The following is a 137,971-nucleotide window of genomic DNA, read 5'->3' as shown; positions in this document are numbered from 1 at the left end:
TTTTTCCTGTTCCACCTAGCCCATGCAAGAGCGCTTGCTTCTGGCCATCGTGACTTGTGTCCCCAAAGAACTCTTTCAGCTGGCTCAAAGTGTCTGCACGTCCTGTGAAGGCTTCAGAAGGGGGCGGGCATCCATGAGGGGCTGCTGTCGTCCAGGCTTCAGCGGATATAAGATGATATATGGAACTACATACGGTGGGGTGGACTGCACAGCACTGGCAGTTTCAGTATCAGCTGCTTCTTGGCATGGTTCAAATTGCACTCACCTAGCAACCACATAGTTGGTGAAACTATGCGGGATCATTGGTCCTGCTCCACTCCCTCCCCTCCCTCCCACATCTATGCCACCACCACCGCTGCCACCACACCCACGGGCCACCTGGCAGGCCGCATGAAGTGTTCAAAATATATGAATAGTGCGTTAGAATGGTCCGTACCACTGATATGTGTCCCCTCCTCTCCTACTGTGTGCTGCGGAGGCCATTCCGGCGGGGTGGCAGTATGCAGACAACGTGTGTTGTGGGCTGCATAGCCCTGTTGTGTCGCATCACATTAGTCATTTTAGCTGCCGGCACACTCACCGCTTGTATCAATCCAATCATGTTTTCGCCTTCGTCCGTTCCATTGCTGCGCTTGATCCCCGGGCCGGTCCCTGCGCACGCTGGCACAATGTCCGGCACGTCGCGGGCCTCACCGGGGTCCGCACACAAGTGCTTGCTGGCACGGGCCCTTGGTCAAACATGTCCGGAGCATACCGGGGTCCGGACGGGACAGCGCACCACATGCCCGTGGGCCGAGTGTCGCCTCCCACTCGCGATCGCCCGACACATGCACAGAACAGTCTCGAGTGCAGCTTGATGCTACACTGGCAATCAGCACCCGCAGATGGCTGGCGGCTGGCCGGCGAATCGATCCGGTGTTCCCCGCCGGCGCCCCGACCGTGCACCACGGTCCACGTAACGCTCCATCGCCCCGGCGGCCGGCCGGCCGCGCATTCGGCGCGGTGCCACGGCGCACGCAGTGCTAGCGCAGGACGAAGGGCCCGGGCGCGTCCGTCCAGGTCTGGCCCGGAGTCCACGGCACCAGGCCCCGCGCACGCAGGGCTCTGCATCCCGCGCACGCAGGGGCTCGGCATTCCACGCCGCCGTCGCGCGCCGGGCCGGCCCGTGCGGCGGTGCATATGCCCGTCGCGCGCAAATGCCCGTGCTGGCCCGGTGCGTTGCCCTGTGGTTTGGCGAGCCCTAGGGCGTGTCGACGGTCGCGAGCCCGCGTGGCGCAAGCGTGGGATGACGCCATCGCCGTCGCCATCGCCGTCGCCGTCGCCGTCGCCGTCGCCGTCGCCGTCGCCATCCCCAGCACGCACGGCGCGGGTGTGATGCCAATCATGACGCAGTGGCGAGCTCCGGGGCGGTGCGTCCCGGCATGCCAGATCGCGGCCGACAGCAGGACGGCCGCCGGCGTGCTGTATATATATGCCACGGTGGAAGTATGCAGGCGGCGATGGGTGGAGCTTGGCTCACTGGCAGCCCGCGTGGCGAATCGCATGGGAGGACGCCGTCGCCGTCGCCGTCGCCGGGTGATGCCATGTAATGATGCGTTGATGCGCTGACGCGTTGATGCGTAGCCTCTCCGCGCGGTCGTCGGGGCGGCATGCGTCGTGAGGCGGGGCCCGGGTGTCGGTGTGCCGGCCGCCCGCGGGTGCATGCGTACGCGTACAGCAGGACGTATGCGGCGCTGCTGTACCGTGGTGCTATACCATCTCCCGGTATGGGCGTACTGTACTGTAAGTACTGTACACCTACTTATACCCACCGGAGGTGTGGCGGTAAACGCGACGTTTCATCTGCGCTCGACGACAACGGAGGTACCGGGGGCCGTCGTTAACGTTATGTTCCCGCCAGGGGAATAGCGGGCGGTGTGCGGCGCAGCGAGGGGCGTTGTGCCCTAACGGGGTGCCGCGGGTGGGAGCGAGCCTGCTGCCTCCCTTGCCTCGCCTTGCCTTCCCTATCGCGAGATAAGCGTATGCGCGGAACGGGAACAAGGGCTTCCCACTCCCGCTCCAGCTCCAGCTCGCGCTCCACCGCGGAGTGGGAGCCAGCGCTAGCCAGAGATAGCCCAGCAGCAAGTGGGCGTAGCGCGGACCACCCAGCCCGTCGGACGTCGGCGCGGGCCCTCATACCCGGCCCCCGGGACCGGGTCGTCGTGCTGGCATCGGCGGAGACAGCAGCAGCCAATCGCAGCGCCGTTACGTTGCCCCCTCTGTCGCCGTGCGATCGGGTGACGCAGCGTGACAGGATCGGGTGACACAGCGTGACAGGCCCAGGGCACTCGTTAAAAGCGGCCGCGTGCCCCGATCGACCCTGTCCTTCCTCCCTCCGCCAGGTATGGTCGTCGCCGTTGCGCTGTCCGTCGTCGTCGTGCGCCCCCCGCCGCGCGCCGAGAAGGAGTGGCCGCCAGAGAAGCCGTGGGCCCCCGTCGTCGTCGTCCCCCGCCACCGCCTCCCCGCGACAGCGACACAGAAGCAGACACAGACACAACCCTCGTTACCACCCCCGCCCGTAATAACGCTCACCCCTGCGCCCGCGCCCGCGCCCGAGCCCACCACCGCCCCCGCAGCACCCCCCCGGCCCACGGGCCGCAGGCGCTCCCCGTCGTTCTCCGCGGGGCCGGGCACGACCTGCGCGCAGGCCCCGCCCGCGCTCCGCTGCCGCCCCGCCCTGCCCCTCGCCCCGCCGCCCGCCCTGGCGCCACCCCACGCACACGCACACGCCCCCGCCCCCCCCGCGCGCGTCCCGCCGCACCTCGCGCGCACGGCGCCCACGCCCGACGCGCGCCGCCGGCTCGTCGCGCGCGCGCTCCTGCGGCTCAACCCCGTCGGGCGCCCGCGCGGCTGCGCCCGCCGCCCCGGCCCCGGCCCCGGCCCCCGGGAGAGCGGGCGGGGACGGGGGCGGCCGGCGGAGAGGGAGAGGGCGCAGGACGGGTACGAGGACGAGCGCGGCGCGCGCGGGTACACGCCGAGCCGCCTCGCGCAGTGCGTCGTCGCGTAGCGCGCAGCGGAGAGGCGCCCAGCCCGGCCCAGCCCAGCCCAGCCTCCGTCTTCGTCTTCGGTACATACTAATTGGCCAGTCGCTCACGACCATAACGCTCCTTCCTCGGTCTCCTCTGTCGCGCACACTGTACTACTACCATCGCATAACATTAACTAGCTCACTTTTCCTGCTTGCCCTGGCTGAGTGTGAAACGCGGAGTGGGGCGCATACGGTATCAGGCTATCTGCAGCCGCATGTGCAAGAAGCAGGAAGCCCGCGGGGCCGGAAGCGGTAAGATTAACGAAGCACGAAGCACGTCCGGCGTCTCCCGGGCGTGGCGTGGCAGGCGTGGGCGTGGCGCCGCCGCGTGCGTGGGTGCGACGTCCCACGTGCTGTCAGCGCCAACCGTGCGGCTCGTGCGTCGGCGGAGCACCGGACGCTGAACAAGCATTCAAATTGCCAAGCGGGGAGGCGTACCCCCAAGTACGCCTCAGCGCATCCGGGCTTTGGGGCGTGGGCAATCCTGGGCTTAGGCTCGCACGCGGCGCTTGGCGGCCCCCAACTCGAAACGCTTCTCTGCGCCCCGGCCCGTTGCGGTGCGCCGTGCACCGCCCCGGGTGCAGCACGTGGGCGGCGTCACGTCATCTGCGCCGCACCCGCGTGCGCGGCTGATCTGCATGATGTGATATATGATGCCTGCGCGTGGAATCGTGTCGTGCGCGCCAGGACGGGACGGGACGGCCCGCCCGATCCGCGTGCGGCGCGCGGTGCCCCCCGCGGTGTATGAGGGTTCTTTTGTACAAAAAATATTTTGCGCGCGCGCACATCATTTTTCCCGCGCGCACAGAACAATTTAGATAAAAACTCAAAAGATTATTCTACTAGCTACAAGGGCCGCCACCAAGGTGTAGGATAACTCGTAGGGCATCAGTGGGGTTTCTAAGTTCTTGAAGCCGCTTGTTCAGGGTGCCAGATACCAATGGTACAGCTATTAATATGTGCAGAGACAACCAGCCAATATTCACAGCTACATTGAACGGGTGGTATGATTCAGCATGATTCAAGGATCAAAGACCAAGTTATATAGCACTGAGCTCTCAGCAGCTCTCAGGCTGTAGCTAGCCTTGGAAGACTCCTTCGCTGCTCACGGTCGGGAATACTCGGGCTCGGATCTTTTCGGACCAGTGATTGTGATTATGATCGAGGGTTTCGGAGAGTCAAGTAATACTGTACTTGTAAGAAAACAATTCATGCAAAGAATAATGTAGTCGTGCACTGAAATGCTTAAGGTTTCTACATCGACGAAGTGTGGTACAGTATACTCTTTCTTTTCTTTTCTCAGAGTCTTAGCGATTTGAATTGCCGCTGATCGGACTCAGTGACATGTCCGACTGCTGTGACGCCACTGAGGTGACGTTTTCTCGGCCCTTCCTCCCGACGTCCATGTCGGCTACGTCGTGGACGTGGCACGAAACACCCCGTCTGCACCGTTGGTGGCCCGTGGCCCATAGGCCAACGGTGGACGGGCAGTGCTAGTGGGACCTCTGGCTATCACTTTCTCTGTCCTAATTTGGCACCCACCACCCCACTTTACTTCCCGCTCGTCTCCCCTCCCAATTCCAAGTCAGTGCGTTGCACCATGTCTTGTAGCTACAACTGTATGTACTTAGTAGCAAATGTGCGCGCGCGAAATTGGTGTGCGCGCGGGAAAAATGATGTGCGCGGGCAAAAATATTTTTTGTACAAAAGAACCCTCATACGGTGCGTCGTTGAGGGCGGGAGGCCAAACAGAGACGCCTGGCGGAAAACACGGGAGCTTTCATATCACGCCTGCGCCGGGGCCGGGGCCGGGGCGCACCGGCGCGTCTGTCCTCTGGCGCGGACCCAGCGGGAATTGTTAATCCTCCGCGGCCCGGCGTCGTGCCCTGTGGACCAGCGCCTGTGTGCGCAGGCAGGCAGGCAGGAAAGAAAGAAAGAAAAACAAGGAGCAAGAGAAGAACATAAGTAGACGCGGAGGAGGAGCGAGTATGTGCCCCCCGCGGGCGCTGGCCGCGGCGTCGGCGTCGTCTGGCACACGCCGATAAGATTTAGTAAAGGAATTCTGGCCCCTCCTGCGTCGTGCTTAGTGCGTTTACTAGTACCGGGATCGCCCGGACCGTCACACGGCACACGGCACACGGGCCACGGCGCACAGTGCCGTCCGCCAGATGCTCGCGGGAACCCCAAACAAAGAAAAAAACAAATAGAAGCGCAGAGGAGTTAGTAGACCGTAGACGTATTGCCCGGGGCCGGGGCCGGCGCGAACCCGCCCTGCGCCGGGCCTCTGGTCGGACGACCGATACTTCATAAGCACTGCGCCGGTGCATCTATGTTGCAGTATTACTATTAATCGGGTTGGCAAACCCGCGTCGTCACCGCGCATGGCGTCGGCGCTCACGCCGTCACCGACGCGCGACTTTTCTATTGAGTCGGCTTAGAGAATATACACAGAGCAAACACAGCGGTATAAATACTTGGTACTTGTAGTGCTGTAATAACCATTGAACATTGGTCTTGTTTCTCCAACAATCTCAGGCTACACCCCCCTGCTCATAGCAATAGCACAACGGTGGTCCCAGACACAACCCTGCGCTGGCGCACAAAAAAGAAGAAAAATAGAAAATAGAAACATTAACGAAGCAGATATCATGCCCAGCGCCCGGCATCAACCAGCGCTGAGCACATCAATAGGGTGTTGTGGAAGTGTGGAATGTCCCTTACAATGCCAACCATCAATATTTGATGTGGCCATTTGTTTGTAGTCTACATCCTCATTTAATAGAAATCCTCACACCCAAACCACTACTGAGTTCGCAGCCAGTGCCGAGATTGCAAGGGCAAGTTGCTAGTAAACACCGAGCCCCCGACCACTAGATTCTTGTGCCTTTCAGGTCAGAGATCAACCAGAGTATGTGGGTAGATGTATACACCTCATTTGCCCAGCTTTACATATTTGATCTATGATCAACTACCAGATCATAGGTGTATTGCCAATATGATGTGCAGTCCTATTCATTAATACCATTTATTGTCCAGGATATTAATCCTATCATTCAGGTACCCTTGGTAGTGCTTCAATCATCTATATAAGTTATCTACTTAGTGATATATTACTGTATTAGATGTAGATCAGCTAATGATTAGTCAATGTTAACATAATTATTCACCTGCGACCATAGGTCACTTAAGGAAAGTTGTTTGTATAGTCAAAATACACAACTTAGCTGAGCCACACTGGGTTCTCAGACCAGGGCATGCCGGCCTTGCACTTCTTGTTCATAACGGCACTGTTGCTGTCATCAGCAACAGCCTTCTTCTTGCGCTGAGCCATGGTAGAAGAAGGGAAGCAACACATTGTCAGGACTTTTACATCAGCAGGCCTGGCAACGGCAAATAACCAAAAAAATGAGCTCAAAAATCGTAGGTTGTTTTTCAAGCTCCTTTTAAAAAACGATTAAAAAATCATGTATTTTTTTTGTGACAAAAAACATCATCGAAAATCAACATCGAAAAATGCCTGAAAAATGGGTCGTGAAACTTCTTATTGACTACTCATTTATCCCCAACAACCCAACTTGACTCAGTCACAACTTGACTCATATCAGGAACAGGGCCGGCCCAGGCCCACATGACGGTCTCCTGCCCATCTGACAAGTGTGGGAAAGATGGTTCAATCCCCCCATAACCAGGTGGTTGACAACCAGGCAGAGCAGGTGGTGCCGCTGCAATAGAAAGCAGGGCAGCGACGACTCAGGGCGACTCAAGACACTCCGCCGTCACATCGTGTGACGGCGGCATCACAGGATGCAAGTAGTCGTTTAGAGTGTCCTATCCCTGCTGAAGGGAACGAGTCCATAGCCAAAGGCATAGGGGGGGCCACCATAAATTACCGTTTTTACTGAATTGTATCGGGGAATACCGTTGAATTGCCGTGGACTTTGCTGCAAGTACCGTAGACACGGCTTTCGGGTTGTCACTTGTTTTACCTCAATTAGACAGTATAGCACCGGGTTGCACAGTGTGTGCTGGTCTCATCATGGCGGGTTTGCAATAGAGTCACGAATTTCATGTCAAGGGTGTGATGGTGTTAGAGTCACGAATTTCATGTCAAGGGTGTAACGGTGTTACACATGTCAATCGCTTCTTCGTTTTGACCACCATCATCCGGCTCGGCGACCCACTGGCAGTCTCCCATCTGGCTCTCCCGCTATCATGCTCTCTGCCGCCTCTGCCGCCTCTGCCCACACACTGGCGATTGCTGACTCCACCTACCGCATACAGCTCCGCTGGGCTCTGTGCATGCTAGTCGTTTATTGGCAACTCTGTGCTGAATTGGGGAGATTGTCATCCTAGACGAGCAACACAATGGTGTACCGTGCACGGCGAGGTGGTGTCTGGCGTCGGTCGGATCATAGATGGCGATAATTGCCCTCCCACCAATGTCGCGCAGGTCTTCCGAGTCTTTTTCAGGCGAATTCGGAACAGCCACGGCACGAGCATCTGCAAAATTCACTGAATATTTCTTCGACATCCCAGTCGATTACTTATGCAACTGTGCCTAACCCTATGCTGCAAAGCGCACAGCAGGTCGTTGGTATTGTGTGCTACTTAGCTATCCCCCCGTTGCTGCCAAGGACACCGCGGGTGGCCATGTTTGCAGGGCCATCCGTTGGCCATCCGCGCCTAATACGACAGTGTGTTGTGTTGCCTGTGCCCTGCTTGTCTTGTTCTACCGACTCGTTTTTGCAGCCGTCAATGCGTGTAGCAGCGCGCACTTGGCAACTTCGGGAAAGACGGGTGTGTCCCGCCGACTCGGAGGCATGCTTGCCTTTGTTGATGCGTGGCTGCATCCTGAATTCCAGTATCAGTACCTCTGTGCGTTGTGCTGCAGGTGTTTGGTAGCACGAGGCCGTGCTACCTGAACACAGGCAGTCATGGTAGCAGCCTGGCTGGCCCACTCGCGGTCGCTCGGGCCTACGCAGTCAACCCAACGTCTAGTACAGCTTGGCGTGAACGACGACTGGCCACCTAGAATGCCTCGAGCTTGGAGTCAACTGTGGCTGCTTATGACGTCAGGTGCGTGCTTGTGCTATTGCCCTCTTTACATCGGTGCACGTTAACGGTCTCCGCCTCAAGTGTTGGCTCTGAGAATCCCTGCGCTGTACAAACGGTAGGGACTGGTGTGCCTTTTGGCCAGCCACAAGGACCATAACGGCACGCACATTTTCCACTGGCGAGGAACTTGTCTGCGTTCGACAGCACGCGCACGAACACACGGCCATATGCACGCTGTCGCCAAGCATGGCGGCCTGTTTGAGCAGGCGGACATGGAGGCCAGCATCGAACAATGTGATGGCGGTCACGAGACATAAGCAGAGTCAGCCTTAGGCCCCACTGCGGGATGACGGCTGGCCGTTCCGCTTGCGATTCACAGGAGATGGGCGACTATATCATCACTGCCCGCGTGCATGCTGCCTAGAAAGGCCATGACGAGTTCAAAGATGATGAGTGGTGGGGAGGAGTACAACACATCTATACCTGACATATATGACTCTCAAACTCAGGCCACGGTTAAGTGTTCACTGTCGGCGCTCGATTCTTCTGAACAGCTTGAGCCACTGCAAGAGTAAGTTCCGTGCACTACCGTGTATATACCCCAGATTACCGTCAGAGTGCCGTGTGATTACCGTGGCAATGCTGTCACTTTACCGTGTTGGGTCACACAATTACCGTGGCATGTCACGAGTTTACCGTGGCATGTCACAAGTGTGAAGTTGGTTTTCCAAAGCATTTGGGACAACTGCACATTTGGAATATCATACTCAAGGAGCAGAGGATACTGAAGTCTGTTTTCGAAAATATTTCTTTGTTCTCTCAGGAAGGGGAAAGTAAGTAACGAGAATAACTAGAAAATGTGTCATTTTAGGCACATTTGAGGGATTACAGGGGCGAAATAATCGCATAGAGCTCCCAAGGTATATCACCCTTATCCAAATATATGCTGCCCAAGACCAATGTGTGCTTGGAAATGGAGGAATACTCCATCTGCGAGTTTGATGGCTGCATCAAATATGCAACCCTCATCCATCAAACTGGGCGTGACAGACTGCCGTCATCTTACCGCAGATTACCGTGGCCACGGTAAAATGGCAGGCGACAGTAAATTATGGTGTCCCGGCATAGGGCAGGCTCAGCCAGTTGAGCAAGCCGTTCGGGCGGGGTGTGACGTAACAGAGTCACACCCGACGGTCCAGGGGGTCGAGGGGAGCAGCCCCGCAATAAGGGCTGTGGGCCCGCACGACACCCCCTGAGGCGCTTAAAGAGAGTTGCCAGCCCAAGGGGTGACATATCTCCTTTCCTGGAGGAACAAGTCGTTGCGGCTCCTAGACACCGCGTGACGACGTGGTGTGACGCGTGACATCCGGGCCCGATCGGGCCCACACCTCCCATCACCCGGTACCAGGGGAACCCAGAGTTTGAGGCCAGAGAGCAAGAAGAAGTGGCTAGGACAAGGGTGAACATAAGAGATAAGTGCCTGGGCTGTCCAGCCCAACAAAGGGCTCAGGTCAATGAGGCAAGCTAGCCTGGAGTGTTGGAAGTTGTCTAGACACCCCTTTCCTGGGGTATGGTCGCAGCAACCCTGCTTGAGGGGACCAGGCCGGAGTAGGGTTCAAAGAAAGAGACTTCAATGCAGCAATGCTAAACCTAAGGTACAGGAGTAATACTTTAGTCTTCATATACTGTGGGCACTAGGGGCCGATTGGGCCCACTGAGGGTCGATCAGAATGGAGCAGGGGATGTCTCTAGTCGTCCCTGGTCGCTCTGCTAGGAGCCTAGGGACCATTCCTCTGGAAAGGAGCCATGTCAAAGTCGACACCAAGGAGTGTTTGGCAATGCAACAGTAAGGAGCTCCCTCCTGGTTCCTGTAATTGTCTGGGGCCGATTGGGCCCGCTGTCAAGGGTGTCTGGCGGCGCATCATGATCCCTGATGGCGGGTCATGATGGTTTGATGGCTGACTAAAGCGCGATCCGTGATTATGTCCCTTCTCTGGGATATTAGTGTTGTTGCTCAGTGCTTTGAGCTTGTGGATTTATGAAGGCTTGTCAAGCCCTAGGGCTCTTCAGGGTGGTGAGGGAAGATGGGACATATAGGGCCCGACAGCCCGACACAAACCGTGACAACTCAGCAGCAAGACTGCAAGGGACTGCACAGACAGTTAATTGAAATAATATGTAGTAGGTAGTATACACTTGAAATTGAATTACAAATACATTTCTATCAGTCATTCAATATAGGAGAATCAGTCAATATCTGAGCTACAACTCTCCCAATCCTCATCACTCCCACTCTCTAAAGCATCTTGCACTGTGAGCAGAAGTGAACAGCTGGCTAAGCCAAGTGAGTGAACCACATCCTCTGAGTATGGCTGTTGACCTGTTGCCTCCAGAAACTGGATTACAGCATCATAGATATCATCAGACCAGAATTGTCCTGTGGCTTGGAGGGTGATTTGAATGGTTGGAAACCCTAGAGCCTTTGCCTCTGCTAGGGAGAGCATTGATTGGCCCAACAGATCTAATGACCAGTAGGCAACAGTTTCTGGACAGGATATGATCATGGGATCAACAAAGAAGTCTGATAGAGGACACAAGAATAGATATCCTGGAAATGGCTGATCTATTGATGATGATATTTGGTGCACTTTGCAGGTTGCCTCTGATATTAGAGCTGTAGCCTATCAGCATAGCAAAAGGCAAAGAAGTAAATCCTACAATAGCTTCTGCGAGTTTGAGTATTCTCAAGCTTGTTGAAGATGCTAGCAGCTTGAGCCAGCCAGGCAATCCCTTGCTCTCCATCCATCATATCTGCACTTATTCGCACAGAGAAATCTTCCATTGAAGAAACTCTAAGCAGATGTATTCAGTATGATTATCTAATATACTTATGAAGCTTACCGAGTCCAGCCACTCCTTAGCAGTATAGCCTTGGTATCATGTGTGCCAAGCATTCTTGTCCAGCCATAACCAAAGTCTAGCATTTGACCATCTGATGGCTGATCAAATATGGCTATTGGTGTCTGTTGTGAAAGCTCCTCAGTCTGTAGCCCATGATAGACACTGTTCAGGTGTAGCTTAGCCCAATCTAACACTTTTGCAGTAGAGCTAGAGCTTAGAGATTCATCACACTGTGAAAGAAAGGCCCAGATTGACATGGATTGAGCCACCATACTGACTGAATCAGCAAGCTTTGTCATGATCATCTCACCCACAACAGGGTAACACCAGACAATACAGTTGGACAGATATTCTGAAGTCCCTGGAAAAAGTTCAAGCACAAGGTAACGGGTTGAAGGCCGGATCCAAGGAGTAAACATTGCTGATGTCTGATCAAATATCAAAGTCATCAACCAAAACAAGTAGATAAATAATGCTTACCACTTGCTTCAGTCCCAGAAGTTGGCAAACAAGACCACCTGCAATCTAAAATGAGCACATAATTATTACTATATTGAAGTAGTTTGATATAAGCTCACTAATAATTCAGAAATCTATATTTTCATTTTCCTCAGTTTCATTATCCAATGTAGCTGGATTATACACACCAGGAAATGTTGATAGTAGATAGTCCACAAAGTCTCTTTATGAGTGAACATCTCTTCAGGAGAGAGAAGATCTATAGGAATTTTATTTAGCTCATGATTCTGAAACAGAGATCTGTCCCTACCATCATGGAAGATTGCTGCATAGAGCTGTCCGCGATTTCCTGTTCCGAACAATTGTAGCAAAGCCGGATGTCTAAGTAGGCATCAGATGAGATAAGATCTAACGACACACTGGCACATTACCGAATATTGGAGTAGGCTGAAATAGCCTGAGACCACTCCTACGATAGTTGTCAATTGCTACTCCAGGGCACAACACTGAGCATCACGACTTGCCTCCATTGCCTTGATTCCCTCATAAATGGCCACACTCATGTTTGCGCTTGCACCATACACTTTGGCGGCAAACATAATCCGCGACGACTGGGATCGTGACACAGTAGCAGTACCGGACGTTGACGTCATTCGGAGATTCCGCAGAAGGTTGAGGTCGCCCCAGTGCACCTGCCGAAACCCGTTGCCTAAAGTTGGATCTTACGATTGTGAACAAAGTTTGAATCGCTGCTAGCAGCAAGCGCAGTGGAATCTCACCTTGTTCCACGGTGTAGTGGTGCGAGGTCGAGCTGAAAGTCCCGCCAACAATAGTGAAGTCGCGGGCATGAGGGAAAAATTGAGGCGGGTTGAGGCCAGTGACGGCGGTCGTCTCCAGCGTTGTTTCTGCTCCGAAAAGTGGCCGAGATCCCATATGTTTAGTTTGTACGGGGATGAAGGAGGCGAGCTCGAGGCATGCACTACAGCAGTGGTCGGATACGTCGGTGGTCAAGTATCGGGTGGAGCCCTTGAGAATCGGGTTCCTCTTTTATACACCCTCTGCGCTCCAACGCTCATGACGTAGGCTCCTACAACACTCCCCGTTCTCGCGCCAACAACTTGACACGCAGCACGACCGAACATTGTCGATCACGCCGTTGGCAGTTGTCCACTCTATGATTGATTATATGGACAAAAATAGTTCAAAAAGATAGGCCCCCTGAATGACGTCGTTGTTGCTCCACGTTTGTATTCTGTTCACGTCCGCGCAGCTCCAAGCGACGCTCTAGACCGCGCCGATCCACCAACCACATCGCTCTCCAAGTCCATTCCACCGTCGAAGCTTTCAAACCCGGACAATCTCCGTCGGTGACGCGTCGGAATTGAGCGAGAGTGAGAATTTGCCTCTGGATCAGCATCAAGGTCGGTAGGAGTTATGGACCCCGAGTGAGAGCTGGAGTCCGCGTCCAGCAGCGTGTCAGAAGACGGGCTGATAGTTGGACCAGCGACATCAACCGCAGCCTGGGGTGGCGCGGCTGGCGGTGAGGCCTCAGCTGCCTGTCGTCGCCTGGCATGTGCTTTATCCAAGTCCTGGTCTGGGATCTAACAGTCGACTTCAGTGTATTGTGCGGGCAATGGATAAGATTCTGAACGCACGGGTAAACGAACTAGATAAGCCAAGAAGGTCGAGCAGGCAGCAAATATGTAGACAGTTTTGAGGCTGACGGCGTAAGAGTCCCTCGCAAGACGCTGCTCTTCGGGGATCAACTCGCGAATTACGGCGCTCGATCGTCTGATTCGGAGAATGAGGTCCTCTGAGCCTGGTGGAAAACGTTTTCTGAGTTCGCTATCTAACCGGGACTGGAAGATCGCTGAAGAGATCGCAACGCCGCCGACTTGGCCTGAGTGGAGGGTCATACCAGAAAACTATTAGACATTCTGAACGTACCAATGCCTCGGAATAGCTGGCCAAAGCCTGTTCCGACGGCCATTTGTGATTCTGGGAGGTGCGCGAGCAAAGCGACTGCGCCAATCAATAACCAATGCAGCAAGGTAACGATGCATACTTAGCATCGTCTGCAGCACCACTGCGTTGCCGAAACCCAAAGGAATCTTCGTGTCCTGATCAATCAACTCCAAGAAATAAAAGCGAAACTCCTACGATACTGAGCCAGGACTGAATTGGTCCAGAGTCTTCGGCGCATGAACGAGATCAGCGTCGCTCCAATGAACGGGAAGAAGCCAAAGATGAGGTTGATTTTCTTGTACCGACCCGTGCGGTGCATCATCCATCCCGCAAACATGGAGCCGGTGGACATAGAGACGCTATTGGGCATAAGATGCAGTCCTGATCTGGGTCGGAACAGTGAAAGTAGGCGACAAATTTGGCTCACCCGCCGTAGAAGCGCTCTGTAGCGTAACAACCTGGAACCACATCGGGAAGAAGTAGGTCACAGAGAAGTTGCACGCGGCCACCAGGAAATTCGATGCGCTGACGAGCACGGGGACTTTCTGTCGCAGCATTGACGGGGCCATGACAGGCTCTGGTGCCACGAAGATTTCGACGATGAGAAACGCGATGAAGAAGGCTATGGCGAGTGAGAGAGGAATGATGACCCGTGTATCGAGCCACTGCTTTGGTCAGAAGAGGTATCAGACCAAATCATAGTGGCACACCGGAAGACTCTCGTTATATCTTGAGCTAAGAAAGAGGAGCAGCGATCCGACTGCGGTGAGGAGAGTAAGACTACCAAAGTAGTCAATCCGCTTTAAAACCTCTTTAGTTCCTTTGGATTTTCCCTAGTGAGGCCTGCGTCAAGGCCGTCGTAAGCTAACACAGGACACTCACCGGCGTTACATAGGTTACATTAAACTGCGTCATAACAGCAGCGGCAATGTAAAGCGGGATTTGGAGAAGGAATGCAGCACGCCACCCCAAACTGGTGACAGTCAGCCTCAGGAAGAGTAAAGAAACTCATCTCACAAATCTGTAATGACGCCACCGAATGGTCCACCAAGTCCCATACCTAACTGCCCGGCTATGAATCCGAAACTACTTGAGCATAGAAGAGATGACCTACGCCATTAAAACAGCTCGCAAGACCTTGGATGAGACCCCAATTCTGGAAAGTGCATTAGAAGGTGTGCAAGTTAAGAAAAGATAGCTGACCCTGAGAGTATACATGTCGCTGACGATGATTCTGAACAGCAATAACAGGAGATGATCAACTTGAACGTCTTCTTTCCAGGAATAGAACCTACGTTGACGTGGTAAATAGGCCGCCACCGCCGATACCAGCAAGCTAACGTGACGGTGAGAATTATACTCACCGAGAGCAAAAGCAGGACTCACAAAGCGGGCGGCAATGAGCGACTCCATGTTTCGCGAAAACCCACATCCAATGGTCCCCGCGGCCGCGAAGAAGATTGCTGTGTGGTTTGCCGCACGGCGACCCATTACATTGCATAAGCGACCATAAAGAGGTGTGAAGGTGCAGGTTGCAAGGAGGTATCTGCGTGATTCAGAGGCTTGTCAACACATTTGGAGACGACGAACGCAGTGCCTAGCCAGCTGGCTTGGTGGAACTTTTGGAATTCGGATGATATAGAGGGCATCACTGGAGAGTGTCACCAATATGCATTTCCGTCAAGGACAACTCACTTGTCGGGACAAGCGTTACTTAAGGAAGGAGTGAGCATGGACAAAGAACGATGCAACGCAAAGAACGACATAACGCCGCACAATTTAACGACTGCGACTGAGTGAGGCGATGACCATGAGATTGGACTATTACTCACTCCGAGGAACGTCCCTATCCATAACCCAGCCAACACTCGCCGCCTCCTGCTCGCCGAAATCTCCAATGGTCCTAATCGGTGTTTTGCGTCATGTTCTTCCACGTCTGGCACAGGACGCGTTTGAGCGGTAGGCTTGCGAATGAGGGGATCGCGTTCATTGGGAACTGCTGCCATCGCCGAGACGGGGACTCGCCAGTGCTGGTGGTCGTGAAGAAGAATGGAAGTTAGCGTGTGACGTTTTTCTGAGCGTGATCGTGCGGCATGACGTATTCGTCGGCAATCGCCCCGAATCTCCGACGAGATTAGATACTGTTGTTAGAGTTTATCACTACTACGAGTACTCAAGCGTCTCACTCATGATGAGAGCTCTGTCCGAATCAGTACATGTTGAAGATGAAGATGTGAAGTTTCCGAATGAATGATTCTGCTTCATTCTCAGGCTCAGGCTGTCACCACTCTCCTTGAGGCCTTGAGTTGCATTCCCATACAATACTCAGGTCCTGCTTTCAACCTGAATCAGACGAGTAATCTATTGTCACGGTCATACTACTCTAAATCGTCTCATCGCCACTTCTCCGCGAACTGGCATTCGAGTTGTCTGCTGCATCTGCATTCGACTCGGAGTCGGCCGACGGCGGCTCCGGCAAAACCGCTTGCTCTTGCCCTGCTGGCTTGACGAGTTTGGGTTTATGTGCCTCATCGAGGTCTTGGTCTGGAATCTGCGCGAAGCAGGTAAGGAAAGAAGAGGCAAGACTCAATCGAGTACTAACCGGCATGCGAACGAGATACGCTAGCAGGGCGGACAACGCAGACAGCGCGTAAACCGCTTTGAGGCTAATGGCATACGAGTCGCGGGCCAAACGTCTGTCTTCGGGGCTCAGTTGGCGCAAGAAGCCGCTTGAACGACGAATGTTCATGATCAACTATTTATCGAAGGCGTTAGCAAGTGAGAAAGTTCATGTTTCCGAATGAGAAGGACCTCTTCAGAGCCAGGCGGAAATCGTTTGTGAAGCTCGGCATCGAGGCGACCTTGAAATACCGCCGAAGACGCGGCTACACCGCCTACCATGCCTGCAAAGAAAGTCAAGTTGAAGGCAATTTCGTACTACATAGACACACACACCTAAACCCCGGAAGAGTTGCCCAAAGCCTGTTCCGACAGCCATTTGCGATGGAGGAAGATGAGCCAGAAGCGCGACTGGAGGACCATGTTCAACGGTATCACTCGGAACACGAGCTTTGGGGACGTACTCAGCAAGGTCTGCAACACGACGGCGTTTCCGAATCCAAAGGGTACCTGACCGAATGTTAGCACAAACTCTATAGAATGTTGATGGGCTACATACGATGCTCAACCATGACTGAACCCAACCCGAGTCTTCGCGCAACATGGTAATGAAAACGGCGCCGATGAAGGGGAAGGCCCCAAAAATGGCGTTGATCATCTTATACCGCCCTGTCTTGTGCATCATCCAACCAGCGAAGATGGACCCAAGCGACAGCGAAACGCTGTTCGGCATGAGGTGCAGCCCTGCGACGTTGTCAGCCTGTGCACTTACGTATATTGAAGTAGAAGTCAAACCAGCCGTGGAAGCGCTCTGGAATTTGACGACCTGAAACCACAGCGGGAAGAAGTACGTGATGGAGAAGATGCAGGCATTAGCGAAGAAGTTAGATGCACCAACGAGTACAGGGATCTTCTGCTGGAGGAGGAACATTGGCATCACGGGCTGTACCGCGACATACAGCTCGACCAGCACAAAGACGACCATAAAAGTCACCGAAACTAAAAGAGGGACGAGAACGAGTGGATGAAGCCACTGGGGATTCAGACGTATTTTAATCAGTCCAGCTTGTGAGGACTTCGCCACTCACTGGTAGACTCTCGTTATATTTAGAGCTCAAAAGCAGCACAAATGCTCCAACGAACGTGAGCAGCGAAAGGCTGCCGAAGTAGTCAATTCTTTTCATTATCTCCTTTGCACTACTGGATTTGCTCTATCCGTTGATGAGGTCAATGGCAAGAGGGTTATAGCTGCGCTCACCTCCGACTCAGTCACATATTGTACATTGAATTGGGTGATTACCGCGGATACAACGAACAGGGGGATTTGCATCAGGAAGGCTGCGCGCCATCCCAATCTACACAAGAGTTACCGCATGCCCCACAGGCATTGAAGGCTTGAAGCAGAGGAACTCACAAGTCGGTAATGAGACCACCAATTGGTCCACCAAGCCCTAGTCCTAACTTGGTCCTATTCAACAGCGTTCCTGGAGAGAGATTTACTAGTAGTGCAACTCACACTGTTAAAGACACTCGCAACAGCTTGAACTAAGCCGCGGTCCTTTGAAGTTCAGATATGTGAATGTGAGGGTAGATATATGGCGTTAAAGAGCGTACCCGGAGCGAATACATATCGCTAACGATGATCCTTCAGCTTGTCAATGGGTGGCACCAGCTGAAGATTTTAGAAGCATACGTTGAAGCCGTAAATACGCCTCCTCCTCCCATTCCTGCGATCTGGATGGAGTTAGTGCCAAGCACTGCTGCACGAGAGACGCACGAAGCGAGCAGCAATCAACCCCTCCATGCTTTGTGCAAGGCCACACCCAACAGCGCCGCCCCCGGTTAGGAAGATAGCAAGCTGGTATGCCCGTCGACGGCCCAAGACGTTGCATAGTCGGCCGTAGAGAGGCGTAAATGTGCAGGAAGCGAGGAAGTTTCTGAACAAGGTTAGAGCCAGTCCTTCTCCACCCAGCGGGGCGTATCTCACGCAGTTCCCAGCCAGCTGGCTTGATGGAATTTTTGAAACTCGGAGGAGATTGCAGGCATCACTGGGACGCACTATCAGACGGGTGGATAATCTCCGGTGAACGGCGTACTAGTAGGCACGAGAGTGACTGCGAACGACAAGGTCACTGAGAGGGATTGCATATTGGAGGATGGCACTCACGATTCATTGCCTAACGAAAAGACTGAGCAACGTTAGAGAAGAGAAGATATATAAGCACGCACCCCAAGAAACGTCCCTAGCCACATCCCCACTAGAATCCACCGCCTCGTTGCCGCAGAAATCTCCAACGGCCCTACTCGTTGCTTTGCGCCATCTTCAGGGTGGGTCTGCTTGGGAATTAGTGGGTCGCGCTCGCTCGACATGGAGGGGAATGGGGGAAGGAGAGGTGTGGAGGAACAAGACCCGAAGCGAGGAAGTCGAGCGCGACTTCAAGTCTTATATAGTGGCTTTTGCCATCGGTCGGCATTAATAGCTGATGACACCGACGCGTTGTTTAGGCGTGTTTGTCTTGCAAGGCGTTATCGCGACTCCGTGGTCATCAAGGTCGAATTAGTATCGCTGCTCTCCACGCAGAGCTAGGCCTAGCCGAGATTCCCTATACCCCATGAGTCGGGATTTGGCCGGGATACAACGATAGCAGCTTCTCGGGCTCGAAGTAGCTCGTGGACGTGGAGCTTCATGTCTCGGACTCGACAGGCCGAATGTTGTTTGGAGAGCCACTATTCGGGACATCGAAGATAAGTAACATGTTAAGAGCTGCACGCCTAAATGCCAGTAGTCGTGCTGAATGGTGGAAATGCTTTGCAAACGGAGCAACGCTTGGAGAGGAAAGACCGCTTCAATAGCTGACGGCGAAAGGACTGCGGAACGCTACTGGTAAAAGCCTACATTCACGCTCCAGAAAGAAGCGGATGTTAGAAAGCGACGAAGCACTGCCGAAGAGCCGGGACTCACTACTGTCGCCCATAACTGGTCACTGCTCGGCCAAAAAAACGGTAACCGGCAGCTCTACTTATCCGTCGTGCCCACTGTCCACACTCGGGAGAAGAATGCATTGAGGGTCTGTGTGCCAGCACCAACCATGCCAAATATAAGCCGGTTTCGCTTCTTGCTATCTCGGCGTCGCGATATAAAAGGCACCCTTGGAGATGGAGGATGCAAGCGTCACGGACCGTGACCCCAAGTCACAGCAATCCTCATTGACCAACGACGATGACAAGGCACCCACATCCCACCCATATGCTCATTCAAATTGCTGAACCCCGTTTAATTATACGGCCCCCACCCCGGAATATCGCTCACTCCCTCCTCTCGAGCTGCACCTTCGAACCCGCCTGCGGTCAAGCTCATCTCTGACTCCACACAACGAAAACTCATTTACGACCTTGCTGCACATCACCACGGGGCTCCAAAGCGGTCAAAGTGCAAGTGTAAACAGACGATTGCGAATTCCAAAGATCGTTTTCCGAGTCCGAGTCATGGAGCTGGGCGATATGAGCCAGGGTCAGAGAGATGGGAATTGAAGGAAACTAGAGATTTTGCGGGTCCGGTCTGCTGGTACGGGGGATGCGGAGGGTCGCTGGAGATGACGATTCAAATGATGTCGCTGTCGCTGTAAATTCAAGGTATGTCTGCAGAGACTTGTCGTATTTGTCTCCCCAATCATCCCCTCTTCCAGGTCTTGACAAGACGGTCATTTACCCCCATCCAAACATGCCTCTAGCTTGAAAGTACATCATTGAACTCCTCTAGAGCGTCCTTTTTCATTCAAGTTACTACGCGGGTCCTCAAGTTGCAACTGCGACTACTGTTCTAACTTCTACCCAGTGCAAAGGTCACCTCCCTGATCGCGAAGCGCCGCGAACACTCTTCAAATATATGATCTTCCAACCCAAAGGTCGTTTGCTTTGCTTTTTCTACATCGTCCCCTTTCTAGTAACGGCCTTTTCACGCTTAAAATGTCTATTCCGGAAATGATCCCTTTTCGAAATCCTTCTTGACTCTCATTACAACGACATAGAAACGAATGAGATAGAGTACAAGTATGCACTTAGGTGTCAATATGTAAGTATATATTTACATGATAATTCGAATAGCATTGTGGGTCTAATCTGGCATTCACAGCTGTTCCAGGCTCCTTCAAGTTAGTACACCCATGGATCCATTTTGTTGACAATTTGAGTCAAGGCCGCTGAGAATCGCTCGCCTAATCGCCCCTCGACAGGTAAACAGGCAATTGACTGTGCTAGCAGCGTTAGCCCAGACAAATATTCGCTGCTGCCTAGTCGTAACGGCATTGGCACCAAAATCGTGTCGCTGCCAACCATGGCCTCTGGGGTGTCTCTATCTTCGACCCAGGGTGCGCCATGCGCAATCTCCAGTACATGCAGCTGCATCCTCCCTCCGCTCTGCCGGACGCGGTCGATGATATCCGGGAATAGCCGCCGAATTTCCGCGGCGCTGTCGGACGCAATGGCGATGGGATTGACTGTTGGTGGGCCTGCGACGTTCATGAACGTGAATAGGACGCAGATATCGCTCATCGGAATTGCTGGCAAAGCCGCTTTGTGGCCCACCACGAGCTCTGAGACCGTGTGCCTGAGTGTATGGAACCAAGCGTTCATCAGGGCCCGAAAAAAACGAGCCATCCGCGTTCGTGAATATGCGACCATAATCTGCGTAAGTTTAGCTCTCCTGTGCGAAGCGGTCAGGTTTGGGGGCACATACATTTATTACGGGCCTGAAGCAGCTGGCATTGATATCGATGAAAACGCTTCCAATCGGAGCGTTGGCATGCTCTGTCGCAGTAAAGTCTGCTCGAGCACTGGGGACATCGTTTGAAGCGTGCTTTATGCATGAATTTATTACACTATTCCGAGAACAAGAATCAGCCATGGTCTGTTAGCGACTCGGAAAACAAGCGAAAAAAACACACTGTGAGATCGTCACAAGCTCTGAAATTCGTCCGGGTCGTTGGAGTCTTTTTCCGGTCATCAGAAATGCCCACGAGCAGGCTATTGACATGCTTTTTGAGGGCATGCCACGAATTAAGAAATGCAGGTTCAAGTTGCAAAAATCCGGCCCGTCCGATGGCGAACGCCAACAGAATCGATGTCATCAAACCCTCTCTTCAAGGCGACAAGGACCGAATAATAATAGCTGTATGCAGGCAGCGTAAGCTCGAGTAGGCTCCTCACCTTTTCTGTCGTGTCAAGCTTGATTGCAAGTCCAAGCTCAATATTATGCTGCGGGGGGCTCCAACTCGTGGTGGTCGAATGGCATTTCGAGTCTGAGATCGTTACTGGAGAGTAAAACATGGAGCAGTCCAGCGTTTAAGCCCCTCGATTAGCCAATGGCGTGTTGTTCCTGGCTTGATGATTAGCTGATAAAGATACGAGAAGAGGAAGGTCGGGTCGGCGGTACGCTGTGCGCCGCGGTGTCTGAGGTTATAGTCGAGGCTGTTCGAAATCCCGTTGCGTGAAGGAAGACCCCAGGCAAATTTGAACTCGGGCAATTTGCGACTTATTTCGGCGGAATTTAAAGACTCAACCAATCGAGAGTAACGGAGAATCGTGGCTGTCAATGCGCCGACAGCGCCAACTTGACGGAGATCGTCTGTGAAGGTTGGATTCACCGACTGCGCGAGATCCATCATGATGAAGAACACGCTGAGTGATGTGGAGCATGAACGGCGATGCATGTCCGAGTCATCCCCCGGATCTGGAGTCCTCCAATATATTTGCTCCGGAGTAGATTCAGAAATATGCCGCACTGTGACGACCAGCATATGCGCGAGTGCTCGCCAGCTTCCAGCGCCGGAAGCGATGCTTCCAAAAAAATCCTCCAAATCCCTTGTCCCGTCAGCCCCCATAATCACGGTGAAGAGCGTAGACAACTCCCAAACGTATGCGGTTTGAACGCTCACAGGGGGTTTCGAGTCTTGCTTGAGTGCGAGTCGGCGCCAAATGCTCCCCGTAATGACGAAAATAGCGTGGTTGTTAACCAGATCAGCTCTGAAGGCGTGTTCCGAGTCATTTCGATTGAGAATGCAACTGAGAATCGTAATGAGGGTATGCTCTTGCTCGTCTTGTACGTGGAACGCAGGCATCTCTTCCCAGAAGGCGTCTAAAAGCGTCACCCAAGTCCAGATGCGTGGCCAGATCTCCGGAACAACGCCGTCGGGGAAACGTTGTAGACAGACCAAAGAGCTTAATCCCTGCAGGGCCCACAAGACGCGGAAGATTTGTTCCTTCGCGACATGAGGGTCCATTTCCACGAGGCTTTGCAGTGTAGGAGTTGCTGAGGACTCGGAGTTCAGCTGCGCACAGAAGACGGGGGCAAGCAAAAGCAGTTGCTGGGGCGAAATCATCCGGGACTCGGAGTCGAAGTATAAACGTCGAAGAGCGTGCATGCTCGCTACCGAGCCATCGGCAGCGGACTTCGCATGATTCTATTTTATGTCTCAAGTCCGTGGAAGGCGACGAACTGGAGATCTTACGCGGATATGGGCGGGTAGACGTGAGATATTCGATAGTTTGAGGCATGAATGCATCCTGCCGGTGGCTTACGACGTGGGCTAGCAATCGACCGAGGGTAAGTTGTTTGGGAGATGTAGACTTGAGGGAGGACGAAACGGCTCCGTTCGCCTCGAATCCGGCAGGAAGGGAATGATAGTTTTAGCGCAAGTCCAGAGGCGTTACGTCACACCTATACTCCTCGAAGAACCCGAGTGAACTGTCGCGCAGCGTCAAGTGCTCGTCTGGCTCCTGTTGAAGTACTAATACACGACCACAGGCGCGACTAATCTCCAGGGCAATGGCTTTCAACCAACTCAGCCTCCACGCAAAACACATGGATGATGGACGTTCGATGTACTGGTGCGTATGCAGTCCTGTTCATTGTTTTCATATATCCTCATCCTCTGCAAGACCACTGACGTGGAAAACTGTCTGTTCCGAACCTTTCGCCGATGATGTTGCTGCCTTCACGAATCATTGCTCACCTCACACACTTCGACCGCACAATGGCCAAGGAGCCTGGACGGCTGAAATGCCATCTAGCCGCACGACCCTCAACATGAACCATTGCTTCCAGGGAGGGGGAAATGTGGGCGGACGATAAAGGGAGACAGGACACCAAAACTCCCGCTCTACTAGTACAGGATGTGTTTCTCGGTGCGGTCACTGTAGAGGTTTTTGACCCAGATAAGAGGTGCGTCCGCTCGCTTGTCGACTGGCATTTCAAGTTGCTAATGTCGTCTAGTCACCAGCTCCATCCCCCACGACCTTGATACTTATGAGAAAGTCATTTCCTCAAGCTCTAAAAGCCATCATCTACTCCAGACGCTCAAGAAGATAGAGACGATTCTGCTGGACATACTACTTGATACTGCCGCTATTGGCACAATGCACGGAGCTTTTCACAGCTTCCCCCGACTCCCGCCGGACGTCGTCAAGAGCAGATGACCAATTACCCAGCATGTTTTCCTCGAGCTCTTGGCTCGCATGTGGCCTCATCGCTTCCCTCGTTGCTGCTACAACTGCGAATCCTCATCTCCCCGGGACCGAGATGAGCATCCCGCTTGTTGTGAAGCGCTTCAAACAAGCCACTCGTCGCCGAACACACACAGGATCTCGCCGTCGTGGTGGCAATCTTTCAGTGCTTGACGGAGCATCATTCGAGACTGAATATCTGGTTCATGTGCCAATTGGCGGACAAGACTTTCAAGTTATCTTCGACAGTGGAAGGTCGCCCTTTTTCCTGTTCTCTTTACCCTCCCCCTTCTTACTCTTCTTAAGCGCGGACTTTTGCGTCTCCAACAAGAACTTCAGTTGCTTTGCTCTCAACGGGACTTCCATTCCGACTGCTGACTGCAACTTCGGACCAGCCCACTGCAATTCGATCCTGCGCTTTCCTCTACCTTCCAAACGCTCCCAACACCACCTTCTTCGTCCAATATGGGTCTGGCGAGAAGCTTTCTGGGCCAGTCGGGTTCGACACGCTTTCTGTTGGTGGTGGTGTGTCTGTCACCAAGCAGGAGTTCGGCGTGCCTAACCACAACACATTCCTGGACGATGATGTATCCGAAGGAGTCCTGGGCCTCGGATCTGCAGGTGCAACCATTGTCTACAACGACACCGATCATCTTCTCTGCGACTCGTTCTTCGTGAACGCGGCCAAGCAAAAGAAGGTCAAAGTTCATGCAAGCTCTGGTTTTCCGGGAACCCACTGTACTCAATCCACATGCATTCAAGTCTTCTTTCGTTCGCTCGACCGTACGACGTTCGAGCAGCAGAAGAACGACCTGTTTGTCCTGAAACTGGGCCAGCTCATTGTCCCGGTCGTAACGCGCCTCACCTTCATTGCTATGTTGTTGGTGGTGGCGGCACGGCGAGCATTTGGCTGCCGTTCCACGTTGCTGAGGCGTAACCCTGGGCCATATTCAACGATGGTTTGGGACTGTACATCGTGGACTCCGAAAGGAGTTTGCTATCGACGGGCGGGAGATGGTGATGACATTCCGCGGCCCAAACGGGATGCCGGTGTGTGCGTCTGGACTCCATGACCACGGGCCGGCAGTAGACGGGAATACCTTCAAAGTTTTGCAAGTCTTGCTGTTTTTAGACTGTCAATTGCAATTTACCAAGACTTAGTTTCACTTGTCGTCTTTCTACACAATATTGTTGTTATGTATAATCCGTTTGGCGCAGAGGTCCACGTTACTCAGCGGGAGCTATATTAGACGCCCGAAAATCCAATATGGATGCTTGTTTCCAAACTTGAATCACAGTAATATGTGATGGATAGGTTGGCTTGATTCAGACAGCTGAGTGCCGAATAGATGTCATAATAAAACTGCACACAGGAAAAGTACTACTGTAGTAGCCTACTATTAATTCTTGAAGTAACTACTAGTAGCGGAAGTCTAGGGGGAAACCCGTAGTTCAGTCAAAGCCTAGTGCTTCTTGCTTCATCTGCTTCAACTGCGTCCAAGACGGAAGGCTGTAGATTCCGGGCATGTCCTCCCAGTACTCGTTCCGCCGATTACTCAACATTGTACCCACCCCCTCGAAGCACGCGTTACATAGCAACTTGAGCGGCCCAGAATCGCTCTTGACTCTGTAGAAATGCAGCGGGATGGAGGTGCGCGCTGACATGTCGATAGCACCGCCGAGGAACTTGCCTATCGCTTTCAGACGGACTTCTCTGCATCCCGGTGGATCGATGCAGCTCGACGTGCCCGAGCGGTCCCAGTCCGCGATGCACTTGATTAGGTCGGGGATGATATTCCGGTAGACTTCGTGGCCAGCAATGAACGCGGCCCAGTCGCCGCCGGATAGCGTCAGCTGGCTGTCGTAGACCCGGTGGTGGTGGTGGCCTGCATGATGGCGCTGCGCACTGAAGTAAATCTGCTCGGCAAAGGAGTACGGGGCGACAAGGCACCCCGAGAGCATGTACTTAGTGCTGGCCAAATATAATTATATTATTTTATGGGCATAATATATTATAATCATATCATATTCAGAGCTCCAACCCAATAATATATTTGTAGTATAATATAATCATATTCAGCTGTAAAATATGAATATATTATGAATATATTCAACTATAATCTAGTATGCATATCTCTTGATAGTATGTTTGACATATTTGCTGCTAGAAAAAGGAATCAAAAACATAAAATACATGCTGGATTGTCAGTGTAACTTCCTTTTGGGCCTCCCTGGGTTACATAGGACTCTCAAAATACAATCAGGGGCATTGTCACTAGTCTTAGGTTAGCCAGTAGACACTTGATCAGAGGTCCTACACTATGTTTAATAGGTCAACCCAAAGTGATCACTCCTGACATTTGTTCCTACTAAGGGTAATGTATGAATCACCATATATAATAGATAATATGTGACATTTATCAGAAGTAGGGCTAACTCAAACTAAGATTAGTACTATGACTGAGTACATAGACTGAGAAAATAGCTGTAATCATCTACCTTACTATAGTTGAATATTCTGCGACCATAATATAGTATAGTCATAATATAATATAATATATTCAAACATAATCATATTCAAGTGATCCACGAAGTGCATAATATATTCATAATATTCTGAATATATTCAATATTTAATCAAGCATAATATAATTCTGGCCAGCACTACATGTACTAAGAAGGCGCTGGGGAGAACCCATGGCGCCTCGACCTCCCGCGCAAGAGAGATGACCCGAAAGACTGTCGCCGTTTGCATTCTTTCAAAAGTTTCTTTCTCGTCTGAGAGCCACGATATCCGCTCAAGCACGGAGAGCGCGTCAGGTTCGTAGCGGCGCTTGTCAAAAAGGGCGAGGCGATGTCGGAAATGCAGACGACAGGTGGACGAGTGCGCGGTGGCGGAGATAGTCCACCTGATATTTGTGGCTCAGACGCAGACAGCCCTCGACTATGTCAAGCTCTGTCGGCGCGGGGAATGCAGGGAAAAACCTTTTCGAGGAGTGAGTTACAAGTCCTTCCAATGTGGAGTAAAACACGCACTCTGAATCGAAGATAGCCCGCAGAAAGTACGTGACTTCATGCGCCGAGTCACCGGGCATAGGCACAAGTGGGCAGCCGTCGAACTCGTCCTCCGGCGCGCGTTCGTGTGGTTGCGGAAACGAGAACATATCGTTGAAGATGGGCGAACGAGCAGCCAGGATGCCTTGGAAAACTTTGAATACGCTGTTTTCGGCTTTCAGAACAACATTCCCGTCGGAAAACCAGAGGCCTTCGGCGCGGAAGGGAAGATCCGAGTCCGGTTCCATGATGAAAGTTAAGTGGCAAGGTGTCAAGATGGCCGTCACAACAGAAGATGGCTGTCAGCACAGATCATGATACAGAGCTAAGCTAAAAAAAAGTGGATTTTCTTTAAAAAATATTCATGCATGGTAGTTTCTGCCAAAAAATGGACCCAAGTAGGATTTATTTATGATAAATAGTGGACAAGAAAGATATATATTTTAATAAGTATGAAAGATTACAAATGGAACTCCAGGAAAGTAGACTTGTTTTGTAAGAAATTAAGGCAAATATTAAGTTATTAGATTGGACTTAACTCAAAGCCAACATCAGGTCACAATTTTGTGGCTATGATGTGTAGCAAATAAAGCAGGCGGACCCTTAGAGTTTCTTCTCTTTGGATCCTCCCCTGCTAGGTCAGCCTCACTTGTATTTGCTTACTTCTATTCACTCTTTGGATCCTCCCCTGCTAGGACCTTGATCTCAGGCCTCCGGGGTTGCCCTTACAGCAGAAGAAACTCTCTACGGGATCAACCGGACAAGATTGCTAGGTTCGGGCGCTGACTCAGGCTCGGAATACGAGTCCGTTCCGCCCTCGTCACCCCCCTACCACTTGTCCCCTCCTCCTCTGTCACTCCTGTCATCCCCGCACCTGTCATGCCTTCCGGAGCTACTCCTGACGCTGACACTCGGCTGGATGCACTTGAGGCGAAAATCGACCGCCTAACTGAGGCCCTTACTCTTCTCACCACCCAGGCTTCCGCTGCCGCTGCCGCCGCCTAATACTGCTGGCGGACCCCAAACAACACCACCCCCGGAGACGTCGATTCCGACTCCGACTCCGGTTCAGGGCGATTCCGAGGCCCTCTTTGGCGACATCAACCTCGCCTCAAAATTGGTCTTGCGACCAAACCCTCCGTTCACCTTCAACGGCGATCGGAAACGCGGCCGTTTTCTCTATGCGGTCCGCACCTACGCCCGCCTTGCCCCTGAGGCCTTCGTGGTCAACGGAGAGGCGAGCGAGGAAAGGGCCGTCCGCTATGCCATGTCGTTTATGGCAGAAGGACCCGCTCAGCAATGGGCGGAGCGCCACGGAAGCAAAGCCCCGTTTCCGTTTCCGTCCTGGGGCTCGTTCGTTTCCGAGTTCCGACTCCGGTTCGTCGAGGAGAATGAGCAAGATCATGCTCTCTCCAAACTGGAGACTTCCGCCTATCACATGGGCACAAAGGATGTCTACCAGTACACCGACGACTTCGAGGACCTGATGGACCTCGCCGGATTCGAAGACGCGTTGGTCAAGGTGACCAAGTTCCGCCACGGACTTGACCCCCTGATCAACAACGGAATCACGTCCTCGAACGACCCCCGGACCTCCGGGACTACCTTAGCTGGCGCACCCGGGCCTTCCGTCAATACGAGGCCCTGGTCCGGGCCAAGCTGATCAAGTCAGCCGCCCCCAAGACGCCTGGCGGTTTGATTCGGACTCCGTTTCCGGTCAACCGCATCCCGGCTCCGGCCCCTTTCCGCCCGGTGGCTCCGGTCGCGCCACCCGTGGCCCGCGCCCCCTCCGGCGCCTCCAGCTCCCGTCCCCATGGAGTTGGATCGCACTAGGGCTCGGGGTGCCCCTCGTCGCGCCTGCTTCAGGTGCGGCGACCCAAACCATCTTGCCCGGGATTGCCCCCCCCGCGGACGTCCGCTCAATGGACATCCTCGACGAGGTGATCCAACAACTCGGTGACGAGATGTTAGCGGAGTTGATCGCCCGCTACTCGGACACAGCTGCGCTGCCGGAAACAGTCGCGGAGTCGATGGCCGGAGAGGATTTTGTCCCCCGCGACGAGTGACTGGTGTGCCCTCGTTCGCGTCCGTAAATCGTTTCGCTTGTTTGTATGACGAATCAATTCCTTTGCCCTACAACGAGCCTGAAACGAAAGACATACCCTTCCCCGCCCCCGTTTCGACTCCGTCTCCGACTTCGCCCGCGACTCCGGTCATCGTCCTTCGCCGCCTCACTGCCTGGGAAAAGAAACTGCCCAAGCAGTACACTGTCGCTGCTTCCCCTGGAGTGAACTCCCTCCACCTCCCGTTGGAGCTAGAGTCCACTACCAGCGCCTTAAGCTCTCACTCTCTGGCCTGGTTGACTGTGGTGCCACCTCCGACTTTATCGACACGAACTATGTCGCCGGAATGGCATTCCGGTCCGCACCCTGGCGCAACCGATTCCGGTCTTTAACGTTGATGGCACTCCGAACGACGCCGGCTCCATCAACCAGATCGCGGACTTGGTCTTACGCTACAAAGGCCATTCCGAGCGTGTTCAACTCGCCGTCACTCATCTTGGTAAACAAGACCTTATTCTGGGGTACTCCTGGCTGCGGAAGCATAACCCGGAAATCAATTGGGAAACCAAGGAGGTCAAGATGACACGGTGCCCCCGCGGTTGCTCCACTTGCCGCGAGGAAGAACGCGTTGAACGGACTGAGCTACGGCGACTCCGGCTGCTCCAGAAGCGACTCCGCTCCGGCCCGTTCCCCTCGGTCTGCACCATGGACCTCTCTGGGCCTGACGACGGAGACGATTCCGTCTCCGGTGACGACTCCGCCCTGCCTGATCTGATGCCGGACTCCGACGATGATGAAGACGATGGTCAGCTTGAAGATGGTGACCGCATCTTCTATACCTCGTTCCGCCCCTCGGAGGAGATACGCCTGGCAGTACTGTCTCACAGCGCCTGGCCGAAGCCTTCGCCAGGAACTCCGCCCCTGCGCCCTCCGAGATCCCAGACTGGGCTAAGGAGTTTCAGGACGTCTTCAACAAGGAGTCCTTCGACACGCTACCGGAGCGGAGAGCCTGGGACCACGCCATTGAACTCGTCCCCGACGCTAAGCCCACCAACTGCAAGGTGTACCCCATCTCGCCCCTCGAGCAACGCGAGCTCGACGCGTTCATCGAGGAAGGGCTTTCGACGGGCCGGATTCGCCCCTCCAAGTCTCCGATGGCGTCTCCGGTCTTCTTCGTCAAGAAGAAGGACGGCGGACTCCGCTTCGTCCAGGACTACCGTGCTCTCAATGCGATGACTGTCAAAAACCGGTACCCCCTTCCGCTGATCAACGACCTCATCAACCGGCTCAAAGGCGCTCGTTACTTCACCAAACTCGACGTCCGTTGGGGCTTCAACAACGTCCGGATCAAGGAAGGTGACGAGTGGAAAGCGGCTTTCCGGACTAACCGAGGCCTGTTCGAGCCCTTGGTGATGTATTTCGGCCTGACAAACTCTCCCGCGACGTTCCAAACGATGATGAATGACATTTTCCAGGACCTCATCCTCTCCGGAGACGTCATGATCTACCTTGACGACATCCTGATCGCCCATTCCGACCTCCGGAAACACCGGCAGATCGTTCAGGAGGTCTTGCGGCGACTCCGAGAGCACAAGTTGTACCTCCGAGCGGAGAAGTGCGACTTTGAAAAATCGTCAATCGAGTACCTCGGAGTCATCATCTCCCACAACCACGTCGAAATGGACCCCGTCAAAGTCGCAGGCGTCTCCGCTTGGCCGACTCCGGAAAACAAGAAGGACATTCAGCAGTTCCTTGGGTTCGCTAATTTCTACCGCAGGTTCATTCGGGACTTCTCGACCCTCGCGCCCCTCTCTTCATGCTCACCAAGAAGGACCAGCAGTGGACTTGGGGCGACGCGGAGGCCTCCGCGTTCCAAGCGATCAAGGACGCAGTCACCTCGGAACCGGTCCTGGCGATTCCGGACGACGCACGGCCTTTCCGACTTGAGGCGGACAGCTCTGATTATGCGACGGGGCGGTTCTTTCACAATCCGCCCCGGACGGGAAGTGGCACCCTGTAGCATTCTATTCCAAAAGCTTAAATGATGTCCAGCGCAACTACACGAAATCCACGACAAGGAGATGCTCGCGATCATCCGCGCACTCGAGGAGTATAGACACTTCCTCGAGGGCGCCGCATCCCGTCGAGATTTGGACTGACCATAAGAATCTGGAGTACTTCAGGAAGACGCAGCACCTCAACCGGAGACAGGCCCGCTGGTCCCTCTACCTCTCCCGGTTCGACTTCACGCTGCACCACAAGCCCGGCCGCGACATGGGCCGACCTGACGCCCTCTCTCGGAGACCAGACCACGGAATCGATTCCGACAACTCCGACGTCGTCCTTCTGCGGCCCGAACTCTTCCATGTCCGTGCTCTCGAAGGCGTTTCCGTTTCCGGCCCTGGTTCTGAACTCCTGACATCCGCGATGCCCTCTCCGGTGAGCCTGACCTGGAGGAGCCCGTCGCACTAGCGGCCCGGCAACTCCTAAAGGTCCAAGGTCAAGCTCGAGGCCCCCGCTCCTCGCGCTCCGACGAGTGGGCTGTCTCCGGTGGTCTTCTTCACTTTCGTGGGAAGATTGTCGTACCTAAGGATAAGGACCTCCGGAGACGCATCATCGAGCTCTGCCACGACACTCGAGTTGCCGGACACGCGGGTCGCTTCAAGACCTTGGAGTTGGTCTCCCGGAACTACTGGTGGCCTCAGATGTCTCGCCATATTGGCCGGTACGTCGCGACCTGTGACTTGTGCTGTCGCACCAAAGCACTCCGGAGACTGCCCCACGGAGAGCTGCACCCGACGGAAACGCCCCCAGAGCGTTGGCATACCGTCTCCGTCGACTTCATCGTCGAGCTTCCGGAGGCCCATGGGTACGACGCGATCATGGTCGTCGTCGACACCCTTGGGAAGCGTGCCCACTTCTCGGAGTGTCACACCACGGTCGACGCAGTAGGGGCGGCTCGCCTCTACTACCGGAATGTCTGGCGCCATCACGGGACTCCGGAGAAGTACGTCTCCGACCGCGGCTCGCAGTTCATCGCGGACTTCACCCGAGAACTCTGGCGTCTAATCGGCATCAAGCCTGCCACGTCCACCGCGTACCACCCGCAGACAGACGGTCAAACAGAGCGCGTCAACCAGGAGCTGGAGCAGTACCTGCGGATCTTTACCAACTATCAGCAGGACGACTGGGATGAGCTGATTCCGGCCGCGGAGTTCGCCTACAACAACCACGTTCACTCCTCCACGCAACAAGTCCCCTTCATGACGGACACGGGACGACTCCCGCATGGGCTTCGAACCCGGAGTCCGTTCCGCTATGGAGTCCGTGAACGAGTTCCGCGACCGGATTGCCACTGGTGTTGCCGGGGCCAAGGCCGCGCTCACTAAGGCCAAAGAGGAGTACAAGCGCTACTACGACCGGAGACGCACTCCGTCTCCGGAGTTTAAGGTTGGCGACCGTGTTTGGCTGGATGCCTCTGACATCAGGACGACTCGCCCCTCGGAGAAGTTCTCCCACCGCCGCCTCGGACCATTCAAGATAGTCGCGGAGATCAGCAAAGGTGCCTACAAGCTCGACCTCCCTCCGCGCTACTCGAAGCTCCACCCGGTCTTCCCCGTCGTCAAGCTCGAGCTCGCCCAAGACGACCCCTTCGACGGACGCCCCGGCTACGACCAGCCCCCTCCGGACCTCGAGGACGGAGTCCCGGAGTGGGAAGTAGAGGAAATCCTGGACGCAAGGGTGAGGTATAAACGGCTGAATTACTTCGTCAGATGGAAAGGCTACGACGCGTCCGCATGACCAGTGGGTCCGCTTCGACCGCGTCTTCGCCCCGGAGAAAATCGCGGAGTTCTATCGTAAGTACCCTGGCAAACCACGGCACATCGCCTCTGCAACCTTCGACTCCATTCCATTCCGGTCTATGCGTCGGGACGCCGCATTCAAAGGGGGGGTGATGTCAGGGGAACCTCCCTTTCGGCCCCCGGAGACGATTCCGATTCCGGTCCGACTCCGGCTCCGACTCCGGTGATCGCATCACCGCCTCCGTCAGGCGCATCGCCGCCCCCCCCTGGCGATCCCCCTGGGACCTGGCCTGCGACATGGCGCAGGCATACTGCACGGAGCAACGATCAACCTTGGCGCGTCAAGAGCGCAGTATATAGTTCCGCTACCTAGCAGGCGGACCCTTAGAGTTTCTTCTCTTTGGATCCTCCCCTGCTAGGTCAGCCTCACTTGTATTTGCTTACTTCTATTCACTCTTTGGATCCTCCCCTGCTAGGACCTTGATCTCAGGCCTCCGGGGTTGCCCTTACACTGATATAATACTGCTTAACCTCCATTGCTCTTGGTCCACTGTCCGCACCGCCATCACGACACAAAAGGACGAACCCACCCTGGAAGCTGTCATCTCAACGCTCAACGGATCGACCGTTGATATCCCTGTCAAACAAGAGGACGACATACCGACTTTTGCAATGGCTGCTTTTAGCAGACATCATCCAAGTATGGGTTCGGGTGGGAGACATGGTGGTCCTGGTGCTGGAGGTGCTTTCCATGGTGGTGGCGCTGGTGGTTATAGCCGATCGACTGCCTTACCTGTGAACCGTGATGCTGGCAATGCAGGCACAACAAGTCATTCACCGATTGACGACAAGGGCTTCCGATGGTGTGACCCCTCCAACGAGAATCATTGCCATAGATGTGGACGACCTGGGCATATTGCTGCGCGGTGCATTCACGACATGCCCCAACACATCAAGGACTTCGTCATGAACGGCGCCCCTCGTCATCACTCTGCCAAATTTGCATTCAGTTACAAAAGTTATCCTAACGACGAGGCTTTCAGACATGCCGTACATACAGAAATGAATGCTCCTCCTGATTCCGATGTGTACAGGGCGCAACCTGCTGCAATGAGGGCCTCTTTTGACAATGACGTTGATGAAGAAGGACAATACACTGGCAGTGGGGCAGTCCAAGCACCTCTTCACATTTAGCTGGCATTTGGGTGGGAGTTTTGTTTATCTTTTTGTTTGCGGTGCATCTCATCAGGTGGGAGTGTGAATGGGTATGCCTCGATACACCGTAGTTTCCATACATAGTAATTTGACTGCTTGCTTTCCGCGTCCATCTGTGTCCGTGTCCGTGTCTGAGTCGAGCCGACATATCGGTCTCTCTGCCTTCCCCCTCCTTCCTCCTTTCACATGGAAGTAGATGTCTTCTAGTTTACTTTACTGACAATAGTCAGAGATAACTTATCATGTTAATAATATGATTTATGAGTATTATAAACAGCATTTATTCTCTCCATATATTTTCTCCAACCCTCAATAGGTGGCAAATAAACCTATTTAGGCTAATTAGTCTTTTTGGAAATTAAAAAATCACCTAATGTTTAGGTTCAAAAAAGGTCACAGAATCTTCATAGAAATGAGCCCTCTGAAAACTGCTTAAAACCAACAGAAAAAGAGAACCCTTCTAAGAAGTGTGGCACAGAATCCCGCCCAAGTTGGCCCTATAGTAAAAGCCAGGCCACGACTTATATGCTGCAGAAGCTAACTCCACTGAAGGCCAGGCCAACAGTATAGCTTTCAGGCCAAGCCAAGGCCAAGGAAACAGGACCCATATGCACTGGCTGTGCGTCTGTTCTGGTTCGAGCCAGACTTGGTCTATTTCCCTTTGGTCTACTTATTTTCTCTCTCTCTCTCTCTCTCTCTCTCTCTCTTTCTCTCTCTCTCTCTCTCTCTCTCTCTCTCTCTCTCTAGGCCATGGCATTCAGGTTGCGTGGTCCATCAAGAGGATTTAGAAGAAAACCGGAGGATTTTTAGAAATTTCAATGAAGGTAATCATTGGCCAACAAAAGGGACACCTTGATTTGTTGGGGGAAAAAAGCTCCATTTTTCACCTTACAGGCAAGCTTTTTTTTTGCCATGATCTGAGAAGCTGTTTTTTCCCCATAAATTTATTTTCTATCCACTTGACCTTTTTTAACTATTTTTTCCAGTTGATAAAGATGGCCGTTTTTGGTCTATCATTACCTTTATTGAAATTTTTTTAAAATGCTCTAGTTTTGTTTGGAATCCTCGGGGTGATTCGGACCATGTAGCAGAACACGGGGGCTTGCCGCCGCGGTGCGTGTATCTGCGCGCCGAGCGCAGACGGCCAGCTCGGGAACAAGGGGGGTTCAAAGTTCGAATCATGGATATAGGGTCGGAAAGTTTTTTTCCGACCCCCCCGGGACCCCCCCCCTCCCCCCTCCTGCCATATAGAGTAATATATTCTCACGATCAGCGTCATGTGACCACTGATGCGATCAAAAAGTGAGATAAAAAATTCAATCTTTGTGAAACTTTTTTTTGTAAAAAATTTATACATGTGTATGTGTATATGTGTAGGTATGTATGTACCTAGAGCCTTCCAACACACATATGGCAGGCCATATCAACACTCCAACATGTTCACCTCTCATCAATTACCTGATGCATGGGCCTCTGACAGAGTGGGCTATCCAAGTGCATGGGCCTGAAAGTATATAGATATAAGTAATGAGAGTGCTGAACTATAGAAATTAGAAGGTATACACTATATTTTCAGTGTCTTTATACCCATATAAGGCCCAAATCTTTTACATACAAAAAGTTTTTTTTATCCCTCAGGGACCCCCCCCTCCCCCCTACCCCATGTGCCTGATAAGGATCTTGAACCCCCCTTGCTCGGGAACTCGCCACGGAGGGGCGGACCGTGCAGCTGCACGCCGCGGACCACACCACCCTGATCCGCGCCGCGCGTACGTACATCGCCGCTGTCAAACACGCGTGTCACGCTGACACGTGCCACTCACATCTTGTCATCGTACCTCCACCATGGACGCGCCGCTCGAGCCCCACCGCGTCGCGGAGCTGTGGTTCGACGACGGGAACATTGTGCTGCAGGCGGGGCGCGCGCAGTACAAGGTGTACCGCGGCATCCTCGCGCGGCAGGCGTCTGTCTTCGGCGACATGCTCGCGTTTCCGCAGCCCGCCCCGGGCGCGTCGGGCGACAAGGTTGACGGGTGTCCGTTGGTGCAGCTGCAAGATGCGGAGGTGGATATTACGGCATTTCTGACGGCCATCTTTGTGCCCTTGTGCGTCAATCCGCCCTGCAGCGAGGCTACTTAATCTCATGCTTTGTATCTAGCTCATTTCGGCCGTTCCCGGCGCTGACGACCGTCGACATGGTCATCGGGTGTGCGCGGCTGGGGCACAAGTACAACGCACCAATAATCCGCCGCCTCGCGCTCACGCATTTGACCTCCGCGCTGCGCACGACACTCGCGGAGAGCGACGCGACCTGTTACGAGGAGGACAAGTCGGAGCGCGGGCCGAGCGCCGTCGCGTCGTGGGACTGCGCGTGGGACGACCACCTGATCGCGCTGGTGCAGCTCGCGCGAGAAATCGACGCGCCGTGGCTTCTGCCGTCGCTGTTCTATCTGATCGCGGGCAAACTGGACAGCATCGCGGGGCAGCTCGTCAACGGGACGGTCATCCACGGCGCTCCGGCCCGGCTCCATCCCGGCGACCAAGAGCGCGTCCTTCGCGGGGCCAGCAGGCAGCAGCAGGCCGCGTGGACCCTGGCCGAGTTCATGACGCCCGCGCCGCCGAGCGTGTGCCACAAGGACACTGGCATGTGCCCGCTGCGGATCATGCGCACGGCGACGTCCGCGCCGTTCCGCGACCACGTGCACCGCCACTCGCAAGTGCCGCTCTCCTTGTTCGATGAGCGCCTCGGCGATGACTGGTACGGCGCCGACTGGCAGGCGGTTTGTCAGACGTGCAAGGCGCATCTGCACGGGGAGCTCAAGGCGGCCCGCGGGGCGTTCTGGGATTCGCTGCCCGAGCTGTATGGGCTCCCGCCGTGGGAGGAGCTGGAGGAGCTCAAGCGGGCGGCGATCGGGGATGACTTGCTTGTGTAGCGTGTAGCTGCAAGGGACGGATCAAACCGCGGCGTTACCACGCGCGTTGGGCACGACGACAACACAACGACAACATGAAATTCGTGGCGGGCAGCGCCGAATGGAGAATGGACTCAGTGGAGGGGCCGGGGAGATCCGCGCGGCCATTCGTTCATGCCGGATGCATGCAAGCTGGTCGCTGTGGTTCAAGTTGGGAATGAGTAGTCTGTAGTATCTAGGACTATGTGCATGTACTGTGTACACGCCTTAGACTCTTTGAGAACGGCTCAGCGGATGGGATTCAAGTTCGCAGAAATGATTTCTAGACTCTCAGGCGGGGACTTCTGGCATATTGCAACAGAAACCATTCAGTCACACTTTTGACGTGTGGCGACGATTGCCGACTGCCAAGCAGGGACCCCAGGTCACCGTGGCACCCTCGGCGAGCATGCCGACCGGCACGTGACATTACACGTCACTGATCTTGCCAGCGCACACTCACGACCTTCTCTCAGCGCCACGGTCCGGCCCGCAACTTGGTTCCCAATCAGCAATATGAGAACTCAGCCTGCGGCACCTTGATGGTATTATATACACCGTGGCTTGTCTTTTCGTCGCAAGTTGCTACTTCCTTGCCGCTCGTGTCTTGCGGGCTCCCCTGGTGCCCACTGCCGTGATGTTGGGCCTGTGATCTTTGGCCTCTCTGTCGACGAACTGGTCCTTTCAGGCCTGGCAACGGCACATATACAGCTGACAATCCGAGTCCCTTCGAGTTCTCTTCCTAATCATCGCTTCACGGCCTACACCTTCAAGTTGCGAGGTGGTGCGCAAGCCTTCGAATGTCAGTGACCAGCACGAAGATGCCGAACCTGTGGCTCTTGTATATTATCTTTACAGTTTCACTGAGTACCAAATCTTTGTGCAGCCGCTGATCGAAGTCGATTAATCCTTCCAACACGACTAACTATGTGGAGGGTGCGCTTGGTTTGTGTCCCAATTTGACTCTGCTCACAACTGAAAGGTATTTGTTGTTCCGGTACACGATACGACAGGCTCAGGCTTACTCACCCAACGGAAAGACGGATGGATGGGCTGGCGCAGACGCGGAGACCCACTGCGAGTCTGTGATGGTTCCGCTGCAAGCGGCTTGGGGAACACATTATTGAGTTTGGAGCATTTACGTCGCAGGCATTCACTACTAATTGCTGTCTTTAGGTACTGACACTGTAGGTGTCGAGATCGTGAGCTCGCACCTGTCATCAGCTCCATGGCTAGCTGGGCCGGGCAGATTCGAATCAGGCTGCAAGCTCAAGTTCATTGAGCAATGTCCGCACATCTGCCGCGCTTGCCAGTTGGCCTCACCCTCGATGCCGGCCTTTCCGAAGTTCGACTCAATGTTTCGACTCAATGGTCCGGGCAAGCTCTGGCCGCACCGTATAGCCACTTGTCTTATCGCGGCTTGTGCTCGGCGCGTGTCCTGGCCCGTCCAGCCTGAGTACTCTGGGACAAGTATTTCTCGGGTGAAGAATGACGAGCGGCCCGCGAACAATCCAGGACCACGTATGTATGGGGCTTGGCAACGCAACGGGGAGGGCACGTTCAGCCAAGCTAAGTGCTGAACACTTCAAGTTGTGTGCTGTAGTTGATTTCCTTTCTTTGCCAGCCCATCCGCCGCGTTGTTCCACGCATTGCCGGCGTGTGTTTTCATCTTGGCAACACTGGCAGCCGCCGCGAGTACCGCAAATAGCTGCGCGCGGTTGTTTGTCACGGTTTGCTGGCCCAGCACCCGGGAACAGAAACTGTCATCGCAGTTGGGTCCCCACTACACACCCACCCCCGCTTTTGCATTGACCTTCCCTTGATTCACAAATGTCCCTATGACCGCCGCTGGTACGCAGTCTTGAGGAGGCAGCTGTTGGGGCTAGACGAAATGGCCGCGACAGCCGCGACATGGCCGCGACACAGCCGCAGCAAGGCCGCAGCAAGGCCGCGACAAGGCCGCGACCACTGTCACGCTCCGGTGCACTTGGCCGCACAAATGAGAAATATCAAGAGACTAAAAATGTGCCCGAGTTGTGTACCTTTGGTTAAACTGTTCCACTGGCAGTGTGTCGCCCAAGTGTGCTGCCGCCTGCAGCCTGCGGGTGCCAGAGGGACTTGGGATTCAAGTTACTTACTAGCCTGAAGTGCGACACTGGCTGGTCAGATTGGACTTTGAGAGTGTTCTGGTGGCGAACATTGATAGTGTGGGTGGCCAGCAGGAGTGCGAGCACCGCCGAGAGGCCAAAAGACTCAACCGTGGCCGAGATACCTAGTACTGCCATTTGGACCAGTAAGAGTTGGGGTTTGCAATGGCCATACTCAGACTAGCCTGAGGCCATTAGCGTTGGCCGATCCGGGATGACTTGTATGTGAAAAGGCACCCTTAGGCAGTCGAATATCAAGTTGCGGCCATGTGACTGATGCAGCGGCCATTTCACTGATGTTGTGACATGGCCGCAGCACAGCCGCGGACCGACCGCAACAAAGCCGCGTCAAGAATTTTGATGGCTGCGGCCATTGGTGGACAGCCACCAAGACTTGGCCGCAAGGCCGCAACATGGCCGCTGCACGGCCGCGACAACTGCTGACTTAGGCACCTTTGTGCAAGGAATTGGCATTGTAAGTGATATATTTTTACATTATATGCTACAGAGAGCCCCACCATGCATTCCACTGAGGAATAATGGTACGGACGGGCTCGATGCGGCTGTGTGGCTGTGCAAACGCGGCCCTGCGGCCGTGTCGCGGCCATTTAGCGTGGCCCCAGCTGTTGTTGCCTGTCTGCCCAATCTTCATTCGGTGAACCGTTCCAGTGAGCATATTTATTCAGTTGAGATGATTAAACTCAGGCTCTTTTAAGGCAGCGACGTTCCGACTTTTGTATATTCAGATACCTCGGCTGCGACGTTATGTTGGATGTGGATCCACAGTCCTTTGGTCGTTTAGAGCGGCTGAATCGGTCAATTCTTAGGCGCATTCTGGGTCTTGGACGGCGTTCCGGCATTGCTCAACTTTACTCAGAACTCGGTATCTACCCTCTTGAAGTACGACGTGCTCAGCTGGCTCTGCGGTTCTTGCGCTACCTACTTGATCTCCCTGCCTCCCAACTAGCTTACAAGGCTCTGGCCGAATCTGACTGCCTGCGTCGCAAGAACAAGTCCTCGTGGATGGGCGACTTGGCCCTCGTCCTCGCGCAATTGCCGTTCCCGATGCCTAGGCTCCCGTCGCTGGCCCGCTTGTCAACAACCGTCGTCGATAGCCTGCTTGCGGACCTACGTCATGGTGCGGGACGGTGGATATATAACAAGGTCAATACCATGGTCTCGCTTCCCTTACTCCACGGAAGGCTAGAGCCGCTGAAGGATAAGCCCTCCCGCATTATCCGAATCTGCCGGCGGCATTATCTGTCGCGCGTACGCCGCACACAAATCACCGTCTTGCCCTGACAAGGCTGCTGTGTGGGTCTTTCTTCTTCCGCGGACTGCACTCGCACCCGGAGAGGTTTGCACAAGAAACCCTGCTCTGCCGTCGGTGTGGGGAGGCGCCGGAGACGCCGGGACATGTCTTCATGCAATGTCGAGCGCGGGAGACAGTGGAGTTGCGCGTGGAGCTAAGGGAGATGCTGGCAGCCAGATACGGCGTTCGCCTCGGAAATACACCGACCTCGCGGAGAGCAGCAGAGGATCTGATGCGTGACTTGATATTCCACTGGGAGACAGTGGTCCCCATGGCGCGCTTCATCTACGGCGTTTGCAAGACCTGGAGCTGGTTTGGGCGTAAGCTTCCATCCATGGCTTCGGAATTGGCACCGGAGTCGGTCGACGAGCTGGAGAGGAGCGATGGAGAGAATTCAGTGGGGGAGATGGAGTAGAGAACTTGATTGGCTGGGGTGACTGGGGCTAGTGGACTGGAACGGACTTACTGGTATCTGTGCTGTATTGGCTTCATGGCTCTGACAGGAGGCAGAGGGGCGACGTACTCCTTTGAGGGTAGAGCTCACCCTCGTCTTTCGTCAGAGTCGCCCGGTACCCACATATGGGACCGCATGGGCTTATTATTATTATTATTATTACTCGGATTCACTGCTCGGCGCTGACCTTTTGGTCCAACGGGAGGAGCAGTGCAGGCAGGCTCTAAGTTGATTGGGGCCATGAGAAACTTGCAAGTTCCGCCGGCCGGCGGGTGAGGCAACTCAAACTGAATGCAGTAGTCTGCTGACCCTTCCCGCACCGCTAACGGGTGCTCGGCGAGCGGCTCGAAAATCATCCGGGCCAGCGGCGGTGAGCGGGCCAACTTGTACTAGTAGGTGCGGCCGGGGGGGGAGAGCAGGGTCCGAGCAGCGCCGGCACCAGGTTGCCACTTACAGTGGATGTCAGGATTAGTAATGTCACAGTCTAGGTATATAAAATCAAATGTACCTACATAAGTATAGTGGTTGCATTTGCTACCAGTGGTCTCAAGCATCCGTCTGAACCGGCCCTAAATAGGCAATGGCACGGGTAGGCCATACCCGCGCGGGTACGCGGGTTTTACCCGCACGGGTACGGGTACGGGTCAGCGGCTGCCCTACCCGTGGCTTGATGACTCAGCTGGCCTTGCTCCCTTGTGGTGTCCCAGATGCTCTGCGTTCGACTCTGCTCTCGCGCAGCATTTTTATCCCACCTTCCGGACAATAACCAAGCTGTCTCTTCCTCCCTGCCTGCCCAAACCATGGGTAAACCCATACCCGTACCCGCGGGTATGAGTACTGTGGCTGTGCGGGTACGGGTGCGGGTAGGCCCTCGGATACCCGTGGGTATACCCGTGCCATTCCCTAGCCCTAAAGACTGTCTGATTATCTTTGGGGGCCTGATGGCTTGGCTTATCATCACACATCATCGCCTAACACTCGGCAACGCTCGACATACGTCAAAAATGTGACTGAATGGTTTCTGTTGCAATAATGGCATTCAAAATTGACAGGCTTCCACAGACACTCCGTAGGGATCTCTGACATTTTTTGATCTTCCACAGACACACCGTAGGGATCTCTGACATTTCTCTGATCTTCCACAGAATGGTTGCGTACATGGTCTGGATCGGGACGCGGACCCCACGTCATTGTGACCACGTGGGAATTCCAAACTTGCTCCCATCTTCCATCTTCGATGCTCTGCTAGCTGGCACACTTTGCTCCTCCCCCCACGACCCCTTCGTCCGTCCCATTCGAGGCCCATAGCCATAAGATGGATGGCTTGTGGTCGGTGCTGGGGAAGCGTGGTGACATGCTTTCTCATAACAGTGAGAAAAGACAGGAAAATGCCAGAGTCCTTCAAAGGGCTCCAACAGCAACTAGAGCTAACAGCTCAAGAGAAAGAGAAGGAAGAGAATATGATAATCAAATGCTACTCTACTACATGCCTTTTATACTAAAGCATACAGGAGAGAACTGAATGAAAGGAACAGGAACTAGGAACGAGTCCGGAAAGGCGGGACCGACGGATCAATGCTGACTAAGCAACACTGATGAGCCTCGGAGGCTCGTCACCTCCTCCCAACTGAAAATGTGACTGTCCCCAGTCACAGCTGAAGCAAGTAAAATTCAGGGAAAAGATCAAAGAAGGGGATGGTAGACTTCATCAAGTCTGGAAACTTATCCAAAGAGGAAGTCCTAAAGCAACTGCACCACTGTCTGACCAGGCGATCGATTGGCCTGCGAATCAGCGAACAGTGTGAATGCAGATCAGAAGGTTGATCCGGATCAGAGAAAGCGGCCGGACGGTCAAAAGACTGTTGAAGGTTGGAGAAATGCAACTGAGTGCGGGGAAGTAAGTGATATGGGTGTGGGATTGAAATGGCAGGTGTCGAGGGAGCTGTTCAGAGTATAGCTCGTTCGAGTGGAGATCCGCGGAGGTGTCGACTGTGGAGTGTGTAGTGGGAGTGTTGTAAATCAAGCCATAAGTTGTAGCATCTGGAAGCAACAAGCATGGGAGGACAATCTGGGTGTGTGGAGTCTGAAGAACAGAATCATTGTATAATTTATGGTGCAGAATCGGCGTGTTTCGGACGTTCTCGGACGACATTTGCGACCGTTGTCACGCATCAGTCACGCGTCATCTTTTGCTTTTGTCTTCCATCGTCATCAACAAGCACCCGGTTAATTGTGCCCAAGACGACGACTAGAACGGCTGGGAAGCGAAAGAATGTTCGACTGAGGTCGACGGGAGGTGCAGAGGGGTCGAGAATGAGGAGGGAGTCGAGGAATTGAGCGAGAGGGGGCTGATCGTGGAGGCGGTGCGAATTGGCGCGGGAACGGCGAAGGTGAGTGGTCCTCAGTGACGAGAGAGCTAATACTGAGGCTGCAGTCGCAGAAACGGGCCAGAAGCAGTCCGCTTTGGCACCGGGACTGCCACAGGGCGGCGGCGAACGTCTTCGGCGGCTTTGACGGCGGGCTAAGTGCATGAAATGAATGCCCCTGTGCCGTTGTTGTTGGATGCGAAACGGAGGGCCGGCAGAGGAGTAGAGGAACGAGGAATGGACAGCTGCCAAGGAACGGCAAGGACTCGGGTTTGTCAGTCAAGTAGTGCGCTTTTCGCGGGCGAAACGACAAAGGTACGTGGTGATCATTGAGAACGAACCCAAACTGAGTATATGGTCCAAAACAGGGCCGTCCGCGAGCGCTGTCGCTTACTAAATGGCAAGATACCATGGATAACAGCCCAGCGGCTCGGCAGAGCGACAAAGCTCGAGTGGGTCGAGTAGTGGCCGAGGGGACTGAGTTTTGAAGGGCGAGGGTCCGCGCAGACCAGGTGAGTGCTAGTCCAACTATTGGCGGGCACGGCGCGCTGAATTGTGCGTGCGGATGTAGCGCAAATGGAGAGACGACAGAGGCCGTTGTCCCAGCCGAGCGAATGGACGGCGAGAGATGTGCAGGACTGGGTGAGTTGACCAGCCGCAACAGGGACACGAATGCGGCGGGGTGGGACGAGCTTGCCGGGAGCAGGTTGACGTGGTGCGGCTCCTTTGCTGATGATGGAGACGAGAGAAAATCCTTGGTAAGTGCTCGTTTGGCAAATATGCCGAGTGCTGAGCAGTATTTCCAGCGCAAGACGTTGCAAAAAAAAACCACGGTGGTGCGAGGCCACAGAGGAGCACCGATGGAATTGGAACGGGCCGAGAGGGCGTGAAGAGATCGAATTTGTCGTGCGAGGTGGTTGCCTGCATATGTCGGGGGGCGAAGCAGATGGGGTGGTGTCGAAGAGGGGATGCGCGGATGTCGTAGACGTCGAGATCAGCTTTGGCGGATGTATATGGCAAGAGAAGGAATCAATAGAATTGGCGATCAACGCAAGTGGGTGTCGATAGCATGTAGAGCTGTCAGTGGAGTGCGTCAGATGCGATTTAAAGTACCCTCGCGGTGGGCTCCAAATGACATGCTTTCTCACAACAGTGAGAAAAGACAGGAAAATGCCAGAGTCCTTCAAAGGGCTCCAACAGCAACTAGAGCTAACAGCTCAAGAGAAAGAGAAGGAAGAGAATATGATAATCAAATGCTACTCTACTACATGCCTTTTATACTAAAGCATACAGGAGAGAACTGAATGAAAGGAACAGGAACTAGGAACGAGTCCGGAAAGGCGGGACCGACGGATCAATGCTGACTAAGCAACACTGATGAGCCTCGGAGGCTCGTCAGCGGGAGTCTGGACTCCGCGCAGTCGAAGGCTCTTGTAGTTGAAAAGACGTCGCGGCACTGCGGTATACACACTGGCAGCCGCACTAGTACTCGACGGCGGCGGGCGCGGGCGCGAACTCCGCAGCGTTGACTCGAGCAGACCATCGAGGTTGACGAGAGGGACAGTGTCAGGGAGACAAAGGGCTGACGAGCCGCGAGTCGGGCCAGGTGTGTCTATCGTGGCCTTGCTTACTTACTTTGCGCTATTCAATGATCATGATGCACCGCCGCGCTTCTTTTTCCCAGTCACGGTCTTTTGCTTCTCTCTTCCCACCTCCCTCTCGCGAGTCACACTCCTCTCGCTCACAACTAGCAAGGGCGGGTCACCACTGGTGGTAGCTCTGGTGGTGCATACCTCATCCGCCGCCCCTCCCTCAATACCCGGAGCCCGAGGAGACGGCGAAAAGCGGGCCGCTGCGGGCGGGAGAGTTCCACATTCACAGAGCTCTTGCAGAGCTCAGTGAAGGGCGGCCTGGCTGGTGGGAGTCGTATATATGTATTATGTCAGTCTGACACCTATCCGCGGTCGTTGGCAACCGTGACGGGTGATCGGCGATTCACCGGGGAAGATCGCGTAAGTGTAACGCGCCACCGCGCCACGCGAGTACATATATAAGTAGACCGTGCTGCAGCTTTCGTCCTTGTTTCCTCCCTCCTACCGGTTGGATGAACGCTGAGCAGCCACATCGTGTCGACGAGCTCTGGTTTCCCGACGGCAACATCGTGCTGCATAGGGCTTGGTTTATATAGGGGTGTTTGTAAACTGGTTTATAAACACCCCTGTTTTATATGTTTATAAACAGCCTGGCTGGAAACCCCCTGTTTTATGGTTTTATATTAGTAAGCACATCAAAAGGAAAAAAGCTAGCAAACCAGACTTACTTGACACCAATATTGCTTCCATATACTGCTAGTAGGCTTGATCATACCTTATAGGTCTATTATGATATATTGCCTCTTATCAAGTAGGATCTGAACCTACTTTTGGCTGATATTATCATATCGATCATGATTAATACTAGTATTAGAAGTTTGGCTGTGTGACTATACTATACTAACCATATAGATTTAATTATTATCAAGGTCATTATAATTTTTCAGTGGTATAAAGAATCCATAACAGGGCATCCAAGATCTGCTGATAAGATAACTTCAAATAAATTGTATATGATATATATATATAATTTAGCCATGTTATGCCAACTTACAAGTGATAGTTGATATATCCTGGCTGTTTCAACCCTACTGTCTATGAATCTTAAAATCATGAAGTTAAAACACCAAAATTTGCTGCAAAATTTCCCAAAAAGGCAATTTTGATCTCTCCCGTCATATCAGCTCAGTTGGTTTATAAAACCTAAAAACCGGTTTATAAACAGGGTTTCAGAGGCTATTTTTATCAAACCGTTTGATAACCCCCAAAATCTTTACAAACCAAGCCCTAGTGCTGCAGGCGGGGAACGCACAATACAAGGTGTATCGGGGCGTGCTCGCGGGCAGCCTGAGTGCCGAGTTTTGGCGGAACATGTTCCGCGACGCCCAAGCCGACCCTGAGCCTGAGGCTGTGCTTGACGGCTGTCCGCTCGTCCACTTCCTTGAGCCCGAGGCGGAGGCCACACTGTTTCTGAGTGCCATCTTTCTCGCGGCGTACGTCATGCTTCCATGACACCGTTCCGCTGATGCGTCGGATAGCGCCCTGGAGCCGTTTCCCGCAAAGACGACCCTCCCTATGCTCATTGCCTGCGGCAGACTGAGCCACAAATACGGTGCCGACACCATCCACCGCCGGGTTTTGACACACTTGACGTCAAACCTGCGCACGACGCTGGACGAATGGCTCTTGAGCGCCTACGCGTCGGTATGATCCAGTGTTCGCCCTAACCCCCTTAATAAGGGTCAGTCCCGCTGGCTAAGGGTTATTTAAGGTTAAGGCACTTATTAAGCCCCCACCCTTAACACCCTTAGATATATTTTTTGCACCAAAAATGGAATTAATATATATAAAAAAACAATGCCACTATTTAGAACGCGCGGTAGGCTGGTACTCCTCTGAGTCGGAGATCTCGACCGCCCCATCGTCTGGCTGCTCTTCATCATCTATCGCATAGAGACGAAGGAGGTCCATCCGCTCCTGTTCCGCTGCCACCTGTTCAGCATTCAGATGGTTTTGACGGCGCACCATCTCCTGCGTGCTCTCACAGCCAAACAGCCGCTTGAGTGTCATGGCCTTTGGTTTCGGAGCAGGCAGACGAGTCCGCACACGTGGCAGAGGCAGCTCGTCCTCTGACTCGTCCGACCCCGCTTCTGCAATCGCAGCATCCTCTTCCCGACGCTGCCCTGTCCACCGAGCAAAGTCGGTCCGCCAGCCCTCTCGTCCCTCAACAAGCATCCGACCCCGCTCAGACTCGTCCTCATCATCCTGGTCGGCCAGCAGGTCTGCATAGCGCGGTACCTCGAGGAGCTTCTTGACGTTCCCATGGTTATTGCGGGCTTTTCGTGGCTGGACCAGTCCTGCCTGTTGGTGTTCGGCCTTGATTGCAGATCGAACCTGTGCCCGAGCAAGATGGATCAGAGACCTATACAGAGGAAAAAGCCACTACCTTCGTTATTTTTCCGAAGTTTCTCCAGCCCCAGTCGTGAGCGGCGATCCGATTGGATGAATTTGGCACTCGAGAACGCCCGTTCAACGCCTGCCTGATTCACGACAACCTTGAACAGTGTTTTGACGAAAGCAACTAGCTCCCGTAGCTCTTCGTAAGCGCCATAGTTGTCCCAGATGTCCTCCACAGTCTCCTGTGACTGAGTGAGACCTCGGAGAGCTACGACAAATCGACTCACGCACCCAGATTAACTCAAAGTCTTTCATGTCACTGACAAGTGTCTCGAAACGACCACTAAGCGCGAGGTACTGCATAAATCCACGAGCAACTTGTCGCTCCTTTTGATTCCTAACCTCGTCCGTATCATTGTTTGACGGATGCTCTGACATGCGGCGATACATCTAGAGAATGTTAGCAGCAGCAGAAGCAGGTCAAACAGACGCACCCAGGTCATCAGCTTGACAAGGTCAGCAGCGGAGAGATTGGCGTTGGGTCCGAATGCAGACAGGCGCTCCCAAGGGTTTGTGACAAGGCAGAGGATAAACAGTGGCTGGTCGCAGGCTTTCCAACGGCGCTCGAGTCTCTCCAACATCTTCTCGGCCACCTCCGGCTCGGGGTGGTCAAGGAAGTGGTGATAAATCCCGATCAGGGTGACCAAGACCTGGTCGGCGCACGTCGAGTCCTTCTGGTTGATGTTTGTGCCATAGCAGATGGGCTCAATGTCACCCAGAACCTGCTCAAGCGCGTTCCAGAACTGGCTGCTGTCGATCTTGTTGCACATCGACTCTGCCTCCGCACGCAGGTTAGCCGCCACCGTTGATTTTGCTGCCCCGACTTGCGCTTCGATGATATTATCGCGCGACTTGAGCGATGCGAGCCGGAGAGGTTGCTTAATCGAGTTGGTGCGGGCCATCGAGAGGTAGTGTGTCGTCCAGCGCGTCATGTTCGCGGGGATGTAAGCGAGAGCCTTGCCATTGGTCTCCTCCTGCGACGCGTCGAAGATTTTACGGACCTTGCCATGGTTATTAAGCCAGCTGATGAGCGCCGCTGCTTCCTCGGCCGTCTCGTTTGCCAGGGCATAAACGGCGAAGTAATCTCCAAGGATAAGCTGAAACTGTCCTATCATAAGTCCAAGAACAGAGAAAATGAGCGCTTGCCACGCACCTGGTGTGCCCAGCATGATGGGACAAGCAGCCAGCGTCGCGCCTTCCCGAGCATCTTCCGCCCCGCCAGTGAACCCCCATCGGCGTCGGTGCAGAAGGCCAGCACACGGACATTCTTCTTCGCCTCGAGCGCATCGATTTTCCGACCGAGGAGCTCACATAATGACGCCCCGTCCTTCTTCTCTGCCGTGACTTCCTCCAGTTCAAGTAAGTAGCTCTAGAGAAACGGTAAGATGAGCGACAGCGGAGGAGGGAAAGCACGCACTTTGTGATCGACATTGGCATTCATGCCGTTCAGCGAGTTTTTCGTCCGGTCCTTCCACCCATCGATCATCAGGAAAAAAGTGGATCAATTGTAAGTGCTGTTAAATCAGATAATCATGATCTAGCTTGGTAAGCACTTATAGAGTACCACAAGTGCTTATAGTGCACTCCCCAGACTTTTAGTGACTTATATACCTTCTAAAAGCACTTTAGCTAGGTTATAATATACTCCTAATCATTTTGGAGAGAATATAACTGCAATATCATTCTTTTAATATATCTACAATTGAAATATCATCCTTTTTCTATACTTGTAAGTGTCTAACTTGAATATATATTATTTACAAAGGGTTGCAAGCCTACTGAAAAAACTTGTGATATGTCTGCAGATGATTCCATATTTTGATTTAAATTAAAGTGAAATATCATAGTTATCTGCAGCCTGTGCATCCCCAATGTCCTCCCCATCCTCAGGCCCTAAATCAGGCTCACCAGAGTCAGAGTCAGAGTCAGACTCACTGTCCCACTCTGAGTCTCTGTCAGAACCAGACTGTGCAGCCAAATCCTCCTCCTCCTCCTCCTCTTCAAGGTCTGAGTTGTCCAGCTCTGGTTCCAAGGGCTCATCCTGCCCCAGGACAGACCCCTCTGACTCAGTGTCAGTCAGAATCTCATTAACCTCACCATCAGACCACTCCTCAATCTCCATTTCAGCAGCATCTGGCTCAGGATCTGGAACAAAGACCTGATAGGAATGGCCCACGCCACCACCATAATAGCGCATCAGCATGTCGCGATCAACAAAGCTATTGATGGGATCAGACCATAGTTGCCTAATTTGGTAATAACTCACAAGTTCACATAGTGGTAGAGCCAGTCTTGTCGACCATTAGGCCGGCCAAGTGATGGGATGTCGGAGTTGTCGATGAGCCCGCGCGCGAAGGCAGGGATAAGATGGGCTTCACGGATGACCTCGTCAGGGTTGACAAAAGCATATGCGGTATCGTCAAGCTCGGGAACAAACTCGAGGCGGTGAAGTCGTCGTCGTTTAAAACCACCGCGCCAAGATTTGTCTAGCCGGAAGCGGCGGACCCAGAGAAAGGTGACAGGAACAGCAGCTGAGACATAGCCACGGAGTTTGTGTTGAACGTCACAATGGAAGATGCCAATGACACGGGAGTACTCGAAAGGGTGGTCATCACTGGTGTCCTCGGGCGATAGCGTCATAATATCAGCGTGGGTTCGTGAGTTCATAGAATCTTGTCCTCGACGCACATCGTAAGTCGTAAAGTTGACTCGGAGAATCTTGTGAATATAGATGCGGTTGTTGACAATGAACAGGTTGTTGCGGTCATTGGCGGAATATTTGGATCCATCGCTTGAGTAGTCTGGATGCAGTATACGTGCCAGGAGATGATTTTTAAGGTCGCGTCGGAAGTTCTGTAAAGTTAGATCAGTAAGATCAAAGTGTTCCTGAGAACTGACCTTAATGGCTGGGTCACCAGTATTTTCATCCAGCCAGTTATCCAGAGTGAAATAAAAGTTACGACTTTGGGAAATATGATGAGGGAAATCGGGTGGCGTATACGGAAGAGATTCAGAGTCAGCAAAGCTCAGAGTAGTGCCAGTTGATTTGGCTCGCGCCTTGGCTGTGCCTCGTTTGCGCTTGGATGAAGTGTCAAGAGTTGCGATTGGAGGGGCAGCAGCAGCAGCCTGGACCTTGGTTTGAATGCGTAGTAGCTCAGCCTCACGACGCTCGAGATTAGAGATCTGAGTAACAGCACCATTCTTGCTGGTCCGGCTGTAAAAACCCTTGCCTCGCTTGTGTTCGAGTTCCCCCTGAAGTAGAGTCAGGTCAAGTATTAGAAACTGGTTAAACACGTACTGGTGCGGTCGAATATGAGTCAGTCGTTCCAAAGAAGGGGATTTCCACTGGGTAGTAACCAATCAGGTGCATTTTGACAGTCGTGAGGTTAAATGCTTTGAACTGTGGGCTGGAATCAACGGTTGATGTCGGGGCCTTCCGTGCAGCCTTCTTGCGGCGGGCAGCCTCCTCCCGAGGAAGCTCCTTTGTGACAAAGTGTTCGCAGGTCGATTTCGCGAAACGGCGGAGTTGATAGCCCAAGTCCTTTGTTGCCTCTCGGAGTCGCTCCAGTGTCGCATCCGTATGCATACGAAGCTTGGCTAGCGCATGAAAGTATGCCATACTGAACAACAGGTCTTGGATGACATCATTGTCACCATAGACATCATCGTCCAACAGGCCTTCAAATACAGGCATGGCACACTGGTAGTGATCAGCCACTAGAAGCATGGCCTAAGAGTAACGCACCTGCAATAAGTCCTCGTAGTCCCGGGCAGCAAGACGTTTCATTGCGGATGTGTTGTTCGTAAACCGCCAAATTGTGTCTCGACCAAAGGCTGGCATCTGTCGATAGCGCCAGTTGAGGCTAGTGATAGCGTCACCAGCGTTGGCAACTAAGATGCGGATCAGATGGACAAAGGTCATTTTCCAGACACCCAGCTCCAGCTCATGCATAAGATCAGGAGCTAGCATCTGGAAGATGTCCCACGTGAAGGTGGACACGTTACTGAAAGCATTCTGGAAAGCGGCTAAGTAACATGCCAGATATCAGAAGGCAGCATACCATGACGGGAACGTAGGATTCCGGTCCCAGGATGCGCTTGACAGCAGCTCCATACGGGGCCAGGTTCTTGTCGTATACCTTAGCCCGGGCACGTCGAACAAGGCCACGATGGCGATGGTCATCAACACGGTGGAGTTTGGCTCGTCGTTTATTGTCGTTGACAGTGCCCAGTTGATTGAATTGGTCAGCCGTCAGAAGACATCGTGGGCAGGGACAGCGGCTCAGACTGCGTATTGTGGCCAGAAGAACCCTGTCAGTCATCAGTTAGGCTCACTCGTTTGTTGATCTCATACTTCTCGGGATAGTCGGCTGAGTATGTGAAGACGCGGGAAGTAGAAGCGCCGCCAGATATTGTCAGGACAGAGAATTTCAATCCCATGCTCGCACGCCTCCATGAACTTGTCGTCGAGGATAAGCCGCCATATGGTGTGGAAAGGTTCCCGCCGACAGTGCGTAAGCATCTCCGAAGTTGGCGCTTCACCCGTTGTTGTCTTGAACCAGTCGAAGAAGTCATCAGCAAGCTGAAGCCGAAATTAGCAGTAACACGACGATGGGAAGCGAACACACCTTTGGCATATAAGCAATGTGATGGCAAGCTCGTGCTCGTGGTTTCCCCCGCACCCACTTTGACTGATTACCAAAGAACAGGTAAATCGGCCAGAGTGCTGCCGTCCCAAAGTTGGCGAGCTGCGTTGAGTCGGACCAGAACATCAGAGCCACTATACAGCGCTCCAATGTGCAGCCTGGCTCCCGTGGGCTACGCTGCAGCTCCTCGTAAGTGCGGATATAGGCATCGGATGAATAGATTTCGTCATAGACGCGCTGCGTTGGCCCATCGGTAACCGGCTGCCACCATTGGCGAAAGGGCGTGTAGTGGAAGAAGCGGGAGCTGGAATCGCTTAGAACAGTCTTCACCGTCTCGGTCAGGCTGCGCAAGCGGAGCCCTTCGATCGTGTACTTGAGCGGACCCTTCATCCCTTTTCGTGGGTCGGGAACGTCTATTTCGACACTCGCAGATTGCCATCCATCCTTGACCTCGCTTTCAGTTCCCCCCGAATCTATCCCTTCCCCCCGGAGATAGTTGTCGAATCGTTTGGTTTGAGCTTTAATGTCGAATGACATAAGATCAGCAACATTGAAGAGCGGGGACTTGAGATAGTCCAGCAAACGCGCACATTCTCCAATGCTCTTCATCGCTGAGCCTGTCCACATCCAGTTCATGAGACCCCAGACTGTGAAGTTGCCAAAAGGCCCATACGATGCTGATTGGCCCACAGCCGCTAAAGCATCTGCAGGCGCGGCCAGCGGTGACAGTCGAGAGTCTCCTGTGGCTGGAAAGGACTCCACGGAGGCGGTCGGGACATCAGATTGATCAGCGAGTGAGGTATTGCCGTCAGGGTTATGAGAGGGAGTGCATGGGTACTCGCGGAAAAGACCAAAGCCATTTCGTGATGTGTTTCTAGCCTCCCACTGAAATGGCACCGACTGATCAGGCTCCTCGAGCTCGTCATCTCGATCGGGCGGAGGTGGCGGAGGTTCGGGCAACTGCGCAAGAATTTTCCATGTTGGGCGTCGATTTCGTACGGGTCGCAAAGGAGATGGTGGAGGGAGTGGAGGATCTGACTCTGGCTCAAGATGTGTTTGTGGGTGGGCCATATCGGTGTCATCAGGTTCCGACATCACAGCAGTGTTGTCGTCGAAGGTTGCAAGAGAGTCAGAGGTAGCAGCGTAGGGGCCACTAGCAGTTGAAGACTATAAATTGATTATAAGCTACTGCGGTCATGTACAACAAGACAGACCAACCTGAGCAACAAGAATCTCCGCATCTCCTATCGCGACAGTGGTCGCTAGCCCAAGTTCCTGTTTTCGACGTTTCTTCTCTTGATGAGCTCTGAGTGCAGCATCGAGGGAGCTGTCAAAAGCGAGCGAGCTCGAATGACCCATCTGGCTCTGGTGATTTGCTAGCTTCTTCTCGGCTTGCGCATCCTTCGCATCCACCCACCAAGAACATGGACCATCGGGTTGACACTGAAGCTTTGACAACATGAGAAGGGCGACAACGAAAAAGCAGCTCGCGATATGCATGCCCGCAGGTGCAGGCTTGTCGATGGTGGTCGGGTCTGAGATAGATCGAAACAGGGGGAAAGGGGCAGTGAATGAATTTGTCGTCAAATCTACACCAAGGCATATTCTAACATTGGTCCATCGAAGTCTTCATTGTCTTCAGATGTCTCATCCGTCAGATATGTAGAATCGGCAGGCGGGAGCTCCGACGGAGAAAGGTGAAACTATGTGGAGTTAATATCGATGAGTGGAGAACAAAACACTTACCCTTTGCGCCCAAATGACAAGATTACGAGCCTAATTCACATCAGCTCATCGAAGACGAAAGGAAAACACAATGACGCACAATCGCAGCATTGGGTAAACACGTCGATAGCAGCCAACAGCGACCAATGGCAAAGTTCCTTGAGACAACCCGGATATGCGTCACCAATGACTTCGAACACCACCAAGGCTTCGGAGAGTTCTCTCGTGGGTCCCATCGTCGAAATATGGCGCGGACTGACCGAGCCCGAAATAACGGGCGCTTGAATGCCTCCCAGAGAGAATTGAATCATTTGGAAGTAGACATCCATGCTCTACCAGAAGTTATAGCAAACAACAAGACGGCAGCAGTACTACTCACTGGATTGTACTCCCAGGATATTTCCTGTAGCGCTTGTGTGGTAGAAAGTTCGCGCGAAAAGTCGTAGAGTTTGACCAGCGTATTTGTTGGCTCGGGAGGTAGATACTTGTGGGCTGGCCCGGGGTTGTAGCCCAGTTCTTCGCCTGCTGTTGACAGCGGTGAGCTGCCGCTACCCAGCAGAGTTCTGCCTGAATAGACAGTAGAGAGGCGGGGTTGGATATCATGATGGTTTGGCTGTGTTGTCGTATCAGTAGACGAAGAAAATCAGCAGACGAGACAAAACTGACCGTTGAGGGTTGTACCACCGTGTGGCCGGCCCCGACATCGGTAGCGAAAGATCTAGATTGAGTAGGGGACTCAGTATCCGACTCGTATACTTCGCTCCAGTTGTCGGGCCATGGCCCATCGTAGCCGCCAAAAATGGGTCGCGAGTTGCCGACAAAGGTCGGGGACATCTGCTTCAGGGACGGGACTTCTTGCGAGCGCTCGTAGGATTCTTGCCTCGATATCTGGCGAGAGCTCTGGCGAGGCCATAGCTGGCAAAACCTCGGCCAAGCCCGACGGAGGCAAATTTTGCATCAGCACCACATGGGTGGTGCACAATGCCCAGCCAAGAGTGGATCGCTGAGTACCGTTGGCCGTAGAGTTGTGTCGCCCATCGTGCGAGAGATGAAGTCGAGGGGTTGTCTTGTTTGTTGTGGAGTTGAGGACTGGGACTTGTGGCAGAGGGAGGAGGAGCGGCGGAAGAGCGCGCGCCTTATCGATGGCGCGTTATCGATAAGGCGCGCACAGGTGACTAGAGCAAATGTTTCAGCAGGGAAAATTGTATAAGACGGTGGACGCACCGGTAGAATGGCCATCGTTCCTTTTGCTCCTTCGCCCATGCCCCCACTGAGTGACCAAACTAACACCATATCCTCCCAGGGCGCCATCCGGCATGTATTGGAGCAGCTGACACGCTCCAAAGTCGGTGTCAGGACGCGTCGCAGGTGGGTGGTATTTCGCATCGTCGTTGTTACTGACTGAAAGTTGGCAGCGTGCCAGATTCAGATGACCCAGATGATCCGGCACCCAGTGCCGGCACAGCTTCCACGGACCCTGCTTCCGACGGCCATGGCAGCCTGAAGTGGTTTGGGCGCAACGCCGGCCGCAACTTTGGGCCCACTCTCAAACTTCTTCCCTGCTTCAGCCGCCAGCTGGTTCGCCTTGCACGCGACGAAGACGACCACGCGCCAGTTGAAGACCCCAAGATGTGAGTGGCTAGCTTTTGTGATCAAGCTGACTCTGTACAGCGTCGCGCTCGACAAGCGGGTGTGGGATTACTTCAAAGCACGTATTGCTCACTTTGAGGACGACCAAATCGCCATCGGCGGTGACAGCAACCTCCGCAAGGCATATTGCGCCGAGGTGCGTGGTCATCTCAGTGTAGTTCACAGCTGACAACTCTCCAGTTGCATGCGGGCATGCGGGGTTCACGAGCGGACGATGCTCGTGTCCTCCGTGTCAATATCATTGAGCTACTCAAGATTTTGTACAAAGACAAGGCCGACCGCGAGTCTCTGGCTACGCTAACTCCCAGCATCAAAGTCGACTGCGGCTTTGTCAACGATGTAACAGGACGTCTGTTGTGTCCCGCTAAACTCAGCCCAGACTCTCAGTATGCCCCGGCTAACATCCTGGTTGAGCTAATATTGTCATCAGCACCCTCAACAACATCCGCGAAAGGCAACACAGACGTTGAAGCCACAGACTTCCCATGGCTCGTTTACCCATTCGAGCACGTTTACGATGCGGGTGACATCGAGGCCGGATTCATGGAGAATCCTTTGCTCTATATGGTATAATTCTCTTCTCATATTTCCAACACCGACAACTTCAAAGGCTGCGCGCGTCATCTACCTAGGATTACAAGCTGCCACAGGCGAGCGACAAGAATCCCGCAGGGCTGGGAATGCTGCGCTCAACGGAATCACCGCGCTCAACGGCCGCGAGATAGCTTATGTTGCTCTGCAGGTAAGACTCATTCTAGTCATTCATGTCGCAGTTGCTCAGTTTTTTAGGTTCGCTTTGCCCTGTCTTCTGCGGAGAAATGGAGTGCCATGGATGGCCTCTTCGACTACAGAGTGTTTTACACAAACCTCTGCAACATCCTCGACGATCCTGCCAGCCAAGATATCACCGACAAGTTTAATAGGTGTGTTTATTGTCTATCTATCTATTAGTCTTAACTTTCTCTTGTGTAGTGCCCTGTTTGGCGAACGGCACGTCAGCCGAGTGCGCCGCCGTGACGAGAACATTGGACCCAGCGACTACGAGCTGCTGCAGCAGCAGCGTGCGGCCAAACGTGCCCGGTTGGCAGCCGAATCGATGGGTGGGGGTGCCGCAGGGCCGGGGCCGGGGCCGGGGCCGGGAGCAGAAGGAGCAGGGGTGGGGGCAAGTGCAGGAGCAGGGGCGACAGCGTAAAATAACCTGCGGGATCGTGTTCGAGTGTATGCATGTGTGTGTTACTACAATCAATTTTCTATGTACAAACCCCAAGCTACTAGTGAAAGCAAGCAAAGCAATGACTGATATTATCTGTCCCAGCTCCATATACAAACTACAATATTGCTTGTCCTGTCTACAAGTAGTGTAAGAGTGGAGGTATATTATATGTGCTTTTGAATAGTTGTCAGGGGAACCTCCCTTTCGGCCCCTCGGAGACGTCTCCGATTCCGGTCCGACTCCGGTTCCGTCTCCGGTCCGGCCCTCCATCTCGCCCGCACAATCACCGATCTGTCAACGCCCTCCCGACGGTCGCCCTGGGACCTCGCCTGCGACGCCGCCCAAGCCTTCTGTGCCCGACAGCGGCAGCTACGGACAAGCAGTATATAGTCAGCTACCTAGCAGGCGGACCCTTAGAGTTTCTTCTCTTTGGATCCTCCCCTGCTAGGTCAGCTTCATTTGTATTCGCTTACCAATGTTCACGCTTTGGATCCTCCCCTGCTAGAACCTTGATCTCAGGCCTCCGGGGTTGCCCTTACAATAGTTATAAACCTGAATATAGATGTTAGTTTACACAAGTATTGTAGATCTCATAAGCATTGCAGTACACTTATAGACCTTGAGGTGGGTTACAAGCACATTTTATTATCTATAATCCAGTTGCCAGTTTACCTGCATTATGGGCAGTTGTATTCACATGTTACAGTTTATATGCAGTGGTAATTACTTCCCGTTTTTCCTGATGATGCTGGAAAGGAAGATGAGATGAGTTTGGCAAATGGAGCGAAGGTAGAACACGCACTAGAGCGATATTTCCTTGCCATTCAGGACTTTATCCAACCCCTTGTCCACCTTCTCTACTGCCTCGTTCAGCAGGCGCCCCGAAAGCACTTTCGCCGATGGTATGATATCGGCCGCATGCATACGGAACATCTGCAGCAGCCGCACGACCTCGGGATCTGACCAGAACTCGAAGGCGCAGCCAGTGGAGATGGTAGCGCGCTCGAATTGGGCGTAGAAGGCAGGGTAGGAAGAGGCGGGGAATGGCATTTCGTGTGGGCCAAACACGAACTGTGTTATCTTGCCCTCGACCTCGCCTCCGTTGTTTGGCCGTTTCGACGCCGATGCCCCGTCCATATTCCCCTCGTCTGCCGCTCGCTTCCCGCCGCTCTTTCCCTTTCCCTTCTTCTCGTCCTTGGCATCCCGCTCCGCCTTCCGAATCTTTTGTGCCTCCTTTCGTGCAGCGTCAGACGCGAGAGCGCATGGATTGCGGGAGTTGTCGATGGCACCAATAATGTGGGTGACCATTGGACCCTCGACGCCTCGTATGGGCTTGACGGCAGCTCGGGCTATGTCAATGTGAGTGCCATGGAATGAAAGATAGACTGGTGACGCACCATTGGCTGCCCAGTCCGTCCGAGCACGTAACTCCGCCGCCTCGTCGAGCCCTGTTGTGTCAAGCGGATTGGCGGCATACCAGGCGTTGAGCTCCGCCTGGCACCATGCGTTCTTGTGCGCGCTGTTGAACATGGTCTCTTGGCCTCGTCCGGGCAGTTTGTGGAAGTATTTCCACATCTTGCTCTCCGGAGCCATTGTCGGAGGTGGTGGGAAGAGGAAAATTTATACGCGACGTGACAGGATCTGTCAATGTCAGAAGCGGCGGCCGGGCACATCACGTGACCACTAAGCCCTTAATAACCCCCCGCCTGGCACGACCTTGACGACTAAGCCTTATCATAACCCCCATCTAAGGTATTAACCCCTTAGGTGCTTAGGGCGAACACTGGTACGATCGGACCGGCAGCTCGGCGCGGTCTCCTCGTGGAACTTGCACGAGCTTGTGGGCAAACACGAACACCTCATCGCGCTGGCGGACCTCCTGTGCATGCTCGAGGCCTACTGGCTCCTCCCCGCCCTCTTCTACATGCTCACCGTCATGTCGGGCTCCCACGACTTCACCGCAAAGCTGGTCGACGGCACTACCTACAACGGCCGCGCGGTGGCGCTGGCGCCCCGCTACTTCGCCAACATCTTTGACGGCGCGCTGAAGCAGCAGGAAGCATCGGCCGAGATCGCCCGTGTGCTCGCGCCGCCGCCGCCCCACATCCGGTGCACCGCCCGGCCCCGTGCCGCGACCGGATCACCCGGGCCGCCTCCTCCCCCGCGATCGCCGCACACATCGCCGCGCACGTGCGCAACCCGCTCCGTCTGTTCGACGCGCGCTTCTACGACTGGGAGGCGAGCGCCGGCCTGAAGGTATGCAACGCGTGCATGTCCCATTTGAGCAATGAGCGCGGAGCTGCACACTGCGCAGCAGCAGTTCTGGGACGCGCTCCCGGGCATCTATGGCCTCCCCCCGTGGCCGGAGCTGGAGAAGCTCAAGACTGAGTGTGACCTGCTTTTGTAGCCGCCATTGCCGGTGCCACCGGCACACCTTAGCCATGTATTTTTCTATCTGTCCTATGATGTTTGCTTGTTTGTTTGTCGCACCACACTGTAATGATGCTATTGGCAGTGTCTAAGGATAAATTTAGCTTCCGACTGAGTAATGGGCAAAACTGCTTTAGTGGCCGCACTGCAGGCTGCCCGTTGCCACCTCAGGCTCCGGCGACTGGTTGGCGCGGTGTCTCTCCGACTCTCGGGCGTCGGCGCCATATGGACATTGGAGAGAGGGGGGAGGGGCGGGTGGCTCGCCAGTTGAGTGCGAGTCCCTGCGAGAGGAAGAATGGAAGAGCAAAGAAGCGGCGGTGCCGCCGGTGCATGACATTGATCGAAATGATAGATGGCGCTTCTTACCGTCGGTGACATCGCCGCAAGCTGGTCGGGCCCGGGCCGTGGCTGTTGTAAGGCAGTAAGTAAGTACTTGCTTTCCGGTACTGGGAGCCAAGGGACCAAGACGGGAGACAGTGCCAGATGCAGTGCGGGTAGCCACGGCCCAAGGGCAGCAAGCTCGGCAGTCTGACGTTCCATGCGGAACAGGAGAGGGTATTCGGTTGGAGATGCCGAAGTTCGAACACGCCATGTTCATTTCGCGCCGTCGCCGAGTCAGTGTTGCATGTTAGCTTGAGTTTGGGTGGAATACAATTTGAACATCGTTGTGGTTACAGAAGCAAATCATCCCCGATGGCCGCCTGCTTCAGGTTCTCCAACTCCGCCCACGTCGGGAGGCCATACAGCTCGGGCAGCGAATCCCAGAACGCCCCGCGGGCCGCCTTGAGCTCCCCGTGCAGATGCGCCTTGCACGTCTGACAAACCGCCTGCCAGTCGGCGCCCTGCCAGTCATCGCCCAAGCGCTCATCGAACAAGGAGAGCGGCACTTGCGAGTGGCGGTGCACGTGGTCGCGGAACGGCGCGGACGTCGCCGTGCGCATGATCCGCAGCGGGCACATGCCAGTGTCCTTGTGGCACACGCTCGGCGGCGCGGGCGTCATGAACTCGGCCAGGGTCCACGCGGCCTGCTGCTGCCTGCTGGCCCCGCGAAGGACGCGCTCTTGGTCCCCGGGATCGAGCCGGGCCGGGGCGCCGTGGATGACCGTCCCGTTGACGAGCTGCCCCGCGATGCTGTCCAGTTTGCTCGCGATCAGATAGAACAGCGACGGCAGCAGCCACGGCGCGTCGATTTCTCGCGCGAGCTGCACCAGAGCGATCAGGTGGTCTTCCCACGCGCAGTCCCACGACGCGACGGCGCTCGGCCCGCGGTCCGACTTGTCCGTCTCGTAACAGGTCGCGTCGCTCTCCGCGAGTGTCGTGCGCAGCGCGGAGGTCAGGTGCGTAAGTGCAAGGCGGCGGATGATGGGCGCATTGTACTTGTGCCCCAGCCGCGCACACCCGACGACCATGTCGGCGGTCGTCGGCGCCGGGAACGGCCGGAAGGAGCTGCCAAAGTCAGCATCGTTTGCTGGATGAGTGGAGATGACGCACAAAGGCACAAAGATGGCCTTCAAAAACGGCGTAAGCTCCGCCTCCGCATCCTGCAGCTGCACCAGCGGACACCCGTCAACCTTGTCGCCCGACGTGCCCGGGGCGGGCTGCGGAAACGCGAGCATGTCGCCAAAGACAGACGCCTGCCGCGCGAGAATGCCGCGGTACACCCTATACTGCGCGCGCCCCGCCTGCAGCACGATGTTCCCGTCGTCAAACCACAGCTCCGCGACGCGGTGGAGCTCTAGCGGCGCGTCCATGGTGGGAGTAGAAAGGCAAGATGCGCGTGGCACGTGTCAGCGTGACACGCGTGTTTGACAGCGGCGATGTACGTACGTACGCGTGGCGCGGCGCGGGCGCGGGCGCGGATCAGGGTGGCTTGGTCCGCGGCGTGCAGCTGCACGGCCCGCGACCTCCCGGGCCGGCACGGTCGGCGCGCGAGCACTTCCTGCTGCAAGGTGAACCCCTTGGCGAATGCCATACCCCCGTGACTCGGACTCAAAAACAAAAAACAAAAAAAAAAAACCGTAGCACTGTGCCACCTATAGCTCACCAAGGACATTGACCTTGAAGGGGGGGGTTAATATCAAACCCTGGGTTCGTAAAGGCATGGCCAAAGTATGATGTCATTGCCTCTCTTATTAGGGATGGTAAACACATGGTAGTAGTGTATATAAGTAGAGTAGATTTCGTCTTGTACCCCAGTCTTCAAATTCCATCATCTTTACAATACTGTAATAATTTATTCAATTCGGCGGCGAAAAACTGCGTGACATCGGCGCCGAAATGAAAATTTTGGCGCTGCCTGGTAATCTGTGTGACCGCCGAAAAAATTCGGCATATTCAGCAGCCCGGAGGGCCGCCGGAGAAATTTTGATGCTCTGATGGCCGTCTGACATTCGGCATCTGAATAATAAGTTGTGACACGCCGAAATATTTCGGCGCCGGAGGTCCCGGTGTGACGGTGACCGCCGAATTGAATAAATTGATACAGTATCTTTTTACAGTGCTTCTTGCTAGCCTTCACTGGCCAACTGGCATCCTCTGATTTGGTATTGTTTGTGACAGTATATCTAAATCAGACCAAGTTTAGTCATATTAGCCGGCACACAGATTGGAAAAATTGGCTATGACAATCCACCATACTATATTTGAATATTCCGTGGCTATAATATAGTATAGTCATAATATAATGTAGGATATTCAAGCATAAGCATATTCAAGTGATCAACCAAAGGCATAATCTATTCATAACAATATTTAATTGACCATAATATAATTCTGGCCAGCACTCCCCCAGCGTACAAGCGGACAGGGATTGCAAAGGGATTGCCCAAGGAGGCGGAGGGCCCTCTGGTGATTGCCCGTAGCTAGAGATACTGAAGGCCGGGCCAAAGCTGGCCAAGCCAAGGCCAATGAAACAGGACCGTATATGCACTGGGTGTGCATGCAGATCTGGTTCGAGCCAGACTTGGTCACTTGCGAGAGTAAGTACTCAGCACAGTGCACCTATAGCTCACCCATATCCCCTCTAATTAGAGGCGGAGACTAGGGTACTCTCCGCCTCTAATTAGAGGGGTTGAGCTGCCGCGGGCACCCCGCTACCTCCGACAACCGCCGCCCTTCTTCATCGTGCCAGAGGCACCGGCCACCCCGCGCCGCTGCCACCGGCGCCCTCACCATCCCGCCGCCGTCGTCATCGTCGTCGCCGTTGTGACCTGGTCACAACGGTGACCATCGCGTGATTCTCATCACAGACGATCGCCGCCCGCTGTCATCGGGTCGGGGACGTCTGCCCGCTGGTCCCGCTAGCTCTCCGCGGCTGTCATTGATCTCCCGACATCGTCCTCGACGACGACAACCATGGTAAGCTCAAATCTCCATCAAATTACATGAATTTGTGAGTTAACAATATTTTATTTATAACTCTCTAACAGTTTAATATTTTTACATGCCACTTGTACCTCGAGTAATTTCCATTGATTGCGCAACTTTTCTGTTTTTTGATCGGAAAGTGTCGGGGGGTGGGTCAGGGGCGGCGGGATCGCGTCGGGCAGGCGGCGGGAAGGGCGCGCATGGCAGGTAATGGTGATTACCTCACCATTGTATAGGTATCATCAAGTACTATAGATTATCGGTTTGTTTCATGTAATTTGATGGAGATTTGAGCTTACCATGGTTGTCGTCGTCGAGGACGATGTCGGGAGATCAATGACAGCCGCGGAGAGCTAGCAGGACCAGCGGGCAGACGTCCCCGACCCGATGACAGCGGGCGGCGATCGTCTGTGATGAGAATCACGCGATGGTCACCGTTGTGACCAGGTCACAACGGCGACGACGATGACGACGGCGGCGGGATGGTGAGGGCGCCGGGGTGGCAGCGGCGCCGGGGTGGCCGGTGCCTCTGGCACGATGAAGAAGGGCGGCGGTTGTCGGAGGTAGCGGGGGTGCCCGCGGCAAGCTCAACCCCCTCTAATTAGAGGCGGAGAGTACCCTAGTCTCCGCCTCTAATTAGAGGGGATATGGGTGAGCTATAGGTGCACTGTGCTGAGTACTTACTCTCGCAAGTGACCAAGTCTGGCTCGAACCAGATCTGCATGCACACCCAGTGCATATACGGTCCTGTTTCATTGGCCTTGGCTTGGCCAGCTTTGGCCCGGCCTTCAGTATCTCTAGCTACGGGCAATCACCAGAGGGCCCTCCGCCTCCTTGGGCAATCCCTTTGCAATCCCTGTCCGCTTGTGGACGCTGGGGGAGTGCTGGCCAGAATTATATTATGGTCAATTAAATATTGTTATGAATAGATTATGCCTTTGGTTGATCACTTGAATATGCTTATGCTTGAATATCCTACATTATATTATGGGTATACTATATTATAGCCACGGAATATTCAAATATAGTATGGTGGATTGTCATAGCCAATTTTTCCAATCTGTGTGCCGGCTAATATGACTAAACTTGGTCTGATTTAGATATACTGTCACAAACAATACCAAATCAGAGGATGCCAGTTGGCCAGTGAAGGCTAGCAAGAAGCACTGTAAAAAGATACTGTATCAATTTATTCAATTCGGCGGTCACGCGTCACACCGGACCTCCGGCGCCGAAATATTTCGGCGTGTCACAACTTATTATTCAGATGCCGAATGTCAGACGGCCATCAGAGCATCAAAATTTCTCCGGCGGCCCTCCGGGCTGCTGAATATGCCGAATTTTTTCAGCGGTCACACAGATTACCAGGCAGCGCCAAAATTTTCATTTCGGCGCCGATGTCACGCAGTTTTTCGCCGCCGAATTGAATAAATTATTACAGTATTGTAAAGATGATGGAATTTGAAGACTGGGGTACAAGACGAAATCTACTCTACTTATATACACTACTACCATGTGTTTACCATCCCTAATAAGAGAGGCAATGACATCATACTTTGGCCATGCCTTTACGAACCCAGGGTTTGATATTAACCCCCCCCTTCAAGGTCAATGTCCTTGTCGACAAAAGGCATTAGAGCGCCGTCCATCATCCACCCCCCCCTTCAGCCTCCACAAAATGGCCAGTCTGATAATTAAAAAGTTTCTGGGACGAATGATATGGGAGCTTCTCTTGTGTCAGCTTATAACGTTTGACCAGGTAATCCCAATGACCCTAGGCAAGGACAGGCACACTATGGGTCTTGACCACTGGGTTCTTCTGGTTGAACTCGTCTAACAATTCTTGAGAGTTCTCAAGCCTTTGCGCAGTCTCCCATGTATCCTTGCTATGCGGATATCCCTTCCACTTCACCAGATACTGCCAACCACAACCACGCTTCTGCTTCTTTATAATCTCCTCAACCTCCCACTCTTTATGATCATCCACAATGTCTGGTGGTGACCTTTCTTCTCGCCGGTGGGGTGGTGGCTCATGGTACGGTGTTAGTTCTCACTGGGGGCAAAGGTGGCAGCTGACAGGCTGTGGCATGTCCTAAAAAAAAACATGCGGCGGCCTGACGGCAGTTCAATGGCAGCGCAACCCTTAAAACCCAAGTCATTGTCAAAGAATAACTTACATTCATCAGCGCGGTAATAAAACAATATGCTGACCTTCAGCGCCCACCTTCCCACAACCACAACGCTCATCCACCAGTCCAGCCAGCCTCCTCCTTGAGAGCCCCCTGTCTTGTTGTCTGGCCGTTGGGTCAGCTGCTCTCCGAGTCACGCGGCTGCGCTGACCGGGCATGCAGTCCGCATCCCTGCAACTATACGACCCGGCGCTCAGAGCCGGGACTCAGGACGGTGGCACCATCGTTGTCTGCATTTGGCGCCTGCTCGAAAATCTTTACAGAGGAGTCAGTTCTCAGCACCCTGTGCACTCTCCGAGTCCTGCAAGCCATGCGCCGGTGCCTTACCCGCAATGGCCCGGCCTGCTTCAGTGGGTGCGGGTACCCGCGTTTTGGCCAACAGGCTGCAGGTGGCCCGTATTTCACAGGCCTGTGGATGGCAAAAGCCACACTGGGGCCTCAGATGTTGGCAACGGCTGTTGCTGGGCGTCCAAACCCGCAAGTGAGCCGCAACTGCACTCACTGACATCTTCTTGATAGCTCGGACATCAAGTCTCTGACCATTTTGAAGTGCCGGAGACCGCCGCTGAGGCCAGGTATCTGGTTAGCCGGGCCCGGACAAGTGCCAGCGGGTTTTCGTGCTTGACCAGCATTGAGGAGGGACACAGGCTCTAAGGGAATGTTGTGCCCTGGCAGTTTATGATGCTGCATTGGATAAAGAGGACAAAGGGAGCTTGACACGTCTCAGAGGCATGTGTACTGTAACGATATACCCTTTTTTGTGCCCCTTGCAGTTGCCTTGCAGTTGCCTTGTGGACCATCAAACCGCCATCGAACCGCCGTTGAACCGCCATGCATTCGGACACATGTTCTTTCATGAGACGCTAGAGCCAGCCAGCCGCGGGTTTTGCCCCCAGTGTCTGTCTCATTATAGACTGAATGAGCCTGACTAGAACCTGGCATCTTGACTTCATATGCCAAAGGTCCAACCTTTACCTCCACTTCAAATGGTCTCACATGTTGATCATTGAGCTTCTCGGATGGTCGATTCTGCTGCACTTTTAACCCTTCTGTAAGGGCAACCCCGGAGGCCTGAGATCAAGGTCCTAGCTGTCAGGGGAAACCCTGATGCCGTCACTTGATCCCATCAAGCGCCGCGTCTCCGCTCGCATCTCCGCGTCTCCGCTCGTGTCTCCGCGTCTCCGCACCCTGACGCTCTCCCTCCACTGCCCGCACCACATCCCACATCCAGTGATCCCCAGTCTTCGACTTCCCTGGCCACCCCTTTCCGGGAGTCTCTCCGCCGGCGGAGTCACCATCAGGGATCACTACTGCCATCGGAGACCTCTCCGGATGTGGACGCACCACTTCCCTCCGAGACCTTGAGCCTATGGCCTTCTAGCCTCTCTGGGCTGTCACTTATCAAGGTCTCCCTATGATCTCTACCTGCTGGACCTCTTGGGTGTCCCCAACCCATGTCAGCATTCGGGCTTATGTTCGGATGGCTGAGCCTTGCCATGGCTCCGCTCTCCACTCCGCCACCACGGCCCCCGTCATCGGGCCTTCCCCTGGGTGAGGCCTACTGCCGTTAAGGCTCGTGCCTACTGCAGCGCCCCAGGCTGCACGCCCTCACACCTCCACCTCTCTGGAGACGTCCGGGGACGTCTCCGAGTGACCCCCTGTCGCTACCCTCCAGTGGTCATGGCTGGCCGCCATTCCCATTGGTCCTCTTCGACACTCCCCGGCCCTTGGGCTAGACCAGACTCCTTCCCTTTCCGCTCCACGCCTTCCCTCTCCGTTTCCGGCCGTCACGTCACGGTCACACACCCGGAGTCGATTCCGATTCCGATTCCGATTCCGGTTGTCACGGTCACGGTCACAAGCGGAGACGCCCAGAGGCAGCCTGGACCTCCCGAAGCCCTTCTTAGGCCTTCTAGGGATGCCTGGGCCCCTCCCTTGGCATCACGGTCCCAAACCTGCCTCTCCGGAGCTTCAAGGGCTACTCGACACTCACCTAGGGTCCATTAGCGATGGCTGACTTCTCCCATCCGTCATCCGTCACTATGCAGTCACTCTATCATTACTCCGGTCACTGGTATATAGTAGTGCACCTGGGCAGAGGGCTCCTTGGCTTGTTCTCTAAGGATTCCCCCTCTGCTCAGGTGAGTCTGTAGCGTCCCTTCCTGTTGTAGTAGTTCACTAAGGATTCCCCCTCTGCTCAGGACTCTGATTTCGAGCCTCGCGAGGTTGCCCTTACAGCAGAACAAGCCCACCAATACGGACCTCACCTCCCAACTCCGTTGCCAGGGCCCGCAGTCTTTGACGCCCCCCCTGCCGGTAACCTGGAGGTGGCCTCCGGAGGGGCTGCATGCAGGAGGCTCCTGGTGGATTGCGACAGATGGCTCCGTCCCGGCCCCACCCGACCTTGCGCTGCACAGCCCCAGCCCCCCTTCGAACACTTTGGTCCTCGTGAGGCCTCAATACTTCCTCCTGCCTGGCCCTTGGTGTTCTCCTCCGGCCGTGGTTTAGCTTTCCCACGCCCCGCGCCCTATGGCCCCGGGCCGTCCTGAACCACTTCCGGACCCCCTTCCCCCGATTCCGACCGTGGCCCCGCCTTCCTTCCCCTTCACCCACGGCTAATGCTGGCCTCTCCGGCCACTGCTGGTCTGTCCCTAGCCATTCCTGCTGCCAGCCACCTGTCGGAATGGGCTTCCGCCATGCGGAGCGCCCTGATGGCATCAAAACGACTCCGGATTCCGATTCCGATTCCGCTTTCCCGCGGTTGTCGCTGCGATGGCCATTACCTCTGCATGCTCCCCACTCTTACTGCCAAAGACACTGATCATAGTGTCTTTGCCGGTGCGATGACTTTCCCTTCCGCACCTTCTGCCATCACCATGCACCTCGCCTCCTCTGTCTCCTGCTTAAACCGCACCCCCCACCACGACATCATGTGACCGCCTAGATTTTGGCAGACATGTGACAACTCCACCGGAATTTAGGCGGCACATGATCCCTGGATTGACTCCGGGGGCATCTCCGGAGACCTTTCCGCTGATGCTGTCATCGTGGCTTTGACATGAGACCGCTCACACCCCGAGCAAAGGCTTGGCTTTCTTGGGAGGCAAGTCTCCATACTCCATCACCCGTGTCTCCCTACGCACGTGTCTCCGGGGCCCCCAGCCCGGCCCCGATTCTCATCGGACTACCCGGGTGACCTTCCCTACGTGTCCGGCTCGACGCGTCCAGTTCGACTCTGGACCTTGGGATAACCGCGAGATGGCTGATCCCTTTGATCGGCCTGCGACACCTTGGCATGACACCACTCGTTGCTGCCCCGCTAGGTTCTGGGTGTGGCCTACTGCCGTATAGGCCCGCGCCAGATGCGAGATGACGAGTCCGCTCGCCTAGGGCCGCCCTACTAGGCCACGAGTGGCAGGTGCTGAATCGGAGTGCCGACTTTCCCCCCTCACTCTCCGGAGACGGACTCCACCCCACAACGTCATTCACATGGCATCGGAGTTCAGCTAGCACACCCCCCCGGAGACGTCTCATACGTCTCTGGTATCAACATAGCTGCCCCGGAGGGTACCCTTGCCTTAGAGGATCCACCATGGTGTTACCTAGGCAGTCACTGCAGTTCAGGGCTCTGCAGATGCCCCTTCCGTTCATGGGACCCCTCTCCGCTTTCCGCCCGTCACGTCACGGTCACGCGCTCGGAATCGCGTTTCCGTTTCCGGTAGTCACGTCACGGTCACGTCACAAGCGGAGATGCTCAAAGGGTCCCATTGTACAGCCGGACCCCGAACAATGGAATCGCTTCTGGAATGCCTACGTCAACCCGCCTCTGCCGCACAACTAGGATGGGTCGAGCTGTTGCCACCCAGTCCGCAACACTAGGCTTAGTGCCCCGGCTGACAGCGCAGTGTCCGGAGCCACACTGCAATTCCTTTCCCCCCACCTGACATCTGGGTGCAGTAAAAGTGAGCTCGCCACTCGCTATGCTATCACCCCATGGCAAGTCATTTGCCGCCCAACGATCTCCAACAACCAGTAGAGATGGTCGGAATCGCCCTGTGACGTCACAGGTGTTTCCGGTCACGCTCGGAGACGTTTCCGGGCACAAACGGAGACGTTTCCGGAGGTGTACTTGGTGCTTTGGCTAAGCGCAGACCCCCCCCTTTTTTTTTCTGTGGTGCGTCGGGGCGCCACACTCTTGAAGGGGGATGGAGGAGGTATAGGAGGGGACTCGCAGAGGACCCTCCTGGAGCAACATGCGACCAGAGCGCAAGCGGGCGCACACCGAGCTACGCAAAGGTGTAGTTGCACCATCTCTCGGAGAGGCACCGGGACCGCAGGTCTCCGGGCGTCTCCGAATATGGGCGCGCAACCAGTGGAGAACGCAAGTACTCCATGGGTTGACCTTGGCAACAGCAATCACTGGAGCAACGCCAAGGTACCGTCACACTGGCTCTTGGAGATGGACAGTCTCTGGACATCGACAGAGACAGGAGCTTGGCCACCGGAGGACAAGGGACTCCGGAGGACGAGCTCAGTGACCCCCCGATTTTTTTTCCTGCATCGGGGCGACGCAGCTTGAAGGGGGGATGATGTCAGGGGAAACCCTGATGCCGTCACTTGATCCCATCAAGCGCCGCGTCTCCGCTCGCGTCTCCGCGTCTCCGCTCGTGTCTCCGCGTCTCCGCACCCTGACGCTCTCCCTCCACTGCCCGCACCACATCCCACATCCAGTAATCCCCAGTCTCCGACTTCCCTGGCCACCCCTTTCCGGGAGTCTCTCCGCCGGCGGAGTCACCATCAGGGATCACTACTGCCATCGGAGACCTCTCCGGATGTGGACGCACCACTTCCCTCCGAGACCTTGAGCCTATGGCCTTCTAGCCTCTCTGGGCTGTCACTTATCAAGGTCTCCCTATGATCTCTACCTGCTGGACCTCTTGGGTGTCCCCAACCCATGTCAGCATTCGGGCTTATGTTCGGATGGCTGAGCCTTGCCATGGCTCCGCTCTCCACTCCGCCACCACGGCCCCCGTCATCGGGCCTTCCCCTGGGTGAGGCCTACTGCCGTTAAGGCTCGTGCCTACTGCAGCGCCCCAGGCTGCACGCCCTCACACCTCCACCTCTCTGGAGACGTCCGGGGACGTCTCCGAGTGACCCCTGTCGCTACCCTCCAGTGGTCATGGCTGGCCGCCATTCCCATTGGTCCTCTTCGACACTCCCCGGCCCTTGGGCTAGACCAGACTCCTTCCCTTTCCGCTCCACGCCTTCCCTCTCCGTTTCCGGCCGTCACGTCACGGTCACACACCCGGAGTCGATTCCGATTCCGATTCCGATTCCGGTTGTCACGGTCACGGTCACAAGCGGAGACGCCCAGAGGCAGCCTGGACCTCCCGAAGCCCTTCTTAGGCCTTCTAGGGATGCCTGGGCCCCTCCCTTGGCATCACGGTCCCAAACCTGCCTCTCCGGAGCTTCAAGGGCTACTCGACACTCACCTAGGGTCCATTAGCGATGGCTGACTTCTCCCATCCGTCATCCGTCACTATGCAGTCACTCTATCATTACTCCGGTCACTGGTATATAGTAGTGCACCTGGGCAGAGGGCTCCTTGGCTTGTTCTCTAAGGATTCCCCCTCTGCTCAGGTGAGTCTGTAGCGTCCCTTCCTGTTGTAGTAGTTCACTAAGGATTCCCCCTCTGCTCAGGACTCTGATTTCGAGCCTCGCGAGGTTGCCCTTACACTAGCAGGGGAGGATCCAAAGCGTGAACATTAGTAAGCGGAATACAAATGAAGCTGACCTAGCAGGGGAGGATCCAAAGAGGTGAAACTCTGAGGGTCCACCTGCTAGGTAGCTGACTATATACTGCTTGTCCGTAGGTGCCGCTGTCGGGCACAGAAGGCTTGGGTGGCGTCGCAGGGGAGGTCCCAGGGCGACCGTTGGGAGGGCGTTGACAGATCGGTGATTGTGCGGGTGAGATGGAGGGCCGGACCGGAGTTGGAACCAGAATCGGACCGGAATCGGATGCGTCTCCAAGGGGCTGAAAGGGAGGTTCCCCTGACACCTTCAACGTACACATTGTCTCCAACTTTGAACTCAGTGGCCTTTTTGGCTGCACTTACCTGTCCGTCTACCTCTCAGCTCATCTCCGACCAGCAGTGGCATGACACAGGGCACTCAAGCGCCTATCAATATCAGTGTCATCGTCTCCACAAAGTTATAGCTAAGGTGTCGTTAGCAGAAGGATGCAGAGGAGAAGGCAGTGGGTGTACCAGGCTGGGGTGCCTGCCTTGGGGCTGTTTGCAGCTTGGTGGCCGACTGCGTGGGGAATGAGCCAGCCGCATGTACGGTGGGAGGGTCGATGCCAACACACAGTCTCTACAGTTAACACAGCCTCTTGCGCAGCACTGGACTGAAGAGGGATAAGGCGCATGTGGCTCCAGGACTTGGCCTAGAGGGAATATGAGGGGGGAAAGGAAAGAGTGGTGCGATTTTTTTTCTTGATGTCACACACATGTAACAAATCAATCAAAGATCTGTCAATGGCATAACAATATGATAGGTTTAGGGCCAGTCTTTGATGACAGACTTAGAAACCATCTGAATATAATTGTGAAGTACAGAATTGAAATACTAGTAGTGACCTTAGGCATAAGACCTTGCAGAGCTAAACATTCACACTTATTATACATAGTATTCAGTCATGGTTTGTGTTTCATTTGACTATTGATTTAACATGCTACTGAAATTTTTGAAAATTTCCATAAATTCTATGGAATCTGGTTAAATTTCTCTGAATTTTTAAAGCCTACTGAGAATTCCAGAAATTTCATGAGATTTCTTAGGGAGGTTTTTCCTGATGATATTTACACCACCAACCCGTCTGTATACTGAGCCGATGTCACCCCACGATGTCAACAGGACAGAAATGCCGATCTCAGCATCAGGTCTGCCTAAGATCATTCAGCTGTCAGCCACTGAATGTTGGACTGATATCATGCCAGCATGTATGCGATGTTGCAAGATATATCATGCTGATGTCTTCTCCTAGTATCCAGTAGATGAGCAATCCAAACTGTGTCATGAGTGACCAGACCTAGTATGCATACTGGCTCCATCAGGAAAGGATGGTCCAACTAGTTTTGAGCATTAATGCTGGAAAAAATGCCTACAGTATGGCCCACACCGAGGGGCAGCTTCAAGCCCTCAAGAAAATTTGCTAAGTCGAGCCGAGAGGTATGACACAATCATGCTGACCACCGGTCAGAAGTGTTCCGAAAGGTCCGTAACATCACGGACAACTTCTCCGTGGTGACAGCAGCTGTCACAACATCTTTTTTTCTCTTCGTTCCCCCATGTTCCCCCCAAGTCCAGCGGGTCTGCGAGCTCTGCGCGCCACGCGTTCCACGGCCGCGCTGACAGTGTCGCGAAGCGTGTGGCCGGTCACGCTATATCCTGACAGCCCCATGCGCAGTGTGTCGAGCCCCATAGCCGCCTGCGGGGCCCAGACATCGAACGGCACCACCTCCAGCAGCGCCTTGCTTAGGTCTGCCCGCTCGTACTCATTTTGCACAATAGGACACTTGGGAATCCGGCCTATCCTGTTCGTGCTCTTGGTGTCCTTGATGATAAACTCACTGTCTCTTAGGGAGCAACTGCGATACCCAGGCCGGCTGGTCAACCACACTCTTGTTCTGAGGTGCGTGGCCCGCTCCTTTCCTCTCTCTCATCGACTCACTCCAATACTAGCTTCTCACACGACATTGTCCCACCATATGCTACCAACGACCACAACTATGCAACTCAAGCTCTCTCCCGCGCTCCTCATTGGCTCCGCCATTGCTTGTATGTCTGTCCCCTCTCCCGTGCTGACCCATACTAACCCCGCCCTGGCAGGACCGAGTCCCTTCCGCCGTGCCAAATAACGCACACCCGACCACGTAAAGACCGGCGTGCGATCCTCTAGTCGCAGCTATCCATCGTCCACGCATTCGACACTGCCGCGCAGGGCAAGACCACCAACATCAGGCTCGGGATGCAGGTTGATTGGCCTCATAGCGAACATCAGTGGGAGGAGGGACTGCCGCCATACCGCTGAGCGGAGGGGGGGGGCGAAGGGTCAGCAGACGGATAGGTGGTCGATACATAATGAGTTGGCATATACTATATGTATTAAATAGAGTATAATAAACATTCCTTCCTGTTTGCCCCAGTATATCGCAGTGCACCATTTATCCAATTGAAGCCTCTTGACTTGGGGTGTTGTCTTGCACTTGTCCAGTTCAGGATGTCTACATGATATATGTTGTCAGGCGAATGTCAGGAAGATATGCGCAATCAATTCCTTCCTGACATCACGAAAATCCGGTGCTGATATCAAGACCCGATGTTGGGTGATGTTCCGGCATGACATCGGCAAAGTGTCATGTCGGTTTGGTGGTGTAGTGAGTATTGTCACATTTGTGATCTGGTGCATCTCAGATCTGGGTTCTGAACTGTGGACACAAGTCTAATCCTATGGCTATTCTTTTCTCATAGCAGCCATAACGAGGAGCTAGACATAGTACAACAAGTTGTAAGCATTATTTCCAGATGAGTCAATATGTATGTTCCTTAATTTTTTTCCCTCGCCCTTGCCTTACACTTTGCCTCTGTACTACTAGGAGGGACTATCTACAGGTCAGCTCTTGTGGTAAGCCAGCAAGGAAAGCAGGGTTTCAACACCGCACATCACACAATATTAGATTGCCATCCCATGCTCATGGATTTCCCCAATAGACCTCCGTATCATGTGTTGGGTACAGCTGCTCGTCAAGAATAACCAGCGAGCTCCATCCAATCAATTTTTGTGGGTCCGGGGTAAGTGATCGGCTCTCCTGCCTTGGCACAGTGTGTAAACACGGGTCGATCGGCAGAAATGGGGCGATGCACAGAGCCGTGAGATGCGGTAGGAGATCGGCTGCGCAAGGACTCGCACTGGCAGGAGCACTGGCCGCATCGCAGTAAAGTATCTCGAGCGACTGGAGGCCTGGTAAGCGCCGCGAAATCAGCTCGACCAGTGCTGGGTCCCAGGAAGCAACAGTAAGCGCTAGCGATACGATGTCGTCGCTCAGTATGTCGTTCATTAGACACGCCACGTGCGCGGTTGTTGGAATGGCCCCTTGTATCGCCAGGTGTGTGAGCGGGGGCTTCGACCGCAAGAGGACACGAACGATGGAGAGGGGGGCCGCGAGCAAATGGAGACGCGGGACGGAGATCAAAGTGTCCCACACAGGGATCTCCTCGCGGAACGGCAGCCGGTATAGCTCCGGAATCACGACCACAAGTTTTTCGAGGCGGAACAGGAAGAACCGGGTGAGCGCGGTGAGGTGTTGACGTGTCACGAATAAGCCAAGGGGAGCTACGGAGGCCAATGTGAGGTGTCTTGGAATGCCTAGTTGCGGAAGCGGCTTGCCCCATTTTCTGGATTCCATCAGGCGGTCGACAGAGATGAAGGGGACTTGTGGGAAGAGCATAAGCAAGGCATACGGTGAGAACACAGTAGGACATTCCCGGGAACGATCAAGGTTGGAGAGAGTTATGGACTCAAGGGTCGGAGGCGAAACCAAAACAGATACCGGAGGGGGGCCGGGGAGAATGCACTGCCGCAAGACAAGATGTTGGAGAGTGGGTAGATGATTGAGCAGGTCAAAGAAGATGGGAGGAAGAATTAGACCGCAGAGAGTGAGTTGTGATATCGTTTTGTGGAATAACGAGATTTTACCGACTATGTCCTTGTGGAGATCTGTGCAATCCATAAAAAAACGAGCGGAGTACAGCACCATGACGCACCAGCAGGCGGGAGTCTTCTCTCGCTTCGCAGTGGAGGCGTAAACCGGACATCCAACGAGCGAACTACGGGTGCCTTTTCAGGCGGAAACAAACTCCAGAATATCGAAATATGCTGGCGTGCCCGTTCTGGACTCTTCCAAACCAAACTTCGCAAGAATGCGGCCAGGCTGACTGCATGGAACAAGCGGCAGGTGAGGGAAACCGCCCATAGAGTGGCCAAGGGGCAGTTGTCGAAGATGAGCATCCATATCTCGTTGGGAAAGACATGCGCCGTCATTGTGCCAGAGGTTGCTGGTCGTTCTTATAAGTACTGACTCAGACTGGAATGATTTCCGATCAACATTGACCTCCTCAGGCGGGTCACAGCCTTCAAGCAGTGCAATCTTCCTCAAGCCACTTTTGGGTTCCTTGCCGCAATCAACAAAGTGACTCGGATGTCTTCTGGCCCTTGCCCTGGACGTGTTTCAAAAGCATAATTATTGATACTGTGGAACTCGTCCCATAAGTACTTACGTAGGAGCGATGTTTTCCCGTCAATAGACCAAGTTGTACGGTGAGATCGTTCGGTCGCAGCATTACGGTGGAAAAAAAGCTTTAACATGAAGTGTTGATGAACCATTCCTACTCACAAGGTACGCAAGGCAACACCAAACAGCACATTCTTCCCGATCCATTTAGCCGACCCCGCGCCAATCTTGCTGACATGCTCCTCATCTCTGACTGTCCGTGTCCAAACTCCTGTCCCATCGTCTCCAACCCCGGTGATTGCCTCGAATCCCTCTCGTCCAGCGGCATCGACGACGTCTTGCGCAGACCAGACATGCTTCTCCGTCCATGTCAGTTTTCCGTCCTCGTCAATAAAGTTAGCCCCGCCAGTTTGTCCCAGGTCCGGATGCATGTTCGTGATAAAGACCCATGACCCCGGTCTGGGTTGGAGAAGTTGCCGGGTCCGGTGGAAGAACTCGTCAAGGGAGGAAAGGTGCTCGAGAACGAGTGTGCAAATAACGCCATCGGCCCGCCCTTCGCCAAGCAAGCAGTCTGGCACAGGCATGTCCCCCTTCACATCCCAGACGTCCAGAACTAGTCTCCCGTCTTGAACGGCATTTGCTACCGCATCTCGCCACTGGGCAGCTTCAAGCATCTGGGCGGTAAGATCCAATCCGACCACCGTTTCCACTCCTTTGACTGACAACAACTTCTCGGTGTTTCGACCTGTGCCACAACCCAAATCGACGATTCGTTTCATCGGTAACGATGCGGACAAGCTCCCCAATACCGCGGCAACCAGCTCGTCGTCGACCTTCTGAAGGAAGTTCTCCGCCGTATCATATGTCTATAGGTTCTTTAGAAACATGAAGGAGATGTGGATAGGAAAACACACCTTTGCCCATCGCCCATATGACTCCACCACCGGCACTATTCTCTCCGTTGAGTCGCTTGGGGACATGGGAGGTACAGACTGGGGACCCTGCCTTTCGCCCGCTTTTTATGCCTGTGCCCATCACAGTCGAGTCATTTTGCTTTCGGGGAGCCAAGAGGTACAGGCACATGGTTCTGAGTTGGTTCTGAGTAGCAACGGGTGCAAGACGGTGTAGGCAAGGTCCTGCCAATTTAAGAGGGCGAAACTCACGGCTGGAATCGTTCCACTATCGCCTTGAGTGCTCTTTGCATTCGTATTCAGTTGTGCTTCTAAAGCGACAAAAAGCACTGCACCGAGTCTGTCCTGGGAGCGGTTCGGCGCACACTACTAGCCCGGAAGGCTGGCAGCATATGTGATGTTGGATACCACTGAAGTCGAATAAGTGTGTGAAGAAAGACAGGCTGTGAGTAACCTGAATTGCGTGACATGACAGGACACTGCACGGACCAGCGCTCAAAGTCTTACGCACGCAACGCGGAGCACACACGGACAACAGTAGAATTCACAGTTTAATATGCACAGGGAAGATTCGGATATTTGTGTAAATCTGGTAATACTTGACGCATGATAGCAAAACGATAGCACTGTTTCGATAACTTGAATGAGTCCTCTTGGGCGATTTGTTCGAGTTCCCCCCCGCTAGCCAGTAGCATAGTAGTCCGCTCAAAATTCCACCATTGGCTCTCTCCAATCCGAGTCGAAGTCGACGATTTTCAATCCCGCCGCCATCGCCTTTGGAAGAGATGTCCTGATTGCCTCGGTATACTCCTGCCAGTCTACTCTGGGGGCTCCTTCCCAGAGGCGGACCGTTTGGTTGGATCGCGGGTAGCACGTGGTGGTGTAGAATTGCGGAACATAACATACGCGGCCAAGGACGTGCCTCGACATGTATGAGTAGAGCACTTGGTCGAGCCCTTCCAAGACTGCCTGCATGTCAAGCCGGTATGAGTTCCGAGGAGTGGGTATCTGTGCCCCGTCCAGTGGTCCAGACATCGCAACCGTGATTTGGGCACAAAGGTAGAGCGCCGGTAGGCCACCGCAATTACTTGACGTTCGGGAAAGTATCGAGGAAAGGAAGAACAGGAGGAGTGGCGGCGGCACATGCCTTCTCGAGTCGTCGGTCATTACGTATTGGAAGCCAATTTGGAGGTATTGCAGTCGAGGGAAACTCTGGGGAAGATTTTGCATGTCCGTTGGATAAATCATGGCAGGTTCGTGGAACCGCAGGCCGTCTTCTGTTAACTCGTTCAGTTCGGTGAATTCGACAATGAATTTGCGTAGCTGACCACTTGGAAGCTCCACCGACAGGTACTCGAGTGTTTCACTCATAACTGATAGTACCCTGGGGACTGTTCTGCTAAATTCTTCATCTCCGTAATTTGAGCAAAGGCCACTACCAGCACCGAGCACCAGAGCACGTATAGAACGAATGTACGGCTGGACAAGCTTGAAGTTTATCACGCAACCCATGTCGACAATCGTGGTGTTGACTCTTGAGGCGTTGGAGTGAAGCAGTCCCCGCACCAGGATCGGTAAAATTTTCCACTTTTGGGTCCGATTGCTCGTCGATTGCGACCTTGAAACCAACAATACACACGGCCTGGGAGGCCATTAATGCATCGCGGACCAGTTGAGGGGGAACAATAGGAAAGTTTTCAAAGTCCAGTTGGCATAGACTCGCAGTGCCGGGGCTTGCTCTAGCCGCAATGAAAGATTGGATAGGAAGAGTCAAAGTACTAATCCGGCAGGGCTGTCCACCGGTAGGTTTCTTGCCCCCATAAATCGGCAGAAGTAATGGTGAGTCTAGCGAGTCTTGGGAGAGAGTTTAATATGGTCTTCAGACTCGAGAAAGAATGGCGAAACTGCCAGGCTGCATGGGCTCTCAGTTCAATAGACACTTCCAAGTCGGTAACGTAACCCGCGATGTGGGGATAAATGTCGAGATAGAATCCTGCGGTGAAGAAAGAGCCCAAGTAAGCACCATTTGGACGAAACGTGGCACCATGGCGTTCCGTCAACTCCACGGAGAGAGATCTCCACAGACGCCGTTGGCAGGGTTCGCGGAAAATGGAGGCGGCGAGGCAGCAGGATCTGAGTGCTGGTCGGTCTTTTACTTCCTCGATAATGAGGTCAATGATTTCAGGAGGCACGAAGTCCGCCATAAGCACGATAAGAAAGATGTGGTTGACGAGAAGAAGAGTCACGGCCAGCCCAGCCCTGAGTGTGACAGACGAGTCGGCCCATGTTATGATGTTGATTGCTTCATGATGGAAGCCTGAGTTACATACGACTATAAGGTCGGAGGTACAAAGTACAAAGTAGATGTCATGAAGAGCTGCATAAGTTAACCTCTATCACAATTACAAACTCAAGGCCTCTCGTTTCATCTTTGTCAAATCCTCCCATTGCCTCAGGCCATATGTCGCGGGCATCTCGTCCCACAGTCTATCCCGTTTTTCCCTGAGCGCCTGCGCTAGTTTCTCATAACACGACGGGCACGCTTTCTTCAGCGGACCGTCGGGTGAGACTCGGAATACATGCAACGGCATCCTAAGCCGCTTCCCCGCCAGATCGAGGAACCTGCTCAGTGCCTTCAGTCGGACGGCTTTGCAGTTTGGCGGATCCTTGCAGCCGGTCGACTTGGAACTGTGGTAGTCGGACACAACGGCTAGGAGGGAAATAGCAGTCTGGTTAAAGGCCGCATGTCCCCGTAAGAAGGCCCTCCCATCCCCCTCTGAGAGGGCTACGTCTTGGTTTGCACGAGAGTTGGATAGGGGATGGTGCACGAGCGCTTCTGGGTGCGCCAGGTGACAGGCAAGGTAGTAAAACGCGAGAGGAAGGATCCAAAGCGCTTGGACTTCGTGAGCAAGAGCGATGGCTTTGAGAAGTGTGGGCACTGGGATATGTTCATATTCATTAGGGCTGGGCGGAGGCAGCCACGACGTCCGCTCCGCTGCAAGGAGCCCAGTCGGACCAGAGTGATACCGTCGCTTGTCCAGCAATGCTAGCTCTGTTGGGAACCCAGATGACAAGTGAACAAGCGCGCGTTGTTTGAGGTAGTCCACTTGATACTTGTGGCTCATCCGGAGACAGCCCTCTACAACGTGGAAATCGGTCGGAGCAGGGTACGCAGGAAAGAATCTAGATACTGAGTGAGGAAATTTGAAAAGCTCTTGACAAAGAAACGCACTCTGAATTGAAAATCGCCTGCAGGAAGTAAGCGACCTCATGAGCAGAGTCTCCCGCCATTGGAACTAGTGGACACCCGTCGTATTCGTCTTCTGGCATTCGTTGTTGGGGCTGTGGGAACGAAAACATGTCCTTGAATATGGGTGACCGGGCAGCGAGGATGCCCTGAAAGACTTTGAACACAACTTGGCCTTCAGCTTGTAAGACGACGTTGCCATCCTCAAACCATAGCTCTGGCACGCGTTCAAGGTTCATGGTAGGGAATGGGGAAGAAGAAGCGTCAAGTGACCGTGACGCAACAGCTTCTTGGATTGACCCTTAGATTGACCACCAAAGCTTGCTAGCTACCACTGCCCTCAAACCTTCCCTCTTGAGAAAACAGGGGCGGCAAACCCCTCCTCAAGTCTGCCACGCGAAAATAATCGACAAGCCAACCCCTCAGCCCCTCGTCAATGCCTATAAGAGTCAAGCATCCCCCTCAATGACCGACGTCTCTCCGACCCCGCTCTCTCCCTCTTTCATCATCCGACCCAAGTCATTTCCGACAAACCCGCACCACCTTTCTTTACAATCGCTCCCTACCTTCGCGGACGGCAGACCTATAACTCTCCATTGCAACGCCCATTCATTCCCGCTATGCAGCCCACCTCTTTCCTCCTCATTCTCACGACTCTCTTCCTCATGATGCAGGGCATCACCGCCGTCTCCGTGCCCATCTCCAGCATAAGTTCTGAAGTGGCCGAACAACCAGATGCGCTAGTCGTGTCTATCTTGGCCAATGAAGAGCCCCACAATCAACCGCAACAACGACTTCCTCTCCCCGCACGTCTCCATCGACGGCAGTGGATGAGCAGGCCCCGATATTCCAAGTCCAGGTCGACTTTGGGATGAAGCAAAGCTTCAGCATGACATGTATGCCTTACTCCATGTAATATCGATTTCTAACGAAATGGCCAGGCGTCGTAGACGACTCCAATCATACTGGTCCAGGAGGCCAAGCCGCGACACGCCTGAAGCTCGGCTTCATAATAATATGGTGTTTTACGCGTCCGTTTTCGACGTGTTTTCGAGCTAAGTAGTTTTGATGTAATTTTGAGATCTGTTTTCGTGAAACACAGTCGAAAATGAGCCCAAAACGAGCCCCATATGAAACTCTTCCCCTTCTGTTTCGTCCATGATGTTTTCAGCTGGCTTTGCCGGCCACACCAGCTTTCCTCCTGCCCCATACCAACTCTTCCCATCCGCGAGTGCTGAGCCAGTTGGGCACTCTTCTTTTTTCTGGGGGGAGCAGCGTCAGAAGCTGTCTGAGTGTCGGGCTCGGGGGAATCGGCGCGTTTTTTGCATTGCATGGTCGCAGAAGGAAGAGGGCAGAGAGCGGCACCTGACTCGAGCGAAAACAGCCCCGAAAACGGGGACGAAAATCAAGCAAAAACAGCTCCATAGCTGTTTTTGCATGGTTTCAAAATTTCTGTTGTTTGTACCACTGGAAAATGCCATGCTGCAAAAACAGCAAAAGAATCAAATCATTAATCGTCGATAATGACATTCCACACAACCACAGTGAAGGTGATACTACTCTGCCTTGTGTCAGTATAGTGAATGAACAAAAGCATAAGAGCCGCACAAGTAAAAGGAAGCCTCTCTACATCCCACCGTCCGAACTCGACTCGAGTAATCTAGCATAGATGTCAGCAGCAGCAAATAAAGGAGAAAGCACGCACGAATACTGCTTGACCAGCACGCACTCCCCGCCCTTCTCCAAATCAATGCTATACACGTAAAAGTACCCGTCGGACGATATGACCATGGCATGTGGTGTTGTGCTGGAATCAATAAGACACTGCCAAAATGAGCATTGAAAACAAACCTGCTTAGCCCAACAACACATCGCCTATCTGCCGTCCCTCCCCCAGATACAGGCACCGGTGGCGGTAACCTGAAGAACGCAAAATCTCTCGTTGGTTCCCACATTTCCGCGATACTCGAAGGGAGGTATGAGGCAGCCGCCTTGGTGAGCGAGTTGGTGAGATTGAGTGATCGTCGGCGAAGAACGGTGCTGGGAAGTTGTGAGACACTACTACGCGACAAAGGGAGAAAAGCAAACCTCATGCCCTTTTTGCTCGCCTCGCCATTCCCGTTCGCATTGGCATCGTAATCCGGCTGTGGTTGGACGTCGCCCTCTGCCGACCCAGTCACCGAGGAATCGTCCCTCACGCTCGCCCTGCTCGACCCAGCCTTCCCATTCCCACCACCGATTCTCCACAGGTGAACTGTACCGCGTTCGCTACCCGCCGCAAGCAGCGTGCCCGCTGGATTGAAAGCAAGGGAGTAGATACGTGTTTCCCGGGCCCCACGTCTGAATTGATACAGCTTGTCCATTGAAGGCGTCGCGAAAACACGAATAACGGTGCCTGACAATTGTTAAGGACTGACAAGTGATCATACAGACAGAACGCACCTTTTACACTGACTGTTGCAAGCAAACTTCCGTCTCCACTGAGGCTGGTCATCGCCAGCGGGCTGCGGTGGGCTCTGACTGCGTTGACTGGTGCCAGAGCTCTTGTGCTGAAGAGCATTACATCCCCCCCACCAGCAACACTAGAATTCGTTGCCGAACTGGACGAATCCGCTGCTGAAGCTGCTGAAAGGGCTGGAGATGGTAATGGAGCCGGGTATGCAAGATATGGAGCGTCTGCGGAGGGGGAAAGAGCGCAAATTCCTGCTCTCCCGATGAGCCGTACATCGTGTCGAAAAAACAGACCACACACCTTCAGGATTGGGCAACGTCTCGATAACATGTAGGAGCCGCATGTTGCTGATATCATACAGGTATATTTCCGTCTCCAGGACCACAACAAGTGTCTTCCTGTTGAGCTTGACAGTCAGGATGCTGCTGGGGAAAAAGCAGCTCGCATATCATCGACTGGCGTTTTGTGTTGACGATTTGGAGCTTGCGGGGGGGAGGAAGAAGGCGTGTCAGGGGCTCCAACAAGTGCGATGAGGGACGTGCAGAAGAGCATTTCGACTATGCCTCGCCCGCCATCGTCTGGGGAATATGTCAGTCGTTGGCTCATACGAAGGGAATGGCGACACACTTTGTGTGTATACGCGCCCAAAAGGGTCGCAGTTGATGATACTATATCCACCCCGAGTGCCGACAGACACGCACGAATAATCCTGATTGAAGTTGGCGAAGAGCATATTGGCCATCGTCGTTAAGAGAGAGAAGCGAGTGTGACGCGTTGTTATGGTGGGTGGGGCCCCAACCCAAACTGTCTGGTCAACTGCCTCGAGGCGGGCCGCACGGAAGGCGGTTTGCTGGCTGCGGGATGGCGGTGGACTGCAAGGGGAAATGGGGAAAAGTCAGCACGTGATTACCGCTTTCAGCCTTAGCTTGACTCCAAAAGCTCATGCAACGTTCTATTTTGACCGGTACTCGCGAGCGCACTAAGTATATAGCACCGACGCAAGCAACATTGATCCACAATCTGTAAGTAAAGACTCGATTTACGTGCACCACTAACTACTAGTAGGACTAGACTGACATAACCGCCCAGTTTACTCAAACATGTCGCCATGCACGTCTTTCGAGTCCTTTTCGGAGACAGACTCATATCGTACTTCAGAGCCACTGCGAAGCATCAAGAAGCCCTGCAAGACGGCGACAGCAAGAACGATTCTCGCACGACTTAAATCAGGGCGGAAGAATACAAAAAGCCAAGAGTCTTTTTTCCATCATTTCCCAAACCTCCATGGCTCCCAAACTCCCAGAGGTCGCTCAGCCGCATGTGGTCATCATTGGCAGCGGGTATGTCTCCAAGCTCGTCGCTGCGACTGTTGCTGATGACGAGCAGAGTTGGTGGCCTGACTATGGCTATCGAGTTGAAAAGGAAGGGACACGAAAACTTCACGGTGCGTTTAACCATGCTATACCCCCACCAGAAACTCACAACCAGCAGATAGTCGAGAAAGCATCTGATGTTGGTGGGACCTGGAGAGATAACATCTACCCAGGCTGTTCTTCTGACGTCTGCATCCACATGTACTCTCTTTCCACCGAACTCCGCCCTGATTGGACACATACCCATGCCTTCCAACCCACTATTCAAGTCTATTGGCGCGAACTCTTCGATAAACACGGCCTTGCGTCGCATACTCTCTTTAATCGCAAAGTAGTGGCTGCAGCCTGGGATATAGCTTCACAAAGCTATACCGTCGAGTCTGTCGACGCCTCCACTGGCGCTGCTTGCGCGCCAATTACCGCCGCCGTACTAGTTAGTGCGGTTGGGCTTCTAGAGATTCCTCGTTTCCCCAAGATTGACGGGAGGGAAAGTTTCAAAGGCGAGAGTTTTCACTCTGCGAGATGGGAGTACGGTATCGACCTGCGAGGCAAGAAGGTCGCGGTTATTGGAAGTGGGGCCTCTGCGTGAGTTTTTTGTTTCTTCTATGGAGTCATTCTGACAAACAGGGATTCGACAGGACCCAATTTGTCCCACGCATATCAGAAGACCCCACTGTGCAAGTGACCCAGTACTGCCGTTCTCCGTCGTGGATATTCCCGCCTATTCGCGAAGAGTACTCTTCATTGCACAAGTTCCTGCTTCGCTATGTTCCGGGCTGGCTTCGGCTCTACCGAAACCTGCATTTCCTTTGGGTTGGTCACATCCTCTACCTTCATAACTTGGATTTATCGTTACTTTAGACAGAGGTACTTTACCTTGCCATCTTCTCCAACAAATTCACCAATGGGGTCCTTCAATCAGTATGTCATTATAACACAGCTTGACAAGGGTTCATGGTTGAACAGTATCTTCGCTCTTACATGCGCAAAGTCGCTCCAGCGGAGTATGCGGACAAAATCATCCCTACGGAGCCTGATTTCAGTGGGTGTTTCTGATGGTATTAAGCTCGGGACTGATCCCTCGCAGGGCTTGGCTGCAAACGAATCGTCTACGACACAAATTACCTTCCGTCACTCGCTCGTTCCAACATGAAGCTTGACTTCGATCCTATCCAGCGCATCACCGAAGACGGAATTGTCACTAGCGATGGGCTACAAAAACACGATGTCATCATTTATAGCACTGGCTATATTACAGTCCGTCCTTTCTTTCTTGCTTAGCGACGAGGAGCTAACTGCGGCTTATCAGGACACTTATGCGATACCTGTCCACGGCACCTCTGGCTTAACTGTCAAACAGTACTTCAAGGAACACGAGGGGCCAACGGCCTATCTCGGTACTGCTATTCCCGGCTTCCCAAACTTTTTCACTCTCGCTGGGGCCAACACCGCAACGGGCCACACTTCGCTGCTCTACGCTATGGAGGTGCAAGTCGCGTACCTGCTCCAGTTACTCGACCCCCTCTTCGCCGGCAAGATCACGTCCGTTGAGCCAACCACTTCCGCTGCCGACGCGTACAATGAGAAGGTCCAGTCGCGGCTGAGCAAGTTCATTTGGGCACGCTGCCAGTCATGGTACCGCGTTGGCAACGTCGGCAAGATCCACGGCCTGTTCCCGGGCAGCATGACACTGTTTTGGTGGTGGCTGAGAAAGCCGAACTGGAAACACTATCTTGTTGTCAAGGCTGGTGGCGTCAGGGCGGAGGCGGGGAAGTGGAAGCCCGAGAGGAAGTGGCGGAAGAGTCTGGTTGTTGGGCTGCTCACGGTGGCGGCAGCGGCAGCAGTGTTGACGCAGTCTAGCCTGGTCAGGCGGTAGTCGTAATTGAATTCATGAATAAGAATAAGAAAGATGTCAGTCCGAATTGTGCGAAAATGGAAACCCATTCAGGGACGGATCAGTAGCCAAACTCATCGTGGTTTTGCCTCCAAAATGACTTGTCAAAAATCTCACTCTTGGCTTTCACCCACCACTGTTGGTCATATGGACCGCTCTCCTTCCGGCCATCGGGTTGCCGTTTTTCGGACCGGATTCACTCTCGTCAGACGCATCTTCACAGGTCGTATTCAAAAAGACCGCGAATAACCCACACTTTCCCCACGCCAATGTCGACCGCTATCCCGCTCACCGCGCGCGCTGCAGTCATCACCTCCTTCGACCAGCCTCTCTTGCTGAAAGAGGACCAGCCTGTCGTGCAACCGTCGGAACTCCAGCCAGGACAGTGTCTTGTGAAGATCGAGTATGCGGGGGTGTGCCATTCAGATTTGCACATCAAGGAAGGCGGCTGGGGCCCTATAAAGTTCCCGCTCGTCGGTGGCCATGAAGGAATCGGGCGTGTCGTGGCTATTGGCGAGCATACGGCGCGCAGCGCGGTCAAGATTGGGGACAGGGTGGGGATAAAGTGGATTGCGAATGCGTGTCTGAAGTTCGTGTTCTCCCTCTGACTATCGTTTCGCATACTGACGAATCGAATAGCTGTGAAATGTGTCGCACGGGGAACGAGCCTAGTTAGTCTTATTCAGTCTCAAGGTCTTCGCTGACAAAAAACAGACTGTGCTGTTGGGCATGAAACCACCCATGGTTTCCGAGTAGATGGCTCTTTCACTGACTACGCTGTATGTCCTTGTACTCTTCCCTGCTTCCCCCGTCATCTCTTTAAACCATAGGTCTCTTATGTCGACTATGTTACACCCATTCCCGAAAATCTGGATGGTGCTGCGGCAACTCCGCTACTCTGCGCCGGAGTAACGGTCTTCAAAGCACTGAAGGAAAGCAATCCTAAGCTCGGCCAATGGGTTGTCTTGCCTGGCGCTGGGGGTGGGCTAGGACATCTGGGTATAGCTTCTCGTTCTTATGTCCAGGTCCCTCATTGTCTGAATCGACTACAGCTATTCAATACGCCCACGCCTTGGGTCTCCGCGTCATCGCAATCGACACTGGTGACGCCAAACGAGACCTCTGTCTCCGATTGGGAGCGGAGAAGTGGATTGACTTCAAGACTACGGAGAACATCGTTCAGGAGATCAAGGACACGACAGATGGCCTTGGGGCACATTCCGCGGTCATCATCTCCGCACATGTATGTCTCCCCTTGACACTCTTCTGTGCCAATGCTCAAGCTTTCTACAGCCTGGCTCAATTGAGCAAGCGGTTGGGTATGTCCGTCTCACTGGCACAATTGTCATTGTAGGCGTACCCTCTGGACTGGCGACATTCACAATTCCCATCGCTGCTATGACCAGCAAGGTATAACTCGCTCCGTCATCGTGTCGTCGTCTCACGATCATAGTGTCTCACCATTCGCGGGTCCGCTGTAGGGTCGGTTTCTTCGTCTCCCTCTCCTCCCGTTGGTTTGTGACTGACAAGCCCCATACCAGGAGTCGTCAGGATGTTATCGATGCCCTCGACCTCGCGGCGCGTGGCAAGGTCGCTGCTCACTACGAAGTTCGACCATTCGGAGAGATCAACAAGTGTGTCTTTTGTTCCCTCTCTTCCTCCCTATTTGTTCTAAATCACGTTTAAGAGCGTTTGACGATTTGGCGGCAGGAAAAGTCGGCGGCAGAATCATTGTTAAAATGTGAATACTGGCAGCTTCTAAATATCAATTGTAAGAACATTACTTATTCAGGCTCATTTGCTTTGTTCTCAAAACGGCCGGTGGCTAAAGCGTCACGGTTACCAAGTCTTTCTTCCACAACTCCCATCATGGACCTTGAACGTGTCCCAGAGCTCTGGTTTCCAGATGGCAATGTCGTGTTGCAAGCTGAGGACCATGTCTTCAAAGTCTTCCAAGGGATTCTCGCTGCACGGTCGCCAATTTTCAAGGATATGTTCTCATTTCCACAACCGCAAGAGCGCGCGCCGGAAGACGAGTTTGAGGGGTGTCCACTCGTGCCAATGATGGGAGACTCTGCACATGAGGTGGCATGCTTTCTGCAGGCGATATTCGACTCAGAGTACGTCTGTTTGTTTGCTTCTCAAAGATGGCTTTGACAAAGACGCTTCACCTAGATTCTTCCCCGCGTATCCTGCTCGGACCGAATTCGACATCATTGAGGGCTGCCTCCGCATGAGCCACAAGTACCAAGTGGACTACATCCGACAAAGAGCTCTCGTCCACCTGTCGTCCGGATTCCCCACTGAACTTGCGCTACTTGACAGGCGACGTTATAACTCCTCCGAGCTTGCTGCAGTGGAGCGGACATCCTGGTTGCCACCTCCGAATCCCGAATACGGCAGCATCCCGGTGCCCGTTCTCTTCCGAGCTATTTCTCTCGCACGCGAAGTCGAGGCCCTGTGGATACTCCCCCTGGCATTCTACCACCTGTCGTCACATCTTACCCACCCCGAGCGGCTCGCGCATTATCTCACGTTCCGCGACAACGAAGAGGCCACGTTTTCGGAGCGGGACTGGGTCGCATTTCTCCACGGCCATGGCGCCTTTTCCCACATTGCGATACCGCTGTTGTCGTGTGTGTCAAACTATCGGGTCGACCCGCGCTGTGGCTGCCGAGCGCCTCACCACTGCGAATCAGTTCGCCTTAAGGCGCTGGGGAAGTTCCATGACCTGGCAGACAAACGCCTGGCACAACCACTGCACATATTTCGCATCGCAGCCGACGGTCCACTGAAGAAAGTGTGCGCGTCATGCTTTGAGCACCTCCAGCTGGCGCTTGCAGAGTGTCGCGAGCAGCTGTGGAACAAGCTTCCAAGAAAGTATGGAATTGGGAAGTGGGAGGATCTGAGGAAGATAAAGAAAGAAGCCTTGGGCTTGTAATGTTCCTAAAGTCTACATAAATTACAGAGCACTACATAATACTTATGAGTATCTCAACTCAACTGGCTCAGGCTGCCAGTGTGGGTGGCTTATTATTTTGCCTCATCCAACTCTGACTGAAAAAAATCACTGATCTGAGATGACATTGACGTGACACCTTCCACCTTCTCTCTTCACGACATCATCTTTCGCAAACCAATATGGCTAACTTCGTTGTTGAGCAGCCAACGCGGCTGAGCACGGAGATCGCGTCAAGTCAGCAATATGACGTCAGCACCCCGCGGCATCACGCGCATCAAACGTGTTCACGCGCTCGACGGCGACGCGTCGCCGGCCCACTGACTCATCGGGCGCGGCCCCGGAACTCGATCTGACTCGCCCTCGGAGTCATTTCATTTCATTTTTAGTATATAAAGCCCTGTATTTTATAGTCCAAGTCTTCTGCACCGACTACTGGAGGGCAGAATCGTCGGCCTCACGGTATCGATGGGGGGCGTTACCGGATACCTTGACCCTCCCCATCCAGGAGTTGATCGAATGCGCCCGAGCAAAAGGAGTTCTGCGAAAGCTAGATTTTGGCGACTTTCCCAGTGTTCCTCCTCAGCTGATCCGTCATGCGTTGACCGCTTGTCGAGCTGTGTGTATTATGGGACTCAGACCGGAAGCCGAGGAACCAGAGGAAATACTAGTAGAGAATTTGACGGAGCCCCGCGTTGTACCGCCCTTTCTTTCTCGTTTCAAGACCACGATTGTCGACATGGGCAGCGTGCCCAACTATGATCTGGTCCGTCCATACATCCTTTCGATACGCGCATTGGTGCTCAGTGCTAAGGACCTGCGCGGAAATGCAGGGGATCAATCATTTCTCAGAGTAGTCCCAAAGGTATTATCAGCTGTCAGCGGGACCCTTGAGTACCTATTGATTGGACTTCCTTGTGAGCCTCATAAAGTCACCGTCTCGGGCCTACTAATTGAATCTGAGTAGCGGAAGAATGGTCGCCGGAACAACCCCCTTTACCATACCCATCGGACATCCAGACGCTTCCGGAGAGCTTGCCTCGACTGCGGCATCTCCAAGTCAGTTTCGTATACTAGTACGTCGGAAACATGGGACCTGTTCACCATGTACCGCCGCCGCTCCTTCTGCTCTTTCTTTCATCCATGCTTTCCCGGAAATCGAGACAGCCCGGCGGTTTGAGGGAGCTCTATCTTTGTCCGAAGATTTCGGTCATGGTCTCCGACCCACGCGATAATGCCGCACCAGTGACGTATCCCGAGGAACCGGCCAGACATGCACAAAGCGCTGCACAAGCTCGACGAAATCCTACATCTTTATATGTCAACGCTCGCCCTCGGGAACGTGCGTTATGTCCCGCAATTTTACACGACCTCGTCTTTCTCGCGGGCGAGCGAAACGTGTCAGTACTGGCAAGGGTCACCGAGAGTGGATTGGCAGGGGTATACTGCAGCGATTGCGACCTCGCTTCCGAAGGCGACAGCGTTGGGTCTCGAAGTCGTCGACTTTGACTCGGATTGGAGAGAACCGATGGTGGAATTTTGAGCCGTCCTAACCGTGACAGTAGCTGTTGCCAATCTGAGGTTCGGTTATACTCGAGTGCTGCAAGCCGCACATCTAGTTATGATAGGTCCTTTGGCTAGCAAGTGGAATGTTAACTTAGAAGGCATGACCGTGTACTTACTAGTATGACCACTCTCAAATTGTTTACACCCATGGGTACCTGGGCATTGCAAGGGCATTGACAATTTGAGTGGTGTAAGTAATGGATCATTTGATTCATATCCAGCCTTTTATAAACATCAACGCTTAGAAGCAGCGCCATGAGACGCTGGCAGACTTCGAAAAAAAGCAGTGCGACTTCGTTAAGAACTTGAAGAAGGTTGCTAAATGCAGCATGCTCAGAGATGATCGTCAAGGTATAGCAAGAAGTCGTTGATTATCTCATAGTTGGCAGGCGCCTGCGGTGACTCTGCGCTATGAGATTTTGTAATTCCAGCATCATTCGTCGAATCGCCAAGGTACGCGTTGAATCGGCAGTGAACGTGCGCAATTGCCGCTTGTAAGACAAGCAAGGGGCCAGAAACTTATAGTTTTCGGTGGTTCATCCGGTTACTAGTAGGTTGGAAAGGTTTTCATTCTTTCTTGTGCTTGTGCGGAGTCGTGTTCCAGCTGAGGGAATAGTATGATCATGGATGGAATATGTGAACTTGGAAGCCGTGTCACAGACGGTCACCCGCAACGAAACTCTCCTTCTGCCGCTACCCACCGAATGCATTAGATGTCGCCGCCAGCATATATGCTCCCAAACTCTTGGTTTCACGCGCGACAAGGGTTACGACGCAGTGTCGCTGCTGCAGGATTGGCGAAGGGAGAAACCAGAAGCCGTCCGAAAACAACTTGAAGTACATTGTGGGCGATGGTATACATTACACCCAGGACTTGATTTACAGTGCGCTACTTCTCGGGCTGGTCACGACACTCTCTAACCTTTTTGGATAGTCTTCGAACCAGCTCCACACTGGTTTCGGTTTCTGGGATCTGCAAGTTGTTTCTCTATGCCGTGAACTACTTCATCCCACTTTGCTGGCATTTCTCGACTCTTCCGTGCTTTTGCCACGATGGTCTCGGCTCAACTTCTGGAAACGAGATCGACAAACCTAATATGACTCGACTGGTGATGGGCACAGGCATAAAAAGCGGGCGAAAGGCAGGGTCCCCAGTCTGTACCTCCCATGTCCCCAAGCGACTCAACGGAGAGAATAGTGCCGGTGGTGGAGTCATATGGGCGATGGGCAAAGGTGTGTTTCCCATCCAGATTCCATATCTCCTTCATGTCTAAAGAACCTATAGACATATGATACGGCGGAGAACTTCCTTCAAAAGGTCGACGACGAGCTGGTTGCGGCGGTATTGGGGAGCTTGTCCGCATCGTTACCGATGAAGCGAATCGTCGATTTGGGTTGTGGCACAGGTCGAAACACCGAGAAGTTGTTGTCAGTCAAAGGAGTGGAAACGGTGGTCGGATTGGATCTTACCGCCCAGATGCTTGAAGCCGCCCAGTGGCGAGATGCAGTAGCAAAGGGCGTTCAAGACGGGAGGCTAGTTCTGGACGTCTGGGACGTGAAGGGGCACATGCCTGTGCCAGACTGCTTGCTTGGCGAAGGGCGGGCCGATGGCGTTATTTGCACACTCGTTCTCGAGCACCTTTCCTCCCTTGACGAGTTCTTCCACCGGACCCGGCAACTTCTCCAACCCAGACCAGGGTCATGGGTCTTTATCACGAACATGCATCCGGACCTGGGACAAACTGGCGGGGCTAACTTTATTGACGAGGACGGAAAACTGACATGGACGGAGAAGCATGTCTGGTCTGCGCAAGACGTCGTCGATGCCGCTGGACGAGAGGGATTAGAGGCAATCACCGGGGTTGGAGACGATGGGACGGGAGTTTGGACGCGGACAGTCAGAGATGAGGAGCATGTCAGCAAGATTGGCGCGGGGTCGGCTAAATGGATTGGGAAGAATGTGCTGTTTGGCGTTGTTTTGCGTACCTTGTGAGTATGAATGGTTCATAAACTTCAAATTCAAGCTTTTTTCCGTTGGAATGCTGGACCGAACACTCTCACCGTACTCCAACTTGGTTTATTGACGGGAAAACATCGCTCCTACGTGGACGAGTTCCACAATATCAATAATTATGCTTCTGACACACGTCCAGGGCAAGGGCCAGAAGATGATTGTGCCAAGGAACCAAAAATGATACTTACCTGATGTGCACTTCGAAGCGCGAATATATCTTTCCAAAGCTCTTGCACCACGGTCTTCCGCGTTGATTTCCCCATGCTCCGTCTTTTCGTCTGGGTTGCTGCCCTTCTAGCTTCTGCTAGTACCACCCTCGTTGTTCATGACTCACGCAACACTGTTCCTGCTGGCTTCGACCAAGGGCTAGTTCCAGACGGTGCAGAGATGCTCACTCTTCGAATCGGACTTGTCCCTGCCAACCGGAGCAAGTTTGAGGACATTGCACTGTCAGTGTCAGATCGACGAAGCGCTTCATATGGGCAATATTTGACCGCAGCTGAGGTGTCTCTTCAAGTTGCCTAGTCCTAAGCTTCAGAGTTTAACATCATCTTGTAGTTGTCCGAACTGGTCGGCCCTACAAATGGAACATCGGGTCTCATCACCAACTGGCTGGTCGCAAACAATGTTACCTTCTCCAGCACGTCTCCTCTGGGCAATATGCTGAAGCTCAGACTCTCTGTCCAACAAGCCAACCAGATGTTCGGGGCATTATTTCTCGAGTATAGACATATTGCTAGCGGTCAGAAAGCTATCCGAACCCTAAGCTACTCTGTTCCTTTGGCACTCAAGGCTCACATCGGCTTCATTCATCCCACCACAAATTTCGACTTTGCTCCAAAGCCCACTGGTCAAGCGGTCAATACTCGTACGAATAACTCTACTATTTTATCACGTGCCAGCTTGGTCTCTTCTAGCTGTGATGATATCACCAGCTTGAGTTGTATACAGGTCTGCAAGCCTAATTAAGCTATTGTCATTTTGAACACTTGTGTAGGCCTTATATGGGGTGCCATTGAATGCACAAGTTGTTGTCCCAGGCAACCTGCTCTGGGTTATGACCAATGATCAGTCACCAGTATATCTGAATGACAATGATGTTCAAGTAAGGTTAAACAAATATATCACAGAAAAATTCTAATCTCTATTCCAAGGAATTTCTTGTTGAAACACGTGCAGGCCTTGCTTTGGGCCCTCCCCTTGTGCCAATCTTGGATGAAAATGCAGAAATCACTTCTGAAATGTTTGATGGGGCAACAATGATCCCAGTATTTATTTACAATACTGCTGCATTCAATTTCTGACTGAGTTGCAGACATTAGCTACAGAGGTTCGAGACTTTTTTCTAATGGTATAATTTCCAATATCTGCTAACAAATACCATAGTATACAGCTGCACTGACAGGCAAAAGAGCACAGCTATTCATTGGTGATAGCAATCAGGGCTTTCTAAACCCAATCATGTAAGTGCTATTGTGAATCCTGATTCAAACTGTTAATATTGCCTAGGAACATGATTGATGCAATCATGAATACCAATAATAAGCCAACTGTTGTTGTCATCCCCTCAGGCATAGCAGAGTCTATTGGCACAACAATTGCTGGAATGAGGTATTTTACTAAGGGTTCTGATTTTGATCCAAGGTTGAATTTTAATAAGCATTGTGTGTGATGCTCTAGGAGGGCTTGGCACAATGGGCAAGCCAGGCTTCTGTCTACTTCTTTTCTCTAATTTTGAGTAGGAATAACTGTGGTTGTATCTAGTGGAGCTGAGAATGGTAGGTACATCTTGATTGCATTCCATTCTCTGATTGAATATGGAACATAGATGCTGGCTGGTATATTATGATTATCTGGTCAACTTTTCAATTATGCCTAACTAATATGACTAGTGCCTTTGTCAATTTCCCATCAAACTGTCCATTGTCTGTATTTATTCTTGATTTTTTTTATGGTCTAAGTTTACTTATCCTTTTGCAGTGTTACTGCAGTTGCAGGAACAGCACTTCAAGGTGGAGAAGAAGTATCTGTAGAATTCTCTGCTTGGGGTAAGTACATAATTATTGGCCATACCATACTACTCAGAAATAACCATCAGGGCGTTCAGAAGCTTTTATCAACCCAAGTTACCAGGTTTATCTAGGATTTTTGCATGTTTGTGTCCTAACTCTCTGATATAGATAGATCAGTTCCATGAGACAGGGTTTGACAGCCGGCTGGTCCCAGATATAGTAGCTGTTGCTCAGAACATTCCAATGGTATTTGGTAAGTTGAAACTTTGTATTACAACTTGAGTGATCATGTTTTACTTTGCAGGGAGCAACTTGGTAGGAGCAGCAGCATGTTGTCTAAAGCTCTACCAATATTTGTTATTTTAGCTCAAGCTGGTCAGTGACACAGATGCCAGTGCACTTATTGTTGGATCTATATTTCTTCTGGTCAATGATGTCCTCCTTACTGCACAGCAACCTGTGCTTGGTTTTGTGAATCCTACATTGTATGCCCCTGGGCTGCGTGCAGCATTTACAGATATCACAGATGGTTCAAGCTGTGCTGGGCCTCAGTGAGTATTTTAGTATGTATATATTCTCTCATAGGGCTAAGCTGGGGATAACAGGACTAGTCCAGGATGGGACACATTAACTGGCTGGGGATCAATTCGCTATATTCTCTTCCAGACGTTGATATTGATTGGTGTGAGACAGTAGTTGGAGGGATATCAGTAGTGCATGTATTGGCAATTCCATCACTATTACCTTACTTAAAATTATATGTGTCTAGTGATCGTCATGGGTGGCATGACCTGTGACGGCCATGAGGACGGGCCTGCACGGGTACGGGTGCGGGCCTGATGCCCCAAACCCACTGGCCTGCCGGGCCCGGCCAACCCAATAGCCGGCCAAGCTCCAACGCCTCGAAACCGTTACCGACTTGGCTCAGATGGCTGCGACGGCTTTTGCTGGGGGGTAACACTACTAGTCGACATCGTCTTGATCGTTCAGGTGGCCTCAGCGTGGCCAAGGCATGGCTTCGGCGGTCTGCGGGCCGCTGAAACGCGGGCCACCCGCGGCCCCGTTGTCCAAAACGCGGATACCCACACCTGCCGAAGCGGGCCCGGGCCATTGGCGGGAACGGGCCTGGGCCACCCCGGATTTACCCGCGGGTGGCCCGTGTTGAACACTATATGTGTCTCCCCCTTGTGATATCTGGTGATGAAGTTACTATAGTATATTGAGATTTGAGCTAAAATTTTTCTGCCAGTAGCAGGTCAGACTGGTGGAGATGCCTAAGCTTGGGCGATGTGACTACTGTACATGGCACACAATTACTAGTTGGTGCACCTGCACTGGCAGATTTCTGTGTCCCAAACTATCCCAACATACTACTGGTGAGTGCATTCTCAGTGCTATGTTCACTTGAGGCTGGAGCCTAAGGCTCCAACAATTTCTGTTTGATAAACCTTTTACAGGGGTCTAACCCTTTCTATTTCAATTTTATTTGTGGGATTGAGCAAATAATAAATAAAAGAAAAAAAAAGGTTCAAAAGGTTACTTGATAATGATAACAATAATAATAATGTGATTAGAAATATCTAATGTATATGTATAGAAATCTAGTGTCCCATTACCTCTTGAATTCTCCTATTTGGTGATGGTATGCAATGAATGCATTAGACATAAGGTTAATGACTAAGTCATCAGGAATTTGCTTGCTCTTCAAATAGGGGCAGCCAGCCATGACCACTGGGGAGTAGCAACAGGGGCCACTCGAAGGTGTCGCCGGGTGTCTCCAGAGAGGTGGTAGTGTGAGGGTGTGCAGCGCGGTATGGCCTGCCTGCCTGTGCTATTGCCTAGTAGAGGAGCACGTTAGGGGATGCGGAGACGTGGAGAAACGAATGGAGATGCAGTGCATTATGGGATCAAGCGACGCCATCAGGGCGTCCCCTGACGCCTTCACGGGGCCTGCAGCTCCACCAGCCCAGCCATCCAGCCATGCTTGCACCAGGCAGGGCTGATCCCCCGCTGAAAACTCCACTTTTTGGACATATGTCTGGGGAAGGGCTGGGGGTGGCCCGGAGGACGATATATTCTAGTCTGTGAATGCACTGGCATCAGTTCGTGGCACACATGGCGTGTCTGGGGGCCGAGTCCCCGGTCAAAGCCGCGGGTTCTCAAGGGGATGTGGTTGAGGACAGTGGGGCCGGGTACGCCGATGCTTGCTGCTTGCCGGGAGATCTGGATGGGCACCGCTCCTGATGATCCAGCGCCGTGGTCGCGCACTATGTGTATGGCGATTTTGTTATTTTGTGGCTCATTGGTGTGGCTGGTGGATGACACACAAGTGCCTTTTGGGGCCGTCGTATGTGTGGTCGATAGGGAGGGAGGGTCTGTTGGTGCTTATTTTGCTGTTTTGTTTTACCTGATGTCCAAGGCTTTTGGTGCGCAGGCTGGGGGAGCATTGGCTTGGAGTGGGGGAGGGGAGGGCATCGAGTCTGCTGCCAGGAGTTTTGTAAGTTCTGGAGGTCTTCAACTAAAAACGGAATGAGGGTAATGATAACTTGAAAGGTTTAAGGGACACCTGCGTTTATTGGGGACAAGGAGTGAAAATGCCTCGATAGCAATTAACCAAAAGCGATCCATGTTGCAATACAAAATACCGCTTGGGAGCACAAAAAGAGAAAGTGCTCTTGCTCGCCCGACAGGGCTGCTGGCTTTCGCTGCGACGTGCGACCTGGGAGTAGGGTTACCTGCAGATTTGGGTGTGGGAAGACGCCTCGATAGCAATTAACCAAAAGCGATCCATGTTGTGGGTATAATACACAACGGCCCTTTGGACCGCAGAAAGTGCTATTACAGGTTCAGCGTGTCTTTGCTGCGACCTGCGAGTGGGGTTACCTGCAGATTTGGGTGTACTCGATCTGTGTTCACCGGAGCAACGGAGATGGCGCGTTGTGGCCCGTTATTACCGTTTTCGACAGTGGCAGTGGGAGGGTCTTCGTGGGAGCCGGCATGCTGGTTTATAGTGTATAAGTGTTGGCTGCGCCACCGCCGCCGCCGCCGGGGGGGTATGATTGGGCCGGTGGGGCTTTGGCAGGCGGGCGTGGGCATGGGCGCGGGCGCGGGCGCGGGGCGCGGGGCCGGTGGCGGACGTCCGTCTTTGGACGGTGGGCGGTGGCTGGGTGCCGCGGCTGGGCTGTGGACGGGGGTTGCAGGTGGCGGCGGTGGCGCGTCAACCCTGGGCCGCGGGCATGGGCGCGGGCGCGGGCGCGGGCGCGGGTCGCCGGCCTTTCGGGGCGGACGCCCGACGCCCGACGCCCGACCGGTCTAGGCCTCGCGGGCCCGACGCCGACGGCCGAGCCCGAGCCCGACGCCGGCCCGGGCCACAAGTGAAGGTGGGGCGGCGCATAGCTGACGGACGGAGCATGGTGGGCTGGGCGGGGCTGGGCTGGAGCGGTGGCGATGGTAGTGCGGCCAGCGGGGATGGATAGCCTGGAGGAACGAACGGCAGATGGTGTCATTGCGGTGGGGATGTGACGATGACGCAGTGGCGCGTGGCGCGTGGCGTGCGCGGGCAACGGCAACGGACGTGGCGACACGTTGTCATCCGTTGTCAGTCAGGTCCGGGAAGGATCCGCCCGGTCGCGATCGCGGTGCGACGAGGCGCTGTCGTCGGGACGGACCGGCGGTGCACAGCCTGGGTGTAGGACGCATCAGGTCACAGCCTGGGTGGGTCACACGGTGGGGCTAGAGCGGAGCGGGGGGACAAGTACGTGGCTCTGTGTGGACAATGTGCAGAGAATACAAGGAACATGCCCGTTCGGGAGGACAATGCAGCACGCGGACGGGGCCAATCAGCGTCGGACAAGGGGGCTGTGGCGTGTGACGTGGAGCGAGTGACAGCCGACGCCACCTCCTTCCTTCCATTCCGTGCGACGTATATAAGCACGCACGGGGGTGGTGCTGCCCCACTCCACTGCCCTTTCCGTCCATCGCCCGCTGCGAGCCAGCCCCCTCTAACGACCCCTGCCCACGACCACCACCCACCCACCCCTACTCTAGTACCCTACCCTCGTAATGGCCGCCGCGCTGCACTCGTCCCCGACGTGGACGCCGCTCCGCCCGCTGCGCTCCACCTGGAACACCCACAACGCCCACGAGCGGCCCTCCACCTCCAAGCCCGCCCCCGCCCCCTCGGCCTCGTCGCCGATCCGGTTCGACCCGTTCGCGGACGACGACGAGCCGCCCCGCCTGCGCTCCCCGTCCCCCTCCTCGTCCTTATCCCCGGCGCCCACACCGGCCCCGGCGCTCTCCCGCGGCCGCGCCCCCACGCCGCTCGCCATCACGATCGCCCTCCCCGCCCCGCTGCCCGTCGGCCGCCGCCGCGCGCCCTCCTTCTCCGCCGGCGCCGGCGTGCGCCGCTCCGCCCTCCCGTCCCCGCCCTCCCACGCCCCCTCCTTGCCCTCATATTCCACCGCCCCCGCCCCCGCCCCCGTGCCCGGCGCGCCGTCGCCGTTCCTCGCGCGGCACTACGCGACGCCCGACGCGCGCGCGCGGCTCCTCGCGCGCACGCTCCTGCACCGCATCAACGTCGTCGGCCGCCCGCGCGCGCCGTACGCCTGCGGGGCAGGGAACGGGTACGAGAGCGCGTGCGGGGGGCGGGCGTATGTGCCCAGTCGGCTGAGCGTGTGCGTCGCGTAGGGGGGGACGACGCTCGTTGCATTGTTTTTACTTGTTCTGCTCCGCACGAAACCCGCGTTTTCTGATAACTAATTTTCGCTGGTAGTACTTACCCTGTGTTGTTGTAATTCTCGCTTTTTCTCTGGTGTATCGTGTATAAACCAAGTCCAAACAAGGAACCCACTCTGCATGGAACGGACGGACGGACGGATCCCGCTTGCTTAATGAAGCCTAAAATGAGCTCCCTCCGAGCTCCGCCGCCGCCGCCGTCGACTAGGCGAGTTGCGTCGCGAGGCCCGATCTCGACAATCGCCCGTCCGTCGCCCGTCGCCCTCACGTCCGCCGCACATGCAGCGGGACGCACAACGTGGGTGGCTGACTGTGGCTGATAGCTGACACTCGCGGTGTGGTGTGTGATCGTCTGATGCACACGCTGTCCAGTTCGCCGCGGCGATGTCATATCGATGGGCCGCGAGCTCGTCGCGGAACCGGGGGCACGGGCCGGGGCGCGCAGCCCAAACCTGCCTCTGCCCTCTCGTGCCCCCGCAGGACGGTCCCGGCGGCCCAGTGCCTCCCCCCCGCCCCCGTTCGTCTGTTCGTCATCCATTCATGCATTCATCGCGCGCCCTATCCCACTCACTCCAAACAGCGAACAGCGAACGAAACAAAACAAAATGAAACAAAACGAAATGAAACGAAAACGTAATGATTTCCTTCCTTAGCAATTCCTGGCGCTGTGCCCGTCCCGTGTAGCTGCCAATGGCCACCGGGGCGACATACAGTACGTACAGACATACAGTACGTACACAGAAAACATGCCGCTGGGCACGAGAAGCATGGGCACAGCACCGCTCCCGCCTCCCGCAGGTGCGCCGATCCAACGGGCCCCGCCGCGCTGTACTATCTGTCAGAGTGCGCGATGGCGTCACGATTCGCCCGGCCAGAGTGCGCGATGGCATCCCCGGCCAGAGGTCAGTCCGCCCCGCCCCGCCGCCCGCAGGCCGCAGGCCGCAGGCCGGCATCCTCCTGTTTCTGCTCACCCGCCATCCTTCCTCCCGCAGAGATTTACCCATCGAGAACAAAGTACAGAGACACGTATCAGCGTCAGACAAGTGTACGCTGCGTCCTCTCCTCGGCACCGCTGCTGCCTGCACCTACGCAGCCCGCCGGCTCGATGCAGGGCAACGAATACAGGACTCAGAACGCAGAGGCATCTGGACTGGCCCTGGCCCTGGCCCTGCCAACATCGCCGGGCGCTTCTGCTTCGCCGTCTCCGGAGAACAGGAAGGACCAACGGTCCCTTGGGTCCCCGCACGTCCATGCGGCCCTTCTCGCCCCCCACACATCCCCTCTGCGCGCTCACCGAGCAGGCCCAGCGGTGGCCCTGGGCGACGCAGAGGGGCGCTGCGTCCCAGGCCCGCTTACATCGGCGCACTTGCGGGTGTGTCCGGTCCCGGTCCCGGTCCTGGTTCTGACCTCCTTTGTGACATCCGCATCCGCACCACGCTCTGGTGGGCCGGACCTGGAGGAGCCTGTCACGCCAGCGGCCCAGCAACTCCTAGGGTCCAAGCCCGGGCTCGAGGCCTGCAGCCCCGCTCCTCACATCCTGACAAGTGGGCCGTCTCCCGTCTCCGGTGCTCTTCTCCATTTCCGAGGAAAGATCGTCGTACGCGAGGACAACGGCCTTCGGAGACATATCATCGAGCGCTGCCGTGATACCTGCGCCGCCGGATATGCAGGTCGCTTCAGGACCTTGGAGCTGGTCTTCTGGAACCAGATGTCTTGTCATGTCAGCCGGCATGCTGTGACCTGTGACCTGTGCTGTCGCACCAAGGCACTCCAGAGACTGCCCCATGGAGAGCCGCACCCCCACAGAAACGCCTCCGGGGTGCTGGCATACCGTTTTTGTCGACTTCATTGTGGAGCTCCCCAAGGCCCACAGATACGACGTGATCATGGTTCTCGACGACACCCTTGGGAAACAGATTGCACGAAAACCAAGTTTTCAGCAATACTCGATCACCCCTCGCAGTGGGCTCCAGATGATGAGTGCGGAGTGCGGACAGCAAATGAGCTCTCTAACCAGCCTAACCAACAAAAACAACCAAACTCCACTTTTCGTAGAGAGAAAGATGTATAATGTTGAGTAGGAAAAGTCACAAAACCCAAAAATCGTCAACTCCTTGAGCGAGTACAGGCCCCTGTGAACAGAGCCTTGGCACAGATGTGTAAGGTTGTAGGGTAGATGCGAGTTTCTTGCGAAAAACGTTGATTTTGTGTGCCCCAAAGCGTACTATCGACGAAACTCCGCAATAGAGAAGCGCCAATACGATGCCCGGAGAGTTTTATACTCGTTGGATCAGGACTAACTGCCTTAAACCCTCAGAGTTATCTCGAGTCAGGAACTAACTGCCTTAAACTCTCGACCAGCAACCAAAACCCAATAAACAGCAACCAGAACTCTTGTATTCAGCAACCGAAACCCTCAACCAATAATCCTTCCGACACGATGATACTATTTCGAAAGAGCTAGCAAGATAGATTGACAAGCTAGATCCACAGATGCACCTAGTAAAGCGGGGCAATCCGTAAATCTGCCAAATACAAAACAGAGATATAAATACTAAACAGAAATTGATAGAATCAGGGAAAATCACGAGTAAGAAAGGTAGTCCATGCGCATAATTGTATAGGTATCGTTTCGCTATATGGCCCAGAGTCGAAAATCCAGGTCCAGATGACTGGTATCGCGTGTATTGGTGTCAATGACCTATGTGAATCTTCCGTATTCGCGACCATCTAGTTTTGCTTGTGAAGTATCCCTCGATCTTGAGTAGGATAAGTTCATAGCTCGGCTTCCCAGCTCTCGAATGACACTCATAACTCGTTTCTTGTGCGTGTGGCCTCAGCGGTGGTTGTGAAACGCAAAAATACTAGAACACCAGCACAAACAAACTCCAACACAACACACTAAATCAGCACACAAAACACAACAGAACACAAAACCAGGGAGCCTAACACCAAAGTACGCGGGCCGAGTCTCGGATCACTCGGATCAGACCGGATCAGAAGCGGATCACGTCGGAGTTTGAAATGGGTGGGTAGTTAACTGATGCGCGCAAGTACGGGGGTTCCAGCTAAAGTATATAGCTGCTGCAGTCCAGAAAACACGTTTAACGGCTCGGAACGATAAGGGTGGAGTGATTAGGTAAGCGAAACAACGGGCGGGACCAAGATCAACAGTGGGCGGGATGGCGGGCGGGCACTCGGAACAACGGGGGCGGACTGACAGCACTTCTTCAACACAAACGGCGATAACGGAAACGGCGATAACGGCGACAAAAGATAACAACGGCGATAACCACAATAAACCCGCGCAGAGCCGGGCACTCGAATTCTCTACCTATAGCCTACAAACGCTGCAAATATATACTGCTGAGGCTACAGCCTCCTCACTGCCCTCCTGCCTGCGCAAGCCGGTGTCTGGCCTGTGCCCGCAGCGCACACAGCGCGTACAGCGCGACCTCTAACCCATATCGCCCTCCCTGCTTACCCAATCTCGCTTACGAGCTTGGGCCGCTCGGTCCACCAGCGGTTGGCGGTGTTCTGGACGCGCCTCGACGCGGCTATGCCGGTACTTCGTACCCCGGACGCCCTCTGGCATCGTCCCAACTTTGCCAGACGCGTGCTGGACGCGTCCCAAAGGCCCCAAGGCCTCCTCTTGGTGTGTTGTAGCTTGAAGCGGAACGGAGCTCGGGTCGGAGCTCGGTCTGGCCTGTCAACCCGATCGGGAAACACCGCCCCGGGCCGGCGCTTGCCAGCCAAAATGGCGCATGCCCGATTGCGGTGGCTATGGGCGGGCGGCTGTGGGGCCCGATTCCAGGCGTGCGCGAATCTCGCGCGCGTCAGTTGTCCCAACTCTCCTGGCGCAAATCCAGTGTTCAGATGTCCAGTTCCTCAACAGTGTTTTAGAGTCGCCGTTGATCGCAGGTCCAGGCCCCAATCTATTGAGTTGGTTTCTTCCGTTTAACCGTCCCTTGGCACTCTTGATCCTCCAGCAAGATTCGAAACCACGTTCCAATGATGTCAGTCATCAATACCAACAGAGATAGGGGTGTCCCTTATCTAGGAAAAGTCGATCTCGAGTCTCCAGTGCGCGCCAAACCAAATATGCCTTTTTAGTTTACATTCCCTTTGGGTATTTTGTATAGGATTGGATAGATCCTAACAGAAAACGGGCTCTGTGAACTTTTCCTAGTCAAGATTTTGGAATCACTGAGTGCGATTTGATAGATTTTGACTGGTTCTTTGACAGATAACTCCCTAGTTGACCATCCAGGACTCATGTCAACTCTAAGACGTGCGCTGAGCAACGAAATCGACGAAAATAGTCGTTTCCTGGTCTGTCCCAGACTGCGGCTTATCACCGCGGCGTCACATTTTGCATTGATGGTGAGATAATGAAAGCAAAAAAAGTTCTTTGTTGATTTCTTTGTTCAATTGGCTGCCAGCGGGACTGCCAGTGGGACTGCCATTGGGTCCCCCCATGAGGTCCGCCAGACATACTGTCTGTTAAGTGCCGTGTCGACCAAAGGACCGGAGAGGGAGTCGAAGTCGGAAACGGAATCGAAGTCGGAGAGCACAGAAGGATGTTTGGGTGACCGGGGCTTCCAGTTGACCAAGATAAGACAAGAAGACAAAAGCGGAGTCGAGACGACGCTGGGAGATAGAGACCAGCAACGTTAATTTACAAACTGCAGTATGTAGTAATACATCAAAGTATTTATAGTACAAGAAGTAACGGAAACGGAATAAGGGATAACAAAGTAAGTAACGAGATTAGAACAAAGTCAAGTAAAGTAGAAGGGGAGTTGCATACAAGGAATAAGGCATAGATGATTGCACAGATCATAAGTCGGGTAATTGGAAACACTCAGTAAATCTTCATTGCGTAAAAAACCAAATACCGGAGTTGATATCGGGGACGGAATGCTGGAGTCGGCATGGATATAACACTGTCATTGGATCTGTCATCGGGCTCCCATCTCCCAGCTGCCATTGCCATCCGGTGTGAACACCTTTCTGCTCATATATAACATGTTAGGAATGGATAAGAACTCATTAAGATATGACCCTACCACTGTTTTGAAAACTCCGGGTTGGGTCAGTAATTTACATTTTCTGACTCAACCATTGACTTTGAAGCATAGGTCTAAACTGAATAGTAACATGTATTAAGGGTCCCTACAATCTGGTAACATTTATTAGAAAGTTTGTGTAAAGTCATTACAAAGTTGTTATCCCATTCATGCTAATTATGTATTTAAATATTGTCAGGGGAACCTCCCTTTCGGCCCCTTGGAGACGATTCCGATTCCGGTCCGACTCCGGCTCCGACTCCGGTGATCGCATCACCGCCTCCGTCAGGCGCATCGCCGCCCCCGCCTGGCGATCCCCCTGGGACCTGGCCTGCGACATGGCGCAGGCATACTGCACGGAGCAACGATCAACCTTGGCGCATCAAGAGCGCAGTATATAGTTCCGCTACCTAGCAGGCGGACCCTTAGAGTTTCTTCTCTTTGGATCCTCCCCTGCTAGGTCAGCCTCACTTGTATTTGCTTACTTCTATTCACTCTTTGGATCCTCCCCTGCTAGGACCTTGATCTCAGGCCTCCGGGGTTGCCCTTACAAATATGTAGCTGGAGACTGAACTTGTAGGGTCTACCCAGAGGTCAGACCCTTGGGGTTGACTTGACGGTTAACTTGAGAGTTGACCCTCAAGTCACTGATATACATACAATATCTCTTACAATTTCTCCAATGTATATACTGACAGTTTTAATCACAATTTCTGGCATGAATGAATTTGAGATTTCAACAGTGATTTCATTGTACTGTAAGCCTACAGTTTCAGCAGTGGAGAAATGCAAATAGAAACAAAATCTATGTGCATTTCTCTACTGCTGATTTCCTTTGTATCATCTGTGCTGAAACTGTCAGTAAAATCCTTTGTTTCACTGTCAGTTTTGCCACATTTGATGTGCGTGATATCATGACCAAATATATGTGCACAGATATCAACCATTTCAGGCATAGTTTTAGTCCCATAGATAGTTTTCATCTCAGACTGCATAAAACTAGTATATATTTGACTAAAATCATTCTCAGTTTCCAAAATGTATATTTTGGGCAAATCTCCATAGGTTGATTTGGTTCTAGATTCTACCAGAATCTAGAACAGTTTCTACTTCAAAGGATATTTTACCAAATCCAGTGTGAGTTGGCTGTGGGGCTGTTCCCCCGGCTTTGGTATCAACTAGGCACCTGGACTCTCATCCCCTGACACCCTGATTGCCTTAAGGCACTACATCATACCTGTTAGTATCTATATAATCTCATCTCTTCTTCAGCCCCACCCTACCGGAGGCCCAAAATCAGGGTCCTAGCAGGGGAGGATCCAAAGAGAAGAAACTCTAAGGGTCTGCCTGCTCGGTAGCTGAACTATATACTGCGCTCTTGCATGACGCACCAAGTGTGATCATTGCTCCAAGCTGTAGGCCTGTGCCATGTCACAGGCCAGGTCCCAGGGGGATCTCCAGCAGGGCAGTGATGCATCTGATAGAGGTGGTGATGCTATCACCGGAGTTGGAATCGGACCAGAATCAAGATTGGAATCAGCAAAGGGGAGGTTCCCCTGACAACTACTTGCAAAAACTCAAAATTATTGTTCTAGTTTTTTCTCTATATATAGTCTGTCATTTTTCTTTGTAATCATCAGATCAATAACTCCAAGTTTTTCCCTAACATTGTTCAAGCAAAGGTTGGTGCAAATTTTCACTCAGAAAAAATTTATTCAAAAATTTGAAGCTTTCTACCTAACTTTTCGCAGTGAAAAATTGTGGAAACAGCCTGCAAGAGTTGTAGACAACAAGATTTGCAGCACAGAGCCACACCGCAGACAAAATGAACCATGGGCAATAGCCGGTCACACGTGTGACACTCCGGCTCAAGGCAATCAACCACTTCGACCGATTCTCGCGATATTATGTTGAGACCCACCGTCAACACGCCACTCTTCAGACCCGCACGGTGGTAAACAATTCGACACCGTGAGTAGTGTCAGTGACTCGCGTGACCCGCTCATCCCCGTCCGACCGGAACTCTCATGAAAACACAGGGCTCAAAACCAGTCGCGTTCGAGCGGCCTGGCTCTCGCTATACGAAGTCACTCTTCCTCGCTCTCCTGCTCCTCCTTGCGATATTCTTCCCATGGCATTCGACGGAATTCGACTGGACACGACATTTCTCTTCTAACTTGTTGAAGATTCCGCCGCCGTTGCTGCATAGACCACACACATCCCTCCGTTGGCGCGAATGCCCTGACAACTCGACCTTCTACTGCACCTTCTTTGAAGTCCCACTCGACTACGATGCGCCAAACGACCCAGAAAAGACCGTAATTGCCATGCGGATGTTCCCCGCGACGGTGTCGTCTTCTGAACGTCTCGGGTCGGTATTCACCAATCCTGGGGTGTGTTATACGCCTCCGTCCGTTACAGTACACTCAACTCAGCTCTCCAGGGCCCCGGAGGATCGGGTCATGCAAGTGTCTTGCGTGTCGGCCCGCTTCTTAGCGACATATTCGAGGGGAAATTCGATATCATTGGCTGGGACCCGCGAGGTGTGAACATGACAACGCCCAGAATATCGTGCGCAGTCTTCTCGTATCAACTTGTCAGTGCCTGAACAGACCGCAGCTGCCATGCGACCGACCTCCATCGCGCGCTCTTCGCTTTGGGCAACGACAACGGCGAAATATCGTTTGAGCAAGACGACCGTGCGATCTTGAATCGTTCTCTCCTGGTTGCAGATGCCCAGTCCAAATTGACCACCTCTCTATGTCGAGAAACTGTCGGAGACAAGGTGCTGCGAAGCGTGACGACGGTTAACGTCGTTCGGGATCTAGAGGAGATGCGCAAGGTCGTTGGAGATGGTGGTCTGCGGTACTGGGGCTTCTCATATGGGTGATGCCGTCTTCTCACTTTCTGCAATGTCTAACGAGTCCAAGCACGCTAATTGGAGCAACATACGTGGCCATGTTCCCTGAGCAGGCAGAACGGGTCATCTTGGATGGAGGTATGTCACGCATCTCGGAGATATGGACAACTCATTATCTTCTCAGTTATATACTCTCCCGAGCCCTACAACTCCATGCTTGATGACGCTATTGGCACAGGAACGTCGACCAACAGCGTAGGTGGCCTCTTTGACATTCTGGACTATTAACTTATTCCTAGGACTTTGACGGATTCGTCTCCCATTGCGCTTCTGTCGGCGCGGAGCGATGTGCATTAGCAGGCAACTCCTCTGCCTTTGAAATCGCTGACCGGATCTGGACACTCGCCTCGCGACTCGAACACAGCCCTATTCCCATCTCAAGACCCTCCAATAACGCCATTCCTGCTGTTCTTCATCGTCCGCACTTTATTCACGCCATCTTCATGGCGCTTTATCGTCCTGCCAGCTGGCCTGCGCTTGCCGAAGCCATCGCTGCCGCTGAGCAAGGGAATGCAACGTTGGTGGCGGAGTTAACGTTGGCTGGAGTCGGAGGGCGTGACTGGACCGAGCTGCGGAGGAACATCACCGATGCAGAACGTGCCATCGAGGCTGGCTGGCCAGAAGCAGCCGGGAGGGAGATGGGGCCGCACGATGCGTCTGCGCCGGTTGTATGCGGAGATGCCCCTCCGTTTCCGGTCAACGAAGATCACAGTTGGACCGAGGAGTGGATGGAGTGGCGAGAGCAGGTCAGGTTCCCCCACTAACCTCACCCTAACACGCTCATTATCTTGCAGTTGATCAAGCCTAACCCAATCGGTGGTGCGGCCGCTTTGCGAGGCCTGGTTAGCTGCCGACATTGGGGTCAAGTGAAGCCCACTCCAAAACGATACGAGGGCTCGTGGGAGATGGGTGTGGATCTGAGAAAGCCAAAGTGGTCCTTTTTCTTCATCACTCCATGGATTCTAACAGGTTCTCGCAGAAACCCAGTTGTTTTCTTGTCGAATAGCTTCGTACGTTATTCACCTGTCCCCAACTGTCATGTTGTCTGAGCGCAAGCTAGGATCCAATAACTCCGCTGAACAACGCTATTCGGATGGTGGACCTCCTGGGCGTGGAGAACGCCAGGTTGCTCCACAATAACGGTTATGGGTGCGCATTCACTTTGCTTTCTGGCATAAAACTAAGGTGATACAAGACACTGCTCGGTCAACCATCCCTCGCTTTGTGTCGCGAAGCACATCCGAAAGTACATGCTGGACGGAACCGTAAGCTGTTCATGTCTTGAACGACGGGAGTAGAGGTTGACTGTGTGGAACAGGTCTTCGAGAATGGCACTCTTTGTGAGCCTGAAGACGGCTTCATCTTTCCGAAAGAAGACGCGCAGGCAGCATTACTGCGATACGACGCCGAGGATGTAGCGTTGGCAAAAGCAATGTATGAACTGGCCGATGCAGGAATCGGGATGCCTGTTCCCGATGTACAATTCTAACCCCGAGCTTTCCTCGTAGCGGCAAAAGAAGAAAAGGCTGCATATTCGGTCAGAATGTTGGTGTGTGTATAGTTGGTTTGGAGAACCGTATCACCATTCCTCCCTGCGAAGTAGTGTTTGTAACTAGGGGTAGAAGGAGTAATCTGTGTACCCTATCTGATCGCTGCTCCCCGCTCAGGAAAAGCAAATTTCTCTTGTACACCTGGAGCAACTGGAAATTCTGGAGAACCTAGCCCCGTGTTCCAGACAGCTGTCTGGCCCCAGGCCCTCCAGAACAACTCCAGACATGGTTTCAGAAAATTCATTGATTCATTATTATTTCCTAGATCAAATAAAAGATAACCTTTGTACTAATATTTCCTTATGAATATTGGAAGTATTAGCGGCCGGAGTGTAATAAAACCATCGATTCCCCAAAGTCAAAGGAAAGTCGTGCATCAACCGCCGAGGCAGATCGGGCTATCAGTTAGTCAACCGGGGCAATAACAGGCAAGAGTGAAGAACCCACATTGGCGATGAAGACCCTCGCGAATGCAACCAAGTCCCCCTTCTCGTCGGCAGCCTCCATCGCTAAAAACGACTCTATTCGAGAGCTCGATGTCCCCAATTCGCGTAGGCTGGAAGAGTTTGGAAGGAGAGGCCATTGTTTCTGGTAGCCACGGTCTTTCGCCTTTTGGCCTAACCCACGGTCGTGGCAGAAACCCTTCAGAAACATGCATATGATAAGAGCAGCACTGGACCACCAAAGCGTACACAATTCATCTGGGTTTGAGCTCGCACTCTAGAGTCCCGGAGTACAATCAGTAACGTGAACTATCTGTAGAATTAGAACTACAATGAGGTGGATAGACTACTGTTCGTTATAACTCGCGTATTGTCTGCGCGTATTGGTACGGGAACTGTCTTTGTTCCAACTGTGATTGCATTGGTATCGAGTAACCTCGCGTCCACGCCCGCAACAGCCTTGTCCAGAGGACAGCGAAGAAAGCATTGGCGAGCAAGGCGCCACATATCCTCCGCCTCCTTCCGCCTTCCCTTCCTCTGCGAGATATCACCAATCCGCAACGCGCATTCGCCCCGACTTCGGTGAACATCCATCGCAGCAAAGCCTTCTAAGGCCACTTCAAACAAGCTCAAAGCGGTATCCGCATCCCCAAGTGAGTTCCTAAAAAAGTCCCCAGTGCATCGAAGGGAATGGAAAATGGCGGGTTTGTTCTGCCCTTTTAGGGCCAACGCAAGCAGGACCAACGCCCACCCAAAGGTGGTCCAGCTGTTCGTCATCCCGCATTCCGGGTCGGCCAGCTTGTTCAACGCCAATATCGAAAGCTCTTGGTCATAAGAACGGGTTTCTGCGAATGTTTTCTCCAGTCCCAGGAGGGCAGAGCGCTTCTGACCAGCTTGTATATCGATAAACGCAAGGAATATGGCGCAGAAGGCATTGCCAAGGGTGTTTTGGAAGGTATGGAAGGCATTTTGAACTTCAAGGACTCGTTGTCGTAGCGTGCTGGTGCTTTCCTGGGCCATTTCGATGTCTATATGAACAAGGTTCATCTTGTCATACACCTGGGCCAGCGGAGGTTGGATGAGATACGTCCGCAAGTAAATTTCCTTCGATTCAAGATATTCCGACTTCTGGAAATGCACATCGGCGTTGATATCTTGGAGGAATAGATCCAATTGGCCGTCTTGTAAACCACACATGGCAAGGAGGTCGCGAGCATAGGCCGACAAGCCAGCACAAACAGGGAAATCTCCTAAGCATACGAGACACAGGAGCTTTTGACGAATACCATTGGCTTCCTGATAGAACAGCCCATTGAGTTTAGCGAGACGGCGTATTTCACGGCTTTTGACCAGTGCATCCCGATAACGTCCGAGGTGCCACAACATTTGAGTAATATCCCGCAAAGCTCTGCATTGTCCCGCGGCATCATCGCTGGTCCGCGAGACCGCTAGACCACGCTCGTAGTACCTCAAAGACTTTTCAATGTCGTTTTCATGCTTGTGAAAATAGCGCCCCAATGCACAGAGTAAGCGTCCTATAAAGATGATAGTATTCCTCACAAAAAGAAGTCAAAGACATACGTACCCTCGCCCACTTTGTTATTTACGGCATGATAATGTGCTACTGCCTCTTCTTCTAAACCGCCAATATCCACTACCGAATGGTAGTCCGAGGTGACGATGTACTCCGTCAAATATTGCGCGTGGATTTCCCGATCAGAAACATAGGGCAGTAGCTCTGGAATGCGATCCAAAAGACCGGACCACCGTCTCCCAGAGATTCTCAAGAAGAGATCGAATGTGAGTATACTGTCAATTGTATCCCTCAAATCTGGCTCGTTTGGGTCAAGTCCCCTGCTCAGAACAGCCGTCAAATTGCCAGCGTTGGCGGAAATCCTGCTGGTTATGCCCACTGCCGAAAAATGCTGATAATTTTTCCACAGGACGATCAATTCGTGCAAGTGCTTTCGGAGCGGTCGACAGAGCGATGATGGGGGAGAATGATGGTCCTGTATATACTCGCGGATGGGAGCCAACACACGCAAGCGTTGGTCATGAGCGATATACGCCAACGAAGTCCTAACGAGAGTGGTTTTGCTTCGCCCTATTTCTAGGATGGGAAAGTTGCTTTGGAGAAGGTCGGTGTCGGAGATACCGTCAGGCAAGAGGGAAAGTAAGCTGAGAAGAGGCTGCGCGCCGGGGCAGTTGACCATTCGGGGACTGGAGAGAGATACGCGGATGGAAAGGTCGAGATTCGAACGTTTGTCGGGTCCGTCTGAGAACAAACGTGTTTTCTCTGTCTTCCAGCGAAGTAAAAGTGTCTCGTAACCCTCAAAAGCGGCGATATTGGCCACGAGAGTGACAGCCAACGGTACGTTTTCCGTGAAGCTAAGCAACTCGTGTAGATCTTGTTTGTCGTTGTAGACTTCATCGTCAGTTATATTGAGGAAAACTTGTTCTGCGGCCTCGTTTGAAAGTGGTTCGAGAGGCGGAAGAAACGGTCGAGTCCAACGAACTCCACCTGGACGTTCTGCTCCCCGCATGGTCAGCTTTCAAATAGTCAGTGTTGTATCTCCTCCTTGAGCAACCCACATACCAGCAGACCGACATGTGAGATGTCAGCCAACAGCGAGAGGAAGTCTTCAACCTGATTGCGGGAACTGGTCGGTTCCCAAGTCGATTCGAAATTGTCCAGTACCAATAAACACGGCCCCAGGCCAACCAAATGCTTCACGATCCTCTTCGCCGAATTCCCTGAAAGTGATACGCCCAGCGCGGTAGCGATGGCGGCCACAAAATTATCCAGCGTGGTTGCAGATTCGCAAGAAACGAAATATCGAGCAGGGTATTTGGTTGTGACATCGGGATGGTGCACTGGCAGGGCTGCGAGGCAAAGTGTCGTCTTTCCAATCCCGCCAGGACCAAGAATTGCAGCTCTTGTAGGGTCCTTGAGTAAGAGCGAGACAAGGGCCGCAAGTTCGTATCCTCTTCCGTAGAATATTTGGGGGTTGGCGGGAATAATGAGAAACGATGTTGAGCTGTTGTTTGGCCGCTTGATGAGCTACATGACCGTGGGTGAGGCGTCGTTTCGAAATTTAACACTCACCAGAGAGACAGAATCAGATTCCGTCATCGCTTTCGCCTCACTGAAGAGCTCTACCAACTCATGGTGTCGTTTCGTTGCTTCGCTCCGGATGTCAGCCATTTCGGTGGAGGCTTGTAGAGATGTTTGAACCTGCATGAGAAGATGTGAGCGAAGGTTCAAAGACACGCGAAGACTGACCCCGAAGACATCCAATGCATGACTCAACCCAGACCGACATGCCTCCAATAACGCAGAATTCTCTCCTTGTCGAAAAAAGCCTTTGATTAGGCTTGTGTTTTGCTGAGCTTCGACGAAAGAATGGATTTTCTGAAGTGTACTGCGGAAGAGATGTGAGTGTTTTGTGTAAACAACACAGATAAGAACGTGCTCGGCGAAACTGCCCATGTTATATAGCATCCCAGGGGGAATAGGATGTCCTCCTTCGGTTTCAGACCTGATGCATAAGCGTAGAATGACGGCGAGAAGCTCGTCGATTTGGGAGACCATTCGAACGCATTCATCACGATTAGTCTTCACATGCTGAGAGCAAATCAGTCTTCGAGCAAAACTGGGGGGCTGTCACACCCACCTGCGCGATGGAGACAATGGAGAGGCTAACGGCAGATATGGTCCGCAAAAATGGCGTTGTAGAAGACTGCGAAATGTCTTTCAAAGTTGAAGCAGTGACGGCTGCATAACCGAGGACCGTTTCAGTCCTGGTGTTGGGCAGGAGGAGAGTGGTGCCTGTGTTGCTGCGCATAGAGAGCCGAAGGGCTTATCATGGGCCAAAACTAAGGCTATATGAGGCGCCACACACTTCGGAACGATCGCTGAAAATAGTGAGAAGCATGAAACTTGAAGAAGACTGGATACCGACGAGTATCTGTCCCCGGAAGCTTTATCCAGCTTGTGGAATGTGTAGCGTCATCGAGCACAAGGTCGACGGCCTTGACCAAGTACTGTCAGCGAACTGTAAAACGACCGGCCATAGTCTAACCGTTTAGCGGCCACAGGCAGGGCACTCACAAAGATCAAGACAAGGCCTTCTTGAAGAGGGGACTATGGGAACAAGGCGTCAGGAGGAAGGCCATTACAGGATGTTGCCGGGAGGATGAGAAAGAGGGAGGTCACGTTGCCACATGTCATCAATTTTCTTCCAACTTCAGAAGCTTCAGACAGCATGATTCGACGACAGATAAGTACAGCAATGCGACGTCCACTGATATCCTCAATCTCCCGCAAGCCATACCTTACTAATGACAAGATTTGACCCTCGAGCGCAGAACCATTTCTTTCGCAAACGGACACATGCTTATTAGTCAGTGGAACCCTCGTACAGCCCAGCCTATCGTCAAAAGAAGATTTCTGTGAGGCTCTAGGGACAGTTCAGTAACCGGTTCAATCTCAAGTTAAAGAACTTAGAACCCACATGAGCGATATAAGTTTTGGCAAACGCTACGGGGTCCTTGATTGCCTCTGCGATAGCGCTTTCGGGGAGTGTACCTGTCGGTTTCCCCAGACGGCCCGAACAAAGTCGTTCAAGTGACCAATCTTGACAAAGTCGAGTCCTGCCGCCCACCGTCCACGACGCTAGAATGTACACGAAGTTGGGATGGCGCTCGCAATTAAATGATGAGGTAGGTGTATGCCGACTTCGGGGCTGCAATGCAAGTCTATGTAACAAGATTATAAGTAAGAAAATAAGTGGAGAAGGGGGACAGACCATTCCAGGTTCCCAGCTGAGCCAATTGCAATGTCTTTCCGTTGCCTGACAGCATTCACATTTGCGTCTACCATCTCTAGTCCACATCGCGCTCGGTTTCAATAGAAGCGAGTCCATAAGTATTCCGCCGATATGGGTCACCATGTTCCAGGCTACCGCTTGTGCTGTCGCGCCTAGAAATAGAACGACGCGGTTGTGGTCCGCACGGAATTGAGTTTGGGGAGGAAATGCAATGCGCTAGCGGAGTTCAAGGTAGCCACTTCGTCGTGGTTGGACTCTTGGCAGGGTTTTCGAGTGGATGTCGAGGCCATTTTGGTGATTGTGTTCACGAAGCAGCTCTACTTGTAGAAGACAGTCCTAAAGTGAGGTCAGAAACAGTGGGTGAATAGCACTTGTATGTCATATACCGTATCATTGCGCTGTAACAGACGAAGACAGAAGTTGGCCTAGGAGACGCGAAGAAAATGACTTTAGATGTGACTGCTGGCCGGGTCACAACCATTGAACCAATCGACTCTTTTACTCTTGAAGTAACTCTTTCGCCATGGGGAATGTCGCAGTTCCCGGAGAAGTTTGGCTGAAGGTGTTTAAAGAGGCTGGTATAAAATCCATCCCGTCGATTATCGCCACAGACCGCCTCTTTTCCCGAATTGCGCGTCCTTTGCTCTTCGCAAACTTTGACCTGCTGGTCTGTGGAATTCTAGGTGGACGCGGAACATTTTACGAACGCTCACCAGTCAAGCACGCGAAGGCTCTAGCCCGTCTGGCATTCTTTTCAACCCCCGAAGTCGCGCGGTACGTGCGAACTTGTCATGTGTCGACCTGGGCTGTGTCAAATCCAAAGTGGGCTGTGTCAAACCCTTTGGATTGTGTTGCGACAGAAAACCCGTTGTTGTTATTCGAAGTCTTTCTGCACCACGTAGAGAACTTCACCCGAATGAAAAAACTGGTGCTGAAGATCGAGATAACTGGCGCACATCTCTCAAGACTTTACCATGCGCTTCCAGCCTTGGAAGAACTTGAAGCGAACGCCGATATCATCGAACCTTGGAATGCCGTTGGGAGTGGGCCTCCTCTCAAACACTTGTCTCTCACGCTATCCTCAAGTTTTACGGGGTTCAGGTTGTGGACTCCTTTCCTGAACTCGCACAAGCTTGAATGCGTCGACATCGATTGCATGTTCATGCGTAACTTTACCAACGTCCATCCGCATGATATACCTCGCCTCCCCAACGTCTCTCGCCTTACCCTCCGCGTTACCACGTTGGATCAAGTCATCAACTTCAGTCCATTGCTCACCCGATTCCCCGCCGTCAAAGTGTTGACGATTGGGGATGGCCGGGATGTCTTCAAGGATGAAATGGCTGCACAGGCGCTCGAAGCTGGATGCGACTCGCTGTTCCACACCGTAGAAGAGCTCTACGGCACCCACCTTATTATCGGCATATTTATGCGTCGTGCGGAAAACCTCACGCGAATTACTCTCAACACACTCCCAACGCCTCACGAGTTCTATAGCAAGCTTGGAGATGCCCGCCCGTTCTCCCGTATCACCTATGTCTCCCTGGACATCTCTGGTCCGACAGCGAGAATGTTGAGCGAGATTTTATGGTTGTTTCCGCAACTAGAGAATCTAATTGTTGACTTGGCCAAAGGCTTCCGAGTGGTATGCTTTCCGTAATCATCTTATTCTCATTTGCTCATTCTCTTCGAGCCTGCTGATAGTTTGTCGTTGATTCATGAACTGGCGCAGATTGACGCTGGCAGCGAGAGAATGGCACGGGCGATCAAAGGGATTTTCCCCTCCACTCTGAGAAGGGTGATGATTTCGTTATTATTCTGGGGAGGTCACTACCGTGATGCTATTTGTCCTCTCCAAGACGTGCGAGATGGTCTCGTCGACAATCTTCCAAACATCTCTGCCATTTGGGTCGACAATCACGATCACGCGCTGATGTGGAGACGCAGCCCATCCAACTCGAGCATTGAACCGTTTCATGGCGCTGTTGAGAACATTGGACGCGGTGGGTTGTTAACTTGTTAAATTTGGATTCAGAGTCTAACAAGCAGTCTGCTCAGATGCTGTTCGTTCGCTCGCGGGCGGGTTTCGGGAAGAGATGCGGACCAAACCTTAGTTATTCTCAGTAGAGAGATCTCGTTTGACTGTCAACGTGGAACTAAGTAGTGCGATACTTGGACAGCGAATTCGAAGGCGAGTCAATCAAAAGATCGGGGTATATCACGCATCAATCAACCTTCAAATGCCGCGACATCCCTCTTACTCAAACCGCCATGCAAGCCACGTCGGTGGCTGCAGCGCTCGTGGTCCTTCCGGTAGTACTCTGGCGCATTTTAAGGCGAAATCCTCTCCCACTCCCGCCTGGACCGCCAAAGCGGTTTCTCATTGGCAACCTCCACCAGTTGCCCAAATCCAAGCAATGGCTCGCTTACGCAGAATGGGCGAAACAATACGGTGAATATTCGAATGCCTTACACAAGCCTTACATTGATTGTTCTCCTCGGCTAACTTCCTTGCTTATCAGGCCCAATAATGACGCTGCAGATATTCAGCCACACCACCATCATTCTGACGTCGGCAAAGGCAGCAATCGACCTCCTCGACTCCCGGGCGGGGATATACTCGGACCGGCCGTTCACGTGGATGCTCTCGCGCCTAGCTGGCAACGAAAACGCCATGTTTGGCCTGTCGTCTCTGGATTCGCGCTTCCCGCGGTACCGCAAGATGCTCACCGTCGGATTGAATAAACGCGCCGTGGCCAAGTATAGACCAGTACTGGAGAATGCGCTCAAAGGCTTCCTGAAGAACGTGTCAAACGACCCGGACAGCTACGGGTCGCTGTTGACAACATATAGCGGCGGCATCGCGTTGAAGGTATGATCCACCAAATCAGCATTTGACCTTGGTTTAACTTGCCAGATTGCGTATGGCTATGATGTTGTAGAGCCAGCTGAAGAGGACTACTTTGTTCAACTCATCGACGGGGCAGAGGGAACAGTGCCGATTCTCATCCAGAAATTCTATTTCGTTGAGCTTTTCCCTTTTCGTGAGTTTCATTATTGTGATTGCTATTCAAGACTCGACAATCATTCGATAGTCCGGTTCTTACCGAAATGGTTCCCGACCGCCGCATTCCACCGCGTTGCCGCAAACAGCAGGAAGATCATGGACGCGATGGTGTATGTGCCCAACGACTGGGCGAAGAAGAAACTTGTAAGTACCTGCACTTGCCTCGTCCATTTGACATGAATATTCAGGAAACAAATCCTTCGGATCCGTCCTACTTTTCTGGGCATTACTTCTCCCACGAAGACGGCACCCCGCTCAGCGAAGCTGAAGCGCAAGACCTCATGTGGACCGCCGGCGCCATTTACACAGGCGGGGCACACACGGTGAGTTTTTCAACACATCTAATCTCTATCGCCCAACCTCTCAAAGACCTCCTCGGCCATAACATCATTCCTCTTGCTTATGACAACCCACCCCGAGGTTCAGGCCCGTGCTCAGGCTGAACTCGACCAAGTTGTCGGACGCGGAAGACTCGTCAACTCGGACGACCGCGCTTCACTGACATATATTGCCGCGATGATTAAAGAGACCATGCGTTGGGCTCCTCCGGTGCCGCAAGGTGCTTATCTTTTCCACCCATTGACGTACATTAACGACAACCCAAGGCCTCCGTCATCGCGTTACGCAGGACGACGTCTACGACGGATATTTGTCTGTCTCCAAATCCTAGTTGCTTTCTCTGCGGTTAACTCTCCATAGCATTCCCAAAGGGGCGATGATTCTGTCCAACATCTGGTTGGGTTTCCTTTTTGCTGCCTCTTCCCGCTGACATTTGACCCCCCAGGGCGATAACACACGACCCAGAAATGTACCCCAACCCGTCAGACTTCGACCCAACTCGCTTCCTCGGTGAAACGCAGCAGCACGATCCATATGAGTGTGTCCCGCTGATCCGAGTTGATATTGCCCATTGTCTGACTAACGCGTCCGCCAGCTTCATATTCGGTTTCGGACGCCGTGTCTGCCCAGGCGCAACCCTCGCCGAGGAGACTGTCTTCCTCGCCGCCGCAAACCTTCTCGCGCTATTCGACATCAAGAAGGCGCTCGACGACGCGGGGAATGAAGTGGACCCAATGAAAGACTTGGATTGGCGCACTGGACTCGTTACGTGCGTCTTCGATCATGCCCATTAGGAATAGCGCTGATGTTTGTTTGCAGTCAAGCACTCAATTTCAGATTCCGGCTGATCCCTCGCTCGAGCGATACGTTGGTCATTATCGAGTCTTAGTTGAATATACCACTGCCATCACAATTCGTGGCCTACTAGTGTTCGAGGGTTTTGCTGGTAGTAGCAGGTAAAGGTAAGTTTCAGTCAGTGGACAGTAAGTCATACAAGTGGTATCTTCCCAGTTCTAACTCTCACCCCCGAAGATTGGCCTCGGAACCTCGGTATTCTGTAAACCATCATTTCCCCATTGGCATTAGACTCGACGCTTAGATGGTGTATTCCATTTCCATAGAGACGCGGAAATTTTACTTTGGCCGACGCGAAGCCGTTTTACGGGCGGGCAGATAACCCCTAGAAGTGTGAGGAATGGCAGCGAAAAAAGAGGACGACTCACGCGACAACAGTCGCATTCTCTATCGACCCGATGAAGCTTCAACAAGAATTGAGCGCGAGCGCACGCAACGAACGACGCTAGTCAACGCACCAAATTCCGAGCCTTCACTTTGGGTAGCTCGCTCAGCCACGTATCCCAGACCTCGCCGACCTCCGCCACAATCAACACCTGGCCAATACCCAGCCCTGAAAGCCGCTCGTCAAGCACTTTGACTTCAGGCATACCGACCGGCGAGGGCATGAAATTGTACAGGTGGCGCATGGGTGTGAGTTGGATAGTCTGCAAGCTAGTGTTGATATCAGGGGAAATGCTTGACGCGATCGTTATGGCCGTCTGGATGGTTTTGGGTATGGTGGGGAAGGAGAGGCCAAGCAACGCGAGGTTCGGCATAGCGGAGAGGTTAACAGGGCTGTTCTGAGTAGTGGGAAGGGGGGCTGGGGGTGCAGTGAAGCGCGGATAAGGGTCCGGATCCTGTAAAAGGGCTCAGTATGGGACGATAAGGAGAAATGACAACGCACGGGAATGCCCAGGTGAAGCTCTCTGAGACTGGCATAGTTGCTGACGTATAGCTGGCGTGCCTCAGACTGTCTAAGCTGGAGCGCAGAGAAGGTCTTCAGTTTGAAGACATCGAATGGTAAAAGCCTCATTGCGGGGTCCTCTGTCGAATAGACACTGGATAATGACTCGAGTACGATGGTGGAGCGTTGAGGGCGAGGAATGGAGTTGTCCTCCTTCTCGTGTGGCTTGACTGAGAAGACCAATTTGAGATGGCGGATATTTGTGGAACAACTGCTCCACAAGGCAGCAAATTCACCCAGACTGGGGAACATGCACTGCAACGCGACGGCTTTGAGGCTCGGTAGTCTCAATAGACTACGTAGAGCACGCAGGGAGCGAGTAGTGAGGACCTTTTTCAGGTACGCGAACGTGATTGATTCGATATTGGATCTATGGAGGATTCTCTCAATCCTCTCCAGTGCGTCGTCAAACGAGCGGGAAGTGTCGTCAGCTACTACAATATGTAGTCGCCGAACATGTTGTACTAGGTGTGGGGAGTCGGCGAGAGCGAGAAGAAGGGGAGTCCACGCATCTGGCGCGTCATGAAAACGAATGAGTCGGAATAAGTGAGTTTGGGCGGGATATGTCCATGCTCGGGTAACAAGAGCGCAGTGGGCGAGATCCTGTTTTGAGGTATGGATGTGCCAGAAGAATAAATCAATAAGCTCTGGAATGAGCAATGGGTGCCCTAAATCCATGATGAGAGGAGTGAAGAGAGAATAAGTATTACGCATCACACTTCGTTAGCCGCGGCGACTGGCATCTGATCCGCACTTACCATGCAGATGCGTCATGCTGACTGAGGATATAAACGTGACTTCAAAAAATCGAAAGGATAATAAGTATTGCAGCGGTTCAAGCATACTATACAAGTAGCCTAAGATCCTCCAACTGATCAGTAGTACGGTTAACGGCTGTCCCAAAACACGTCAGGTGTCATGCCCCACGGGGACGATACTGGAATAAGTATCAATGAATCCAAGGAGGACAAGACCACGCTCAGCACTCACCGATCTCAAGAGCTTCCTGATCGAAAAGATCCATCGGCGACCTACGACGCCAACAAATAAAAAAGGGGACACTTAGAACCCACAACGAAGTAAGGGAGGGAAGACGAGCTAAGATAGCTAATAGCACTCGGCGCAGGGCTTGTGGGTTACGCGGACGACGGGATTCAAACCAGTTGGCATCGGCCCAGCTGATTACGAGAGTCCGAAGATGCTGTGGAAGGTGAATAGGCGAAACCTCTGTTCCAGCCAGGACATCGAGTATGTCCTGCAGGGCAGTCCATCAGTATGAATATGTCACCAACAAGAGGTAAGTCAACTCACTGGTTGTCCCCCCTGATGGTTTTGGGTCAAGTCAATGACGTTGCGTGGCTGGTCGATCTTCAATTCCTGAAGGTGCGGAAATGAGCTAAATAACTGCCTCAAAACTTCGGGCCTCGACTGCGAAAGAGTGATGGTGAATGAGATGATATTTGGAGCGACTTGTCCTCCAACTTGAATAACAGATGAAAGCGAGGGACCGTCCACGCGACCGGCCACGTTGATCCGCATCAGACACTGGAAAGTCGAGTCCGGGACCGGCATGAAAGTCGGAAGAAATACGAGCGGGAGATTCACTTCCTCCAAGGTCTGTTGCAAGAGACAACATCCACGTTGGAGATGCGCAAGAGCATCGCTTCCGATATCGGTTATACGGTGGGCGGAGAGGAAAGACAGGCTTTGGAGAGCTTGAAATTTGGGTAAGAAGAAGGCAAAGTCTTCCATATTCTGCTGGTTGCGTAAAATATTGATTGAAAGTTGTACAACGCGGGGGAACTCGGGGACAGTAGTCGCCTCCGCGCACCAAGCATGGATTGGGCAGTCGAGGTAAAGTTCTCGGAGATGCAGTGAGTGGAACAAAGGAGTCCAACTGCATATCTCGTTTCCCGTGAGCGCGAGTCGTATCTTCTGGAGTCGCAGAGCTGGCTTATCGAATGGGGTTTGTCGAGATGCAGTTACGGGTCGTTCCAAGTCGTAGCCTGTCGCGTGATGCCACAAATCGAAGCTCTGGAGGCTAGCAAATGCTGTGCAGACCTCATTGTAATGCTCTGAAATGTCAACTTGGTGGATAATGAGATGACGAAGAGCACTGAAGCGTTTTGCCCGGCAAAAGAACAACCTCGCCATCTCATTGGGGGTGCCTGCCGGCTCAGCTCCAATGCGAATAAGCGGAAAGGTTGTGATTTTGCAGCTGTGCACCAATGCTGCGATATCGGGCGATGTCCAGAAATCAAATCGCGCATTTTGTTCTTCGATGAAGACTTCATTTGCTCCACGAGGGGTGACTGGACGGAAAGTGAATGTCGCAAAAAGGTATGGGCGAATTATCCGCGAGAATGCGCGGTTGACGGTAAAGATTGTAGGAAAACATATCTGGGGGACGTCTTCGAAAATCTTGTGCCATATTTCGAGCGGTGTCTCGTTCATAGCAAGATGTCAAGGGAATGTGACACAGTCACGATGTGACTGCACGATCACGGCCATCAGGCGTCAACACATTCATGTGGTGCCTGTGTCAAGTAAATAGTTTCAAGGCAAAAGGATGTTACAGTGAACGTTGGTTGCTGCTTTAATGGTTCATCCCGGGCTTATAGTATGCTCACTGTTGACTTCATCAAGCTTCAAGATATTGCTCAAACAAGAAGCTTGTGATCGGAGAAACTTTCAAACCGATCATTCATCAGTGACCCGTGACCCCCTTACCTCAGACTGGTAATGACTCACGCGACGCCTTTGGTACAAATTTTTGCATGACTACAGTGCGTGAAGGCTCACATCCAACGGAGTTGGTACTTTACGGGTTGGTTTGCCTAGACTGCCCATCCGCAATGGGCTCGAATTGGTTCGGCTTGTATACACGACAAACTCCATCGCTGAAACCAGGGCAACTGATAATAAATGTCCCAAGGGCAGAAGGCTAAATAGTAAAAACTTTTGAAAAACTTAAAAAAAGCTCGAGCCTCCAGTCGACCGTTAGTTGACGGGCCTCAATCGCCGTGTAAAGATGATGCACTGGCCGGCAGTTGACCATGCTGGGCCAAGCTCGCCTGAAAGCTCAAAAGGCTGGAAGTACTTATCTACGGTCGGTCAGTTTTGCTGGGTTGTATTCGTCAAGGCACTCACCTTTGGATTAGAGACCCTGTTCTGCCAGTGTGCGTCAAGAAGGCGTTCATAACGGCCTCAATGCCCGACCACTTGACCACTTATCTTCGACAAACTGCGGCCAATTCGTTCCGCATTGGCTTTGGCAGTTCTAGATCTCACCCAGCCGATCTCCGAGACGCCCATAAATCTGGATCGTCCGTATATTTGCAGTCCGTTTCTCTATCGTCTCCGGTTTACGCTCAGTTCCCACTCTCCAGCCACCACTCTTTCAGTCACGGTCGATGAAATCAAATGTCATCTACCTTAGGTTCATAAAGCCTACAGGTTCAAATAATCTACAGGTTGCAGTAACCTGCAGGTCACATCAACCTACAGTAACTTATAGCCTGTAGGTTACTATAGCCTGTAATTGGCAATGTTTAGCACCCGAAATTGAGTGTATATTGATGATCTATGTTCTATGCACAATCTATAGGTCAATAATGGTATACTTACTGGCTTAGTACATGAGCGATGAACAAAGCCTTCAGAAACGGTGTCACTTCTACTTCTGGGTCGGGAAGTCGTACAAAGGGCAGTCCGTCCACAAGCTCTGCATCCATAGGCCAAGGAAAAGCAGGCATGTCTCTGAAGACGATGAAAAGCCTCGCTAAGGTGCCCCAATAAATCTTGTAGATGTAATTGTCGGCTTGAACAACAAGTGAGCCATCGTCAAACCAGAGATCTTGAATGTGCTGTGGCTCGCTTGACGATGCCTTGCTTGTGTCAACGTCCATAAAGAAGAATATGGTGATGAGTCAGCAATACAGCGGAGCCACTGATGCAATCCGAGTTTGTGATGAAATGACTGGCTCTGTGTAAGGGCAACCCCGGAGGCCTGAGATCAAGGTCCTAGCAGGGGAGGATCCAAAGCGTGAACATTGGTAAGCAAATACAAATGAAGCTGACCTAGCAGGGGAGGATCCAAAGAGAAGAAACTCTAAGGGTCCGCCTGCTAGGGAGCTGACTATATACTGCTTGTCCGTAGCTGCCGCTGTCGGGCACAGAAGGCTTGGGCGGCGTCGCAGGCAAGGTCCCAGGGCAACCGTTGGGAGGGCATTGACGGATCGGTGATTGTGCGGGCGAGATGGAGGGCCGGACCGGAGACGGAACCGGAGTCGGACCGGAGTCGGAGGCGTCTCCGAGGGGCCGAAAGGGAGGTTCCCCTGACATCACCCCCCCCTTTGAATGCGGCGTCCCAACGCATAGACCGGAACGGAATCGAGTCGAAGGTCGCGGAGGCGATGTGCCGTGGTTTGCCAGGGTACTTACGGTAGAACTCCGCGATTTTCTCCGGGCGAAGACGCGGTCGAAGGGACCCACTGGTCGTGCGACGCGTCGTAGCCTTTCCATCTGACGGTAATTCAGCCGTTTATACCTCACCCTTGCGTCCAAGATTTCCTCTACTTCCCACTCCGGGACTCCGTCCTCAAAGTCCGGAGGGGGCTGGTCGTAGCCGGGGCGTCCGTCGAAGGGGTCGTCTTGGGCGAGCTCAAGCTTGACGATGGGGAAGACCGGGTGGAGCTTCGAGTAACGCGGAGGGAGGTCGAGCTTGTAGGCACCTTTGCTGATCTCCGCGACTATCTTGAACGGTCCGAGGCGGCGGTGGGAGAACTTCTCCGAGGGGCAAGTCGTCCTGATGTCAGAGGCATCCAGCCAAACACGGTTGTAAGGGCAACCCTGGAGACTCCGACGAAAGCCTAGCAGGGGAGGATCCAAAGCGTGAATAAAAGCTACGGGAAATACACGGAGGGACCGACCTAGCAGGGGAGGATCCAAAGAGAAGAAACTCTAAGGGTCCGCCTGCTAGGGCGCCAACTATATACTGGTCGTCCGTAACTGCCGACGTAGAGCGCAGAAGGCCTGAGCGGCGTCGCAGGCTCTGTCCCAAGGTGATCGTTGGGAGGGTCTTGACGGATCGGTGATTGTGCGGGCGAAGGAGGCCGTGGACGATGGTCGGGGTGGGTCGGAGCGTCCGAGGGGGCGCCGGGTCGGATGCGCCTCGGATGCGTTCGGAGGGTCCGAAGGAGGCCGAGGCGGGGGTTCCCCTGACATCACCCCCCTTTGAATGCGGGCGTCCCGGCGCATAATACGGAAGGGCAGCGAGTCGAAGGTTGCTGAGGCGATGTGCCGTGGTTTACCCGGTATCTCCGATAGAAGTCCGCAATCTTGTCTGGCGCAAAGACACGGTCGAACCGAACCCACGAGTCGTGTGAAGCATCGTAGCCTTTCCACCTGACGAAATAGTTAAGACGCTTATACCTTATCCTGGCATCCAAGATTTCCTCGACTTCCCATTCGGGAACTCCGTCCTCTAGTTCGGGGGCGGTTCGTCGTAGCCGGGTCGTCCGTCGAAGGGGTCGTCCTGAGCGGGCTCGAGCTTAACAACGGGGAAGACGGGGTGGAGCTTGGAGTAACGGGGGAGGTCTAGCTTGTAGGCACCTTTGCTAACCTCTGCGAGCACCTTGAACGGTCCAAGGCGCTTGTGGGAGAACTTCTCGGAGGGCCGAGTCGTTCTAATGTCAGAGGCGTCCAACCAAACCTTATCACCAACTTGAATCTTCGGAGCGTCCGAACGTTTCCGATCGTAGTACCGTTTATACTCGTCTTTGGCTTTAACGAGTGCGGCCTTTGCCTCGGAGACGCCGTTAGCTATCCGATCGCGAAACTCGTTTACCGACTCCAACTCTGAGCGGGCGCCTGGCTCGAAACCCATTCGGGAAGCGGCCAGTGTCCGTCATAAAGGGTACCTGTTGAGTGGAGGAGTGAACGTGGTTGTTATAGGCGAACTCAGCGGCAGGGATAAGCTCGTCCCCAGTCGTCTTGTTGGTAGTTGGTGAAGATCCGGATGTACTGCTCGAGCTCTTGGTTAACGCGCTCGGTTTGTCCGTCGGTTTGCGGGTGGTAAGCCGTGGAGGTAGCCGGTTTGACGCCAATTAAGCGCCAGAGTTCGCGTGAAGTCAGCGATGAACTGCGAGCCACGGTCCGAAATGTACTTCTCGGGGGTTCCGTGGTGCCTCCAGACGTTCCGATAGTACAAGCGGGCAGCTCCGACCGCGTCTATTGTCGTATGGCACTCAGTGAAGTGGGCGCGCTCCGAGGGCGTCGACCACTACCATAACCGCGTCATACCCATGGGCCTCGGGCAGCTCGACAATGAAGTCTACAGTGACAGTGTGCCAACGTTCGGGCGGGACTTCGGTCGGATGGAGCTCTCCATGCGGAAGCCTTCGGAGGGCCTTCGTGCGGCAGCATAAGTCGCAGGTCGCGACGTAGCGTCCGATATGGCGAGACATCTGCGGCCACCAGTAGTTGCGCGAAACCAACTCTAAGGTCTTGAACCGCCCGGGCGTGTCCGGCGACTCGCGTATCGTGGCAGAGCTCGATGATGCGCCTCCTTAGGTCCTTGTCTTTAGGGACTACAACCTTGCCGCGGAAGTACAGGAGGTCGCCGGAGACGGCCCACTCGTCCGAACGTGATGAGCGGGGGCCTCGAACTTGACCTCGGACCTTCAAGAGTTGCCGGGCCGCAAGCGCGACGGGCTCCTCTAGGTCAGGCTCACCGGATAGCGCTTCCTTGATGTCGCGGACAAGTTCGGAGCCAGGCCCAGAGACGGTGACGGCCTCAAGCGCGAACGTGGAACAGTTCGGGGCGTAAGAGGGTGACATCCGAGTTGTCGTCGGAGATACCGTGGTCGGGCCGGGCGAGAGAGAGCATCGGGACGGCCCATCTGGCGACCTGGGACGTGGTGCAGCGTAAAGTCAAACCTGGAAAGGTACAACGACCATCGGGCTTGCCGACGGTTAAGGTGCTGTGCCTTTCGGAAATACTCCAAATTCTTATGGTCAGTCCAGATCTCGACCGGATGCGCGGCGCCCTCGAGGAAATGCCGATACTCCTCGAGGGGCGGATGATCGCGAGCATCTCCTTGTCGTGAATCTCGTAGTTGCGCTGGACATCATTTAAGCTTTTGGAATAGAACGCTACAGGGTGCCACTTCCCGTCCGGGGCGGATTGTTGTGAAAGAACCGCCCCCGTCGCATAATCTGAGCTGTCTGCTTCAAGTCGGAAAGGCCGGGAGTCGTCCGGGATCGCTAAGACGGGCTCTGAGACGACCGCGTCTTTGATAGCTTGAAAGGCGGCGGCTTCGGCGTCTCCCCAGGTCCATTTCTGGTCTTTCTTGGTGAGCGAAGAGGGGTTGCGCTAGGGCCGAGAAATCCCGAATGAACCTGCGGTAGAAATTAGCAAACCCCAGGAACTGCTGGACGTCCTTCTTGTTCTCGGGCGGAGGCCATGCGGAGACTCCGGCAACCTTAACGGGGTCCATTTCGACGTGGTTGTGAGAGATGATAACCCCCAGGTACTCGATTGACGATTTCTCGAAGTCGCACTTCTCCTTGCGAAGGTACAGCTTGTGCATTCGGAGTCGCCGAAGGACTTCGCGGACGATCTCGCGGTGCTTACGGAGGTCCGAATGCGCGATAAGGATATCGTCGAGGTAGATCATGACGTCTCCTGAGAGAATGAGATCCTGGAAAATGTCATTCATCATCGTTTGGAAAGTCGGGGGGAGTTCGTCAGGCCAAAATACATCACCAAAGGTTCGAACAACCCTCGGTTGGTCCGAAGGGCCTTCCACTCGTCTCCTTCTTTAATCCGGACGTTATTAAAGCCCCAGCGAACGTCGAGTTTGGTGAAGTAACGGGCGCCCTTAAGCCTGTTGATAAGGTCATTAATCAACGGGAGGGGGTACCGGTTCTTAATCGTCATTGCGTTGAGGGCGCGGTAGTCCTGGACAAACCGAAGTCCTCCGTCCTTTTTCTTAACGAAGAAGACGGGGGAAGCCATCGGAGATTTCGAAGGGCGGATACGGCCTGTGGCAAGTCCCTCCTCGATGAACTCGTCAAGTTCGCGCTGTTCAAGGGGGAGATCGGATACACCTTGCAATTAGCGGGCTTCGCGTCGGGGACGAGTTCGATAGCGTGGTCCCAAGCCCTCCGCTCTGGTAACGTGTCGAAGGACTCCTTGTCAAAGACGTCTTGGAACTCCTTGGCCCAGTCCGGAATCTCCGAAGGCGGGGGGGCCGAGTTACGGGCGAAGGCCTCTGCAAGGCGTTGGGACACGGTGCTCCCAGCGCGAATCTCCTCGATTGGGCGAAAGGAGGTGTAGAAGATGCGGTCGCCGTCTTCAAGATGCTCGTCGTCGTCAAGGTTTGGTGAGCGCTCCGGAGGGTCCGAAGGAGCCCCGAGTTCGTCGTCGGCGCATCGTCTGGGCCAGCGATATCGATAGCGCAAACGGTGGGGAAGGCGCCCGCAAAGTAAGCGATTTAAGGAGTCGGAGGCGGCGAACCTCAGCGCTCGGTCCGTTCCTCGTCGCGGCAGGTGGAGCAGCTTCGGGGGCAGCGGCTCATTTTCACCTCCTTTGTTTCCCAGTTGATCTCGGGGTTATGCTTTTTGAGCCAGGAGTACCCGAGTATCAAGTCCTGTTTCCCAAGGTGGGTTACAGCCAGCTGAACGCGTTCGGAGTGTCCGTTGTATCGTAGGACCAGGTCCGCGATTTGGCGAATAGACCCAGCATCATTGGGGGTGCCGTCGACATTGTAGACCGGTATGGGTACTGAGAGATTTCGGACTGGCACGTTGTTTCTGGTTGACGTATTCTGTGTCGATAAAGTCCGAAGTGGCTCCGCAGTCGACCAGACCTGAGAGGGAGAGATTGAGCGTTCGCAGTGGACTCAAGTTCAAGGGGGAGGTGCAGCGAGTTAACGCCAGGAGCGGCAGAGATGGTATAACTGCCAGGTAGCTTTTTCTCCCAGGCAAGTCGGCGTATCCGAACGGGGGCTTCGGAGGGGGCAGGGGGTGCGTCTTTCGTTTCAGGCTCGTTGTAAGGCAAGGGAGTTGATTCATCATACAAACAAGTGAAACGATTTATGGACGCGAACGAGGGCACACCAGTCACTCGTCGCCGGGACAAAATCCTCTGCCGGAGCCTCCGAATGCGCTTCTGCTAAGGCCGCGGTGTCGGACAACCGCGCAAGTAGCTCTCCTAGCATCTCATCGCCAAGTTGCTGGATCACCTCGTCGAGGATGTCCATATGGCGAACATCGGCGGGGAGCGGACAGTCCCGAGCCAAGTGATTGGGGTCGCCGCATCTGAAGCAGGCTCGACGAGGGGCCCCCGAGCCCTAGTACGATCCAACTCCATAGGGACGGGAGCCGGAGGTACCGGGACGGGGCGCGGGCCGCGGGTGGCGCAGGTGCGGCCACCGGGCGGATGGGGAACGGAGTTGCCGAACGAGTGATGGGGAAGGCGCCGCGGGAGCTCCCGGCGGTCCGCGGGGTAGCCGTTCCCTTAATGAGCTTCGCTCGCACCAGGGCTTCATATTGTCGGAAAGCCCGAGTGCGCCAGCCTAGATAGTCACGGAGGTCTGGGGGGTCGTTCGAAGAGGTGATGCCGTTGTTGATCAAGGGGTCAAGTCCGTGGCGGTACTTGGTTACCTTAACCAACGCGTCTTGAAGCCAGCGAGGTCCATCAAGTCCTCGAAGTCGTCGGTATATCCGTAGACATCCCGTTCCCATGTGATAACCCGCGCTTCCAACTTAGCGAGCGCGAGGTCCTGTTCGTTCTCCTCGACGAACCGAAGGCGAAACTCGGAGAGGAACTGGCTCCACCGAGGGAAGGGGAAGGGGTTTTTGCTCCCATGACGCTCTGCCCATTGCTGAGCAGGTCCCTCCGCCATATAGGACATGGCGTAGCGGACGGCCTTTTCTTCGCTCGGCTCTCCGTTAACTACGAAGGCCTCCGGGGCAAGCCGAGCGTAGGTTTTGACCGCGTATAGGAAGGCGCGGCCGTTTTGCGATCTCCGTTAAACGCAAACGGGGGGTTTGGTCGTAAGACCAGTTTTGAGGCGACAGTAATGTCACCAAATAACGCATCCGCGTCGGGGGGCATTCGGAGATGCCGGCGGCGGTTCGGGAGCTGCCGGAGGTGGTGCGGCAGCGGAAGCCTGGGAAGCAAGGTGGGTGAGGAGATTGGTGAGGTTGTCTAGTTTCGCCTCAAGTGCGTCCATGCGCGTCAGCGTCCGGAGCAGCTCCGGTAGACATAGCGGGCGTAAAGACGACAAGAGCAGAGGAGGAGGGGTCAAGTGGCAGGGGCGGTGACGAGGGGGGTACGGACTCGTACTCCGAGCCTGAGTCAGCACCAAACCTGGCAATCTTGACCGGTTAATCCCGTAGAGAGTTTCTTCTGCTGTAAGGGCAACCCTGGAGACTCCGACGAAAGCCTAGCAGGGGAGGATCCAAAGCGTGAATAAAAGCTACGGGAAATACACGGAGGGACCGACCTAGCAGGGGAGGATCCAAAGAGAAGAAACTCTAAGGGTCCGCCTGCTAGGGCGCCAACTATATACTGGTCGTCCGTAACTGCCGACGTAGGCGCAGAAGGCCTGAGCGGCGTCGCAGGCTCTGTCCCAAGGTGATCGTTGGGAGGGTCTTGACGGATCGGTGATTGTGCGGGCGAAGGAGGCCGTGGACGATGGTCGGGGTGGGTCGGAGCGTCCGAGGGGGCGCCGGTCGGATGCGCCTCGGATGCGTTCGGAGGGTCCGAAGGAGGCCGAGGCGGGGGTTCCCCTGACAACGGTCGCCAACCTTAAACTCCGGAGACGGAGTGCGTCTCCGGTCGTAGTAGCGCTTATACTCCTCTTTGGCCTTGGTGAGCACGGCCTTGGCTTCAGCAACCCCCAGCTCATTCACTCAGATTTGCTAGCAAAATCTGGGCTACTGGTGAAGGGTGTTACTCACAAAAACCTGGGCAACTGCCCAAGGGTCACAAATGTCACACTTTTTGAAAATTCATTTTATTTATATTTAGGTGTTAGATCATGGTAGTGATGGTGGAATTGATGCCATCAAGATAAAGTGATCAGTGTGGAATGATTTTTGATTGACATCAGTACTTTTGATGGCTGTGTCAAGATACATCAATTTTGGCCCAATTGGGATGTATACCTTTGCCCTGGCTTACAAAGCCACCCAGATGTTTATATGGGTCTTCGGCCTGAAAAAATAGTGATTTGCCTTTCCATATCTGGTAATAGCTTAGTCATAGCTATCAAACTCATTAAGATATTCACATTTGATTGGATGTCACATTTCTCGTCACAGCACTCAGTCGTGACTGGGGTGACCTTCCCCAGGTTTTGCTAGTAACACCCTTCACCAGTAGCCGAGGTTTTGCTAGCAAAACTGAGTGCCTATCCTGCAACCCCAGTGGCGATCCGATCGCGGAACTCGTTCACGGACTCCATAGCGGAACAGACTCCGGGTTCGAAGCCCATGCGCGGAAGCCGTCCCGTGTCCGTCATGAAGGGGACTTGCTGCGTGGAGGAGTGAACGTGGTTGTTGTAAGCGAACTCCGCGGGCCGGAATCAGCTCATCCCAGTCGTCCTGCTGATAGTTGGTGAAGATCCGCAGGTATTGCTCCAACTCCTGGTTGACGCGCTCTGTCTGACCGTCCGTCTGCGGATGATACGCGGTGGACGTGGCTGGCTTGATGCCGATCAGATGCCAGAGTTCTCGGGTGAAGTCCGCGATGAACTGTGAGCCACGGTCGGAGACGTACTTCTCCGGAGTCCCGTGATGGCGCCAGACATTCCGGTAGTAGAGGCGGGCTGCTCCTACTGCGTCGACCGTGGTATGACACTCGGAGAAGTGGGCTCGCTTCCCGAGGGTGTCCACGACGACCATGATCGCGTCGTACCCATGGGCCTCGGGGAGCTCGACGATGAAGTCGACGGAGACGGTATGCCAGCGCTCCGGGGGCGTTTCCGTCGGGTGTAGCTCTCCGTGGGGCAGTCTCCGGAGCGCCTTAGTGCGACAGCACAAGTCGCAGGTCGCGACGTACCGGCCGATATGGCGAGACATCTGAGGCCACCAGTAGTTCCGGGAGACCAACTCCAAGGTCTTGAAGCGATCGGCGTGTCCAGCGACTCGAGTGTCATGGCAGAGCTCGATGATGCGCCTCCGGAGGTCCTTGTCCTTGGGTACGACAATCTTCCCACGAAAGTGAAGAAGACCACCGGAGACGGCCCACTTGTCGGAGCGTGAGGAGCGGGGGCCTCGAGCTTGACCTTGGACCTTTAGGAGTTGCCGGGCCGCTAGTGCGACAGGCTCCTCCAGGTCAGGCTCACCAGAGAGGGCATCGCGAATGTCGCGAAGAAGTTCGGAACCGGGACCGGAAACGGAAACGCCCTCGAGTGCGTGGACATGGAAGAGTTCGGGCCGCAGAAGGACGACGTCGGAGTTGTCGGAATCGATTCCGTGGTCGGGTCTCCGAGAGAGGGCGTCAGGTCGGCCCATGTCGCGACCGGGCTTGTGGTGCAGCGTGAAGTCGAACCGGGAGAGGTAGAGGGACCAGCGGGCCTGTCTCCGGTTGAGGTGCTGCGTCTTCCTGAAGTACTCCAAATTCTTATGGTCAGTCCAAATCTCGACGGGATGCGCGGCACCCTCAAGGAAGTGTCTATACTCCTCGAGTGCGCGGATGATCGCGAGCATCTCCTTGTCGTGGATTTCGTAGTTGCGCTGGACATCATTTAAGCTTTTGGAATAGAATGCTACAGGGTGCCACTTCCCGTCCGGGGCGGATTGTGAAAGAACCGCCCCCATCGCATAATCAGAGCTGTCCGCCTCGAGTCGGAAAGGCCGTGCGTCGTCCGGAATCGCCAGGACCGGTTCCGAGGTGACCGCGTCCTTGATCGCTTGGAACGCGGAGGCCTCCGCGTCGCCCCAAGTCCATTGCTGGTCCTTCTTGGTGAGCGCAAAGAGAGGACGCGAGGGCCGAGAAGTCCCGAATGAACCTGCGGTAGAAATTAGCGAACCCAAGGAACTGCTGAACATCCTTCTTGTTTTCCGGAGTCGGCCAAGCGGAGACGCCTGCGACCTTGACGGGGTCCATTTCGACGTGGTTGTGGGAGATGATGACTCCGAGGTATTCGATTGACGATTTTTCAAAGTCGCACTTCTCCGCTCGGAGGTACAACTTATGCTCTCGGAGTCGGCGCAAGACCTCCTGGACGATCTGTCGGTGTTTCCGGAGGTCGGAATGGGTGATCAGGATGTCGTCCAGGTAGATCATGACGTCTCCGGAAAGGATGAGGTCCTGAAAGATGTCATTCATCATCGTTTGGAACGTCGCGGGAGAGTTTGTCAGGCCGAAATACATCACCAAGGGCTCGAACAGGCCTCGGTTGGTCCGGAAAGCCGCTTTCCACTCGTCACCTTCTTTGATCCGGACGTTGTTGAAGCCCCAGCGAACGTCGAGTTTGGTGAAGTAGCGAGCACCTTTGAGCCGGTTGATGAGGTCGTTGATCAGCGGAAGGGGGTACCGGTTTTTGACGGTCATCGCGTTGAGGGCCCGATAGTCCTGGACAAAGCGGAGTCCGCCATCCTTCTTTTTGACAAAGAAGACCGGAGACGCCATCGGAGACTTGGAGGGGCGAATCCGGCCCGTCGACAGCCCTTCCTCGATGAACGCGTCGAGCTCGCGTTGCTCAAGAGGCGAGATGGGGTACACCTTGCAGTTGGCCGGCTTAGCGTCGGGGACGAGTTCGATGGCGTGGTCCCAGGTTCTCCGTTCCGGGAGCGTGTCAAAAGACTCCTTGGTGAAGACGTCCTGGAACTCCTTAGCCCAGTCCGGGATCTCGGAGGGTGGAGGGGCGGAGTTCCTGGCGAAGGCTTCGGCCAGGCGCTGCGAGACGGTACTGCCAGCGCGTATCTCCTCCGAGGGGCGGAACGAGGTGTAGAGGATGCGGTCACCATCTTCAAGCTGACCATCGTCATCGTCAGAGTCGGAGTCCGGCGTCAGATCAGGCAGGCCAGAGTCGTCACCGGAGACGGAATCGTCTCCGTCGTCAGACCCAGAAAGGTCCATGGCGCAGACCGAGGGGAACGGGCCAGAGCGGAGTCGCTTCTGGAGCAGCCGGAGTCGCCGTAGCTCAGTCCGTTCAACGCGTTCTTCCTCGCGGCAAGTGGAGCAACCGCGGGGGCACCGTGTCATCTTGACCTCCTTGGTTTCCCAATTGATTTCCGGGTTATGCTTCCGCAGCCAGGAGTACCCCAGAATAAGGTCTTGTTTACCAAGATGAGTGACGGCGAGTTGAACACGCTCGGAATGGCCTTTGTAGCGTAAGACCAAGTCCGCGATCTGGTTGATGGAGCCGGCGTCGTTCGGAGTGCCATCGACGTTGAAGACCGGAATCGGTTGCGCCAGGGTGCGGACCGGGATGCCATTCCGAGCGACGTAGTTCGTGTCGATGAAGTCGGAGGTGGCACCATAGTCAACAAGCCCAGAAAGGGAGAGCTTCAACGCACTGGTGGTGGACTCTAGCTCCAACGGGAGGTGGAGGGAGTTCACTCCAGGGGAGGCAGCGACGGTGTACTGTTTGGGCAATTTCTTTTCCCAGGCAGTGAGGCAGCGAAGGACGATGACCGGAGTCGCGGGCGGAGTCGGAGACGGTGTCGAAACGGGGGCGGGGGAGGGTATGTCTTTCGTTTCAGGCTCGTTGTAGGGCAAAGGAATTGATTCGTCATACAAACAAGCGAAACGATTTATGGACGCGAACGAGGGCACACCAGTCACTCGTCGCGGGGGACAAAATCCTCTCCGGCCATCGACTCCGCGGCCATTTCCGGCAGCGCAGCTGTGTCCGAGTAGCGGGCGATCAACTCCGCTAACATCTCGTCACCGAGTTGTTGGATCACCTCGTCAAGGATGTCCATTGAGCGGACGTCCGCGGGGAGGGGGCAATCCCGGGCGAGATGGTTTGGGTCGCCGCACCTGAAGCAGGCGCGACAAGGGGCACCCCGAGCCCTAGTGCAATCCAACTCCATGGGGACGGGAGCTGGAGGCACCGGAGCGGGGGCGCGGGCCGCGGGTGGCACGACCGGAGCCACCGGGGGGAAAGGGGCCGGAGCCGGGATGCGGTTGACCGGAAACGGAGTCCGAATCAAACCGCCAGGCGTCTTGGGGGTGGCTGACTTGATCAGCTTGGCCCGGACCAGGGCCTCGTATTGACGGAAGGCCCGGGTGCGCCAGCTAAGGTAGTCCCGGAGGTCCGGGGGGTCGTTCGAGGACGTGATTCCGTTGTTGATCAGGGGGTCAAGTCCATGGCGGAACTTGGTCACCTTGACCAACGCGTCTTCGAATCCGGCGAGGTCCATCAGGTCCTCGAAGTCGTCGGTGTACTGGTAGACATCCTTTGTGCCCATGTGATAGGCGGAAGTCTCCAGTTTGGAGAGAGCGTGATCTTGCTCATTCTCCTCGACGAACCGGAGTCGAAACTCGGAAACGAACGAGCCCCAGGACGGGAACGGAAACGGGGCTTTGCTTCCGATTGCTGAGCGGGTCCTTCTGCCATAAATGACATGGCATAGCGGACGGCCTTTTCCTCGCTCGCCTCTCCGTTGACCACGAAGGCCTCAGGGGCAAGGCGGGCATAGGTGCGGACCGCATAGAGGAACGCGCGGCCGCGTTTCCGATCGCCGTTGAAGGTGAACGGAGGGTTTGGTCGTAACACCAATTTTGAGGCGAGGTTGATGTCGCCAAAGAGGGCCTCGGAATCGCCCTGAACCGGAGTCGGAGTCGGAATCGACGTCTCCGGGGGTGGTGTTGTTTGGGGTCCGCCAGCAGTATTAGCGGCGGCAGCGGCAGCGGAAGCCTGGGTGGTGAGAAGAGTAAGGGCCTCAGTTAGGCGGTCGATTTTCGCCTCGAGTGCATCTAGCCGAGTGTCAGCGTCAGGAGTAGCTCCGGAAGGCATGACAGGTGCGGGGACGACAGGAGTGACAGAGGAGGAGGGGACAAGTGGCAGGGGCGGTGGTGAGGGCGGAGTGGACTCGGACTCCGAGCCTGAGTCAGCGCCGAACCTGGCAATCTTGTCTGGTTGATCCCGTAGAGAGTTTCTTCTGCTGTAAGGGCAACCCCGGAGGCCTGAGATCAAGGTCCTAGCAGGGGAGGATCCAAAGCGTGAACATTGGTAAGCAAATACAAATGAAGCTGACCTAGCAGGGGAGGATCCAAAGAGAAGAAACTCTAAGGGTCCGCCTGCTAGGGTGCCAACTATATACTGGTCGTCCATAACTGCCGACATAGAGCGCAGAAGGCCTGAGTGGCGGCGCAGGCTCTGTCCCAAGGTGATTGTTGGGAGGGTCTTGACGGATCGGTGATTGTGCGGGCGAAGGAGGCCGTGGACAATGGTTGGGATGGGTCGGACCGTCCGAAGGGGCGCCGGGTCGGATGCACCTCGGATGCGCTCGGAGGGTCCAAAGGAGGGCCTTAGGAGGCCGAAGCAGGTGTTCCCCTGACATCACCCCCCCTTTGAATGCGGTGTCCCAAGGCATAGTTCAAAAAGACAGGGAGTCAAAGGTCGCTGAGGCAATGTGTCGTGGTTTACCTGGGTATCTCCGATAGAAGTTCGCAACTTTCTCCGGTGCGAAGACACGGTCGAACCGAACCCACGAGTTGTGCAAAGCATCATAGCCTTTCCACCTGACGACATAGTTAAGACGCTTATACCTTATCCTGGCATCTAAAATTTCCTTAACTTCCCACTCAGGGACTCCGTCCTCTAGTTCGGGGGGCGGTTCGTCGTAACCGGGTCATCCATCGAAGGGGTCGTCCTGGGTGGGCTCAAGCTTAACAACCGGGCCTTGGATGCGCTCGGAGGGTCCGAAGGCGGCCGAAGCGGGGGTTCCCCTGACAGCCAGGGGCGTTCAGTCTGAAGTTGTTGTGGGGAAGTATTAAATTTTACACACACTTAGTGAAAATTTCAATTTTTCCACAACATTTTGAACAAAAAACTGTTTTCCACAGCTTTATTTCCCAAAATTTACAGAAAGTTGCGGATCACACTCATTCCCAAAATCTGCGAAACATTTTCAAAAGTACATATTTTCCGCAACATTTACATCTTGCAACACTTTTGGTGACTTTACTTTGGCACAATATTTTCCTCTTGAACTCCACTGGTGACTTGGGTGGCGAGACTGTCTGCCAGTGTCTGGTCAGTGCTAGCTCCAATGGCGGCGGTCGTCCCGAGCCGAGAGGACCACTTGCCCTCTCAAAATCCAATATACAAAAGTGAGTCTTAGAGAGAGGAGTGTAGCTTCCCTACACTTCCTGGCCAGCCAGTCATAGACTCCACTGCAAACACGTCGTTATAGTTCTGGCCTCGGTTGTGCACAGCGCCTTGCCTTCTTGGCGGCCTCGGGTGGCCTCAGGGGTCCATGGTCACAGTACCCACCAGTGCTCCCATGTCCCTGCCGACTTGCAGTGTTGCACCTGCAGCCGCACGGGCTCCCGGGCCGTCGTGAACACCGAATCTGATACCAGGGTGGGTGGGGTGGGCTGTGAATGTGCCTAGGGTGGTGGTGCTACGGGCAATGGCCCGGCGGCCCACGGGGTGACGACTTGACGGTGAACCCCATCAGTAAAACTACATGTCTGTCTTGGGCATCTTTGATCTTTGGATCAGCGTCTTGGCAAGAGGAAATTCACTTGGAAATTTTTTTTGGCCTTGTAAGCCATTGAAGGCATCTGAAGGCAACCTAGAACCTTATGAACAAGTTGTGCACTCATATAGATGGGCATTTGCTGGGAGGGTTCAGCACATTGCTGGACCCGAGCCGTTGAAATGTGCTAAGTCTCTAGCCGGCGCACGTGCACCTGTCACTGTCACATCACATCAGCCATGTCACAAAAAAATGATACCACTTTTCACGATTCTTCCTTCCCTTCCCCCACCATCTCCCTGCAGCGTTGACACTGTCAGCTCTCCCGCCTTCATGATGCCCCCACGTGATGCGCCGGCTGGGGCCCCGTTCGAGCCTGGCCGGCAGTAAATATTATTGCGTGACAAATACATGTATTTTTGTGAATGAACTATGTTTCGCGCTCTGCGACACGTGGTCGGGGCCAATAATACATTGTATATGCTAGTTGAGGGTCCCTGTCAGGGGAACCCCCCTTTCGGCCCCTCGGAGACGCCTCCGTCTCCGGTCCGATTCCGGTTCCATCTCCGGTCCGGCCCCCAATCTCGCCCCGCACAATCACCGATCTGTCAACGCCCTCCCAACGGTTGCCCTGGGACCTTGCCTGCGACGCCGCCCAAGCCTTCTGTGCCCGACAGCAGCAGCTACGGACAAGCAGTATATAGTCAGCTCCCTAGCAGGCGGACCCTTAGAGTTTCTTCTCTTTGGATCCTCCCCTGCTAGGTCAGCTTCATTTGTATTTGCTTACCAATGTTCACGCTTTGGATCCTCCCCTGCTAGACCTTGATCTCAGGCCTCCAGGGTTGCCCTTACAGTCCCATGTCTGCGCTGCTTGTCCGGATGTGCTCTGGGCCTTTCTCTCTTTGACAAGACAAGCCTGCGCCAATTGGAAGAAGCCACTGCCCTTCTTCTGCAGCGCATCTAGCATACAGCGGTCCTGAAACTGCTTCTGGTACTTCAGGCCTGCCAAGAACTCTTCCACCCGCTGAATTTCTCTGTCAAACTCGGCCTCAAATGTTGCTGCTGACACGTCAAACTCCCTATCAGCTGCTGTCTCAATGTAGACTGCCGGCTCTTGATCATCATCCTCATCCTCATCTTCTGGAACATCAAGATCTTGCGGAAGATCGGCGCTGGGAGCCTAGAGAGCATGCCCATCGTTGCCATCGTGCAATGGAATCAAGGCCGGGTGTTGCCAGAATGGTAGCGTATGGCGCCGCTTAACCTTGCGGAAAAATGTGGCCGGTACCATTTGAACACGTTGAACAAGGTGTTTGCAGAGAAGGAACCGGCTGACGAGAAATGCTGGGCAAGAGCACACCCAGCGTGTGAGAGGGGTGGAACACACTTTATGCGTACAACTCAGGTTACTTGTACAATTCCCTATATTTAGTGTAGTGTGACCTTGATGGTCACAGATATCATCTTTTGCTTCAGAACAGTCGCTATGACCTGAAGAGGAAGTATCCGTGAACCACGTATCGGTTGGACCCCCTGCATGCCTGAGTATGTGTTAACTGCTCCGCACTGACCTCCACAGTACTACGAAACTCGTGGTGCACTATGGCAAACCTGGACGCTCTACACAGGGCGTCCTTCTCACCTGTATGTCCCATTCCCCACTGTAAGTTATCGGGTCCATGACAGCGCATCGGACCTGATAAGTTCACAGTGTTTTTATCGTTTACCATAATGATGAATAATTTCTGAAGAAAAGGATGAATAATGTTGAGTTCTAACACTTGTTTTTCGTCTAAGTCCATTCCAGTATGAATAATGATGAATAATTCGAGTAGTATAAGACTCGGACTTGACACCTAATGCTAGTGTATAAATTTACAATGCTTTTCTTAGAGTTTATAATATAAGAATATCATGCTATGAATAATAATGAATAATTGGACCCCCCTTGGTGACTTGTGCTCATTTCAGCGCCTGTGTCACGCTGTTACACTGTGTCACATGATGTGACACAGTTCCAAAAAAGGAAAATTTCGCCATATAACAGTACAATCTTCAGAGAATATCACAGATCGTCACAAAACCAAAGTTGTATGTTTTATCTATACAAACAACTTCCATTAAGTAACCTATAGTGCTAGCTGAATAGTTGTTTCAGCACCAGCCACTCATTAGCCAATTTACAACTGATAAGATGATTTCTCCACAACTAGACTGTCTACGGAGGTGATTGAAGGACTACTAATAATACCTAAGTAGTGGAGTAAATATACCCACCAGTACAATCTTATCAGTGTACCCATACCACCTAATGATTGTGCATCAGACATATTGATTCTGTAATATCTCCACCAATTCTTCATCAATTCAGATGCTTGTTTCATAGTAGGTAGGTAGTTCCATTGTCATGATATGTTCTGATATGAGTATAGTGTTATCCTTTTAGACTTTACTGTTATGCCACTTTTCTAGAGTTTTTCAGCTTCAAATTTGATCAAGTACAATGATGACTTGATATCTAAGAAAGTAATGCATGGATAATCATGATTCAAGTTGTATTTTACCTGAATAGATGCCCATCATTGCTTTGTAAGACACTCATATATTTATCTATCCCATCTGCCCAT

At 53.6% G+C, this 137,971-nt stretch overlaps 22 protein-coding genes across 22 annotated transcripts; 11 read left to right on the top strand and 11 right to left on the bottom strand.

Moving 5' to 3' along the window:
• Positions 1–12,738: 12,738 nt before the first annotated feature.
• Positions 12,739–15,453, bottom strand: MIND_00007200 (Vacuolar amino acid permease; the record flags this gene model as incomplete). The annotated part of the gene is made up of 16 exons (XM_037357046.1): positions 12,739–13,083; positions 13,138–13,382; positions 13,430–13,504; positions 13,643–13,828; positions 13,875–14,112; positions 14,158–14,280; positions 14,330–14,420; positions 14,465–14,511; positions 14,562–14,603; positions 14,651–14,681; positions 14,743–14,783; positions 14,834–14,993; positions 15,038–15,098; positions 15,143–15,160; positions 15,224–15,233; positions 15,280–15,453. The coding sequence occupies 16 exons, from the start codon at positions 15,451–15,453 to the stop codon at positions 12,739–12,741; spliced, it is 1,887 nt and encodes a 628-aa protein (XP_037224956.1).
• A 377-nt stretch (positions 15,454–15,830) lies between these two features.
• MIND_00007100 (Vacuolar amino acid permease) lies at positions 15,831–18,436 on the bottom strand (the record flags this gene model as incomplete). Its single annotated transcript, XM_037357045.1, has 18 exons — positions 15,831–15,998; positions 16,050–16,202; positions 16,259–16,350; positions 16,403–16,477; positions 16,531–16,576; positions 16,626–16,810; positions 16,862–17,099; positions 17,155–17,277; positions 17,325–17,421; positions 17,481–17,527; positions 17,583–17,624; positions 17,681–17,711; positions 17,760–17,800; positions 17,844–18,003; positions 18,054–18,114; positions 18,163–18,180; positions 18,234–18,243; positions 18,296–18,436. The coding sequence occupies 18 exons, from the start codon at positions 18,434–18,436 to the stop codon at positions 15,831–15,833; spliced, it is 1,728 nt and encodes a 575-aa protein (XP_037224955.1).
• A 17,110-nt stretch (positions 18,437–35,546) lies between these two features.
• Positions 35,547–36,634, top strand: MIND_00007000 (uncharacterized protein; the record flags this gene model as incomplete). The annotated part of the gene is made up of 2 exons (XM_037357044.1): positions 35,547–35,806; positions 35,860–36,634. 2 exons carry the CDS (start codon positions 35,547–35,549, stop codon positions 36,632–36,634), a joined length of 1,035 nt encoding a protein of 344 aa, XP_037224954.1.
• Positions 36,635–48,808: 12,174 nt separating this feature from the next.
• Positions 48,809–54,185, bottom strand: MIND_00006900 (uncharacterized protein; the record flags this gene model as incomplete). The annotated part of the gene is made up of 12 exons (XM_037357043.1): positions 48,809–49,199; positions 49,247–49,833; positions 49,879–50,232; positions 50,279–50,680; positions 50,726–50,995; positions 51,042–51,291; positions 51,429–51,562; positions 51,609–52,793; positions 52,845–53,215; positions 53,452–53,683; positions 53,731–53,964; positions 54,018–54,185. 12 exons carry the CDS (start codon positions 54,183–54,185, stop codon positions 48,809–48,811), a joined length of 4,578 nt encoding a protein of 1,525 aa, XP_037224953.1.
• Positions 54,186–59,315: 5,130 nt separating this feature from the next.
• MIND_00006800 (uncharacterized protein) lies at positions 59,316–60,413 on the bottom strand (the record flags this gene model as incomplete). Its single annotated transcript, XM_037357042.1, has 2 exons — positions 60,136–60,413; positions 59,316–60,090 (listed from the first exon to the last, which is right to left on the bottom strand). Exons 1-2 carry the CDS (start codon positions 60,393–60,395, stop codon positions 59,316–59,318), a joined length of 1,035 nt encoding a protein of 344 aa, XP_037224952.1. The 5' UTR covers positions 60,396–60,413.
• Positions 60,414–72,952: 12,539 nt separating this feature from the next.
• Positions 72,953–74,301, bottom strand: MIND_00006700 (uncharacterized protein; the record flags this gene model as incomplete). Its single annotated transcript, XM_037357041.1, has 2 exons — positions 72,953–73,977; positions 74,025–74,301. 2 exons carry the CDS (start codon positions 74,299–74,301, stop codon positions 72,953–72,955), a joined length of 1,302 nt encoding a protein of 433 aa, XP_037224951.1.
• A 1,806-nt stretch (positions 74,302–76,107) lies between these two features.
• MIND_00006600 (uncharacterized protein) lies at positions 76,108–78,888 on the bottom strand (the record flags this gene model as incomplete). Its single annotated transcript, XM_037357040.1, has 6 exons — positions 76,108–76,679; positions 76,731–76,989; positions 77,042–77,141; positions 77,203–77,719; positions 77,813–78,585; positions 78,635–78,888. 6 exons carry the CDS (start codon positions 78,886–78,888, stop codon positions 76,108–76,110), a joined length of 2,475 nt encoding a protein of 824 aa, XP_037224950.1.
• Positions 78,889–80,275: 1,387 nt separating this feature from the next.
• Positions 80,276–81,444, bottom strand: MIND_00006500 (WD40 repeat-like protein; the record flags this gene model as incomplete). The annotated part of the gene is made up of 6 exons (XM_037357039.1): positions 80,276–80,309; positions 80,355–80,456; positions 80,501–80,689; positions 80,738–81,044; positions 81,092–81,352; positions 81,402–81,444. 6 exons carry the CDS (start codon positions 81,442–81,444, stop codon positions 80,276–80,278), a joined length of 936 nt encoding a protein of 311 aa, XP_037224949.1.
• A 71-nt stretch (positions 81,445–81,515) lies between these two features.
• On the bottom strand, positions 81,516–81,843 carry MIND_00006400 (WD40 repeat-like protein; the record flags this gene model as incomplete). The annotated part of the gene is made up of 2 exons (XM_037357038.1): positions 81,516–81,679; positions 81,729–81,843. The coding sequence occupies 2 exons, from the start codon at positions 81,841–81,843 to the stop codon at positions 81,516–81,518; spliced, it is 279 nt and encodes a 92-aa protein (XP_037224948.1).
• A 542-nt stretch (positions 81,844–82,385) lies between these two features.
• Positions 82,386–84,350, top strand: MIND_00006300 (uncharacterized protein; the record flags this gene model as incomplete). The annotated part of the gene is made up of 8 exons (XM_037357037.1): positions 82,386–82,441; positions 82,488–82,545; positions 82,593–83,059; positions 83,113–83,287; positions 83,336–83,395; positions 83,441–83,516; positions 83,562–83,731; positions 83,784–84,350. 8 exons carry the CDS (start codon positions 82,386–82,388, stop codon positions 84,348–84,350), a joined length of 1,629 nt encoding a protein of 542 aa, XP_037224947.1.
• Positions 84,351–84,637: 287 nt separating this feature from the next.
• MIND_00006200 (Mannitol-1-phosphate dehydrogenase) lies at positions 84,638–86,197 on the top strand (the record flags this gene model as incomplete). The annotated part of the gene is made up of 10 exons (XM_037357036.1): positions 84,638–84,957; positions 85,008–85,039; positions 85,083–85,147; positions 85,199–85,367; positions 85,421–85,611; positions 85,662–85,778; positions 85,822–85,850; positions 85,910–86,002; positions 86,056–86,109; positions 86,161–86,197. The coding sequence occupies 10 exons, from the start codon at positions 84,638–84,640 to the stop codon at positions 86,195–86,197; spliced, it is 1,107 nt and encodes a 368-aa protein (XP_037224946.1).
• A 40-nt stretch (positions 86,198–86,237) lies between these two features.
• Positions 86,238–87,309, top strand: MIND_00006100 (uncharacterized protein; the record flags this gene model as incomplete). The annotated part of the gene is made up of 2 exons (XM_037357035.1): positions 86,238–86,488; positions 86,544–87,309. 2 exons carry the CDS (start codon positions 86,238–86,240, stop codon positions 87,307–87,309), a joined length of 1,017 nt encoding a protein of 338 aa, XP_037224945.1.
• A 448-nt stretch (positions 87,310–87,757) lies between these two features.
• MIND_00006000 (uncharacterized protein) lies at positions 87,758–88,404 on the top strand (the record flags this gene model as incomplete). Its single annotated transcript, XM_037357034.1, has 3 exons — positions 87,758–88,093; positions 88,142–88,244; positions 88,295–88,404. The coding sequence occupies exons 1-3, from the start codon at positions 87,956–87,958 to the stop codon at positions 88,402–88,404; spliced, it is 351 nt and encodes a 116-aa protein (XP_037224944.1). The 5' UTR covers positions 87,758–87,955.
• A 1,656-nt stretch (positions 88,405–90,060) lies between these two features.
• On the top strand, positions 90,061–90,886 carry MIND_00005900 (Methyltransf-25 domain-containing protein; the record flags this gene model as incomplete). The annotated part of the gene is made up of 2 exons (XM_037357033.1): positions 90,061–90,126; positions 90,179–90,886. The coding sequence occupies 2 exons, from the start codon at positions 90,061–90,063 to the stop codon at positions 90,884–90,886; spliced, it is 774 nt and encodes a 257-aa protein (XP_037224943.1).
• A 282-nt stretch (positions 90,887–91,168) lies between these two features.
• Positions 91,169–92,649, top strand: MIND_00005800 (Family S53 protease-like protein; the record flags this gene model as incomplete). Its single annotated transcript, XM_037357032.1, has 8 exons — positions 91,169–91,411; positions 91,466–91,858; positions 91,905–92,012; positions 92,062–92,175; positions 92,223–92,237; positions 92,294–92,370; positions 92,417–92,518; positions 92,568–92,649. The coding sequence occupies 8 exons, from the start codon at positions 91,169–91,171 to the stop codon at positions 92,647–92,649; spliced, it is 1,134 nt and encodes a 377-aa protein (XP_037224942.1).
• A 4,332-nt stretch (positions 92,650–96,981) lies between these two features.
• On the top strand, positions 96,982–97,605 carry MIND_00005700 (uncharacterized protein; the record flags this gene model as incomplete). The annotated part of the gene is made up of 1 exon (XM_037357031.1): positions 96,982–97,605. One exon carries the CDS (start codon positions 96,982–96,984, stop codon positions 97,603–97,605), a length of 624 nt encoding a protein of 207 aa, XP_037224941.1.
• Positions 97,606–104,749: 7,144 nt separating this feature from the next.
• Positions 104,750–107,131, top strand: MIND_00005600 (uncharacterized protein; the record flags this gene model as incomplete). Its single annotated transcript, XM_037357030.1, has 11 exons — positions 104,750–105,115; positions 105,166–105,293; positions 105,342–105,608; positions 105,653–105,720; positions 105,767–105,837; positions 105,882–106,388; positions 106,437–106,573; positions 106,622–106,652; positions 106,703–106,791; positions 106,838–106,907; positions 106,961–107,131. The coding sequence occupies 11 exons, from the start codon at positions 104,750–104,752 to the stop codon at positions 107,129–107,131; spliced, it is 1,905 nt and encodes a 634-aa protein (XP_037224940.1).
• An 831-nt stretch (positions 107,132–107,962) lies between these two features.
• MIND_00005500 (NB-ARC domain-containing protein) lies at positions 107,963–111,480 on the bottom strand (the record flags this gene model as incomplete). The annotated part of the gene is made up of 6 exons (XM_037357029.1): positions 107,963–109,170; positions 109,221–110,184; positions 110,232–110,696; positions 110,742–110,870; positions 110,919–111,260; positions 111,310–111,480. The coding sequence occupies 6 exons, from the start codon at positions 111,478–111,480 to the stop codon at positions 107,963–107,965; spliced, it is 3,279 nt and encodes a 1,092-aa protein (XP_037224939.1).
• Positions 111,481–112,987: 1,507 nt separating this feature from the next.
• On the top strand, positions 112,988–114,578 carry MIND_00005400 (uncharacterized protein; the record flags this gene model as incomplete). The annotated part of the gene is made up of 3 exons (XM_037357028.1): positions 112,988–114,109; positions 114,158–114,467; positions 114,523–114,578. The coding sequence occupies 3 exons, from the start codon at positions 112,988–112,990 to the stop codon at positions 114,576–114,578; spliced, it is 1,488 nt and encodes a 495-aa protein (XP_037224938.1).
• Positions 114,579–114,726: 148 nt separating this feature from the next.
• MIND_00005300 (Cytochrome P450) lies at positions 114,727–116,759 on the top strand (the record flags this gene model as incomplete). Its single annotated transcript, XM_037357027.1, has 11 exons — positions 114,727–114,916; positions 114,987–115,336; positions 115,382–115,508; positions 115,560–115,675; positions 115,720–115,854; positions 115,901–116,090; positions 116,137–116,182; positions 116,231–116,266; positions 116,316–116,408; positions 116,466–116,639; positions 116,690–116,759. Exons 1-11 carry the CDS (start codon positions 114,736–114,738, stop codon positions 116,757–116,759), a joined length of 1,518 nt encoding a protein of 505 aa, XP_037224937.1. The 5' UTR covers positions 114,727–114,735.
• A 270-nt stretch (positions 116,760–117,029) lies between these two features.
• Positions 117,030–118,364, bottom strand: MIND_00005200 (NmrA domain-containing protein; the record flags this gene model as incomplete). Its single annotated transcript, XM_037357026.1, has 4 exons — positions 117,612–118,364; positions 117,184–117,564; positions 117,094–117,129; positions 117,030–117,050 (listed from the first exon to the last, which is right to left on the bottom strand). Exons 1-4 carry the CDS (start codon positions 118,347–118,349, stop codon positions 117,030–117,032), a joined length of 1,176 nt encoding a protein of 391 aa, XP_037224936.1. The 5' UTR covers positions 118,350–118,364.
• Positions 118,365–118,558: 194 nt separating this feature from the next.
• Positions 118,559–120,125, bottom strand: MIND_00005100 (uncharacterized protein; the record flags this gene model as incomplete). Its single annotated transcript, XM_037357025.1, has 4 exons — positions 118,559–118,608; positions 118,662–118,702; positions 118,745–118,926; positions 118,983–120,125. 4 exons carry the CDS (start codon positions 120,123–120,125, stop codon positions 118,559–118,561), a joined length of 1,416 nt encoding a protein of 471 aa, XP_037224935.1.
• Between the last annotated feature and the right edge of the window lie 17,846 nt (positions 120,126–137,971).

This window comes from Mycena indigotica (assembly GCF_014461135.1).
Source record: "Mycena indigotica strain 171206Taipei chromosome Unknown Mind.scaff0001, whole genome shotgun sequence".
NCBI lineage: Eukaryota > Fungi > Basidiomycota > Agaricomycetes > Agaricales > Mycenaceae > Mycena > Mycena indigotica.
This window is presented reverse-complemented; position numbering and strand designations above follow the sequence as displayed.